The 101,576-nt window shown below is 50.7% G+C and overlaps 3 protein-coding genes and 1 non-coding gene across 11 annotated transcripts; 2 read left to right on the plus strand and 2 right to left on the minus strand.

Moving 5' to 3' along the window:
• Positions 1–4,831: 4,831 nt before the first annotated feature.
• On the plus strand, positions 4,832–18,383 carry CUNH8orf76 (chromosome unknown C8orf76 homolog). The gene is made up of 6 exons (XM_040979349.1): positions 4,832–5,052; positions 9,186–9,281; positions 10,042–10,185; positions 14,133–14,590; positions 16,218–16,350; positions 18,005–18,383. Exons 1-6 carry the CDS (start codon positions 4,936–4,938, stop codon positions 18,200–18,202), a joined length of 1,146 nt encoding a protein of 381 aa, XP_040835283.1. The 5' UTR covers positions 4,832–4,935; the 3' UTR covers positions 18,203–18,383.
• A 2,270-nt stretch (positions 18,384–20,653) lies between these two features.
• Positions 20,654–28,595, minus strand: FAM83A (family with sequence similarity 83 member A). Its single transcript, XM_040979457.1, has 4 exons — positions 28,113–28,595; positions 24,555–24,722; positions 22,879–23,003; positions 20,654–21,170 (listed from the first exon to the last, which is right to left on the minus strand). The coding sequence occupies exons 1-4, from the start codon at positions 28,593–28,595 to the stop codon at positions 20,654–20,656; spliced, it is 1,293 nt and encodes a 430-aa protein (XP_040835391.1).
• Positions 28,596–44,480: 15,885 nt separating this feature from the next.
• Positions 44,481–44,553, plus strand: TRNAM-CAU. The gene has a single exon. It is a non-coding gene; the product is annotated as a tRNA-Met (tRNA).
• Positions 44,554–46,838: 2,285 nt separating this feature from the next.
• Positions 46,839–97,999, minus strand: TBC1D31 (TBC1 domain family member 31). 8 transcript variants are annotated; one of them, XM_040979351.1, is made up of 23 exons: positions 97,812–97,999; positions 96,487–96,633; positions 90,666–90,781; positions 86,286–86,464; positions 80,343–80,494; positions 79,834–79,993; positions 78,101–78,301; positions 77,354–77,533; positions 74,598–74,677; positions 74,373–74,519; positions 71,438–71,571; positions 67,112–67,245; positions 66,608–66,787; positions 61,708–61,940; positions 61,324–61,476; positions 60,248–60,383; positions 58,076–58,168; positions 54,143–54,283; positions 52,794–52,988; positions 50,955–51,082; positions 49,402–49,437; positions 48,943–48,998; positions 46,839–47,154 (listed from the first exon to the last, which is right to left on the minus strand). In XM_040979351.1, the coding sequence occupies exons 1-23, from the start codon at positions 97,886–97,888 to the stop codon at positions 47,021–47,023; spliced, it is 3,192 nt and encodes a 1,063-aa protein (XP_040835285.1). In that variant the 5' UTR covers positions 97,889–97,999; the 3' UTR covers positions 46,839–47,020. The 8 variants fall into 8 exon arrangements, 7 of the variants coding, with proteins under 7 accessions (XP_040835285.1, XP_040835284.1, XP_040835286.1 ...); XM_040979350.1 differs by lacking the exon at positions 49,402–49,437 and having other exon boundaries at positions 48,943–49,038; positions 50,944–51,082; XM_040979352.1 differs by lacking the exons at positions 49,402–49,437; positions 58,076–58,168 and having other exon boundaries at positions 48,943–49,038; positions 50,944–51,082.
• Positions 98,000–101,576: the final 3,577 nt, after the last annotated feature.

A 101,576-nucleotide genomic window follows, 5' to 3' on the forward strand; every position in this document is an offset into this window, starting at 1 on the left:
GAAGAAGTTCCTGGATCCTGGCTTTGGATTGGTGCAGCTCCAGCCATTGCTTGAGTGAAGCAGAGGGTGGGAGATCTTGTTTGTCATCTTCGTCTCTCTTCTCTGTAAATCTGCCTTTCCAATAAAAATAAACTTTTTTTTTTTTTAACCAAAGTCTGGGCCCGGCATAATAGCCAAGCAGCTGAGGTCCTTGCCTTGGATGTGCCAGGATCCCATATGAGCGCCAGTTCTAATCCTGGCAGTCCGACGTCCCATCCAGCTCCCTGCTTGTTGCCTAGGAAAGCAGTCGAGGACCGCCCAAAGCCTTGGGATCCTGCACCTGCGTGGGAAACCCAGAAGAGGTTGCTAGCTCTTGGCTTCGAATCGGCTCAGCTCTGGCCATTGTGGCCACTTGGGGAGTGAATTAATGAATGGAAGATCTTCCTTTATCTCTCCTCTCTGTATATCTGCCTTTCCAATAAAAATAATAAATAAAATATTTTTTAAAATGTCATTAAAGATATGCTTTCTAGTACTGTTGGCCATCAGTTTAATGTTATGAATTCATGTAAAACAATGTTATGTTTTGATCTATTGATGAAAATAGAGTGACCAGACCCAGACTCCTAGATCCTTAACTTGAGAAACCTTTGTTCAACGTGCTAATTCAGTGTTTGCAGCTGCATTTTAGAACACAATTACTGTGAATAGTGAGAACGGGCTCTATTTTTCCTGTTGCGTGGGTTGTACTTTCACTTTTGTGACAATATGCTTTGTTGTGCAAAAGGGTTCTGTATTTCTCTATTTTATTGTTTGAGCTTTTGGTATCAGATCTAAGAACCCATGACCAAATCCAAGTTCCGGGTGTATTGCAATATATATATATATGTTTAAAGATGTATTTTTTTATTGGAAAATCAGATATACAGAGAGGAGGAGAGACAGAGAGGAAGATCTTCCATTCATTGATTCACTCCCCAAGTCAGTGCAATGGACAGAGCTGAGCTGATCCGAAGCCAGAAGCCAGGAAACTCTTCCGAGTTTCCCACGTGGGTGCGGATCCCAAGGCCTTGGGCCGTCCTCAACTGCTTTCCCAGGCCACAGGCAGGGAGCTGGATGAGATGTGGGGCTGCCAGGATTAGAACTGGCGCTCATATGGGATTCCAGCACGTTCAAGGTGAGGATGTTAGCTGCTAGGTTACTGCACTGGACCCATCTCGAGCTTTCTTGTGAGTTCTTTGGGGTTTTTCTGTCCATTGCATCATGTCACCTATAAATAGATACGCTTTCCAGTTTGGATGTGTCTGTTTTCCTGCCTCATCGCTTTAGATAGACCTTTTAGCACTATGTTGGGAAAACGAATAGCAGCGCACATCTCCCTTCTCCATTGGCTCTGTGTTGTGGTGTCCTAGCAGTTGTCTTAAAGGGAAAGCTTAGGGTCTTCTAAAACTGTTTTGTGTGTGTGATTTTACATCATGCCATCATGACATTATAAATTCTTCCATACACAATGCTATTTTTACCCATCCTAATTTATCAAAGAATTCTCCCCCCTAAGGTTACCTTCCAGCCTTCGTAACCTATTGTATTGTATGTCTCACTGATGCAGCTCAGGCGTGCGCAGGTTGCGTGTTCTTTTTGCAGCAGTGTTGAGCAGTGCTCTTTGCTCCTTGATCCAAGCTGGGCAAGTCAGAGATGTAACCTTTTGTGTCAGTCCTTTAGACAGCCATCAAATAGACATTTTAATAATATGTAAATTATGAAATATTTACATGATATCTTATGAGAATGAGATCTGTTCTGCTCCCAGTGAAGTAAAGGACCAAGGTCGCACACCAAGAACATGGACAAGTTTATTCCTTTCCTAGTACAGCTTAAATTCCGTGACAGCAAGGATATGAGTCTGTCTGAATTTACTGTTGTATCCTGCATTCTGAAAAGAGGATTTGAATTGGGCCAATTTAATGGCTGAATTGGTTAATCCATTGCCTGGAAGCATTGGGACCTCATATAGCTGCTGGCTCGTGTCCCAACTGCTCCACTTTCCATCCAGCTCTCTGTTTCTCACCTGGGAAAGCAGTGGAGGATGGCCCAAACACTGAGCTGACATTGGGTGGCAGTTCCCCATCCCCCAGGGAATGCGGTGTTTGGGACGCTCGGCATGGTTTCTCCTCTTGTAACCTCATCTCCCCCAAACATGGGAAGAAGAAGAAGAAAATGTGTAAACAAGGGTCTCACCCGCTATCCCCTGATCCTTGACCCTTCCCACCCTGATCAACTATGTAAACACAAATATTAAAATCTTAAAAAGGTGGGTGCTTTAGGGCAGGGAATTGGTGCCATGTTAAATGCTGCCTGGGATCCCTACCTGCATCCGACATTTGAATGCCTCAGTTCTGACTCTGATTCTGGTTTCCTGGGACGGGAAGAGGAACAGGTGATGGCTCAAGAACTTAGAATCCATGTGGGAGACCCAGAATGAGTTCCAGGCTCCTAGCTTTGGTCTTGGCCCATTCCCAGCTTTTGTATTTGGACAGTGAATTAGTGTGGGAAACCATGCAAAGGTGTAAGAAGAACTGCTCCCCTGTTGGCACGGCCACAAGGAGTTACCGGCTCCACCTCTATAATCACTTCCTTGCTGCCTCACCCCATTGTGTGGACACTCAATCATTTGATATTTCTTGGAATTCTCTTGAGGATGTTGTTGTTTTCTCTGCAAATATGAAGTGATTTCTGAAACTGGTATAATGTCTGAAACTGATTTTATCAATCATTTTAAAAAGATTTATTCATTTTTATTGCAAAGTCAGATACACAGAGAGAAGGAGAGACAGAGAGGAAGATCTTCTGCCCGATGATTCACTCCCCAAGTGACCGTAACGGCCAGTGCTGCGCCAATCTGAAGCCAGGAACCAAGAGCTCTTCCAGGTCTCCCATGCAGGTGCAGGGTCCTAGGGCTTTGGGCCATCCTCTACTGCTTTCCCAGACTACAAGCAGGGAGCCGGATGGGAAATAGGGCTGCCAGGATTAGAACTGGTGCCCATATGGGATCCCGGGGTGTTCAAGGCGAGGACTTTAGCCTCATAGGCCACTGCACCAGGCCCCTATCAATCATTTTATGGTAAAAGGGTTTTCAGTAACTCAAGACAATTAGTTACAGCTAAAAGCATGCAGTAGTACAACTGAGCCCACACTGTTCCCAAATGTCTTCTGTGTGCCCACCTTTGTCCTAGAATTTACTCTAAGACGTATAATGTTCTCCTTAAGAAATGGCTTGATAATATCTTAGAACCATATGACAATTATGGAGGTACAAAGAGTTTATTTACTGTGTAGCCTCAAACTGCTGCATTTCATGGAATGACACATTTTGGCTTCCCACCACGTAAAGCAAAGAACACAGGACATCTTTTAAGAGGGAGATGAGCCCCTGAAATGTGCGCCCACTGAGGAAAATGGTTTGGAACTTCTAGCTTATATTGGCACTTATATTTAGGGAAAGAAAGTAGTTTGAAAAGATGAAAAGAAGTTTCTTGTGAAGGCTTTCCATTCATAGAAAGGTCGAGCTGCTCTGATCCTTCCCATTGCCCTTTAACAAAAGAACAAAAAGCAATTGAATCAGTACGAGGTGAAGGTGATGGTAGTTAGTGTATGATTGACTGTAAGATTTAATAAGAATTTATGATATGTGCCTTTCTAAATGCCTTTCATTTATAAGCTTTCTTGCTAATTTTGCATTCTTGATTTTTACATAATATTAGTTTAAGTTTAGTAAAAATTGATTTTAGATTTAAGGAACTCACCTGTCACTATGTAAGCAGATGCGCTGCCAACCGTGGAGTTCCTGGCTTCAGCCCGCTGACTGCAGGTTTCAATGAGTAATGCTTTGCTGAGAATGTTTTCTCTAAAGTAAAATGTTTTTTAGAATTGTGTTTGTAATCTTTCTTTTAACCATGAAGTAAAAACGAAACAATTGGATGTTTGCGCAAAAGCTCGTGATAATTTCTGTAGCTGAAGCCTGGAGACCGAACGCCTGGAGCCTGCACACGAAGGGGCTGGACAACTGGACAACTGGACAACTGGACAGCTGGACAGCTGGAGCTGTTCGGATTCCAGGGGTAGTGAGCACAGAGATGGGTTTGGAATCCAAAGGGGAATAAATCAAGTTCCCCTTAGGGTGAGATGGTGGAGTAGAAAATTGGGTTGAAAGAAAAAACTTAAGAGACACATGGTGGTGGAGGCCCTGGGGGAGAGAGGCCAGCTGCGTGAACCTCCACGTTGAGTCGCTGATACGGGACGTGGCCGAGCGGCAGTGCTGGCCAGTGCTGAACAACGTCCAGTTTCCAAAGAAAAGCGCCGCCCTGAAGGCGTAGGAATGCTAGGAGAGGCTAGTCTTGGAATTTTGGGCTTGGTGTTTCACTCCAACCGGCGTCCCCAGAGAACATTTCTGCACTTTGGGTTTTGTTAAATGCCTGCCTGATCCTGGTCTTTGGTATTGGTGATGGTGGCACTTCTCCAGACACATGGGGACACCGAGTCATTTCTGGATTCCCTGGTTCTGAGCCCAGTAATAATCGGTCCTGAGCAAGGCACTTAACGTTTTCCAGCCCCAATATTTGCAAAATGCGACTGACTGTGCCTTTCACACAGTTGTTAGAAGACAAAACAGGCAAAAACAGCACTTAACACAATGCAAGGAAATTGTCATTGGACGGCTCTGTCCGTTTCCGGGCACACGGAAGTCAAACCCTTAGGCTAGGATCCTGTCAATTCGCCAGTGGGAATAATCCTCCGCTCAACCTGCACTCCCAGACAGCGGCGGGCGCACAGCTCGCGGGCCCTTCCCAAAGACTACAGCTCCCGGCATGCCGCGTTCCAGCGGCGGCACCGCCCCTTCCGCTCGGTCCGCACGTGGGCGTGGCCGCTTCTTGGTGTCCGGCGGGTCGACTGCGGCAGATGGAGTCCGGTTGCTGGTTGTTCGGCGGCGAGTTCGAGGATTCAGTGTTCGAAGAGAGACCGGAGCGGAGGCTCGGGCCGCCCGCGCCCTACCGCGCTAAGCGCTGCGAGCCGCAGGTGAGAGGCCGGGCCGAGCCGCCCACGGCCCGCCTGCCCCGGGGTCAGCTCGTGCGGTGAGCACTGCGGGAAGCGTCGGTCGCCTTCCCGGGTCCAGCGGCCCGTCCCCGCCCTGCAGGCCGGGCGAACCCCGCTGCCGCCGCTGACCCCTCCGTGGCACTGCTAGATGCATCCTAAATGCACCACCTCCAGGAAGTCTCTCCTGGTCCTCTCTTCCAATCAGCTTGGTGCTTCCTCCCCTCCCACGTGCAGCTGCTGTTTGCCGCCCAGCCCCGGAGCGCCGGCTGTCCACGCGATGGCCGCCGCGGGGCCTGACAGGTGCGGAGAGAGCCGGCGCTCCGTGAACGGCCCTGAGTTGGAGGGTTACTGCGTGTTGCCTCCCCACCCGCAGCCGAGATGCTGGGGCCGCTGTGCTGGTGTGCCTTGCCCATGCTGTTGGCATTTCTTCCCTCTACAAGGATTGGACTGAAGAGATGCTGGGCACGGGCACTTCCTACAAGTTTTATTTGCCTCGTTTTTTCCTGACGCTGGGCAGTCAGAGTCGCCTTCAGGGACCCATGGCACAGATGGGCCTGGGAAGGCTTGTGCTGGTGCCTGAGGAAGTTCTGGTTAGGCACCAGGACCTGGGTGGGTCGGTGGGTCGGTTATCTTTGGGAAGAGAGTGCTTGCTGGGTCAAGGGGTTGTTGCTGATCCTTCCGGGAGATACTGTATACAGAAGCACCCTGTCAGGGGTGCCGTGCCCTTGTAAAGCAGAATCCTTTAGCTTGGCAATTTGTTGAGAGGTTATTATGGAAACCTGCTCATACGCTAACCCAGAGCAGACTTGAGGCCTGTTCGTCGCCCAGGAGCCTGGCTCAGAAGGTGGGTGCTGGCCCTGCCTGCTTGCCTGAGCCGGGCATTCAGTGTGTCCACACTTTTCTGTCCTTCAGGGGGTATTTTGAGGCGTCCCCTGTGTGAATTCTTTGCTGCCCTGCAGATTATTTAGGACAGAAACCGTCATTTTAAAGCCATTAAGCTCATGGCCACTTAAGGATTTTAGGGTTGTGGCCGCCACTAAAGTGAAGACGGGCCGATTGAAGCATTCTGTGACGGAGGACAGTGTGGGTGAAGCACTTAAAAGGAGAGCAGAAAAAGGGGTTCCTAGCCTTCTCCAGGTCATGCGTGGGCCGGAGAGAGAAGCAGGCATTGCCAGTATAACGAGGGTGTGGATATTCAGGTGATTCTTTGAGAAATAGGGCCAGGCAGTTGTACTTTTCATGGTTTTTTTAAAGATTTATTTTTATTATTTTTGCATTGGAAAGGCGGATATACAGAGAGGAGAGACAGAGAGGAAGATTTTCCGTCCGATGATTCACTCCCCAAGTGAGCGCAACAGCCGATGCTATGCCGATCCGAAGCCAGGAGACTCTTCTGGGTCTCCCACGCGGGTGCAGGTTCCCAAAGCTTTGGGCCGTCCTCGACTGCTTTCCCGGGCCACAGGCAGGGAGCTGGAAGGGAAGCGGGGCTGCCGGGATTAGAACCAGCGCCCATATGGGATCCCAGGCGTGCAAGGCGAGGACCTTAACCACTTGCGCCACCGCGCCGGGCCCTACTTTTCATTTTTAATGGTTTATTTATTTTTATTGGAAAGGCAGAGTTATAAAGAGAAGAGAGAGAGAGAGAGAGATATCATCCGTATGCTGGTTCACTCCCCAAGTGGCCACAATGGCTGGAGCTAAGGCAATCTGAAGTCAGGAGCCTGGAGCCTTTTCCTGGTCTCCTATGCAGGTGCAGGGTCCCAAGGCTTTTGGGGCGTCCTCCACTGCTTTCCCAGACCACAAGCAGGAAGCAGGATGGGAAGTGGAGCAGCCAGGACCTGAACCAGTGCACATATAGAATGCTGGCGCTTGCAGGCAGAGAATTAGCCAGGTGACCCCATGTGCTCACTGGGATAGAGGACATGGGGCCGCCTGTGGTGGCTCAGACAGTGCATCAGAACGCTCGTGCCCAGAAGCTGTGACTGGCGTGCTGGGGGACCCTCCCAAATACAGTCAGCTGTGACTGGACGGTGCTTAATGGGGGAGGCCCACCTGCAGCCGCCTTGTGTGGGACCGGGCGTGAAGTGAGCATCGGGTGCTTTACGCAGTGCAGAGATACCCACCACTCGAGAACACTTTCCCTAGAACCTCAGTGTTTACTTAACAGTCAAGGAGTTTCAGCATCACTTTCCTGGTTTAAATCAGGAGAAAGCTGCTTGTTTGGTCCCTGGGGTGAGGTGCTAGCCGGCTGGTGTGCCTACACTTTGGTTTCCCTTTCCAGCTTCCTGGCGGGGCAGACCCTGGGGGGCAGTGATGATGGCTCCAGCAGCTGGACATCTACCACACACTTAGAGACCCAGATTGAATTCCTTGTTCTGGCTGGCCCTGGGCCCAGTCTGGCCCCGGTCCCAGCCTATTCCAAGCCTAGTTCCAGCCCCGGCTTCGGTCCCAGCCCCAGTCCCAACCCCAGCCCCGGCTCCGGCTTCAGTCCCGGCCCCAGTCCCGGCCCCAGTCCCAGCCCCGGCCCCAGTCCTAGCCCCGGCTCCAGTCCTAGCCCCGGCTTCAGTCCCAGCCCCGGTTCAGCCTCAGTCCCAGCCCCAGTCCCAGCCCCAGCTCCAGCCTCATTCCCAGCCCCAGTCCCAACCCCAGCCCAGCCACAGTCCAGCCTCAGTCCCAGCCTCATTCCCAGCCCCAGCCTCAGCCTCAGTCCCAGCCTCATTCCCAGCCCAGCCCCAGTCCCAGCCCAGTCCCAAGTCCAGCCCAGTCCCAGCCCCAGCCCCAGCCCCAGCCCAGCCCCAGTCCCAGCCCCAGTCCCAGCCCCAGTCCCAGCCCCAGTCAGGCAGGCCTTTGGGGAGTGAACTGATGAATGGGAATGTGGGCTTTGTGTTACAAGTCTGTCCGTAACTCTCAAAATATTTTTAAGTTAGAAAAGCAAATGGAACTGTTTCCTTCAACTTTTCTTCTATTGGTCTGATATTTGATTGCAGGGGTTCCTTTGTTTGGAATGTCAGCAGATCCTGGACTCTAAGCTGGAGTTCTGAGCTTTCTGTGGCAGGTGAAGGAGATGGTGGGAAGGTGTAGCTCCCTTCTGTAACAGGGATCAGGGGCAGGGGCAGGCTGCAGAGAAGGGGCAGTGGGAGGGCCCTTCCTGCTGGCCATCAGGTCTTCACACATGCTTGGTATGTTCAGGACTCTGCCTCCCATGGGCCTGCTGCAGCTGTCCTAGTTGTGCTTAGGCAGGACAGTGTGGTCAGAGGAGTTTCTGGAGTGTCTAAAATTAAGCCAGCAGAGACCTTCCAATTCTCTGCCCCTGTGCTGTGCCCCTTGCCCTTCCTTTTTTGCCTAATCCCTGTAGTCTTGGTTATACTGTTCAACCTAAATCTCTGCTTAGGTTCTGGTACCCTTTTTCCTTTCTTTTTTTCTCTTTGTAACATTTTCATTGTAGCACAACGCTTTGTAATTCTTTCCACAAGGCCTAGTGCCTTGCTGTTTCATTCTCTCCATAGTTTCCCCACTGGCAAACATACTTCACTTGCATGAACCAGTGTGAACTGAAGTGGCCAGGTGGCAGCTGCCAGGCACCACAGCCCCTGTTGGAAATGCTGCTGATGCAGCTGTACGTTGCTGAGTGGCTTTTTAAGAGAGGTGAAAGAGATACTGTTCTTGCCATATGCTGTGGCAGTGTTAATAAAAACTAGGCCCTCTTTTTTTTTTTTCCAAGGGATTTATTTATTTATTTATTTGAAAGTCAGAGAAGGAGATGGGGGTGCAGAGAAGGGCAGGGGTACAGTGGTCTCCTATCTAAGTGGCTGCTGCAGTTGCCATGGCTGGGCCAGGCACAAAGGTGGCAGGTGCCCAAACACTTGGGCCATCTTCGGCTGCTTCTCTCCCAGGACATGATCGGGGAGCTGGCCTGCTGTGCCATAATTGCTGACCCCTTGGGCATCTTTGAAATTGTCTGTCTCTGCTGTTTCTTACATTTTCCCACTGAGGCTTATCCTGGAGAGGTGTGTTCTGTTGGAGGCTTAGCTGGTTATGCTGCAGGACACGGCTTCCGAGCTTGAGATGGGCTCACTCAGCCTCACTCTGTAACATGGCGTTTTCACAATCTCCAGTGGTTCTGCGAAGAAACAGCGAGCAGTGATGATGTGGAGGCCCTGAGTACTAAGAAGTTCCGAGGGGACCTGGCCTACCGCCGCCAAGAATATGAGGTAGGGCTCACGGTGCAGGGGTGGGTGGGCTGGTGTGTGCACTGACTTGTCAGTGGCAGCAGCCAGCAGCGTACTGGCTGGGTAGGGCTTGCTTACAAAGACGGGTTTTGTCTTTGGTGACGGGCCGTTAGCATTGTGCACTCCCAGGTTCCCCCATTTCTGCGTGGCTCCTGGCCCCATGGGTTTCTAACTCCACCAGAGATCTTTAGGTCTATTTTCCCCAGGCTCTCTGCCCCCTCCTTTTACTTGCCAGTCGCCCAGGCTCCTCGTGGCGACAGGAGCCAAGCCCCTAGCTAAAAAGCCAAGAACTCACTGATGGCTGTATGTGTGAGGGACTTGGAATGTCTGCAGAGAACGGAATGGAAAGATAAGTTTCTTGTGGTGCAGAGGCTGTGAAACCACACACGCGAAGGGGCTGCAAAAAAGCCTGTGGAAATGTGTTTTACCAAAATCCTTGCATGGACTTAAAATGTTTTTGCATCAAAATAAGCCTGTCTTTTAATTCTACTTCTCGCAGAATTTGCTGCAGTGCCCTCATGGATGTCCATTCCCCTTCACCAGAATAGTCTTATTAGTTGCTGGCGGAAAGGTGACCCAGCATAGTAGTGGCGATGCGGGCGACAGGGCCTGGTCAGTTCTCCATCCTGTGCCACCCTCCCTGGCGGGCATGCTGTTAGAGGAGGCCCAGGTGGTAAGGGTGCTGCCCACCTTCCCTTTCTTCCCTTCCGTTCATGGCTTGTATTTTCCAAATAATTGGCAGGCAGCACTGCAGGAGTATTCCAGCATCGCGGAAAAATTGTCGTTGACCAACTTTGCCATGCAGAGGGATGTCCGGGAAGGCCAGGCCCGCTGTCTGGCTCGGCTTGGGCGGCACGAGGAAGCGCTGGCAGTGGCCACCTGCCTGGTGAGTGAGTCTGCTGGTGGCCGTCTCCTCTGGCTTTCTCCAGCAGGAGTGGCGGCAGGGCGATCGGTCATTGTCGGCGTGTTAATTAATGAAGCCAAAAGCGAACCTCCCACTGGCACTGTATCTGTGGATTTGGCTAAGTCGGAAGTTGTCAGTGGTGCAAGAAGTTTGCTAAGGTGAACACGAGCACCTAGTAATTGTCTTCTTTTAGCAGTTCTGGCTTTGGCCTTGTGCACATCTCAAGGGTGTTTCTTCTATCAGGAATAAATATTCCCCAGGTTGGGGAGGAATTTAAGTGACCTGATTGTTTCCTTAGATTTTTCATTTTAAGGTTTATTTATCCAACTTCACTTGGAAGCCAGAGCAACAGAGAGAGTTTGTTTGTTCGCTGATTCACTATGCAAATATGCTGCTGAGGTTGGGCCAGAGCGAGAGGTCAACTGGGGTCTCCCCTGTGGGTGACAGGGACCCCCCGGGCGTGTTAGCAGCAAACTGAGTCTCAGGCCAAGGTGGAGGCGGGACTGGTTCGCCAGCACTTCAGATGCGGTGCGACTGTCCCAAGCAGTGGTCTCACTTGCTGTGCCACAAGGCCCACTGCTCGTTAGGCTTTTAGACTTCATTTTCTAAAATGTATGAAATGAAACATGCACTGCTTTTGTGAACAGAAAGGAAATTACCCCAAAAGGACTGACTAGGCAAAAAAAAAAAAAAAACCCTGGTACTCTTTTTTGTCTTTAAATAGAATTGCAGATTGCTTACTGAGGAAAAAGACAGTTGTTTGTAATTCTGGAGTTTATTATTTATTTCTGGTTTTTAGGTTAAGGTGTTTATGGCTTACTTCCGTTACTTTGGTGAAAATTTTGTATGGAAATGATTCTAAGTAGGCCGGTCTGCGTTTGTGATGACCAGCTTGCTTCCTCTGAGGGCTTTCACAAGGCACTGTGGCCCTGAACTTGAACTCTGTGGATGCTGTCACCCAGAGGCCATCCCACAAGCAGCCTGGCTCCAGCTCACTGACCTTTGGTTGCCCAGTCTGAGGAGGGTTGGCCTTGGCCTTGCAGTGAGTCAGTCCCTATAGTGACTGGATGCAGAGAATAGCTGGGTCTTGTTCCTTCTCCTTCTGTACTAATTACAGGATCGTTCTGTGTTGGCGTCAGACGCCTTGCCCAGGCAGCACTGGCATGAGCAGTGAACGAGTGGGGTTTAGCTTTGTCTGTTCCTGGCTTTCCTGCTCTGCAGACTGGCAGCATGCTGGATGCTTCTGATGCCTGCCTGTGTGCCCTTGCTGCCCGCTCTGCTGGCAGCACCTCTTGCACGTCAGTGCGTGCTCTGTGCCTTTGGCTGTGATTGCTAAAGGCGGGAGCCACTGAAGGAGCCATGGAGGCGAGCTTTTGCTGTGGCCCATCCAGCCAGGTGCATGTCTGCCTCTGCAGCTCCCAGGAGGGTCGGGGCCAGCCTGCAGGGTCTCTCCCATGTCCCACGGTGGTTCTCGGGCGGAAGGAGGTTTCATTAGAAAGCCTGTGGCACACGCCAGGCCCTTGGGAACTTTGTGCGAGCTCCCAGGCACGTGACCAGGGAGGACTGATGGGGCCGCGGTGGCTGCGTTCTGCGTGCTACCTGTGTGTATGCTTTGGTTTCCTCATACCTGGGATTTGGTTTTCAGATTGGAAAGGCAGGTTTACAGAGAGAAGGAGATACAGAAAGATCTTTCATTCTCTGGTTCACTCCCCAAGTAACTGCAATGGCCAGAGCTGAACCAGTCCAAAGCCAAGAGCCAGGAGCTTCCTCTGCAAGTCTCCCATACGGGTGCAGGGCCTCAAGGCTTTGGGCCATCCTCAACTGTCTTCCCAGGCCACAAGCAGGGGGCAAGATATGAAATGAAGCAGCCAGGACATGAACTTGTGCCCATATAGGATCCTGGCACGAAATGGAGGATTAGTCTGTTGAGCCACCATGCCAGCCCCAGGAAAACATTTTCTATTTATAGGAAACTGTTTCTCATCTACTCCACAATAAGCGTTTTTTTCAGCCCTCTTATTTGCCTCCTGGGTTCATGTTCAGGGAGCATAAACAATGGGCATGCCCTGAGCATGCATTGCTGAGCCAGTGTCTGCCAGGTGGACGGCCAGGGGATGGCAGCTCCCCCTGTGTTTCCTTTCTGTGCCCTCCTCTGCCACTGACCAGCTCTGCTGTTTTCTGGCCTGTGACCTCGGGCCAGTTCCCTACTCTGACTCAGTCACCTCAACTGTAAAATGGACTTAATAATAAGAGTCCGTTTTAGCAGATTGTCATGAAACTTATGGGAGTAACTAGTGTTTGACACACAGTGAACAGTCAATCTTAGTTATCATCATCACTTTACTGTAGAAGGAATAATCCCTCACATTCATTTCAGTGGAATTAAATTTCCAGAGAGGAAGCCCTGTGGTTGGTGTGTGCCGGCATGGTGCTGGCTCTCCCCACTGGGACGTGCTGTGGAAGGAAGTGGCCCTTGGGACAGTCTGTATGGGCGGCTGTCCATATGTCAAGGAAAGGACAAAGTATGACTTTAAGAGTTGAGTGCTTACTGGGATGGAATTCAGCTTTGAACAGAAGCGTGTAAGAAGCTTGCTGGGCTGTGGGTGGACAGACAGCGTGGGGCCGTTTGGCAGGCCGCGCCCTGGCTTTAGGACAGCTGTCTGGAGCTGTGTTCTGTGTCTTTCGCCCTAGGTAGACCATAGAGCAGGCCCAGGCGTGGGCTTTCACCTGCTGGTCTGCTGGTTCCTTTGGCCTGCATGGTAGCTTTGTGAGCACTTGACCTGGAGGCCACCAGTCCGTCCCTGCTTTCCTGAGGCTCCGTGTCTACTTACCATCTGCTGCCTGTTCTCCATGGACTTTGATTTATACAAGGAAGCCCGGGGGCCCACACTGTGGCACTGCAGGTTAAACGTACACTTGCATCACTGGCAGCCAATACCTCGGTGTTGGTTGGAGTCCTGGCTACCGTGCTTCTGGGCCAGCTTCCTGCTAAGGCACCTGGGAAGGCAGCGAACGATGGCCCACAGACTGCGGCCCTTGTTACCTTGTGAGAGACCAGGATGGAGCTGTGCTTGCTGCCTTCTGCCCGGCCCAGCCCTGGCAACTGTGGCCACTTGGGGAATGAGATGGCAGAGGGAAGGCGTCCCTTCTCTCCTTTCTGCCCCTCTCCCTCTCTCCAGTCCTCCTCTTCCTCTTAATGTCATTCTGCCTTTCAAAAAAGTAAATCTTTTTAGAAGAAAAGAAAAGGAAAAGCAGGCCTGTTTTCCTAACCCAAAGGGCATTTACCATATGGCAGGTCAGGCCAGAGGACTTGGATACGGTTGAGGAGACTTGAAAAGGATTTTCTGATCAGAAGGAAAGCAAGCAACCTCTCAAGCCAAAAATAATGAGCCTGCTAATAGCTCCCAGAGCAGGCATTTGGGTTCAATTACGCTGCCTCCTGGAGCGCCGAGAGCCGCAGGCAGGGCCATCCTGGAGATGGTGAAGCCAAGGACAGTTTGGACATGGACTTGGTCCAGATGCTCAAGGAAAATGCTCATTTGGATGGTTAGAAAGGCTTGAATAGGAAAATGGAACCATGAGCTCAGGGTCTGTGAGAACTGGCCTCGTCTTTGATGTTTCTTCTGGAGATGGTAAAGATTATAGTAAAAATGGGGCATCGATGACATAGTTGTGTTACATAACTTTGTCAGCCGCTCTCAGTAAATGAGTAGGTCAGCGTGGCCAAGTGAGGTTGGGGTGCTCAGGCGTGGCTGATGGCTATTTTGCTAGATAGTATGTACTTCTCTGGATTCGGGGTTTCAAGTGGGAGTCTGTTTAATGTACTCCACTTACAAAGCTGCTGGAAGATGCTCACATACAGCCGGACACCTTCATTTGAATGGGAGACACTTCCTGTCTAACATTGTAACTTTTTGTTTTCTTCTTAGGAAAAGAAAGCCACTAACACAGACCATTTAACCACCGTGCTGTACCTACAATTTGCTATTTTCTCCAGTTGGCAGGACGTGGAGAGGACAGTTTTCTGCTTGCAGAAACTGATTTCTTTGCATCCTTTTAATCCCTGGAACTGGGGCAGGCTGGCAGAGGCGTACCTGCGTCTGGGGCTAGCTCTCACCACATCCTTTGCGTCATCTCAGAAGCAGAACAGCTTCACCTCAGGTGCTGAGATGGTCAGCTCCCCCTCTCCGCACTCGGGCAGAGGGGGCCTTTCGTGTTCCCCTGAAACCTTGCCTGGGACCTCTGCGTTGGCGGAGGAAGCAGGGAGCAGTCACAGCCAGGAAGAGGAGCCGGCGACGGGAGACGTTCCACACTGTGTGGCAGAGAAGAGAGAGGCAGCGCTGAGAGACACGCAGATGAAGGCCTGCGCCTCTTTTATACGAACCAGGTAAGCCGAGGTGAGCCGCGTGCGGCCGACTACCCTGGCTTGTAGTCAGGGTTCTGTGTTTCCAGTTGGAGCCCTCAGATCTTAGGCTGGACTGGGGGATTTTGCTGATGGTCTCCACAGTACCCCTTGACTTCAGTGTCATTTGAGTCTGGAGGCTTGAGAAGCCAGGGTGGGAAAGTGTGGTCCCCCGAGGGGTGGCAGTGAGAGCAGCCCTGAAGCGGCCGGCCAAGAGGGCGGCAGAGCTGACGGTCAGGAATTCAGTGAGCGGTGGCTGTGCATGAGTGAGCCTGGAGTCGGCCGCTTGCCGGCTGTCCTCCCTCACACGTGTCTGGAGCTCTCTGCTCCTCAGTTCTTCATCTTCACGGTAGAGGACTGATGGAAATGCCCACTTCCTGGGGTGGCATTAGGGTATCTACGGTACTCACCACACTGCGCAGTACGCAGTTGGCACTTGACAAACCATAGCTGCATTGGTTTGAGTTTTATTGTTAGCACAGACATTAGATATCATCTTTTTCTTTTTCCTTTTTTTTTTTAAATATGTATTATTTTTATTGGAAAGTCAGATATACAGAGAGGAGGAGAGACAGAGAGGAAGATCTTCTGTCCGATGATTCACTCCCCAAGTGGCTGCAAAGGCTGGAGCTGAGACCATCTGAAGCCAGAAGCCCAGAGCCTCTTCCGGGTCTCCCACATGGGTGCAGGGTCCCAAAGCTTTGGGCCAACCTCAACTGCTTTCCCAGGCCACAAGCAGGGAGCTGGATGAGAAGTGGGGCCACCAGGACACAGACTGGTGCCCACATGGGATCCTGGCATGTGCAAGGCAAGGATTTCAGTCACTAGACTACCGTGCCGGGTCCCGTCTTTTCTTTTTAAGATTTATTTTAATTTAATTTTTTAATGGAAAAACAGATATACAGAGAGAAGGAGAGACAGAAAGATCTTCCATCTGCTGGTTTACTCGCCAAGTGGGACCGCAGCTGTCAGAGCTGAGCCAGCACCTGTCCTGCCCGTGCTTACCTCAGGGCCTCGAGCAGTACCTAGCACATCTCGGCCAGGCAATGAGTGAGCATGAGACCTGGGTGCATCTGGGGGAAGCGTTTGGGAGCAGCGAAACTTGAGGAAAATTGGGAAACTCTGGAGGCACTTGCAGGATATGGAAAAAGACAGGAGCCGAGTGAGGAGGACAGGGAGGGGAAGACCAGGAGAGGGGGTCAGCTACAATCCTGACAGTCGGGGGTGGGCAGAGGGCTGCGGGTGCTCATCCGAGGGTCGTCGCAGGTCTGGCCTCTTTGGGAGAGTCTTGTGTGCTGGTGAATGTCGCGGGGCCTGGAGGCCACATGGCTGCAGGGTCTGGGAGCGGGACAGGCACATAGCAGATCCCTCCGCCAGTCACTCGCACATTCAAGCACATGACTTTCCCCAGGAAGCTCCCTGGAGCTGGTGCTGTTCTTTGAAAAGTTTTGGTCTGTTTCTGAAAAGGCGCTTCTGCGCTGCAAAGCTGGGGGATTTATACGGAGCGCTTCGGGAGGGTTAGCCGGGCCCTGCAGGCCTGGCAGTGTCCCCACAGCCTGGTGGTCCTGACTCCCAGCTGCGCTCCGCACAGCCGTATCCCTCTGCTTTTTAGGCTTTTGCTTCAGCTTACGCAGTCGCAGCAAACATCGTTTGCTTTGGAGAAGAACCTAAGGACTCAGCGGGAGATTGAAGACAGAATGAAAGGGTTCAGCTTCAAAGAAGACACTTTGCTGGTGATTGCTGAGGTGAGTGAATCCCCCTGGGTGTGCGTGAAAGCAGGCATCCTGGATATTTGTGCTGGCTCCAGAACTGTTCTGTAAGAGACAGAGCCAAGCGTCCCGCGCTGGGGAACTTGTCTCCACCTGTCCGTGCCTGTGGGTCACTCGGCAGCACAGGGGCGGCCTCTGCTCCGGGCTCGGCAGCTGTGCTGTGGTGTGTCTGGGCTGCTTGCTGGCCTGGGCCTGTGCACAGTGTAAATGTCTCTCCTGCATGTCCACCGCCCGGCAGACAAAGGAGTCCACGCTCCCGTTTGAGGCAGAGCTAGCCTGGGAGGCGGCTGTGCCAGCTGTGCGTCTGCTTTCCGCCCCGTTCCCCCCTCCCTGGCTGCAGGGAGACCAGCGCTGTGTAAAAATCCTCACCGTCTATCTCTTTAAAAACCTTCGCTTTTTGTAAATTGTCCTGCTGCAGTTTCTTTTTCCTCTTGCTTTTCTTTCTTAACAAAGAGGTTTGTTTACTTAGGGAAGGAAGAGAAAGTGAGCTTTGATTCATGAGGCTTGGCCGAGGCAAAGCTAGGAGCCCAGAACTCCAGTAGGATGTGCCGTGGGGTGGCAGGGAGCTAAGGGCGTGGCCAGCTCTGTGGTGTGGCCGGCTAAGATTCCACCTGTGGCACTGGCATCCCATGTGGGCACTGATCTGTGTCCTAGCTGCCCCACTTCTGATCCAGCTCTTTGCTAAAAGTCTGGGAAAGTAGTGGAAGACGGCTCAAATCCTTGGTCCCCTGCACCCACGAGGGAGACCTGGGAGAGGTGCCTGGCTTCTGGCTTCGAACCTGCCCAGCTCTGGCCATTGTGGCTATCTGAGGAGTGGAATGGTGGATTGGAGGTCTCTCTTTCTCTGCATCTTCTGTTTAACTCTGCCCTTTCAAATAAAAATAAATTTAAATTTTTTAAATATTTAATTATTATTTTAAAGACTTATTTATTTTTGCTGCAAAGTCAGATATACAGAGAGGAGGAGAGACAAAGAGGAAGATCTTCCATCTGATGATTCACTCCCCAAGTGACCACTACGCCCGGTGCTACACTGATCCAAAGCCAGGAGCCAGGAATCTCCTCCAGGTCTCCCATGCGGGTGCAGGGCCCCAAGGCTTTGAGCCATCCTCAACTGCTTTCCCATGCCACAACCAGGAAGCTGGATGGGAAGTGGAGCTGCTGGGATTAGAATCAGTGCCCATTGGGATCCTGGAGCATTCAAGGTGAGGACTTTAGCCACTAGGCTACCACGCTGGACCCCAATTGAATTGTTATTATTTTTTATTGGAAAGGGAGATATACAGAGAGGAGAGACAGAATGCTCTCCCCTGTGCTGATTCAAAAATAGAGCAAAATTGGGTCTTGAACTGGTGTCCACGTGGGATACTGACTGGTATTGCAGGCAGCAACTTTGTGTGCTATGCCACAACACTTAGTGGCCCAGAAGAAGCATTTAATTGTATTTTCCATGAACATTTTAAAGTTCCTCACTACGGTCCTTGAGTAGCTGCTTCTGGGCAAGTGTCTTTTCATTATGTTGGGAATCCCTCCGATGGCTCAGGAACTTTTCTTCGGCCTGGTGCCTGGGCGGTCAGGCCTGCCTCATCTGCTGCCTGTGCCCTGGGACAGAGTTTTTCTCCTGCTACAGGTCATGGGAGAAGACATCGTTCCAGAAAAAATCAAGGAGGAGCTTCACTCCGAGGTGAAGAGTGTCGGGCCCGCGGCCCTAACCGCCTGGGAGGCTGCCTCTTGCGAGGAGTTCGAAGCCAGGTGGTTCCACAGGATCCGAGAGCAGCTCTGGCCCTGCCGCAGTCAGCTCAGCGTGCACACCCACACCTCGGCCTAGCGGTCCTGTCCGCAAGATGGACGGATCCTGGTTTGCCTGAGACGGGATCTGCTGGTACTCACAGGACATGGGGATTAAGGCCGGCGACTTGTGTTTTATAAAAATGGCTTCTATTGAGCCCAGCGTGATGGCTCAATTTTCTAATCCTCTACCTCCAAGTGCCAGGATCCCATATGGGCACAAGTTCATGTCCTGGCTGCTCCACTTCCCTTCCAGCTCCCTACTTGTGGCCTGTGAAAGCAGCAGAAAATGGCCCAAAGCCTTGGGACCCTGCACCCAGGTGGGACCTGGAAGAAGTTCCTGGCTCCTGGCTTTGGATCAGCTCAGTTCTGGCTATTGCGACCACTTGGGGAGTGAGCCAGCAGCTGGAAGATCCTTCTGTCATTCCTTCTCTCTGAAAACTGCCTTTCCAATAAGAATAAAAATTAAATCTTAAATAAATTAATTAGTAAATATTTTTTTTAAATGGCTTCTAGGGTTGTTTTTAGTCTTCAGCCTCTTTTCCGTTTCCTCGTTGGGTTTTATTCCGTTCCTCACAGCACCACACCTCGCGCTCGCTCCCCCTCAGCAAGGGGCTGTTGGCCAGCTCTGAAGGACCCTGAGTTTCAGTGCCTTTTAAAGGCAGCTGCAGTGTTACAGCTGGCATTGAAGAGTCCACACTGTGGGGACAAATTCCTCAGGGATTAATGACCCAGAACATGGCCCAACAAGAGTGTGTCAGGAGGTACCAAGCATCTGAGGATTGGCCCGCTGGCGAGGTGGCCTGCCAGTCCCTCGGTGCTGACAGGGCGCAGGGCCGTGTCTGCTCAGCAGCCAAGTCTGCTGCAGCGGGTCGCTCTCGGTCCTCCTGCTGCGGGGTCTGGGCACACAGGAGCATCTGCTGTGCCGTGTGTGGAGTGTGTGGTGCCGCCTCCTGTAATGTGTGTGAGGTGGGTCACAGAACCCTGACTTCAAGAAGTTCTTCTCTTTTTAATTTATCTGAAAAGGTTACAGAGAGAGGAGGGACAAATTTTCTAGCTTAACCATTAGTTAACCATTAGGAGCCCATGGTCTCCTGCTTTAGGCTTTTGGCTCTCTAGCCGTAGCTTCGAAGATGGGCTGGCGGCCCGGCATGGTGGCCTAGCAGCTAAAGTCCTCGCCTTGCATGTACCGGGATCCCAAATGGGCACTGATTCTAATCCCAGCAGCTCCACTTCCCTTCCAGCTCCCTGGTTGTGGCATGGGAAAGCAGTTGAGGATGGCTCAAAGCCTTGGGGCCCTGCACCCGCGTGGGAGACCTGGAGGAGATTCCTGGCTCCTGGCTTTGGATCAGTGTAGCACCAGTTGTAGTGGTCACTTGGGGAGTGAATCATCAGATGGAAGATCTTCTTCTCTGTCTCTCCTCCTCTCTGTATATCTGACTTTGCAATAAAAATAAATAAATTTTTTTAAAAAGGTGGGCTGGAACAGAGCCCGGAGTGCCTTACTCTCAAGACGCACCTTCTTGAGCGACCCTGGGGGCTGTCTTTATCCTGTCCTTTTGGCTGCACGGCACCGCCAACCCATATCCCTGTCTCCATTTACAGAAGGCCATTGTTGTACCCTGTAAATTGTCTGGCAGGCAAGTTGTTTCTTTTATTAAAAACTTTTATTTCCAAGATACAGAAAGGTAGACGGGAGAAAACTTCCGTTTGCTGGTTAACTTCCTAAATCCCAGGAATGATGGAGCTTGTGCAGGTGCAGCATTCATTCCTCAGGCACTTACCAGGCCAGGCAGAGGCCCCTGGGTCTGGGGGAAGGCCAGTCCTCCCTGGGCGCATCCCAGGGCCTGTCAGCTCCACCTGTGACATCCAGCTCTGATCCCAGGAAGCCCCAGGTGGCAGCCCGGGGCTCTGAAATGCACTGAGCTGCCTGGTCCCACTGGGATCCCCAGGTCCCTGGCTGGCTCTGTCCCCAGTGTCTATAGCTCACAAGGCCCCAGAGGGAGTTCTGGGACCTTACCTCCACTTCACAGGGCTGCCCAGGGATACACTGATGCCAGCCTTTTTGGAGAGAGCAAGCCATCCCCGTCTCATCAACTTTCCTAGAAACCTCCAGAATGTTCCCAACCCCCCAGCTGATTCTTTCCCTTCTGATTCTCTGGGAGAGGGGCCCATTCCTGGGCACTGGGAAGCAGAAGGTCTCACCTTCCATCCGTCTACCTTTTGGGGCTTCCCATCACCTCCCTGGAACCTTCTGGAATGTTCTACATAGGCCAGACTAGATAGTCACCAGGATGGGTAGGGGTGGTAGGAAATTGAGTATCAACAGGTGGAAGCCCAGGCCTGGGAACATTGCATCCAGGCAACCATGTCAGGTCAGCGCCTTCAGTTCACTGGAAAGTGGCTTCAAAACTGCAAGGTGGTTTGGGTCAGAAGCTCCAGGCACCTCCAGAGCTGGCTCCAGGAAGGGTATCTGGACCAAGGGGGGCCATCAGAAGTAGGGTGTGGCCTGCAGAAAGGGCCTCCAGGTGTGGGCCCCCCTGGCAGGCACCAGGCCTAGCTGCTCCAGCTGCAGCCGTGTGGGCCTGTAGACATTGAAGTTGCTGTAGAGAGCAGGCGGCCTGGGACAGAGCAGGGCTGCCCAGGGGCTGTGGTAGGGCTGAGCCCTGGGAGGTGGTGCTGGCTGTGGGACCCCAGGACTGCAGGGCCCAGGGGACAGGTTCTGATTCTGGGGATTACTGCTGGTTGAGGGGCTGCTGAAGGCGTTGGAGGCAGAGCGATCACTGGCCGAGCTGTTGCTGCTGCTGCTGCTGCTGCTGAGGCCCCCGTGGGGAGGGCTGGTGCCAACTCGAGTCTGTACCAGGGCCGCCAGCCTGGGTGACTTAGGACCCATCACAGGCTTGGAGGAGGCGTAGAGATGGCGGAACTCCTCGTCGAATGGCTCCACCGCCTGGCCAGTGAACTTGGACAGGATGTTCCGGTGCACGTGTCCACAGAGCCAGGTGAAGCTACAGGAGGAGGGGACCGGGTGAGGGTGAGGATGAGGGGGCCTGTGGCCCCCTCCGCACAGGGCGGGAGGGCGACTCCCTTCCCGCTGGAGGGAAGGAGATGCTGGGTCTCCTGCTCAAAGTCACGGCCTGGTGGCCCCGTTCTTACAGGTGTTTGCAGGTGAAGGATTGAGGCTCTAGTTCGTACATGTGTGGTCTCCAGGTGCCCCTAGATGCTCCCCAAGAAAGCAGGAGGGGCTGCAGGGAAGCCGAGCCCTCAGGTCCAGCAGCCCCAGCCTCAGTGTCTCCACCTGTGAAGTGGGACACCACTCGCCTCCTCCACCCACACAGAGCTCTGGGGGAAGCAGCAACATAAAGGGGGCTGTCCTCGGGGGTTTGGGCTGTGTCAGGAAGACCTAAGGCATCTGGGGGCTGGTGCTGTGACACCACGGGTTAAGCCACCACAGCTGCCACCTGCTGCAGTGGCTTCCCGTATGGGGCACCAGTTTGAGTCCTAGCTGCTCCACTTCCTGTTCCCATCCAGGTCCCTGTGTATGCTCCTAGGAAAGTAGCAGAGGGTGGCTCTCCTATCTCTCCTCTTTCTAACTCTTTCAAATAAACAAGTAATTCTTTAGAAAATTATGTATTTATTTTAAAATCAGAGAGACAGATAGTCTGTTCCCTGGAAAACTCCCTGAATGGCTGCTATGGCCAGAGCTGGACTGGTCTGAAGCTGGGAGACAGAAGTTCCTTCCAGGTCTTCCATGTGGGTGCAGGGGCCTAAGCACTTGGGCCATCCTCCACTGCTTTCCCAGGCATATCAGTAGGGAATTGGATTCGAAGTGGAGCAGCTAGGATACTAACCAATGTCCATATGGGATGTTGGCACCACAAGTGGAGGATTAGCCTGCTGGCTCCATGGGAGCTGATGTTAAGAAAGTAGGTGTGAGGTAGGAACCTGATTTTCCAGCGGGAGAATGACCTACTTCCTGTTCTCCCCCATGGCTCCATGTCCCCTGTTGTGGGTGGGTCTGTACCTGCACTTTCCTTCCATCCCATTGGTTGATGTGTCTGTTCCTCTTCCACTGCCTCCATGGCTGGTTTCTGGGGCTTGTTGGCAAGGCCCCCTAGGACAGCCAGTCCTCCCTGCTTCTCTTGCTTCCTGTTGCTCTACCTCTGCCTGGGGAGATGCCCTTGGTGGGGTAACCTACAACCACCTGCACAGTAGCTGTGTCACTGCTGGGGGCACTCACATCCCGTGGTGGAGGCCCTGGTCTAGACCCAGCTCCTTCAATTTTGGCACAGTCCCCTACCACTGTGGGTCCCGAGAGTCACAGTTCAAGGAGTGAGGCCTGTGGCCCCCCAATGAGAAACACACAGGAAGCTCCTGGCTCCTGACTTCATCCTGGCTCAGCCCTGGCTGTTGTGGCCACTGGGGAGCGAACCAGTGGATGGAAGATCTCTGTCTCTCTCTGCCTTCCCATGGAGGAGGAGAAAGGAAGATTTCATGTCTCATTGCAGTTGCTAGGAAAGGTGAGACACCTGGCAGTGCCACTTCACCCGGCAGTCCCCCCCAGAGAAGGCCCAGCCTCTCTGGCTGCTGCCCTGGGCAGGAGCTCTGGCTCAGCCAGGGCGTGTCCTGGGCTGGTGCTGATGTGTGCGCACTAGCAGCGGGGAACTGCTCTGCACCACCTCCAGGAAGCTGACAGGAAGTGAACCCAGTGCTTACCTGTAGGAGCCAGACAGGACCAACCTCCAGTCGGAGATGATGAACTTCTCCTGGACTTGGCCGGCGAATTTCCTGCCTGATTTGGCACAGTACACCTCTCCCGTCACACTCCGGACAGACATGTTCTGCGGGAAGGAGGATGCAGGCGTCGCTTATTGCAGGGGGTGTGCACTGGGGGGTGCCCACCTCCAAAGTGGCGGCTTTGAAAGGTGAGGCTGGCGGGGGGCGGTGAACAGCTCACAGCGGCACAGCCTTTAGGGGCAGGGTTAGTGTCCTACAAGAGACCCCCGAGAGCCCCCTGGATGAGGGTAGTGAGGAGACAGCTGAAGCAGAGATGGCCCTGCCGCCAGGCAGCTTCGTCCTGGTAGGGCTCCTTCACCCCCAGACTGTGAGAAAGGAATCTCCCCATTGTCTTGAAGCCCTGCCACGGAGGCTATTCTACGGCAGTAGCCCAGACAGGCCATAACAATTGGCAAAAGGAAATGCTGGAAGAATTTTCACTAAAGATATAAACACAGGTGACTTCCTGTGTGGTGGGATTATGGGCTGTTTAAGCATCTTCCTTGGCTGACTTTCCTAATTTTTCTTCATTGTCCTGGCATTTGCTGGTGGAAAAAAAGAGAGAGGAGAGAAAAGAGGGTAGAAGCTCAAAGAGGCAGGAAAGAGAACAAGGAGCTGGCACCCATTAAGTTCCCAGCCAAAGCCCCCAGGGACGCCAAGGCCCAGCTCTGTCTTGTAAGTGGCCTCGGTGACAAGGCCCTGACCCTAAGCTGGCCAGAGAGATGGCCCAGTATAACCAAAGGGGTGGCTTTGTGGAGGTCCAGTGGACCCTCCACTGTCCCAAGCCAGGGTGACTCAGCTCATATCACAGCTACCTGTGGTCCCCTGTGCCCTGCCAGCAGCACCTGCTGCCCCAGCCCTGAAGCTGGGGAAACCAGAGGGCAGGGAAGGTGGCAGTCTCCCAAGAGGAAAGGCACATCCCATTAGCCTTTGGTGCCCTTGAAGACAAGGCCTCTGGATTTCTTGGCTGGCCTCATACCCAGGAGATGGGACCCGGCCAGGGTTGAGTCAGAGCAGAGAGGCAAAGGGCGTGAGGTGTCGGGAGGGCCCCTGAACACAGCTGCACTAATGAGGAGGGCAGGGGAAAGGAGGTGGGGGTGGGGGCTTCATCCTGGTCAAGAGGAGCTGCAGTGAGAGGGGAGTCAACCAAGGAAGCCTGTGGACTGCCCTTGACCCTCTTATGGAAACTACAGTGGGGTGGTCGCACTTGACCTTGCATGAGGTGCTCTTGAACTTGGGTGCCTATGTGCCCTGACCTCTGGGGTTTCTTTTCTCCCTGCCAGGAAAGGGATGTGGGGGTGGGGATGTAGCTTCTCTTCAGTGAGATGACCCATGTCCTGTTGGGGCCAAGAAGCTCTACCCTGTCTCCTGTGGGTTCCACGGGTCGCCCTGGCCCAGGAGGCTCTCCCATTGGGCTTCCCCAGCCGACAGGCGAAAGGGGCAGTGATGCTGCCTGCTGCCTCTGTGTCGTTGCCTTGGTGCAGCTCAAGATAGAGGAGGGCCACACGACCCGACTTGCAGGTGAAGCGAGGGGACAAACACCGAGGCATTCACAATCAGGCCTCCCCTTCCTGACCTGACACGCAGCACCCTGGGGACTCTTCCGGGGGTCCTACCTTGAGGTGACCATCAGAGATCTGGAGTTTGTCACACATTTCCTGGAACAGCGCCACACCTGCCTGGTCCAGGAGCACGCAGACAAACACCCTGCGCTTGTTGGCCGCCTCCAGGAGGTCACAGAAGATCTCCACGTCAGTGAACACGTCCATCAGGATGGCCAGGACCTGGCACGAAGGAGGGCAGGGTCACAGAGAAGCTGGGGCCCCACGCTAGCCCCAGTGGCCGGCAAGACCTATATCCAGTGCTGTTCTACTGGAGGGGTGGTTCTAATCCCGGCAGCTCCACTTCCCATCCAGCTCCCTGCTTGTGGCCTGGGAAAGCAGTGGAGGATGGCCCAAAGCCTTGGGACCCTGGGTCCATGTAGAAGATCCAGAAGAAGCTCCTGGCTTTGGACTATGGCAGGCTGCTGTGGAAGCCATAGTTAACAGTCCATGCGATCCAGACGAAAGGGCTGTGCCAGGAGTTTGGGCACTTTGGCTCCAGACCTGGTGCTACTAGAAGCTGCTAGAAGCCAGCTGTGTGCCTTTGAGCAAGTCATTTGGCCTCTCTGGGTCCCAGTCTCCAGATGCTGTGCATCCAGAAAGCCTCTGAGGTTGTGCAAGATGAGGCTCTTCCTGCATGTAACCTGAGCACCACAGAAAGCAAAGGTTCTGGGGCCGGCATCGCAGTGTGGCAGCTAAAGCTGCTGCCACCTACAGTGCCAACATGCATATGGGCACCTGTTTGAGTCCTGGCTGTTCCACCTCTGATGCTCTCCTTGCTAGTGTGCCTGGGAAGGCAGCAGAGGAGGGCTGCTCTCATTGAGCTCAAGGAAGTGGGTGACAAACGGGACTCCTTCCTCCATGGGTTTACAAGGGGCAGCCAAGGGGCACTAGGAATTTCACTGCTTTTGCAGCATCCTTTTTTTAAAAAAAGATTTATTTTGTATGGGAAAGGCAGATATACAGAGAAGGGGATACAGAGAGAAAGATCTTTCATCCACTGGTTCACTCCCCAAGTGGCCATAATGGCTGGAACTGGGCTGATCTGAAGCCAGGAGCTTCTTCTGGTCTCCCACATGGGTGCAGGGTTCAAAGGCTTTGGGCCATCCTCGTCTGCTTTCTCGAGGAGCTGGATGTGAAGGGGAGTAGCCGGGACATAAACCGGCACCCTTATGGGATCCTGGCAGATGCAAGGCTACTAGGTTATTGTGTTAGATCCCGCAGCATCCTTTAAAACAAATTTTACGGGCCCGGCGATGTGGCCTAGTGGCTAAAGTCCTCACCTTGAACGTGCCAGGATCCCACATGGGTGCCGGTTCTAATCCCAACAGCTCCACTTCCCATCCAGCTCCCTGCTTGTGGCCTGGGAAAGCAGTGGAGGACGGCCTAAAGCTTTGGGACCCTGCACCCTTGTGGGATACCTGGAAGAAGTTCCTGGATCCTGGCTTCGGACCGGCATAGCATCAGGCGTTGTGCTCACTTGGGGAGTGAATCATCAGATGGAAGATCTTCCTCTCTGTCTCTCCTCCTCTCTGTATATCTGACTTTCCAGTAAATAAATAAATAAATCTTAAAAAAAAAAAACAAACCAAATTTTACAACTTATTTTGTGTTTATTTGAGAAGCTACGATAGGAGAGAATTTCTATCCACTGCTTCAGTGCCCCAAATCCCAGGAACTCCATCTGGGTCTCGCATGTGGAGGGAAGGGCCATTGTCAGATGCTTTCCATGGTGCCCACAAACAGGAAGCAGCAGAGTCAGGCGCTGGGACTCAGCACCCCAGGGGGCTCTTCCTAAGCACCCCTACCCTTTCTCTTGGGCTCGCTGCTGTCTGATGAGAGGGGAAGCAGCCAGGAGAACACTCAGGCAGGTTCCCCCAGGAGTCTCCGTGTAGCTTCTCTCCACCCCTGCCCACCTGGTCCCAATGCCCCTTCTATTCTCCTACCTCCCTGACAGCCCTGGCTGGGGATCCTGCTAGTCCTTGATTCCACCACCCTCCACCAGCACATCCATGGGAGCAGACCTTCCTCGAGCCCTCTGCCTGTGCATGCATGCATGAGTGGATAACACAAACCCTGACTGCAGGAGTCTGGCAAGCAACACAAACAGGTGCAATGCAATAGAGGGGTGGGGACAGCAGCAAAGAGGATCAACCTGAAGAAGTGGCCATAACTCCAAGTGAGCCAGGCCCGCCTGCTGTCTGCCTGCCTGACTGCCTGTGCCCCTTGGGCATGCTCACTTTTCAGTGAAGTCCTTGGAGTCGCAGGGCTGTCCTAGAGGCATAACATGCTGTGTGAGTGAGAAGGACCTGGTGGGGCGGGGAGTGTGCTCAGGGCCACGGAGGTGGGAGGAAGCCTTAGCAGATGGGGAGTGAAGGAAGGTGAGGGCTCAGCCCAGGACCAGTTTAACAAGCCCCAGCTTGGCCTCCCTCCAGGTATCTTGCAACACTTCTGAGCCCTGCTCCTGGGAGAGCCCTCAACTTCACACATGGGAACAGGAAGGGAGCGCAGACCTGACAGGCAGTGAGGCCGCCCCAGGGCTCCTGATTGGCTCCCTGCAGTCAAGTGGGCTGTCAGTTGTTAATACTACCTTGTCCTGGTGCCCAAGCAGCCAAGCCACACCAACATTGCCTGCTCCATCTGCATCCCCTTCCAGTGGATTTTTCCAGAACTTCCTACAACTCCCACCATGCGCTATCTCTCTGTGGGCTTTTCCTGGAACTTCAAATATTGAACTTGAGAAATACTCAAAAGACTGGGATCCTAGCCACATATCAGCATTTTAAAAAATTATTTTTTAAAAGATGTATCCAAATAAAACATTTTAGAGACAGAGAAAAATCAGTCTTGACAGATACTGAATCTATCCATCTTTACAGGTGATAAATTTCTGTCTGAGAGTCCCCTCTTGCCCCTGCCCCTGTCCAGCTGTGAGGGGTGAGGGGGAAGAAGGTGGGCATCCCCTGCCCTGTGTCCCAGGCTGCATCCCTCTTACACCTTCCGAACTGGGAGAGGCATCCACTGAGGGCCTGGGGTTTCAGGGCCTCTGGTGGGACATGCCACCTGCCTTCAGGGGACCTGGAATTCTTTCAGCCCAAACACTTCTCTCTTAGGACTTGTTCTCTTCCAGTCACCTGTAAAGATCTACATCCTCTGGGGACAGGGACACCCAGACTGGCCACTGGCTGGGTGCGGTGTGTCCCCAGGGAGTGGGCCCCGTCATCAGCAAGGACAGAAGCAGGTGCCTAGCCCCACGTAAGGAATTCAGCACAGCTGTGCTTGCTGGGTCCCCGAGCGCGCCGCAGCAAATGACGTGAGCGGGGTAAAATGCAGGAAAAGTGACCCCGGTGTGGGAAACAGCTCAGGCAAAGGGACCCTTGGGAAGGGTGGCAGGAGGAGAGGGGGCGTGGCCTGGCCCAGGGCTGCAACAGGCAGGGTCAGGAGGTCAGTGGGTCAGCCTTCCAGGGCCAGACAGCACGAGGCCTTCACCTCCATCCCAGGCCCCAGTCTTCCACACCCCCACCTTGTGTTCTTTCACCCAAGGCCAAGGGCACGGGGCTGGGCCACCGCTACCTGGCTGCTCCTGGCGATGCAGCGGCGCACGAGGTCCCTGAGGTTGTTGTGCTTGTCCGTCTGGAAATAAACAGTGGCGGTGGACTTCTCCTGCAGGTAGGGCTTCTCGGCTGCGGCCCACGTGTGCAGCAGGGCCGGTTCACTGCCCTCCGAGGCCACGGGAAAGTAGGTACCTGACTGGAGGGAGCTGGTGTCTAGGGCCTTGGGCCCGACCTCGGTGGCGCCTGCGGTAGCATCGGAGGCACAGTGGGGCTCCTTGGCCCAGGCCTGGATGTACTGGGCCTCCACCGAGGACAGGAAGTCCACCTCGCCCTCTTGGTAGAGCGCCCGCCGGTAAGCCTCGGGACCCCCGTCCAGGAGGGCATCTGTAGCCAGCCGGACGCTCTCGTTGTCGCTGAAGTCGGCCCTTCCTGGCCGGATCCACTGGCTCTTGACATCTTCCAGACGTTTCCTGATCTTGCCCATGAGTCTTGACCGGCTCATGCTGGCGCCGAGCGCTTTTCTGGACCAATCCGCTGCGGCGGCGCTCTTGGGAGGCTAGCTGGCGGTGGTGTGCAGAGCTCCGGCTCACTCTCCCGCTGCTCAGAAAAGCGACTCTGTGCAGTCTGGCTCTGGGGCCGCAGCCCAGGGCGGGCTTATCTTCGAGGGAGCCTCCCTGCCTGCAGGCTGGAGGCTGGTGCAGGCCCCGCCTTGGCACTGCCAGCCTGGGATATTTGCTCCCTGCCAGCCGGGGTGAGCCTGTTCTCCCGCCCACCTGATTGCACAACACATCTGGGGTTCCCAGGCCCGGGGCGCTTGGGGCAGATCCTGGAGCCTCCCCTGGCCTGGAGGGGTCTGCACGCTCCCCCTCAGCACAAATGCTAATTGATCCAAAGACTCAGACTTCCCTGGAGCAGGAGGAGGGAATGCTGCCCTGGTAGGAGCCAGCGTAGAGGGGGCTGGGCGCCTCTCTAGTGAGGTTGCAGGTGTCCTGGTCCCAGGAAGGTGCTCCTCTCTGCTCTGCCGTCCTGGGCTAGATAGGGTGGGGTTTGCACTCTGCAAAGAGCCCATGCTGAGCTGAAGGGGTTGGGTGTTCTAGCTCAAGAAGGATCCAGGCTGGGTCCCCCGGGGGCCACAGGGTCAGATCCTTTGGTTGCTGCACAGGGGAGGGGTGGCAAGTGGGGGTGAAAGGGATGAATGTCGCAGAAGTAACCGCCCTTCCTTCCTGGGCTGGATGCCCCAGGGCCTGGTGGGGAGTCCCGGCTGTGCTAGGTGCAGACTGTGAGGCTGGGCTGGGGTTCAGAGCTTGGAAGGGGGGGGCGGCCAGTGCAGAGTCAGGGAATGAGTGGGTCTGTCCTGCAGTGGATGTATGCGTGGACCCTGGAGCTCAGCCCCTGAGAGACTGCTGGGTGACAGAGTACAACACATCCCAGCATCTTCCAGCCCTGGGGGAAGCTTTGTATCCATCCACACCTACCTACCAGGGGCCAGGTGCCCTGAGAGCCAGTCAGGTCTCAGCACCTCTGGCTCCTGCCCAGAGTGTTCTCCTGGGAGTTCAAGGAGGAGGAGGCTGCGTGGGAGTGGGGAGGCCCCAGTGCTGGGATCAGAGCCCCGAGGACCTGCCAAGGACCTGCCGGGATGTTGGGGCCACGTGGGGGCTGTTCAGAGCCACCACCCCAGTGACAGCCCAAGTGTCCTGGAGCCAGCGCTCCTCCCAGGACGGCAGCGTGGTTGCCTGCAGCTGATGGCAGCCGCGCCCCATGGAGTTCAGTCCAGGAGCATCACAGTAGGGGCCAGCTTTGTGGCTTATCAAGTAAAGTCTCCATCTGCTATGGCAGCATTCCACATGGGCACTGGTTCATGTCCCGGCTACTCCGCTCCCCCCCAGCTCCCTACTGATGTACCTAGGAAAACCAGCAGAGAATGGCTCAAGTCTTTGGGTCCATGCACCCACTTGGGAGACTCAGAAGCAACTCCTGGCTTCTGGCTTCAGACTGGCCCAGCTCCAGCCATTGCAGCCACTAGGCAAATGAACCAGAAGATGGATCTTTCTGTCTCTCTTTCTCCTCTATAATCCTGCCTTTCCAATAAAAATAAGATAAATCTTGGCAGGAAAAAAAAGGCAGAGAAAGTAAGTCACAATCTTGGGCCATCTCTCTTTCATCTCCTCCTGCTCATTCCCAGAGACTTGGAGAGTGCATACCCCGTCAACCTTTTCTTTTTATTGCCTCCTACCCCCGGGTCTGCTCCCTTCCATCTTCCACCAACTTTTTTTTTTTTTTTAAGATTTTTGTTTTAATTGCAAAGTCAGATATATAGAGAGGAGGAGACAGAGAAGAAGATCTTCTGTCCAATGATTCATTCCCCAAGTGAGCGCAATGGCCGGAGCTGCACTAATCTGAAGCCAGGAGCCAGGAGCTCTTTCAGGTCTCCCACGCGGATGCAGGGTCCCAGGGCCTTGGGCTGTCCTCAACTGCTTTCCCAGGCCACAAACAGGGAGCTGGATGGGAAGTGGGGCTGCCAGGATTAGAACCAGTGCCCATATGGGATTCTGGCAGGTTCAAGGCAAGGACTGTAACCGCTAGGCCACTGCACTGGGCCCCACCAACTCTTGCTGATGGAGATTGACAGGAGCTCTCCCCCACATCCCCTCCCCCTGCAGTCCAGGATGTGTCCTCCTGGGCCTCCTGTCTCTGTCACCTTGGTCCAGGTCTTGTGCAGGAGGTAATCTGTGGGAATTGTTGGGCCCATCCCATGACTCTTAAGCCATCCATGGCTCCCCATTGTTTGCCCAAAGAAACATGGGTCCCAAGCATGCCTAGCACTGGGACTCTATACAGAGTGCCCATGTGGTCACTGCTGAGTGCTTGCTGCATGGGAGCCTGCCCACGTGGGTGGGGGCAGGACTTCAGGGCCCGCCCCTTCCTTCCTTCCTCTCTTTCTTTCTTTCTTTCTTTCTTTCTTTCTTTCTTTCTTTCTTTCTTTCTTTCTTTCTTTCTTTCTTTCTTTCTTTCTTTCTAAGATTTACTTTATTTTTATTGAAAATTCAGATATACAAAGAGGAGGAAGGACAGAGAGGAAGATCTTCCATCTGTTGATTCACTCCCCAAGTGGTCGCAATGGCTGGAGCTAAGCCGATCCAAAGCCAGGAACCTCTTCCAGGTCTTCCACGCTGGTGCAGAGCCCCAAGGCTTTGGCCTGTCCTCGACTGCTTTCCCAAGCCACAAGCGGGGAGCTGGATGGGAAGCAGGGCCTCCAGGATACGAACAGGTGCCCGTATGGGATCCTGGAGTGTGCAAGGCAAGCACTTCAGCCGCTAGGCTACTGTACCGGGATCCTTCAGGATCCATTTCACAGGAGAGCAAAGCGAGGCTCATGCCACTGGAGCAATTTGCTCCAGATAGCACGGCTGACCCTGGCAGAGCCTGGCACAGGCTTCACTACCTGCTCCTGTCTCCACTCACAGAGTGGATCGGCTCCTCGGATCCCTCCCGGGATGTTCAAGGGGGACATGAAGGAGGTGGAAAGTTTTCTGGGGTCTCCTCTCACCTGCACCTAATTCCCTGCTGCAGGGAGAAATGAGTGAGCGCCCCCTGAGGCGGGGTGAGGACCTGCAGGAGACTTTTCCTCCTGACCTCCCACAGACACCGCCCACCCCTTCCAATCCTGTCCTTCAGAACAGGCAAGCGCTCCCATCCCCCAGGCCAGCACTCCTGCAGACGTTACTAGCTAGCTGATCGTGGAACTCGTGCACAGTGAGCTGGGAATGAGCCCTTTCTAGAAGGAACCTCAGCCAGGCGAGAAACCCTCGGGTTTACCGATGAGAAGACTGTTGCCCAGGAAGGGAAGTGACTATATTCAGAGTCACCCGGCCAGGCAGTGCTTGTCATCCACTTCGTCCTGCCTCGCCCCTCCCCTGCAACCCAGCCCTGGGAAGTGTCTTCATCCCAGTGGGCTGCTGACCCGGGAAGGCTGGTTGTGGCTGAGCCATGTGCCTGCATGCACACATGTGCAACCACACGCATGCGCACACACGTGCCCACATACTGAGGACTTGTCACAGCACTGTGACGACAGAATGGCATTCTTGAGTGTCGTTCAGGCAGGATTCTGCCAGCTGGCATTCGTGGGGACAAACCCCGGAGGCTGCTATGTCCTGCAGCACACAGCATAGCACCCTGGGAAAAGGCTGTCTTGTGGATGGCATTGGGCCTGCTGGTCTAGGTTCCTGGCCCTGGGGGTGGCTGACGTGTGGTGCGGTACTCCTCTGCCATCGCTCCAGTTGGTCCCTCAGCAGGAAGTCCTGGCCCCCACCATCACAGTTGGTTCAACGCATCCCTGGTATCCAAGCTTGCCTGGCCACTCTCAGCTCTGAGTGGCAAAGCGCTCCTAGTTCTTGTGCCCGTTCAGTGGTGTGCTAGTGATGGGGGTCCTGCCTCCCCGTCTGCCCTGTGCCCACACTGGTGTGTGGCCTGCGGGGGCAACCTGAGGATCTCACTGAACTCCTGGCCACTTCCCCTCTCGTCAGCTGATACAGAGTTTGGCACTCCGCTTGCCTAACTCACTTAACCCTCAAGACAACCACAACATGCAGGAAGGACACAGCGCAGAGGTCGCGAAGCCTGGGGGAGAAGGTTTGGTGTCCTTCCGGGCAGGAGGGGCCCAGAGTTCCTTCCAAGTACGCGGTCTGCCTGAGCGCACAGATGACTGCAAGTTCCTGGCCTGCTGTTACTCACCAGCATGTTTTCAGGCTCATTAAAGATACGCCTGCTTCCCCTCTCCACTCTCCCCTCCCTTTCTGCAACAATGCAGTGGCTGGGTGAGTCACAGCGTGGTGAGCCAACATGGCGGGAAGCCGTGCTTTGTCCCAGGATGGGTGTCAGAGCCCAGGTGGGGTGTGGAGAGCAGAGCTGAGATGGCCTCAGGAGGGAGCGGGGAGGGGGCGTCTTGGAGGGGCTGGTGCTTAGAGTCTAGGCACGGCGTTCATGCAGGGGTGGGGCAGCCTGTAAGGGGGCTTCAGGGCCTGAACTGGGAGGGAAGGAGCATGGTAGATGGGTTAGTTACAGGGGGCACTGATAAATGCATACGCATTGCAAGGGTGGTGGGGACCAGGCTTCTCACCGTCAGGAATGGCGAGAAAGAGGCCAGAGTGTGGCACATAGGGTTAAGCTGTGAGCTGAGATGCCAGTATCTCCAAAGGGGCACCCATTCAAGGCCCAGCTGCTCCGCTTCCAATCCAGCTCCCTGCTAATGAGCCTGGGAAGGCAGTGGAGGATGGCTTGAGTCCTTGGGCCCCTGCATGTATGTGGGAGACCTAGAAGCAACTCCTGGCTGCTGGCCTTGGCCTGGTCCATCCTGGGCTGGTGGGGACATGAGGGAGTGAAGTAGCAGACAGAAGCTGTCTGACTCTGCTTTCCAAATGTGTAAATGAGTTTGTTTTAAACATATGGAAAGGAACACATTAAAGGCAGGAGAGCTCATCTCTCTGACTCTGCCAAGGACCTAGAGTGCCTCATCAAAAGGTGGAAAGAACAGCAGGTTGAACAAGGACACTATAGGTCAAGTTCTCCAGTCAGCGCCTAAGGCCGTGAAATAGACATGGACAGCCAATGGGCACGGGAGGTAGGGTCTCGCCTACAGCGCAACAAAGCCAATCCCATGTCAGAATTGAGACTACTCGGGCAACACACCCAGGACATGTCCCTCCCCATTGGGTCCTTGGGATGATTTCAGGAGGACCATTTTTGTCCCCTGGTGTTGATGTGATCTGGCAGCAAGGAGTGGAACAGTATGTGCCCACCCCACGGTCACAGGAGGGAGGGCAAGGGTTTTTTCTCACCCATCTTCTCCACCTTCCCTCCCCATCCTGCTTTGGAGGCCTGCATGGGTCTGAAATCCTCTCACTTCTATAACAAACACTAAAAAAAAAAAAAATAAATTAAAAAGTACATGGGGCCGTCACTGTGGCTCAATGAGTTAGTTCTTCCCCTTTAAGCATCAGCATCCAATATGGGTGCCAGTTCATGTCCTGGCTGCTTCACTTCCCATCCAGCTCCCTGCTGACAGCCTGGAAAAGCAGCAGAGGATGGGCTAAAGTCTTGGCACCCTGTACTCATGTGGAGACCTAGAAGAGACTCCTGGATCCTGGCTCTGAATTGGCTGAACTCCAGTCATTGAGGCAATTTATGAAGTAAACCGGAAGATGCAAGATCTTTCTCTCTTTCTCCCTGTAAATCTGCTTTCCTGATAAAAAATAAACAAATCTTTTTTTTTTTTAAGGGAAGCAACAAGAAATTTTGCAACACACAAACAGATGAGATGTAACCTTAACCGAGCATCAGTGAGCGTCTCATCCACAGTGGGACGGAGGGAAATATTGACAAGCCACTGATGGCAACAAGAGCCACAACAGAGTCACACAGTTACCTACCACGCTGCACGTCCTGGCTCTATTTCTGAGGGAATATCAGGCAGCCAAGGGGAGAGCCCGCTTACAAAGCAGCTGCCCATTCACCTCCAAAGCATCCAAGTCAGGGGGTCGTGAGGGTAGCAGGGAGCTGGATCTGATGTGAAGCAGCAAGGACTTGAACCTGAGCCCATATGGAATACCAGGTGGCAATTTCATCTAATATGCCACATCAGTCCCTGGAATTTTTTTAGAAGTATTTTTTTGGGTGATTCCACAAGGAGGTACCACTCAGAAAAATTTCTCTCTGAGATGGCGGAGAGGGGACAAGAACAGTGACCCCAAAGGGCTCCTGCCGCATCCCCTCTGCCCCCTGGAGCAGCCCTGGGATGCTTGAGTAAATGACCCCCCTGGAGGACTTTAGAGCCCTGGGAGGCTCCGTGGGCCCCTCCCCAGTCCTTGCTCTGCCCGCAGCCACACCTGCAGCTGCTGTAGGGAAACATCCACTGTCAGCTCTGAGTGTAGGAGTGGGGTGGTGGCACGCATGCCATGGCCTTGCTTCCTCCAACCAGCAGGGCCTGTCCCCATTAACCACTGGCACATAGTAGGCAGGTGAGTAATTGGCTGAGGGCCCAAGTCACGGGTCAGCTTACACGGAAGGTACATGTGTGTTTCCTACAGGCAAGGACCGACTTTCCCCTACAATTACAATCCAGCCAACCTAACCAGCCAGGACATCAGCGGTGACCATGATTGCCTCTGAAATCCACAGCCCCCATGTAAGCTTTGCCAGTTGCACCTGGTGTTTCTTTTGCAGTTCTACATCACACTCATGCTGCAGAATCACATTTTGTTGGCTGAACAGTCATGGCTTACCCCTCGAGGGGGCAGCCAGGAGTGGGGGGCCATGGTCTGGGGAATGGAGGATGAGGGGCCCTCCCTGCCCCATCCCCCATCAGGGCCTGCTGCAGCATGAAAAGCCTGCTCTCATCATCTGATGACCCGAGAAGTGCCAGTTCGATTGAAAATAAGTTGGCATAATTAATGAGATGGGTAAATAGCTCCCTGTCAACACCAATCAATCCTCTTGGCATTAAATCAGCTTAGTGAAGACAGGGTGGAGCAGGGAGCTGGCAGCTGCTGCTTCTGCCAGCAGGCAGGGTGGGAGCCACCTTGGGTCTGGGGATCCTGGCAGGCACCCAAGCCTCACCCATGTGCTCACCCACCCACCCACCCACCCATCAGTGGGGTCTTCTACCATTGCTTTACATAGGAGTAGCCTCCCCAGGGTGGTCCTCCATGATTCTGTCACTAGCACCCAACAAAACCACAGCTGGACGCCCAGGGTCCCAGGAGCAAAATGCTTGGTGCTCTTATTTCCTACTTCTGAGTCCCAAGGATGTAGCTGGAAACTTCTAACTTGCACCAAAACCCTGGGCTTTCCCGTTCATGGGTTAGTAAACACGTGGGAGCCTTTAGGAAACAAACTTGGAGGTGGTACAGTTCACCCCTGCTGTGGGCACCTGTGTGGATTTTGAAAGACACTGTCATGTAAGCTGATGTGGGATAATGCAGCTAGCTGAGTTGGAACCACAGGTCCTGTCTCACGTCATTCTCTCCTATCTGGCTGTCACAATACTGCTTTCCCAGGATGCCCTAGTTTCATCCGGGACCTGGGCAGGATCACCGTATAAGTAATGTATATGAAGGTACACATGGAATTAGAATTAAAAACAAAAAAGCTTTGTTCCAGAATCCAGGGACAGAGACCAAGTCATCTTCCTGATTGTGTGATGCCATCACTCGCATGGCAGTGGCATCTGTGGTGCTGGCACATTCAGGCTGGGGGCAGGGGTCAGAACAGCTAGTCCCGAAAGCACGGTCCAGGGTAGCTTCCACCATAGTCTCTTCAGCGGCTCAGAGGCCATTCCTCTTGCCACCTGCATCACAGCACACATCCCTGACATGTCCTGTTCACACGTTTGTTTCCCTACTTAGTGCCTGTCAGTGAGGGAGGAACCAATGTGATCCCCAAGCCCGCCTGACACCTGCACTTGGTACATAACCCATGGAACCTCTGATCATCTTCTATCAGTCCTGGTTCCTGGAGAGAGCAGAAGGGCCTGTGTTGTGGTCAATGGCAGAGGCCAGCATCCCCCATTAGAGGGCTTGTTCAAGTCCCTGCTGCTCCATTTCCATTCTACCTTCCTGCTAAAGGGCCTGGGAAAGCAGCCAAGGACGGCCCACATGCCTGCCACCCACGTGGGAGACCAGGATGGAGTTGTAGGCTCCTGGGTTGGGCTGGCCTAGCCCAGAGTTGGTTGTTGGGTCCTCCTAGGGAGTGAACCAGCAGATAGAAGATCTCTCTTGTTTCTTCCCTCTCTCTGTAAGTCCGCCTTTCAAGCAGATAAAATAGGGCCTGGCACGATAGTGTAGCGGTTAAAGTCCTCACCTTGAACGGACTGGGATATCATATGGACGCCAGTTCTAATCCCGGCGGCCCTGCTTCCCATTCAGCTCCCTACTTGTGGCCTGGGCAAGCAGTTGAGGACAGCCCAAAGCTTTGGGACCCTGCATCGGCATGGGAGACCCAGAAGAGGCTCCTGGCTCCTGCCGTTGCGGCCGCTTGGGGAGTGAATCGTCGGACGAATCATTGGACTGAAGATCTTCCTCTCTGTATATCTGCCTTTCCAATAAAAGAAACAGAGTCTGAATATAAATGGACTCACAGACTCAGGAGAGCAAAAGTTATCACTCAGTCCTTCCATGAATACTGACTGATCACCTGCTACATGTGTGTGAGGGGAGTGTGCTGCAGAATCTTGGTTCTAGGACCTCCCTGCCCAATCAATGCTGCTTTGCAATAGGATTTCCTCCCTTTGGCCATCAGCCTGCTGCCCAAGTTCATGGAAGCCTGGAAGCCTTCAGGTGCCGATGAGGCAACTTTGCCCTAACACCGTTGTGCAACTTCAGGCACAGGCGTAGGGGGTAGAGCTTGCTGATTCACACTGGAAAGGGTTGGCGCTGGGGCAGCCCAGCCCATGCACACCTGGCTCACTTGTGGCTAACTGTGCCCTCGCCCCGGGAAAGGGGGCACCTCAGGCCTTGTGACCCAGCACAGCCTGGGGAGTAGGACACACAGCAAGCCCAGCCATCCCTTTACACCTATTGGACCTCGGGCAAAATCACCACCCTGTTGCATGTCTGAACCCAGAAGGGACATTCCCTGTTCCTGAGAGCCTCACGGCTGCCAGGGCCACCCGTATTGCCTCCACCTGTCTCTTCTGGGGTAGGGGTGCTGTGGAAGGGCCTGGGGAGCTGTCACCCTTGCTTCTCCCCTGCCCAGGGACCCACAGGGCCTCCCATCCCATATGGGGAGAGCAGGCAGTGCCCTGAATGTCTATGCCTCACGAGTCTGGTGACAGGAGTGAGAGACCACGCACCTGGCGACTAGCAGGTGCATTCGGGATAGGATTCAATCCCGCGGACACCACATAGATCCACTGCAGTCCTGCTAAGTTTTGACATAAACTGGGGACAACTGGAGAGCAGTCACTGGCTGGGGGAGAAGAGGAGGAGCGTCCAGCGTTGGGGCGTGGTTGGAGCCACTCTGCAACAGCTCTGGAGGCCGTGGGATGCCTGGGGAGCCGTGGGCCAAGGGGTGGGGCCTGTGGTCTTCTCTGTGCTGAGTCAGCAAGGGTCACACAGCAGGGGTCAGGGCAAGACCTCCTGGTTGCTTCCAAAACAGTCTGACTCACAGAGCACTGTCCCTCGGTCAGGGCTGAGGCTGGAGGACTGTGGCCTTGTTCTGGCCTGGACAGAGGACAAAAGAACCGCTGCTGCTCTTTCCTCCTCAGCCTCTGGGTTGCCCTAGGCTTGCGCAGCTGACCAGGAGCTTAAAACGACACCTGGGCCCCCATGCAAGCCCCGCCTTGTTCCCACGCTCTGACTGGGCGTCCTCAGGTCTGGCAAGGCTCCTGGAGGCCTGAGGATGCCCAGCAGGCTTTTCTCTGCCCAGGACCTTTGCCTCCTCTCAGCTTCTTGGTCCCTCTCTCTATTTTAATTCTAAGCAGAGAGAACTGGAAAGGAAATGGGAACAGCTAACACAGACCCAGGAACCAGCTCAGCCCCTGGGGGTCGGGCACAGCACTTTGGGCTGGCAGGGAGGGGGCTGCCCGTTCTAGACGTTCTAGAATGAGGAGACTCAGGGTGGCAGGGTGCTCTGACCCAACACCACAACCTGGGACTATGCCTGCAACACAATATGTGTCAAGGCGTTGCAAGCTGAGCTCCCAGGCAGCACACCGCAGCAGGAAGCTGCACCCAGGACCAAGGCTGGCTGGAACACAGACACCCCAAAGGGGAATTCAGTCGCTCTGCCAAACACCTACTTTCCCAGGACACGTAAAAAAATGCTATGAGGCCATGAACTCAGTTGTACTGCTTTTTTTCTTTTTAAAGATTTATTTTTTTATTATTATTATTTTTATTGGAAAGGCGGATATACAGAGAGGAAGATCTTCCGTCCGATGATTCACTCCCCAAGTGAGCGCAACAGGCCGATGCTATGCCGATCCGAAGCCAGGAGCCTCTTCCGGGTCTCCCACGCGGGTGCAGGATCCCAAAGCCTTGGGTCGTCCTCGTCTGCTTTCCTGGGCCACAAGCAGGGAGCTGGAAGGGAAGCGGGGCAGCCGGGATTAGAACCGGCGCCCATATGGGATCCCGGGCGTGCAAGGCGAGGACCTTTAACCACTTGCGCCACCGCGCCGGGCCCAGTTGTATTGCTTTTTAAAAATATATTTTTTTTCTTTATTTTTTGATGACTTTTACATAGTTGGTTAAGGTACAAAGGGTCAAGGGCTAGAGGTAAGTGGGTAATACCAGTATTTTCACCACATTCTCTTTCTTACTTTCTGTATTTGGGGAAAAGGGGGAGATGAGGGGAGAAGCTACATCTAGCCTCCCAACCATCCAAGGGTTCCCAATGTGGGGTATACTCTGAGGTCTTGATAATTCAACAGTCTTGAATTGCTGTAGTTACTGCCACTCCAAGCATGATCAAATCTCTCCAGAATCCACCGGCTGACTTAGTCTATCTTAGAGTCTCTGTTTGCCCAGATCTTCACTGCCAGCACTTGGCTGGGGAAGTTGATCGATTTGCTCTGCCCTCCATGCTCTGTTGTGGTACCAGGTGGCTTCTGCAGGCTCCAATGGACTGCTATATCCTCCGTGTGCATCTGGATACGCTGTCCACTGCTCCATCTGAGCCACTGAGGAGGCCAAGTTCCAACACATGCATTCCACGGTCACACCATGGAAACTACAAGTCTCTCCATAGTTGGGGTTCTGAGTCCAGCAGTTCAGTTGGTAAGGAATCACCCAAGAAACCTCACCTGAGGCCATTCCAGACCTGATTCTTGTGCTTGCCAAACAGGGCCTGGCACAGTCTGTCACCCAAATCAGCCTGCGCACACACGGGTTGCTGCAATTGCTGGGTCAGTTCTGTCTCCAGTCCTGTCTTCTACACAAACCAGGAGTGTTGCAGTTGCGTCCGGCCCAATCCTAGCACCACCCCTTGGCCTTCACACAAACCAGTGTGAGCTGCAGCTTAGTAGCCCCCACCAAGCCCGTCCCCTGCCAGGTTCACATGTTTGCCAGTATGTACAGCAGACTGATTCAGTTTGTCCCACATCCCATTTGGCTCTTGTACATGTCAATGGGCATTGAAGCCCAGTTCATCCCAACCAGCTGCACTATCAGGTCCACACTGGTGCCAAGGGGTGCCACCATCTGTCTAGCCATGCCTGAGCCTGTAAGGGTTTGTCCCCCATGTCAGCAACTGCCAGCTGATACTGCGACAAAGCCCAACCCACCCACACCTACCCTGGCTTATGTCTGCACCAGAAGGTACAATCAGCCCTGCCTGGTTTTCCCCTGATTCAACTCACATGTGGGCCATCATATGTTATGGCCCTGCCTGGCTTGGTCTGCCACCAGTGGGAGTAGTGGCCCGTCAGGGGGCCCCTCACAGTCCCCCTCACAGGGTACCCTCTGACCGCTCCCCAGGTCTCACGTGTGCTGGTTGGGTGCTGTGGCCCAGTCTGGCATGGCCTGCCTCATCTCGCATTTGCCAGTGGGAGCTGTAGCTTGGCCAAGACTGGCCCACCCCCAATTACAGCTCACACTGGTGGGGGCTACAGCCTAATCCCACCCTGCCAGCCCCCAGTCCCAGCCCCAATGTGAACTGGTTGATATTGCGGCCCAGCTTGGCCTTGTCCACACTCCGTTCTGGTTCTTGAATTTGCCAGCGGGTGATATGAACTGGCCCAGCCTGATCTGCACTAAATGTATGCCAGTGGGTAGCATTACCGGGCCTAGCCTGCTCCCCGTCTTGGTTCTTGCACTCATCTGCAGGGAGTGTGTTCCGACAGAGGAGTTCCCCAATGCCATCCGGGTCTCTTCCAATGCCAGATCTTGCACACACTGGTACATCCATGGGCCAGCCCTGCTTAGTCTACCTCCTGTCCAGGAACAGTGGCCTTTCCTGACTGGCCCTCACCCATTCTGGTTCTTGTTGTTGGGTGCTACAGCCCAGCCAAGTCTGGTCCACACCCAGACACAGCTCACATGTGGCTCTGCAGGGGCAAGAGACCTAGCCCAGCCTTTCCTACACTCATGCTGGTTCTCACGATCTCCAGTGGGTGCTAGAGTCCAGCCCAGTCTGGTGCATCCCAGAGCCAGTCCACATTTGTGCCGAGGGACCCTGCGGCCATGTTCAGACAAGATAGTAGCTCCCAACCTGGTCTTCGCGCTCACCAAGGGCAATCACAACCTGGCCAGGGTGTCCCCTTAGCTCCCCAACCAGGCCTATTCCCAGTCACAGATCTTGCATGTTCCAGTGGTTGCTCTGATCCAGCTTGGCATAGCCCCTCGTCTGTCTTGGCCTTTGCCTTCAGATACTATAACCTGGCCTGGCTGGACCCAGCCCCTAGTCCCATCTCTTACTGGCGGGTGCTGGCACCTGGCCTTGCTCAGTCTGCTTCCATCCCCGGCTCATTTCAACCAGGAGAAGTGATACCCTAGCCCGGCATGACCTGTGCTCTTGCCTGGTTTCTGCACTGGCCAGTGGCTAAGGTTTGCTTGATCTTTCCCGGTCTGCCCCTTCCAAAACCAATCCACACACTTGCCAGCAGATGGAGCTACCTTGCCCAGCCTGCCCTACACACAGGCCTGGATCACCAACAGGATCTGTGGCCCACCAGGGGAGTCTCCCAAGTTCCCTAGTTAAGGTCCACTCCAGACCCAGATCTCACCATGCCAGCAAGTGCTAGGCCCTTACCCAGCATAGTCTGTCCCCTCCATCCTGGCCTTGGTATGGGCTGGTGGATGCTGCGGCCCGGTGCACCCCACACCCTGTTTGGGGGTGCCCATGAGGATACTGCAGCTTGGTCCTGCCCAGCCTACTTCCAGCCCCAGCACTCGTGTTGGTGGGGTCCATGATCATGTCTAGGTTGGCCCATCACCACCCCAACTCTTGAGCTAACCAGCAGGACTTGTAGTTCAATGGGGTTGGGCCCACATATTCCGCCCTCCCCCCTCCACCAGAATCCACCCCTGGACCTGGTTCTCTTGCACGTTGGTTAGTGTCATGGCTCAGTTGACTGTGACCTGTCCCCTGTTCCTACACTCACTGTCCAGTGCTGGAATCCTATCTTGTCAGACAGGCCCCCAGCCCTAGCTTTCATGTTGGCTGGCACGTGATGGTCAGCAATGATCCATGCTAACAAGCCCAGCTCAGGTCTCCCATGTGGGCTGGTCCACCGTTCTAACCCATAAAGGTCTTCTGGTCTCTCCCCTGCAAACCACCAGGTCTCATTCCCCTCGCTTACCCACAAGTACAATGACCTTGTTGTTTGGAGTCCCTCAGGAGTCCTTCCTCACCTGCAAGATACTCGCATGGCAGTACTCCCTACCCCATATCCCTCTGCTCTTTTCCCTATTCAAACCACAATCCTTGTGCCCAGGAGTGCATGGCTTCTTTAGCCCAGGTGTTGGAAGCCCAGTGAGTGGTGTGCTGATGCAAAGCTCTCTTCACCCACCAGGGTCCCAAGCTCCTGGCGCATGTGCTGGCCTGGTGCCTTGCCCCTCCACACACCCAAGAACCAGGTCTATTGAGGTTCTCCCGGCCTGACCCCCCAGCACCGCAGGGCTGCATGCTGACCTGGGGCTCTCCCCGCCCCTCTGCTCTCACCACCCAGAGCCAAGCACATGAGGAAATCCCCACGTTTGCTCCACCTGCCTAGAGGTGAGCTCTCAGGTCCCCGCAGGCCTACCGGTGCCATTTCCTTAGCCCTCCCCCGTCCCAAGCCCACATTCACTGGCCCCCACGGGCTCCTGTCCGGCCCCAGAGAAGTTGTATTGCTTTTAAATCGGGACTTAGTACCCCCTGCAGGTTGTCCCGGCAGGAATACAGGGGCCGCAGTGGGAGGGGAAGAAGGGGCAGGGGAAGAAGGAACAAGAAGTGATCTTGGTGGGCCTGGTCGCTCCAGGAGCGAATCAGGCCGGTGCCAGGGGAGGCTTGAGCCAGCAGGCGCTAGCTCCTGGTCAGGCCTGGCGGTGGCTGTCTGCTGGGGTCTCAACCACGATGCTGTTCGCCCTCTGTTTCTATTCCGGACCCAGGCAGGGTGCAGCCAGCCTCCGCGGCACCTGTCTTCGGTGCGAGCCTTGACTCCCCGACGGGAAGCCTCTTCTCCCCTGAGCTTCTCCTCCATCCTCCGCTCTCTTCCTTAGGCCTGGAGTTTTGAAAATCCAAATAGACTTTTAAGTGGATCGACGCAGCTCCTTTATTTGATAAAGTCCCCCTCATCCCAGAACAGCCGTCGTCAGGTCCCGGCGTCCAGTGGACACCCCACAAAGCCCTGGCCGCGACTCAAGCCTCAAACCGCAACCGCAGACAAGGTCAGGGGGCTCCCCGATTCGGCCGCAAGCGGAAATCGGGGGAGCTTGAAGTAGCAGGTGCCCCGCGTGGCGACCACACGTGCAGGGACTCTGACGCGAAGCCTGTGGCATCTCGGCCTCCGGGCAGGCCGCCCCTCTGCGCCCGGTCGCCGCTCCGAGGCTGCGGCATTCGCACCAGGAGGCGGAATGCCCACGTCTACACCCGGCAACCGCAGGGTCGCCGTCCGGCATTCTCCACTCCGCGTGGCTCTCGGCGCCCGTTGCTCCTGGCAACGCGCCGCGTCCCGCAGCCGGGGCCGTGGGCAGGGGGCGTGAGGCAGGGGTCCCAGCTGCACCTGCTCTGGAACTCGGGGTCCTTCCCCCTGGTGGGGGGCGCCTCGGCCTGAGCGAGCGGAGATTCTGCTCCCACAAGGGCCTCTGCTGCACCTCCCTACCGTTGGCGAGCCTCCCCGCCCGGGTGGGCACTGAGGTCTCGGGGCGCTCGTCCGGCTGTGGGTTCACCCCTCGCCCCGCAAGCCCGGCCGTTCCACACTTGGGCAGGTGTTTTGATCCGAGTTCGGAGACTGACCCCTTTCAACCTTCCCCGTTTGGCGACCAGTGTGTGGCTACGAGGGGCCGCGGCGCGCGGAGGACCTCGACCAGGTGCACGGGCCGTGGCTCCCGCACCTGGCTGTGGGGGCCGGGCCGGCTGCAGACCGGTACAGACGGTGACACACCCGCGGCCGCACCCCGACTCCGCGAAGCCAGCCCAGGGCAGAGCCCACACACCCCCAAAAGAAGCCCGTCCCGTGTCCCGGCTGCCCGGGCTGCGTTGGCGAGCAGGCAGCAGCGTTTGTCGATTGACACGGTGACGGGCGGAGGAAGGCAGAGGAGCCAGGGAATCGGCGACAATCGCGCGGATAGCCAGGAGCCACAAATCCCGGCTACCAGACACAGGCAACAGCGTGCCAAGATGCAACACCCTGGGCATGCGCGGCACTGCCGTCATTGCCTTATTATGTCGCAGACGCTAGCTGCCGCTAGGTGCCTCGTTAGCGCAGTAGGTAGCGCGTCAGTCTCATAATCTGAAGGTCGTGAGTTCGATCCTCACACGGGGCACAATACTTTTGTTCCTCCTAGGACTTTCCATCCAGAGAACTCTATTTTACTTGCTCATATTAAATTACGGGGCTTGATCGCGAGAAAAACTGGCCCCCGAGATGCTACATAACAGAACCAGACAGAAGCACTGCCCCTGCCTGCCTTGCCCTGATGCCGGGTGTGTCGGCTTCGGGGCGTCTGGTGCCGCCCTTCCTTGCAAGCTCCTTTGGGCTATGGAGCTGCACGTGGGCTGCTGCGACGAGGTCTGGGGAGAGGGATGGCCTCCTGCCTGGCAGCGGGCTGTGGGGAGCCCCGCCAGAGCGGCCCCGCAGTTCCCCAGGGTTGCTGTGACGCCCCCTTGGGATTTGCTGAGCTCTTTGCTGACCCAGTGGGCTGCAGAGGGGTGGGGGTTCCTGCCTGTCCGCCCTGTGTGATTGCAGTGTGTAAATACACAGCGCACAGTTGCAGGTTGGCCGCTCCCTGATCCCCACGGGGGCCCGGGTGGCCATCATCAAGGCAGAGCCCCTTCCGCTCAGGTCCATTAAGCCCAGCAAGCCCTGGCTTGGAGACCCGGCCACCCCTGCTACACAGGAGGCTTGGGGACTGACTCCAGGTCTGGGGTTGTGGGACAGCAGGCGGTGTTTTCCTAATAGATTTCAAGGCACCACCCCTTTGCTAGGTGGCTTCTGTATTGTACTTTTAGGGATGTTAGCCAAGGTGCCCCACCCACTCCCATCTTTCTAAGCCTACAGTTTCATGCCAGGGAAATTACGGCATCTGGAGCTTACTGAATAAAAGCCAGCCGGAAACCCGCGTCTCTGTCCGTCAACCCAGTCAGCTGCTCCCCGGCGCTAAGCGTGCTGCTTGCTGACCGGGCTCGCATCTCCAAGCTTACTTTTCAGTCCTGGCTTTGCTGGACTTTTCCAGCTTGACAGTGTATCATCTGTTGAACTACCGATAGAGGGCGCCGGAGGGACACTGCTGGGCAGACAGGGCTGCTTCTCCTGGCTCTGATGTTTCGCTTATTGCGGCCCCTCTTCCCCTTCCTGCACCTGTGCGCAGGGGGGTCCGCCCTTGGGGGAAGAGGAGCACACCGCGGCATCGCAACTCTCCCCCACATCCGGGGGGCTCTGAGGCTTCACCCTTTTTTTACTTCACCCTCTTGTTGCTAATGTTTACTTCTTTTTCATCTACTTGAAAGGGAGAAGTGGGGTGGGTGGGTGGGAATGTCTTCTATTGCCTGGTTCACTTTTCACTTCCCAGCCAGGACTGGGTGAGCCCAGGACTTGTATCTTGGTGGGGTGGTCCAAGGAGTTGAGCCATCAGCACCCGCGGGCTCCTGGCATGCCCTGCTGTGTGCCCAGGTGGCCCCTGTCCTAGCACCATCCTGGGCCCTCTTAGATTTCTGCACGGCTTCACAGTTGCTCCGTACCATGATTCAGTAAGTCTTCCTGCAGTAGTTCTCCCGTTCAAGCCAGTGTGTCAGTGGACTCTTGCTTGGGCCCAGAAGGCCCCAAGGTTAAAGTCAGAATCCTGGTGAGTCCCAGACTCACCTTGAATTCTGCTTCTGATGAACTCCCCAGCTTATGGTGTCACCTAGAGCAGGGCACTCCAGAATCGGAATGTTCTCCAGAATCCCCATCATACCTGCTCCCGCTTCACAGCCCGGGCCTTCTGTTGCCACCCCCAGCAGCCCGACTCGACACTTGTGATGAGGTGACTGGTGTGGACCGCCAGGTGGAGGCTGGCATGCCAGGGCTGTTATTCTGGAACAAGAGGGGAGCATTTCGCCTGCCGCCTATGTCGGCGTCACTCAGGAGACCGCCCTGGGAGAACACAGCGAGCAAACACATGGCACCGTGTGTGTCCAGCCCGACGAGGAGCTCTGGGTGCGAGCTCACCTCATCTCACGGCTCCACCAGCTACTCCTACTCTGCTTTGGGTGAGTGGGAGAAAGGAGGCTGGAGAGGCCGAGCCGAGGGGTGGAGAGGCAGTGGTGGCCACAGCACTGCCAGCAGGGGAGGCGGTGGAAGTGAAGGGCAGACGTCCGTGTCCCGTGGGCAGCCGCTCTGGGACACGAGGGGACACTGGGAGCGCCCCTCAGCCTCTGGCTCCGGGAGGGCTGGTGCTCGGGCGCCTCGGCATTGGGACTGAGTCCTCGCTCTCCATCTCGCCCGTCCACTCCTGCGGCGGGCTCCTGGTCCTGTGGTTCCTTGTGCATCTTTAAAGGAAACCTTCATCAACTCCAGCTCTGAGGTTGACGCTAGCCCCTGGGACTGAAGTCCAGACACGGCTACCCCAGGTTCTACAAAATCTTTATTAAGAAAAGTTCAAGGAGACATTTACAATCCAAAAGGTGTGAAATAGAACACATAATTTTCACGGACAGATTCTGCTATGCAAAAAGTTTTAAATAAATAAGTGGAAAAAGCAGTCACTGATTGCAAAGGAGGGCTCTCTCTCTCTGACCAAGGCGCGGCGTCTCCTACGTGGCCACGAGCCGCGAGGCCTGACACCTGCTGCGAGCCTGGGCGGCCAGTCTCCAGCGCAGATTCCTCACCTTCTGCATGAGATTCTGGTCTGTGCTGTCCCACTCCGCCAGCTTGCGACTGAAGGGAACTTGAAGACAAAAATCAAAGAGAACAGTAGCTGGATTTCCTAAATGCCGGGAATAACAGCACGTGAATTTTAAAGGGAAGCATGTTGGCAAAAGTCAATCCTGAAGGATCCTAGAAACCAAACTGCTTGAACGAGAAGCCTAACCTAGCACGGGCCCTCGGTGGTCCCACCTGCAAGCCGAGCATTTGATCACCTGCTTGAACGAGAAGCCTAACCCAGTACAGGCCCTCGGCGGTCCCACCTGCAAGCCGAGCATTTGATCACCGAGTTGAACGAACGTTCCTAAACAACACACTTGTTTTTGGCTGCTCAGCATTTTTCATTGTGGCCTATGGAATGAAGGAAGCTGGCTGTGGGGTGAATATGAGCTGCTCCCAAAAGGGGGACCCCTCGCTGTGAGCCCACCGAGTTACACCTCAGGGGTTAGCCTGGCCCCTTTCCCAGCAGGTACAAGGAACCAAGCTGTCTGTGCTTGAACAGCAGCCAAGCGGGTCCAAGCTGACAGCGGCCTCACACTGACTTACAAAGGCTGGCAGACGTGGGCAATGGGGAGGCGGTGGGGAAGAGCAAAACACTTTAAAACTGTACTTCCCTGAAATTTAGTTACATATTCCAACAGCCAGGGCCAACTTTTGGAAATATTTCCCTCCCAAAGAACTAGACCTTTTTATGAATGTTGTATTCCTGCCAAGTAACTTTTGGATAAGCCGTCGCTGCTGCACATCCACACTTAGCATTTCTCTGTGAAAAACAAGCTCTGACAGCAAGTTCAGGAGAGAACAGCGTCCAAATCCCTCGCGCTACATTTGATTCCCAAGGGTTTTTGGCTTATTTCCAGCACACCTGAGGCATGCATCAAAAAGCATGACTACCCCAGAAGTATTTCCCGTGACACAATCACCTCCCAGGACTTGTTATGACAAGTGAGCTAGGTTGCTCATCAAACCTCTTTGGGGCCTCACATAAAAGCCCATTCCTCAGGCCCAGCACGGTAGCCTATCAGCTAAAGTCCTCGCCTTGCACGTGCCAGGATCCCATATGAGCGCCAGTTCTAATACCACAGGCCCTGCTTCCCATCCAGCTCCCTACCTGTGTCCTGGGAAAGCAATAGAGGATGGGCCAAAGCCTTGGGACCCTGTGCCTGCATGGGAGACTCAGAAGTTCTAGGTTCCTGGCTTTGGATCAGCTGAGCTCCGGATGTTGCAGCCACTTGGGGAGCGAACCAGCAGATGCAAGATCTTCCTCTCTGTATCTCCTTTTCTCTGTGCCATTACAATAAAAACTTCATTCCTCTAACACGTTTCAGAAGGCCCTGCTGAGTTCTGCTTCATTAACCATGCAGCTTGACTGAGCAAGCCAAACTGTACGCTTCGCTGAGAACAATGCTTGCTCCTGGGTGGGCCGCTGCTGGGACTGTGTTTCTATAAGCTGTTTCCACCTTGTGCATTCCAAACAACAGACTGGAAACACAAAACAGAACATCTGTCCTAACCACGCTCCCTGGGGCATCCAATGTAGGGTCCTGAGTCGGCGAGCCAGCGCTGCCTCAGTGCACCTGCCGTACCTGCGACAAAAACATCCTCCCTACGGTGGCTGCAAGGAGCCCAAAAAAACAAAACAAAACCAAATAAAACACAGACACACAATAGGTGGGAAAAATACCACCGAGACTGTGTTATCACAAGGATGGAAAACAGCCGGGTCAGAGAACGTAAGCCACAATTTTGTGTAAACTGCGATGAATGAATGATAGATCGTACACGAACTTGTTATTGCTTATCAACTTACTTTGTGTTGAAGAATCCGTTTCAGAAATGTCATTCAGCTGTGAGGTTCTGGGCAAGCTGCTCAGGTCGCCCTGGTCATCCCGCCACCCGGACATGTCTGTAAGGCATGTAGAAAGTGGCTGTTACAGAGAGCCCATTAGTGAATGAAAACCTTCTTTCCCAGGTGCACCAGCAGGCAGCTGGCTAGGAAGTCGGGCAGCCAAGACTTGCAATGCCACTCCAGAACGTGATGCTGGCATTGCGGGCTAAGGCTTAACCTTCTGGGCCACGCTGCCAGGCCTTAGCTGCTGTGTATACACGTTGAAGTATCACACATACCTTGCAAAGGGCACTGTTGTGTCCTTGCAGCCGCACAGCAAGCTAACTCACCCGTGGCACTAGCATCTACTATGGGTGCTAATCCCAGTCCCAGCTGTTCCACTTCCCACCCAGCTCCCTACTTACAGCCTGGGGAAGCAACAGGAGACAGTCCAAATGCTTGGGTCCCTGAACCCATGTGGGAGACATGGTGGAAGCTCCTGGCTCCCAGCTTCGGACCCTCAACCCTTTGTAGCCTTTCACGGAGTGAACCAGCTTTTCCTCTTTGCAATTTTAAGCAAAATAGTTAAAAAGATGTACAAATACTACATCTTAATCAACTTTTTCAAAATATGTAACATTTTCTAAAAAATTATCATTTTTAAAAACTGTTATTTAAAAAGCAGAATTACAGAGATGGAGAGACAGATCTTTTTAAAAAATTTAAAAAAATATTTGTTTTTATTGGAAAGGCAGGTTTATAGAGAGGAAGCAAGAAAAAAAGAAAGATCTTCCATCTGCTGGTGCACTCCCCAAGCGGCCAGCCACGGTGGCCATAGATGAGCTGATCTGAAGCCAGGAGCCAGGAGCTTCCTCTTGGTCTCCCACATGAGCATAGAGGCTCAAGGCTTTGGCTACACTCTACTACTTTCCCAGGCCACAAGCAGGGAGCTGGAAGGGAAGTGGAGCAGCCAGGACATGAAACGGAGACCATGTGGGATGCAGGTCCATGCAGGGCGAGGATCCAGTCACTGACCCATTGTGCCAGACCAGGAGAGACAGATCTTCCATTGCTGGTTCACTCCCCAAATGGCTGCAATGGCCAGAGCCGCACCGGCTCAAAGCCAGGAGCCAGAGGCTTCTTCTGGGTCTCCCACATGGGTGCAGGGACTCAAGGCCTTAGGTCGGTCTTTATTGCTTCACAGGCCATCAGCAGGAGCTAGATTAGGTATGGAGCAGCTGGGAGTCAAACTGGTACCCACATAGAATGTTGGCACCATAGGCAGAGACTTAACCTACCATGCCATGGTGGAGGCCCCCAATGTTTATGTTAGTGTAACAAAATGGTCTAAAATTGCTGATGGTTGTAAAAATTCCAAACATACTTTTTTTTCCATGATAAAGTTCATAGGCTCGGGCTTTCCCCTTTTACTCTCTCCATCCCCACTCCCCAAACATCCTTCTTGATAAACAGGAATACAGCGCCACTCAACTGGACACCTTATTTAGGTGAACTGTATTGTATGTGATGCTAAGTCAGTGAAGCTGCCATGTTTCAAAGGGGTACACACACAGCCAGTGCCTGAAGCACTACAGTACACGGGGAGTAAAAGTTCCACACGCCTGCACTCCAGTTTAGCACTGTGGAGTGTAGTCTTGCCAGTGTAAGCTTCGCACAAAACTGTAATGTTTGATGAACTCTAAAGAACTTTCCTGGAAATACTTTAACATGCTGTCGTTCTGAGAACTACTAGGAAAGTACCCAGTTTCATGAAAAGGAAACGCTGGACACAGCACTTTGGGAACAAAGTGCCCCTGGACTGGGGGGCACAGCAGCCCCCACGGGGTGCCTGTGATGGCTCTCCTCGGCTCACTTCTCCCCACTACACAAAAGGCACCGGGACCACCTTTTTGCAGCCAATCAGAATGAAGCAGCAGTATGCACCTGTAAGCCCACGTGGAGAGGGGCTGGCCTGGCACTCACCTCCGTGGGATGGAGTCTCAGAGTGTTCTGCCGCGGCGCTGATCTGCTGCTCTAAGAACCACCTTCTAGACGCATCTGAAAGGGCGGCAGCTTTCCTTTCTGATCTCAGATAGAACTCTTTTTCTTCAGCTTCCTTCCACTGAAAGACAAGTGTGTGTGTGTGTGTGTGTGTGTGTGTGTGTGTGTGTGTGGAGGGGGGTGGGGACAGTGGGGAAGATTCTAGAAAACCTGTGGCAGTGTCTGTACCTCCTGGGCCGGGGAGGGGGAGAGGACTCTGGCTCCCCACTGCCCGTGTTGGCACACATCCGCCTCTCAGGTGTCAGTCAGGCCGCGAAGCACCAGGAACTGCACACGTGGGTCCTGCACTGCCCGATGGCAGCTCAGATCCACTTGCTCACAGTCTCAAACCTGAGACTGGGCTCTGACTGAACCGTTGAGAGTTCTGCTTTAATATAAAGCCTAGAACATTCAGAGAGCCACCTCTGCCCAGATGTGGCCCCACAGGATGACGGGAGGGTACGCAACACATCTTGGGCAGCCCCTGCTTTCTTCTCCATAAGACAATGAAGACATGATCTACAGCTGGCTCTTAAAACAATGACATTGAAGTCCAGCTCCTGAAGTTTACCAAAAGTCTGCAAAGGCCATCGCTGTCATACTGGAAACATGACACAATTTTCGTATGCTACGGCTATACCGGTGCACGAAAATGAAGCTTGAGTGAAACTCAACAGGGCAGAAGGTGACAGCCTGGACAGACCGCCATGTTTCTCCGTGGCAGAAGGAGGGGAAGAGGCGCCGGGCTGCAGCGGGCAGCACGTAGGGCATCCCCCACGCACCGCGTGCTTCGTCAGGACTCTGGGCCAGCTCCCCGCTCCTGTGTGCCTGAGGGATCCTGCACACATCGCCCCCCTCTCGAGGACCCCCTGTCCTGGGCCCTGGAGGAAAGGGTTATAAGACAGGGCCTCAGGCCACTGGGATGGGGAGGAGAAAAATGAGCAAGAGTAATGACTTGCATGCTTTCACAACACACACTGTGACACAGTGCACAGAGGGGTGCAAAAACCACTCTCATGACCTAGAGCTCATCCTATTTTACCCTATCTTTATAAAGTCTTGTGGGGGGCCTGGTGTGACAGCCTAGCAGCTCAACCTCCCCTTGCATCTGCTGGGATCCCATGCATGTGCTGGTGCCTGTCCTGGCTGCTCCACTTCCCATCCAGCTCCCTGCATGCGGCTTGGGAAAGCAGAGGACGGCCCGAAGCCTTGGGGCCCTGCACCCGAGTGGGAGACCTGAAGAGGTTCCTGGCTTCGGATCAGCACAGCACCAGCCATTGTGACTATTTGGGGAGTGACCCAGTAGCTGGATCTTTCTTTTTCTTTTTCCTTCTCTCCATAAATCTGCCTTTCGAATAGAAAAATAAAAGAAATCTTGGGAAAAAAAAAAAAGCCCTGTAGGGACTGTAGGTGCTGGTATACAGGCTAATCCTCTACCTGCGGTGCTGGCATCTGGCATCCCACATGGGCGCTGGTTTGAGGTCTCCCTGCTAATGGCACTATTACTTGGGTTTTAATACCAGCTAGCAGCTACATATACTTTGTACCTGATCAAAATCCTTTGATTTTGATGAGGTAAATTCAAGAATGAATACTATCGGCCAGAACACATCGAGGAGGCTGAGAAGTTGGGTAACACTGACTGTACACACACACAGTGACCAGATGGCTTGTCACTGTAGCAGCTGGAGTAGACGACTCTCTGAGAAGCACCTATTACGATTATTATCTTGTCAACAAAACATACCACCATGTCAGCGCACGCTGGGAAGCCCTTCTGGCAGCATCCCTACCTTCAGAGCCTCCTCTTCCATCATTGCCTTTAAAACCTCTACTTCCTTCCTTCTGTTTTCCTGCAGGAGTTTGGCCACTTCCTGGTAACATTCACTTCGCTGTAAATCGTGACATTTCTGTTTATACAAAGCTTGGATCTGCCAGTCGGTGTTTAGGCATGCTTGTTCAGCTTGGTCCAAATTTGCCTCAATTACCTTTGAAAAAGTTGTCAGTTTCAGAAACAAGATCAGACTGGGGACACACACAGTGCACGCGGATATCCGGTAAATGCAGCCCAGTGCAGGGCAGTGGCTTGTGATCCCGGCGCACGTGAGAGCTAAGACAAGCTGGCACCCTGGCCTCGACAAGGATATCTCCCTGGGGGCCAGCAGGACCCGCTGCATTTCAGAAGCTCTTCCCTCCACTAGAACGTGCAGCCGAGGTGACGGACGTCCGGGGGTGGGTGGGACTCAACCATCCTTGTGTTTTCAACCCTCTGAAAGAGGATCGGAAGGACCCATTTTTACAGAGTGGACAAAAGCCTGCATGAAAAGGAAGTGGGGTCCTTTTGGGGGAGCAGCTAAGAGAAAAGTCTGTACCTCACACTGTTCCCAGTTTTGGGACTAGGATCAGGCCCAGACATTCACCAATTTAACATTTTGTTAAAGAGAAAAAAGTTCTTTTTGGAACATCTCAAGTTTGGCTTCAAGTCAGTATTCTAAGAGGAACTCCAGAAAATAAGTCCTTTTTTTTTTTTTTTTTGAGGAGGGGGAGGGGGTCAGACACCATGGCATAATAGGTTAAGCCTCTGCCTGTGGCACTGGCATCCTGAATGGGCACTGGTTCTAGTCCTGGCTGTTCCACTTTGCTCCAGTTTCCTGCTATGGCCTGGCAAAGTAGTGGAGGACGGCTCAAGTGCTTGGGACCCTGCACCTGTGTGGGAGACGTGGAAGAAGCTCCTGGCTTCAGACTGGCTCAGCTCTGGCCGTTGCGGCCATTTTCTCTGAAACCTAACTTTAAGCCCACGTTTCCGATACTGACTGGACTGTCCCTCGTTTCCTGACTGACAGAACAGACATGCGCAGGCTGCTCTATGCAAGGGTGGTCACTGGGGCCTTGATCTTCTGCAGTCTCATCAAACCCAGGAACGGCTCCTGAGGCACAGCCCAAATTCAGAGTCACTGTGCCTTTAAATCGCAGCTAACCAGGACAACTCTCCAAGGGAACGGAGCTACACCCACTGACAGTCCGTGAAGTGACCACCCTGTGAATACCCCCAGACCGTGGGAGGCTGGGCATGCACTCAGCTTTGCCCCGAGGTGCCAGGAAGGGCTGCTGGCGGAGGGCCTCCCTCGGGCCGCTCGCCTACCTGCTGAGCTTTCTGGCTCTGCTGTCGGTCGTTTTCTATCAGTTTGTGCAACAGGTTTTCTTCGAGATCCACTCTCCGTCTGTAGGCGTCCGCATCTTCCCGCAGGTCCTTGGCCACGGCTTCCTGGCTTCTAGTGAGATTCTTTGTTTAAAAAATCATTTGTAAAAAGTCACTGCTCTATAGAAAATTGCTAGAACATGAAAAAAAAAATACTTCTTTTTCAAAATACTAATATGCACGCAAATGAAAAATGCATCCAAGTAATTTTCAAGGGGAAAAGCAACCATGAGTGGCAGCATCCAAAATCATCCAGGAAGGATCCGTGAGAATTCTCCAACCATAACGGTGCTGAGAACACTGCCAGAACTCATCAAAAACTTCTTCCAGGAGTCGTGCAATTAGCCTCATTTCTGTAGTAATTTGAGGAGCACTTACTGATTCATAAAACATCCCCGCAGCCCGGCAGGAACGGTGAGCTCCGCCGTGTGAAGCTGCATTACTGCCCTTCCTATCCTGCCCCAAGCTCTGCCTTGGCCTCATTTACAAAACCATCCAGTGGTGCTTTTTGATGGAGGGATCAAAACTTCCCTACTTATCCATAGGCAGTATCATTTCCTTTGTAAGGAGCTGAAAATAAATTTGTTCTCTATTATATGTGGAAGAGCTGTACGGGAGATGATCTTTAGAGACAGAAATGATAAAACAAGTATCAAACAGAAAAAAAAAAAGTCTAAGGCTGTGGTTCCTCAGTAGTCTCTAGTAATGACAACTGTAGCCATTTGGAAAAATAATTTTATTAAATGAAACACAAAAGCAGCAATCATGGAATGAGAAAGAAAAGTGTTGTGTGTGTGTGTATGTGTGTGAAGATGAAGGAAAACGGCAGAAAATGAAAGATGTTGAGAAGGAATGGAGATGCCCGGGGTGGGGGCGTGGGCGCCGGGCAGGAGACACACACGGGGTGGAGGGCCTTGTCAATTACTGTGTTAAAGGACAGGGCTCTTCCTCCATCGGCCGAGGGGGCGGAGGGAACTGGCATCTAGGTATCAGACATAACAGTAAAGGGCCCACTCAGGAGCAGCTCCGAGTAATTCAAACCCTGCATATTCCAAAGGGAAGACTGGCCCCGAGCAGCTCCTGGGAGTGACCTCCACGCCTGGGGCCATGCCACTGGGACGTGACCTCCACGCCTGGGGCCATGCCACTTGAGTGTGCCGACACAGTGAGGGGACCGGAGCCCTCCTCCATCAGCACGCCCTCTGGCGGGAGGAGAGAGCAGCCGGGGAAGGTGCCCGTCTGGGCGACACCCAGGCCAGGTCCACTTGGAGGGAAGGTCAAGTGCTGCGGGAGAGCCCAGCGGAAGCATCTGCCCAGCTCTTCCGGGACCTCACCCTGGGTGCCCTCCACCTGAGCTGGGTTTAATCTAGATCTTTCTACAGTGATGCATGTCACTGGGAATCTAAGAGTGTTGCGACTCCTCGCCGTGGCGCTCACACCACCCCTCCCAGTACTCTGGGCACGGCTGGTATTGTACCAAGCGGAGGCACGCTTGCCAGAGAGACATAGAAGACAGACTAGATGAGACAGAGGACGAACAGGATCTGGTGGGTGGGTATTTACTTGTTTTTATTTTTATCTGTGCTTAACTTTGTTCTTCTGTTAAAAAATTATATTTTATTTGGATACATATAAAATGTTGAGCTCAAATTTTCCACAAGGGTAATCTCAACATTTTTTTCTGAGACATTTCGAGAAACAGATACCGAATCAACCTCACGTAGGGATAACTTTGGCAGGTAAAACCAATCTGGAAACATGTAGTCTGACATTTTGCCTCTAACTAATCAGATGAGGGCTTCCTAAGTTGGTGTTGTTGAGCAGTTAAATAAACTCCTCTTTAAGCCAGTGGTTGGCTTCTTTCACAAGACAGCACCCAAGGGATCAGTAAACATTCCTGAGACATGGAAGAAGCTGAACATCACTTCAGTGGCATCCCTGCCGAAGTCCAGAACTTGAACCTCACCTTGAGCAGGTGGGAGCTGAGGGCGGTCTCAGAGGCAGCCGGCCACATGCTTCCAACACTCTCAATGCCACCACTTCTGAGCAAACTCAGGCAGGGCTCCAATTTAAAACACACAAAAAACTAGGTTGGGCCTGGCACAGCAGCATAACAGCTAAAGTCCTTGCCTTGCACACCTGGGATCCCTTATGGGTGACGGTTCTAATCCCAGCTGCCCCACTTCGCATCCAGCTCCCTTGCTTGTGGCCTGGGAAAGAAGTGGAGGACAGCCCAAAGCCTTGGGACCCTGCACCCGTGTGGGAGACCCAGAAGAGGCTCCTGGCTCCTGGCTCCTGGCTTTGGACTGGCTCACCTCCAGCTGTTGTGGCCGCTTGGGGATTGAATCAGTAGACAGATGATCTTCCTCTCTGTCTCTCCTCTCTGTGTATCTGATTTTCTAATAAAAATAAAATAAATATTAAAAAAAAAATCTGGGCAATTGTGGATTTTCTTTTGCTCTGAAGAATAATTTTGGGACAACTGATCAAATCTGAATAAGGCTAGTAAGTCTTACATTATGCTAATTTACTGAGTTTGGTGATTACACTGTGGTTTTGTGAGATCTGTTGGCTTTAGAAAACATACACTGGGGCTGGAGCCATGGCGTAGTACGCTAAGCCTCTGGGTGACACTGGTATACCCTATGGGTGCCAGTTTGAGTCCTGGATGCTCTACTTCCCATCCAGCTTCCTGTTTATCGCCTGGGAAAGGAGGAGAGAACGGATCAAGTCCTTGGGACCCTGCACCAGAGTGGGAGACCTGGAGGAAGCTCCTGGCTCCTGACTTTGGATTGCTCAAACTTTAGTCACTGTGGCCATTTGGGGAGTGAACCGTGGTTGGAGGATCTGTCTCTTTATTTAACGCAGTTTTTCAAATGAAAGTAAACAAAGGAATCTTTAGAAAGAAGAAGCGAGAAAGAAGATATGCACCGGAGTAGTTAAGGGACAGCTCTCCATCTTAAACAGTTCAGAAAAGTGTCAGTGTGCTTGTCTACAGAACGGGAGGCCAAACAGCAAAAAAATGTAATGGGTGAGAATCTCAGAGGATAGTTGAAAAGGCTTTATATTTTTCTTGCAAATTTTGTTACTTTGGAAATTACTGGATTTTCCGACTGCCTCATAAAAGCATACGGCAAATCAGCCTTCAGGTTACCCTAATAAATGAATTACATCTGAATCAAAATCAGAAGAGATCTAATCAAACTAAATCCCTTGCTTAGTTTTAGCAGAAATCCAGTATGTTTTAAGTGCTGTGAGATAGAAACAGGCACAATGTTTTCAGTTTATTGAATGTGACTAACCATCAAATGTATATTGCCTCTTATGAACTCGGTTACTACTAATATCCAGCTCAAGCCGAAAGAAATAAAAATTTATGTTTTCAATATGAAATGAATGAGTAACAAAATACTTTCCCCAAATATTGAAGATCGACATAAGCAAGGTCCCCTTTTCCCTGGAATTCTTGAAAATGCATTGTATGTACCAAGCAGATGTTTACTGGCTGGCTTCCAGAAGGCTCAGATTTAAGTACTTCAGCTCTCGCCTGACCTGCCTTCCAATCTTGTAAGAGAAGTTGGAGCATTTCATGGTTACTGTCACACACAGACAGGAGAGCTCAGTACGTTCGTGGAAAGATCCTCAGGCAAAATCTGGAGTTTACAGCTGGTGCTTTACAAACGAACCTAAGCTGCTAACAGAAACAGGGCCTGCAGAATTACAACAACCTCCACATTCAGATGCTCTGGCTACCTTACAACCCCGCGAGGCGCTCACATTCTGCTTAGCGCAAATAAAGGGACCATTAAGACACCGCGAGCGACCGACCGCAGTCCAAACAGGGTCTGCACAGACTGGAAGTTAACTGACTCATACCTTCTCATAAAGCCTTCTTTGTGACTCGAGCTCCAGCTGTCTCATCTCGAGGTCTTTGGCGGTGCTAGCGATTTCTTGGTCTCTCATTTGTACCTACGGCCAAATAACAAACTGTGAATATCAAAAGCAATTAAAACCAGTTTTCAAGTAGATTCAGCAGTCTTTTCAATGTGTGTAACCAAGTAAGAATATTTAAAATCACAGGGACTGGATTTCTGAAGCCCGAGTAGCTGACAATATATTAACACTCACTGTGCAATCTAGGAAGCATCTCTGAATGAAAGCCAGTTCATTTTTTTTTCCCCCAGAAAGCCTGGTTCCCATATGCTCATCCAGCCGCCTGGAGGAACAGATGGCAGCTTTTCCATAACCAACATTGACTTAGAAAAACCTGAGTCATTCCAATTTGGAATAGAGAGAAATATAGAATGCGTAACCTTAGAAAATGTAACACTTTTTTCTAGTGCTCTTTTGGATGAAGCTTCTACATGCTTATAAATTTGCTCTGACGGCTAATAGTCCAGGGTTACCTTTATCGTGGACTTGCCAGTCTCATGTGTTTTGCTCAGAGTGGCTGAGTGTGGCAGTTCCTACCTCCTGCAGGGTTTGGGCAAGGCGCTCTCCAGACAGGAGAAACTGCAAACTCATCTCGATTATTTGGCTGCCTAAAACTCCGTTTTCTTCAATGGGCGAGATGTGTATCCAACAAAACAGAACTAACAACAGACATAACCAATCGATTTCCATTCACTCACCTAGCAAGCATTTAAGGACTGCACCGATCCCTGCACTCAGGGAGTAGGACAGGAGTTAGATATTCTTCCTACTCAAGGATACAGTGGGACATGCAAAGATACACATCCAAGGGCTGTAACCAACACGGCTTAGAAAGCGGCTCACTGAAGGAGCCGAACTGTGAGCAAGAAAGAAACGGCAATGCTGAGAAGCAGAGGAGAGGTTTGGCACAGCACATACCATTTTAGGAATTTTAATTACAAAAGCTGTTCTGAGTCTCAATTTTAGGAGTTGCTAACAGCTGCGTGCCACCGTGGGAACAGAGGAACTTTGCAGGCCGCTGACCGATGCTCGCAGCTCCCTCCATGCCACTCTGGCCTCATGCAACCTTCCTGCTGGAGTCGGAAGGGGAAGTGGAGTTTCTGCTGCCTGGCAGTTAGACCACACCAGTAGACCAGGCAGAAGGGCAGGGGGCTGGGAGGGCAGCCAGGGGCAGAGGCTGGCGCTGAAAGAGCTTCACGGGATGCCCGGAGCCATGCATGCCTGCTCCATCTTAAAGTGTTTACAAGAAAAGACGGCAGCGCTTTGCGCTTCAATGGGCTTGTGGGGAAGAACATACACATTTCTACAATAACGCAAAGCAAATCTTATTTACTAGATGAGGTAAATGAAAGGAACTGTAGAGTTTAAACATCCAGTTTCAAGTTCGCGTTGGACAAAAGGAGTATCAAGTGATCAAAAAGTGAATAGACTAGTAGTATATAAAAATATTTCAAGACTTCAACATTCCATTATTTCCTCAAAACTAGCTTTGCAATTCCCTAAACTCAAGCTTAAATTCAGTACATTTCTAATAAAAATTCCAGCAGGCTGGCAGGAGCTGGCAACTCAGAGAGTGGCGAAATTCCCCCAGGCTGCTCGCAGCGGGACGTATTCGGGAACACGGAGGGGAGCGCTGCCGAGGAAGGCCGACAGGTGAGAACTGCGCCTGTGCACACCGCATGATGAGGCTGCCGTCGCTCCCGGTGTGCACCGGGCGTAGGAACCGAGCAAGAGAAGAGGGTGGGCTTGGACAGGAAGTTATTTATTTAATGGTCAGACACTATCCACTGGACCACTGCCCAGGTGTCCACGACAGATTAGCACACTGGGAAGTAATGGTCCTACACACTACGCGTCTCTATTCTCGAACATTAGCAGAACAATGATACTTATAAATACATCTCCATATGATGGCACTAGGTTTTCTGCCTTTTCCTATGCTTACTGTGTCATGATGCATTTACATATCAGAAAGTTAAGCTTGTAATGTTGAACCGAGTGACTGTGCCTTTCTGATAACATGGGGACAGAGAGAGGGAGGGGAGTAGGGGCGGGGGGTGCGATGAAGCCTTATATACGTAAAGCTGTACCGTGAAAAATAAGTAAATAATAAACCTTTCTCTCGATTTCATCATCCAGTCTTTTTAGTTCCATTTCCCGCTGATCTTGCTGAAGCTTCAGGAAACGCCTTCTTGCAGCGTCTTGCAGATGTATTTCCTTCATCTTCAGCTCTCTCTTCACAGCAGCTAGCCTTACATACAAAACACACGGAGGGAAAGCTTTGACCGGTCATCCATGGCCTTCTGGCCGCAGTCACAGCTGCCTGCTACCTGTCCTGACTCACTGGTGCCCCCTGGACACAACTGTTTGTAATACAGACAGGAGGACCCCTTACACATGTCTATATTCATGACAAAGTTGGCCATGCTTTTCATATGCAAACGTCTAACAGATTTACTGTACCCGGATCACTTCAATGTAACTGATATCCTTTATCTGAAGGAAGGATGCTAAGCAAATACTCCAGGGGTGTCACATGCGGCATATACTTATTCCTCGAGGATTTCGGGAGAATGCTAATGGCTCAGGTCTGTAACTCCTCTGAAACTCACAAGAGAAATCTGTTTTATAAAGTGCCCCCAAGAATGAAGAGAAGCTCAGAGAGGTGAGGTTCCCCCAGTCAGGCTTACTCAGAATGTTCACTAGATACACTGAATTAATTTGAACACTTTTCATTATCAACATAGATTTTACATAACCACGCAGTACTTTTTGTCCTGTAAGGTACTGAGTGCATGGTGAAGCAAGCATTTTATAGTTCAAATCTCAGGTCAGACAGACATGTTTGGAACATAATTTAAAAAACTATACTCCACTAATGACGACTCCAGCACTCCGCAGCAAGGCACTGCCCGCCTCCGGCTGCGTCTAAGCAATGTCTTTCAGGCTACATTAGGGCAGCATTATTTGGAAAGATAATCAGTACACATTCAGATCATATTCTGTATTTTATAATTATATACCAATTTTTGGAAAGTAGCATCAATTCTTAATTTTGAATATTTACTTAACGGAAATGAAGCAGGCTAACTCTATAGGCAGTACTGTTCCTTAATGATAAAATCAAAGAAAATAGAAATCATTTCAACTAACTCGCTAAGTCTAGATTTTGACAGAGGGACAAAGCCTACTTCTGCCTTTGCTGTAGCATTTTCTCCTCCTCGTGTAAGAGTATCTGCCGCCGAGCTTCCTCAGCTTTACGAAGCAGTTCTTGCTTGTGGTACCACGCCTCATCGTCTACTCGCTGCTGGTCCACTTCCGCTTGCATGTCTTCCACCGTCTGCCTTAAGTCAGTAAGATTAATTGTTAGAAAAATCCAGATAAAAACACTAACTGAAGTCCCCTGTCAGAACATAAAATATACATCTGATTAGTGCATAAAGGAGTTTTACTACAATATGTAAGAATTAAGAATCTTTAAAACTACTTCCAGTCTTCTGAACTTAATACAAACGTTTCAAAATTTATATGTAATTTGCATTAAAAATGCTACAGAAGAACTATTCAATCTTTACCTTTCTCTTAGGTAATCCAATTCATCATTCCTTATTCTTTCTCGCTCCTGTGTCTGATAGTCCACGATAAACGTCGGATATTGGTTAAACACGGGATACTGCCCTTTGGTCAGTGCCGTGAACGCATCAAGCATGCTGTCTGGATGGATACTGCTAGGCGTGGTCTCCATGAGATGATAAGCTTCTCTAATCACAACGTTTATATCCAGGTTATTCCGATGATGAAAAAAATACTGCAAGAAAACTTAGTGTTTAAATCGAGATTTACCGAACAATGCAATGATGAGGCAGAATTTTAAAAGTTTAAAATTTGAAATATGAGTTTATTTTCAAGATATTTTTGGCAAATTCACTGGAGTTTTTCTTAACTTTTTTTTTTTTTTAAGATGATTTTCAGAGAGAAGGAGAGACAAAAAGATCTTCCATCCACTAAGTGGCTGCAACGGTCAGAACTGGGCTGATCTGAAGCCAGGAACTTCCTCCAGGTCTCCCTTGTGGGCTCAGGGTCCCAAGGCTTTAGGCTGTCCTTCACTGCTTTCCCAAGCCACAAGCAGGGAGCTGGATGAGAAGTGGAGCCGCTGGGACAAGAACTGGTGCCCCTATGGGATCCTGGCACACACAAGGTGAGGACTTTACCCACTAGGCTACTCAGTTTTTAGATGTTTTGATTTCATTACATTCTGAAATCAAATGATTTACATCTTAACTCAAAAATGAAAGTTTCCATTATAACAGAAAAAGAATGTTTCAACAGTCCAAAATAAAGTCAGAAAATAAACTGGCCCTGAAAACAAATGAGTTTGATTTTTAAACAGTATCTGCAAAGGTTTCACTAGCAGAACCAAATTCCAAAGTAGAAACATATGTACCACGTAACCATGAAGCAAAAATAAAGTTCAATCTGATAAGAATAATAAAATAAGTGGTACAAATACCACATAAAACTAACCAATTCAGCCTATTTACCTAAAGAGTCTCTCCTTTTCTCTTTCCTTCAGTTTTTATTTATTTGAGACAGACTGAGAGAGAGGAATGAGACGGAAAGCTCAAGCTCCTGGATACTGGTCCAGCTTCCCAAAGCCCCCCCAGGCCTGGGACTGGGGCTGAGGTTGGGGCTGGGGCTGGGGCTAGGCAGAGGCTGGGGCTGGGCAGAGGCTGAGGCTGGGCTGGGCTGAGGCTGGGGCTAGGCTGTAGCTGTGGTTGGGGCTGGGCTGGGGCAGGGCTGGACTGAGGCTCAGAGCTGGGGAGACAATCCAGCCCTCCCACAGGATGGCAGGAATCCAGTGACCTGGAGACAGCACCACTGCCTCCCATTATGTGAACAGCAAGCGTGTGGCAGGAGTCAGAGCAAGGGAACGGAATAGGGACACCCCATAGTGGAAATCAGGGGTCTCAGCCACAAGGCCAAGTGCCTGCTCTGAGCGTCTTCTCTTCAGAAACCATCTGTAGTGCTCTGCTTTCTCATCAAGCCTCAGAACTCCCAGGGCTAACATTTTTCTAACATGTTAACAAGATGGGCCACTCTTAAGCTCAAGCACAGGAAAATAGCTACCTGGGTTTTCAGTATCCATAAGGGGGAAAAAAAACACCAAAAAACATAAAGCCTCAAATCATTGTTAGGCTGAGCAGAAGCAATTCCTGCAGGAGCTGAGTGCATCAAAGGACAAGGAAATGACCACAAGCCAGGAGCGCTGGTAAGCTGGGAACATCAAGCACAGTTCCAGTGCTCTCTCTCCTTCCCGCCTCCCTCTGGCCGCCAACAGAAGAGCGCTTCACTGGCCTCAATGCTATCGTTGCCAAGGTCACGCAGACACTCCCATCCAGAAATGTTTCCAGCACTGACGCCGCACAGAAGACCAACCCCCACCACGATGACACGTCATGGCAAGAAACATGTGCAAACTGAGGAGCTGCCGCCTTCCCCCACCTCTAAGATCTAGAGAAGCCCAGTGCTGCGTGTCGCAGGCAGCTATTTCCCTCACGGGTCGCCATGCCATGTGGAGGTGGTCCCGGGCTGTCTCCACCAGGGAACAGTGTGTCAGACTCTCTCCCCGCCTATCTCTCTATCTCCTCCCCACGGTGGTGCAACTTCTCTGGCCTGCTGCCTGGCCCTGACCAGTGAACCTCCCTGGGGAGCACTCCCAATAGAGCCTGCTTTGATCTGAACGGTACTTTGTGTAGTTGCCTGACTCTGAACCCAAACTCAAACCATGCCATCTGGTGCTGAAACCCAAGAGGGGCGTGTACCCCCACCTACACCTGCCCCTCTCGCGAGGCCTCTCCTTGTCCTGACGTGACCCTAGCTCCAGGACATGACCTCTGACCTCACCCTCCTGGCATATGAGGGGTGAGTCCTCCCCTAAATCCTTCTGAGGCTTCTCCCTGCACTGTGGCCAGGTGCCATAACTCCAAAACTGCAGCTGCGTCAGGGATTCCTGCTACGCGCAGGGTCTCCCTCGGTTGAGCAGATGTCCCCCGGACTGTGGTTCTCGCGTGTCCCCCATCTGTGGTTCTCACGTGCCCAGTCAGGAGCCTCACAGGGCAAACAATGGGAGACTCCGAGTCTAAAGCTGATTCCAAGATCCTTTAGGGTGCCTTCTGGCTCACCGTGGCACCTTGGGACTGTGCCAGGACCTTGCCAAGAGGACACTGCTTTCCTACTCCACAGCGGCCTGGCCACAACGCAGCTGGACAACCGGTTACACTGGCCTCTGGGAGGGGACTTCCGATTTTAACATCTTCCACGATGTAGAAATTGCTGCCGCAGGACAGAAAAGTGAAAGGAGGTCCCCGTGTTTCGGCTTTTTTTGATCTCCTATCTAAATCTGTCCAGGATCTTGCCTTTGTCTTTCTCCTCCCTTGCTTCTCCCTCTGTCTGAAGGTCTCTTGTCTGCTCTCCCCACCGGGGATCTGAGCTGCCACGCTCACCTCTTCAGATCCTGACTTGAACTGCTTGTGAAGGAGGCCTCTCACGGCCTCTCAGCCATCGCTGACCCAGCACACTGCTCAGACTGATGGTGACCTACCACCCACTGCGGGGGACGGGTGAAGTGTAACCTGTCCCTTGTCAACAGGTTCCTCGCCATTTCCCACTCTCGGGCTTTGTCCCCTACAAAAATCCGAGCTTACACAAATCCTGCCACTTTGAGCTCTGGACATTCCAGCCAGCCTGGAAAGTTCGAGCCCCTTGCGGAGTTGCCATTTCACTGCCTCCTAAAAATCTCAAAACCCTGCAACTCAGATCTCGTGCCACCTGACTTTCCTCTGCAACGCGGCTGGGACTCAACACAAATCAATGACTCGACTGACCTCCAAATTCTCCATGATCTGGATAACTTCTGTCATCGCGATGGTTAACGATTAGAGATTTTCTATGATAGAGCCTTCTTTTTCTCCATTCCCACCCACTGACAATCCTGCTCTCCCTTCCCAAGTTCTTCTAACACACTCTAAACCCTCAGACTTCTTAACCCACTCTTCCCCTAACCAATCTGACTCCCAAACATTCACCTCATTCACCCTGAGTCCCTTCTAGCCGGCCCTGAGAGCACTGTCTGCTCTGGGGGGTCTAGGCAGGGTTGCCAGGCAGTCCTGACATGATACCCAGCATGGTGCCCACTGAAAGCTCTACAGCCCTTCACCCTCAGCCCTCCCAACACAGACGCCCATCAGCTCCACCACCACAGCACCCATGGCACAGCCCTTCACCCTCAGCCCTCCCAACACAGACGCCCATCAGCTCCACCACCACAGCACCCATGGCACAGCCCTTCACCCTCAGCCCTCCCAACACAGACGCCCATCAGCTCCACCACTGCAACGCCCACGGCATAGCACCTTCCCTAGCAGCACAGGTTCCACCCTCCACACAGCCAGGAGCAGCATCTGTGGCCTCAACAACGAACAGCAGTCCAACCTCCATCCTCCTTGCGGGGTCGACAGCCTGCCCCAGGGTCAGCACTCATGGTGCAGAAGTCCCCGCCCAGCCACCTCAGGGTCAAACTCTCCCTGACTCTCCCTCCTCCCTCAGCAGCTCCTCCTGTCCTCCTCCTCCTCTCTCTGTGAAGCCATTCTCCCTCCAGCTGCAGCTTCTCCAGGGCCATTTCCCTCACACGGTTACTGGACCATGTAGAAGTGGTCCCTGGCTGTTTCCCACCAGGGAGCCATCTGCCAGATTCTGTCCCCCTCTTTCTCTTCTCCAACTGCCCATCTCTCTGCTACATCCTCCCCACAACCCCTGGATGCAACTTCTCTGGCCCGCTGACTGTGCCGGAGCAGTGAACCTGACCCGAGAGCACTCCCAATAGAGCTTGCTTTGAGCCGAACACCACTTTGTGTGATTGCCTGACTTTGGACCTGAACTCAAACCTTACAACCATGATTTTTTTTTAACTGCAACTGTTAAGACTAAATACTTACTATAATTGTTGATTTAATGACGTACAAATGGGGATGAGGGAAGCATGGAACTATGGTGGGTTAAATTGCCATCTGTTATAGCAGAATCCAGAATGGATGCTGGTTCAGGCCTCAGCTGCTCCACTTTTGCTCCAGCTTCCTGCTAATGTGCCTGGGAAGGCAGCAGATGATGGCCCTTGGGCTCAGCCCCTGCTACCCACATGGCATATCCCGATGAAGTTTCAGGCTCCTGGCTTCAGCTTGGGTTAGTTTTAGCCATTTGTTAGCCATTTAAGGAGTCAACCAGCAGATGAAAGATCTCTTTTTCTCTCTTCCCATTATAGCTCTTTCTGCTAACTGCATGAGGGTGGGGATACGGCCCAACTTGTTATCCCTAACGTTGCTACCATGTGGTCCTGGTGTCTCGCACCCAGTCTACACTTGATTAGTGGATTTTCCTACTGAGATCTGAGAACTCCCTCTGAGGAACAAGGATGCTTACCTCAAAGTCATCTTTGAGATTACAGTTGAGCAGAGGCGCCCTAGAACATATGTTGTAGGCTACAACGGTCATCAGGAGGAAGGAGGGATGGTTGGAGAAGACGTTATCAAATAACTTCAGCCACTCCTCTCTGGTCAGCACCTCTGAGAACAGCGTTTCAAGAAGGGGCCACGCATACAGCTAAAATGAAGAAGGAAAAAGGCACTCACGGACTGAGGCAAAGGGAAAAAAACCAGAGTGGCTGGAATATTCTCTGACATTTGTCCTCAGTGATGAAAATCATTCTACTAAAAATAAAAGCATGAAAAGGACTGGCTCAACTTGGACCCCTCCATAAACTCTCAGGAATGCAACTGAATGAAGAAAAAGAATGGAATACTGTTAAAAATACAAGACGTAGTATGCTTTTGATTGTATCTTCTGAAGAAAACCTTTTATGCACGCTAGAACCAATGTCAGTTTGCAAAATCAGCTGCGGTGTTGGCAAACGCAGACCCTGCTTACCTGCGAGGTCACACTGTGATCCGTGAAGTGCTTTAGCAGCTCCTTGTCATGAAAGGCCAAGACGTTTTCTATCATGCTGAGAATATTGATAGGAGGATTAGGAAAGTATTCAAACCAATGCTGACACCAATTGACTGTGAGGGAAAAAAGAATACTGTATTTAGATACCCTTCTATGCGGCAATTCTTAAATATGTTCAATATATGGCTTAATACTTTTAATAGGAGTAAATAAAAAATGTAACAGCCTAAATTGTACAATAGATTTAAAAATTCCATTGTATTAATTCAGTTATCCTAGGCTTTTTTTCCCCTAAGATTTATTTATTTTTATTACAAAGTCAGATATACAGAGAGGAGGAGAGACAGAGAGGAAGATCTTCCATCCGATAATTCACTCCCCAAGTGATCGCAATGGTTGGAGCTGAACCAATCAGAAGCTGGGAACCAGGAAGTTCTTCCGGGTCTCCCACGTGGGTGCAGGGTCCCATGGCTTTGTGCTGTCTTTGACTGTTTTCCCAGGCCACAAGCAGGGAGCTGGAAGGGAAGTGGAGCTGCCAGGATTAGAACCGGCGCTCATATGGGATCCTGGTGTGTTCAAGGTGAGGACTTAACCTGCTAGGCCATGCCACCAGGCCCCAGTTATCCTAGACTTACTGGAATTTTTTCCAAGCACTTGGGTCATCTTCCGCGGCCTTTTCCAGGGACATTCCCAGGAAGCTGGATGGGAAGTAGAACAGCCGGGATTCAAACTGGTGCCCATATGGGATGCCAGCAATGCGAGCAGCAGCTTAAACTGCTGCAGCACGTAGCCAACTCCAGTTTTATTCTTCAATAATAATGAGATCTTCTTTTTAAAATTATCAATAGAGGGCCCAGTGTGATGGCCTAGTGGCTAAATCCTTGCCTTGCAATTGCTGGGATTCCATACGGATGCTGCTTTGCATCCTGGCTGCTCCACTTCTCTCCTAACTCCCTTCTTGTAGCCTGGTAAAGCAGCTGAGGACGGCCCAGAGCCTCGGGATCCTGTACCCACACAGGAGACCTGGCTTTGGACCAGCTCAGCTCCAGCTGTTGTGAACACCTAGGGAGAGAACCAGAGGACGGAGGATCTTTGTGTGTCTTTCCTTCTCTCTGTAAATCTGACTGTCCAATAAAAATAAATGCAGCTTTAAAAAAGTTACCAGTAGAAGGTTTTATCAGAGGAACACAGGATCGCATATGGTCATAAGGACTGCCAATTCTGGAAAGTCATTACCTCGTTAATCAAGGAATATTTAATTTGAGCTAATAATTAAGCCAAGTAAGATTTTGCAGACTAAGAAACTCTTTTTCAAACTTCTGTTGTTAAATAAATTTATCTTAAAAGAAATATCAGGTTCAGCAATACTAAGTCCCTGTTATGTCCCAGACACTAATGGTTCTGGGAATTTAAAAGGCTACACATGGGGGCCAGTGTTGTGGTGTAGTGAGCTAAGCTGATGCCTACAAGGCAGCATCCCATATCAGCACAGGATTGAATCCCAAGATGCTTCATTTCCGAATCAGCCCCCTGCTAATGTGCCTGGGAAGGCAGCCATGGACAGCTCAAGTGCTTGGGCACCTGTTCCCTTATGGGAGACCCAGAAGGAACTCCAGGCTCCACTTGCACCAGCCCCGCCTGCTGCGGCCAGCTCAGCAGGAAACCAGTGGAGGAAGATCTCTTCCCCACATCCAGCCCCTCTATCGATCTGCTTTTCAAATCAGTAAATCCTAAAAAGAGGGAGCAAGTCACACACATCCCCGAAGTCCAGATCCTCCAGCGTGGTCTTTATTAACAGAACCCTGCTTCCTAGTGAGAGGTGAATCCTGCCGGAGGTGACCACCTGCTTCCTCTTAAGCCTTTCCGTTCTGCTTCGGTGCAACCAGGCAAGGAGGCAGAGGGCAGAGGGACACAGCTAGCCGACTGACAGTGAAATAAAGAGAAATGATCAACGGAATGGAGATTCTTTACTCAAAGAATTGCCACCTGGCCATAAGCTACTGTCTGAAATGACTTTTATAAATACATTCCAAATTGGGCCCACTGCAATAGCCAAGCGGCTATAGTCCTTGCCTTGCACGCGCCAGGATCCCGTATGAGCTCTGGTTCTAATCCCAGCAGACTTGCTTCCCACCCAGCTCCCTGCTTGTGGCCTAGGAGAGCAATCGAGAATGGCCCAAAGTCTTGGGACCCTGTACCCGCATTGGGAGACCTGGAAGAGGCTCTTGGCACTTGGCTTCTGATTGGTTCAGCTCTGGCTGTTGCGGTCACTTGAGGAGTGAATCAGCAGACAGAAGATCTTTCCTCCCTGTCTTTCCTCCTCTCTGTATATCAGAGTTTCCAATAAAAATTAAATAATAATAAAATCTTAAAAAAAAAAGACCCACATTCCTGGCTTGGCACAATGGGCTAGTAGCTGGAGTCCTTGCCTTGCACGTGCCAGGATCCCATATGGGTGCCAGTTCTAATCCCAGCGGCCCCGCTTCCCATCCCGCTCCCTTCTTGTGGCCTGGGAAAGCAGCCGAGGACGGTCCAAGGTGTTGGAATCCTGCACCACATGAGAGACCTGGAAGAAACTCCTGGCTCCTGGCTCAGGTTGGCTTAGCTCCAGCCGTTGCGGCCACTTGTGGAGTGAATAAATGGACAGAAGATCTTGCTTTCTGTCTTGCCTTCTTTCTGTATATCTAACTTTGCAATAAAAATAAAATAATAAAATCTTAAAAACAAAAGCATTTCAAATTAAACACAAGTCATGTTTTCCGTTGAAGTTTCTTTTAGGTCTCAGCGAGACTGGAAGCCGGAAGGCCAGAGCAACGGCATACCCCAGAGAGGGAGGGGGAGGGGAGCTCGTGTACCAAATCAGATAAAACTAATGTGAGACCCTTGATGGAGGTCGAAAGTCACCCATGCTGACTGATCATCAAGGAGATGTAATCTCGCAATGAAGCTTTCACGTACGATAGAAAAGTTAATTCCCTAAGCACACAACCATACATACAAGACTATACCAGAAATAAAAAGTTTTCCCTGCCTATTTAAATTAGATATAACCTGCTTCTATTCTTTCTTAATTGTGGCAAATTACATATGATTTGCCATTTTCACCATACAATTCTGAGGTATTATTTACATCCATTTTTTAAAAGTTTATAGAAGGAGGCCTGTGTCGTCACTAGTGGGTTAGACTGCCCTCTGCAACAGCAGCAATCCCACATGGGCACCAGTTCAATTCCTGTCTGCCTCACTTCGCTCTCTGCCCATCTCTCTAATAAGTAAATAAAACAGTGGATTAATGTTGCTAAATCAAGTTTATTTTGGCACAAAAAACATCTGAAGTGCTTCATAGGTTTTCACAGTATATATTTCTCAGGAAACTTTTCAAAGTGTCCTTGTGTGCAAGCATCACCTGTGCGTGTTTCTAAACCCTTCCCTAGAGACCCTCCTGGGACTGACCCGGCACAGCTAGCTAAGCCTCTGCTTGCAACAGTGGCATCCTCTAACAGGTACCAGTTCTAGTCCCAGCTGTTCCTTCTGACCCACCATTTTGTTAATGAACCTAGAAGAAGCAATGAAAAGCAGTGGAGGATGGACCAAAGCCTTGAGACCCTACACCCATGTGGGAGACCCAGAAGAAGCTCTTGGTCCTGGCATTGGATCAGCTCAGTTCCGGCCACTGCGGCCATTTGGGGAGTGAACCAGAATATGAAAGATCTTTCTCTGTCTCTGCTCTCTGTGAATAAAAAATCAATACAGCGCTCTCTTTCCAATAAAAAAATCAATACAGGGCTTGGCGCATTAGCGTGGTGGTTAGGGTCCTTGGCTTGACTGCGCTGGGATCCCATATGGGCTGCTGGTTCTAATCCCGGTGGGCCCCGTTTCCCATCCAGCTCCTTGCCTGTGGCTTGGGAAAGTAGTCGAGGACAGCCCAAAGCTTTGGGACCCTGCACCTGCATGGGAGACAGGGAGGAAGTTCCTGGCTCCTGGCTTCAGATTGGTTCAGCTCCAGCCGTTGCGGCTGCTTGGGGAGTGAATCATCGGATGGGAGATCTTTCTCTCTGTCTCTCCTTTCTGTATGTCTGATTTTCAAATAAAAAAAAAAAAATCTTAAAAAAAATCAATACAACCTAAGGGGGAAAAAAAAGTTGAAATATCCTATTTTATGCTCAGACTTGAGCATTTCATTCTTTCCTTTTGATTTAAAAACAGAGAAATCTAGAGCTACAAATCATTACAAAGGCACAAAGACATCAGACAAATGGATAAGGATCCACTGCTGGTTTCATTCTGTAATAAAGATCTACTTACTTATGAGAGTAGCAATCACTTCAAAACAGATGAGCTGATTGTTCTGGAACAGTTTTACAAACGGAAATGCCAGGAGCGGAAGATACGGCGTGTCGCTGAAGATGGCAGACCAATGAGCTAACGCGGACAGTGTTCTGGGAGTGAGATCAAGAAACCAGGGTCAGGAAACAGGAACTCACAGACACCACGAAATAACAGGAAGTAACACCTGCATGTGCTGAAAGCTTTGCCACAGGTCAACTCGAAGCTCTCCCCATCGGCTAGCTCACCTGTGCAGAACTGCCCGTTAAGAGCATAAATGAACCCTTCCTCAAAACAAAAATCCCCCACTGCTGTGTATTATTACAAACACCCAACCCCGCTCCGTGCCTTTGGACTCGCTGCAAATAGCTTGGATCGGTACAGGTACAACTTCCTCACGGCATCTCACAGGTGCAGACCGCAGCTCTGCGTGAGTACAGCTTCGCTTCTTTAACATGATCCTTATTTTTTCGCATTTAGGTTGTTCCCAATCTTTCATAAACAATGTTGCATTTAATGCCAACAAATGCATACGCCTTTTTTTTTTTAAATGTACGAATACATATTTGGATAACATCCTAGAAGTGGAATTGCTGAGTCAAAGGATATGTGTATTGACCCATGTCAATAGCCAGGGTCAAATTTTCCTCCTTAAAAAAATTTCTATTTATACTCCCATCATTGGCGTACCTTACGGCATACCTGCTGTCTCACGCCACAGCTGGCTGATGTGTCGCACAGGGCCAGCTGCGGACAACGTTTATGGAATAAACCAGCAAATGAAAGACACTTTTTTCTCTCTTCCAGATAAATTTAGAAAACAAAAAGAGCCATTCTCACCGCTGTGAACTAGATATTACATTCTTTATCCATTTTTTGTTGGCTGGTTCTTGTTATGTTTACAGAAGTACATCACATATTAAGGAAATCAGCCTTCTGTTAATCATATGTTTTGTAGACATTTTTACATGTGACTCCAGGAAGCCTTTTTCAACACGCAGGGATTTTCATTCTCATTGATCTCTTATTTGATACACCACGCTTAGAAAGACCCATTTTAGCCTGGGATTATCTCACACATTTATTTCTAATTTCATTTCTCTTAAAAAAAAAAAAACAAAACACTGCTGATTTCCTGCCTCAACGCTGGCACCTGTGGGGCACTGGTTTGTGCCCTAGCTGCTCTACTTCTGATCCAGCTTTCTAACAGCCTGGGAAAAACAGTGGAGGACGGTCCGAGTGTCTGGGCCCTTGCCACCCTCGTAAGAGACCAAGAAGCAGCTTCTGAGCCCTGCCCGAGCCTGGCCCAGCCCTGGCCCTTGTGGCTATCTGGAGAGGGAGCCAGCTAAAGGAAGATACCTCTCCCTGTCTCTCCCTCTCTTTGGAACTCTGACTTTCAAATAAACAAACAAATCTTTAAAAAAATAAAAAAAAAATAACAATGAGCTAAGTCCTCCATTCTTTGGAGAGGGAAAATCTTCCATCCATTGCTTTACTCCCCACGTGACTGAAGCCAGGAGGCAGGTGCTCTGTCCTGGTCCCCCCCAGAGAGGCAGGGGCCGAGTACTGGCCACCGAGTAGCTGGGACTCAAGGCAGCATGTCAATGCAGCTCCTGGCTCCTGGCTTTGTATTAGCTCAGCCCCAGCTGTTGTGGCCAACTGGGGAGTCAATCATTTGATGCAAGATCTTTCCGTCTCTTCTCTCTGTGAATCTGCCTTTCAAATAAGAAAATAAATAAATATTGAAAAAAAAAAAAGAGTATCTGAATGAAACCACGGAAATATAATCAGCAAAATCCAGAATATGGGAAAGTTTTCAAATTTCCTCAACAGTTAAATTGCAAGGAAAAAACAAAGAGTCAGAATCCACTGATCGAATAAGTTGTTGGAGTTGGAGGATGTTACGAGTATACTATTATATTATACTACTTTTATTTATGCTTGAAGAATTTCATAATGAAAACTCTTTAAAATGTTTTAGACTCTTGCGCCTGGCTTAATGCCAAGCTCTAATACTTCATGCCTGGATCACATTACCTAGCCACTTAGTTTCTCTACTTGTAAAATAAGTGCATATTTAACGTGTCTTTCATATGAAAAGCCTTTTAAATGATTAGCTATTATTATTTCCTGGGTACATTTTTGAACTGGATATACTATAGCACTTCCTCAGAGATTCTCATCCTATTTTCCCAAGCAGTTCTGCTGAAGTGACCCTTGGCATCCCGTGGCTCTGCATGAACGTGGGGGGACCCTCTGACCATGGCATAGCCTGTCCTTGGCCGCCACCTTGCTCGCCACATGTAACCCAGTGACCTTGACTGTTAGTCGCCATCTTACTGACTTAGTGACCTCTTTGCCCCTGAGCTCCACACAGTTCTATGATGTTGCTGTTGTTACTTCCACTTTCAGACAGAGAAATCAGGGCTGACCGAGGCCAAGCGACACATCCTATAGCACAGCTATTACGTGATGGAACAAGGACTCAAACCTTCTAGCTTCAAATTCAGAGTCCTTCAAGTTGTGCAGCCCCATTTCCTGAGAGGGGTGAGGCGCCCTTTTTCTTTTGAGGATCATTTGGATACTTATAACATCACTCGAGGGCATCCAAGATGGCCAACTTAAAATCGGCCTGCTCTAGAGTTACTGCTTTTGAGTCCCTCCTGTAGGTGCCTTGGCTTTTGGGGTCTTGTTCAGCTTGCCTGCCAGATGCTCCCACTCTAGATAAATTTTGTGGAAGTCCTATTCTCTAGAATAATGACACGAATACTCAAATACAATATAAATGCATATTTGGACGTATTTCGTTTTTCAAATTAAGCCAACCAACACATCATGTAAGGTGACCAATATGTTATAAAGAGAGGACTTAAAGCCACTGCCAGGCTTAGGTTCTGGGATACGCTGAACACACCTCTGCAGGACTCTGAGGAGCTTCCTGCTTTTGATGGGGTATTTCTGCGGAAGGTTCAGAAACGCCACGTGAGTGCCTTTATCCAACAGGCTACTGAACGCAGTATGATTTTCAGGCAGTTGTAGCAGAGAGCGCCAAATAAACATCCTGAAATTAAAGCATAATTTTAATTAAAAAAATTTCTTTGAATAAAGCCAATTTTATCTAAAAAAATTTACCTATTACCTGTATTTGGTTGGATATTCACCATATCCTTTTAGTAAGATCTGCAAACGTTTTTTATTTAACCCATCTGATAATTCATTCTGAAGGGAAAAAAAAGTTTCAGTAAGTGGTAAATCAAACGATGATAAGAACAAATGCTAACCCAGGCTTCAGCGGTTTTCCAGCTCTGGACACGACACACAGTAAGGTCCACGTGGCTGTCACAGGGTCTCTCCTCACTCTCAAGAGGGCATGCACATGGCAAATAAAGTCTTCCCTAGATGGGGGCTTAGCAACTTTTTCTGAGAGCAGGTAATTAGTAGAAATGTCAGGTTTTGTGGGCTGAGTGACAGTGGAGAATATTATGTAGGCATTTTTATAACAACTTAAAACGCAGCCATTTAAATACATAAAAATGTGAAGTAAGCACATCAGACTCACAGGCTGTCACTGGCAACTTCTGCATTAAAACTAAGAAATTTAATATGTTCTCCCCAGCCCTACCCTCCACCCCTGTTTTATTTTAAGATTTATTTTTATTGGAAAGTCAGATATACAGAGAGGAGAGTCAGAGTGGAACATCTCCCATCTGCTGATCCACTCCCCAAGCGGCTGCAACGGCTGGAGCCGAGCCGAAGCCAGGAGCCAGGAGCTCTTCTGGGTCTCCCATGCAGGTTTAGGGTCCCAAGGCCTTGGGCTGTCCTCTCCTGTCCTTCCAGGCCACAGGCAGAGAGCTGGATGGGAAGCAGGGTCTCTGGGATTAGAACCAGTGCCCATGTGGGATCCCAGCATGTGCAAGGCAAAGACTTTAGCAACTATGCTACTGCAATAGGCCCTTCCTTTTCCTTTATTTCTTAAGATTTATCTTACCTATTTGGAAGGCAGAGTTTTAGAAAGGGAAGAGAGACAGAGAAAGAAATCTCCCATCCACAGGCTCACTATGCAAATGGCTGTAGCATTCAAGGATGGTCCAGGCTGAAGCCAGGAGCCTGGAACTCCATCCGGGTCTCCTACACGGGTGGCAGGCGACCCAGGTTCTTGGGTCATCTTCCGCTGCCTTTCCAGGTGCACCAGCAAGTGGAGCTGCCAGGACTGCAGCTGGTGCTCACATGCAGTGGTGGCTTAGTGGGCTGTACCGTCATGCTAGCCTTCTTTCTTTTAACTCTGGATAACTTCTAGGATGAAAGAATGAAGGACAAATCTGAGAACTTCTCTAGTTCTCCATGTCACCTTATGAAGCGCCAATAATCACAAGCTTTTACTGACAATCTATTCTATTTAAAAAACTGAAGTCCACTGTGATTTTATTATGATTTCATAGGATTTCTGATTATAAACTGGTTTCACTGGTTATTTTCTTGGATCTTAACAACTATGTCACACAGATGGGATTGTTATGTTCCTTTATTCTCCAAGGGTGTTTACTTGTATTTATTTGAAAGGTATTTATTTATATTTATTCCAATGTCTGTAACAGCAGGGTCTGGCCAGGCCGAAGCCAGGAACCTTCTTGCGATTTCCCATGCGGCTAGCCATGTCTGCTGTCTCCAAGGCGCCCACAAGCAGGCAGCTGACTCCGAAGCAGAGGCAGGACTCCAGCTCAGGCATTCAGATACGGAATTTGGGTGTCCCAAAGCAGCGCTTAACCCACTGTGCTGCGATGCCTGTCCCCTTCCTGTTTTCTAGAAAGTGGGAAAGTTGGAAAAGTTTAGTGACTTGCTCACATTTACATAACTGTAAGGTCTTGGCTCAAGACTTGAGGCCAGATTTTCTGACTGAGTTCAATGCTCTTGTTCTCATAAGAAACAGGCAGTCGGGGCCTGGCGCAATAGCCTAATGACTAATTCCCTGCCCTGAATGTGCCGGTTTGTATCCTGGCTGCTCCACATCCCATCCAGCTCCCTGCTTATGGTTTAGGAAAGCAGCAGAGGATGACCTGAAGCCTGGGACCCTGCACCCTTGTGGGAGACCCAGAAGAAGCTCCCGATCCTGGTTCCAGATTGGCTCAGCTCTGGCTGTTGTGGCCACTTGGGGAGTGAATCAGTGGATGAAGGATCTTTCTCTATGTCTTTCTGTGTAATTGCTTAATAAAAATAAATAAATCTTAAAAAAAAAAAGTAAGGACAAGCAGGAAAAATTAGGTTTCGTAGCATATTTAGCCCCAAATAATCAAAGTAATAATTCAGCATATAATCAGCACAAAGCAGTACTAACTGCCTTGGCACTCTTACTGTGACCCTGACACCTGCAGCCACCTTCAGGCCAGCCACGCCCACATCACTTAGCAGCCACAGCATGGCTCGTACACTGGGCAGTGCAATTCTCCAGAAATGTTTTATATTTTCACTAAAATGTATAAAAAGTGCATTGTGGGGCTGGTTTCATTTCATAGAGAGCTAGGCTGCTGTCTGCGGTGCTGGCATCCCATGTAGGCAGGCACCTGTCTGAGCTCCCTGCTAATGCACCGGGGAAAGCAGTGGAGGACAGCCCAAGTGCTTGGGCCGCTGTACCCAAGTGGGCGACTCAGGTGCTCTGGCCCAACCTTGGCCATTGTGGCCATTTTGGAGTGTGAACCAGGAGAAGGAAGACCTCTCTGTGTGCTTTCTATCATTCTGCCTTTCCGAAAGAAATGCATGGTGACTTCACTCGCAATCCTCTTCTCGAGATGGGATGTTCCTTTAATGCTGAGGACGAGGAAGTGTAACAACCACTTAGGTGTAAAGCGCTTCCAGCGAGCAGAATGGGGACCAAGCCTGTCTAAGTGGATGGATTCTTACCTCTTTGTTTTCAACATTACCAGTCAGGTCTTGTTTCAATATTCTAGTTTGTATTCTGCTGTCCTTGGGCCGTAAGGCTGGTCGTTGAACTTTTCCTGCTGTTACTTTCATCTGAAGGTCACCGGAACTCAGCCTGTTCTTAGGCAAATCCTCAATCACTTTCACTAAAGGAGGAGGTGGCTGAAAAAATAAAAAAGCAGAGATGACCCTTTGAACGCGGCAGGGACACCCAATAGAGAGATGCTCTTGAGAGAGGAGTGGTTTCAGAATGGAGCAGCATAGGGGCGAAACCAAGGCTGCAGCTGTGACCTGAGAGTAACAAGGGACAGTCAGGAAACGGGCAGTTCCCATGGGAACTACAATAGTAGCAACTATTTTATTCTGAATAACATGATATTTAGGTGTTCTTGTAAAACGGATGTTCTTGAGGGGCCAGCATTATAGCAGGCTAGTCTTCCACCTGCGACACCGGCACATGACCCAGCTGCTCCACACCCCATCCAGCTCCCTGCTTGTGGCTTGGGAAAGCAGCGAGGAAGGTTCAAGCCCTTGGGCATCTGCACCAACATGGGGGACCCAGAAGAAGCTCTGACTCCTGCTCTGGGTTGGCTTAGTTCCAGTCATAGTGGCTATTTAGGGAATGAACCAGTGGACAGAAGATCTGCTTCTCTCCGTAACTTTGCCTTTCAAATAAAAATAAAATAAAACTTGAAAAAAAAAATGAAACTGGTTTTCTTGATAACATACCTTGTTTATTTCTTGCGTCAGCGCCTGGACTGAGTATATGTTCAGGCTCCCGTTCTCCATGATGGACGCGATGTAGCGTCCATGCGGGCTGACCACCGAGGAGCTGATACCCTCATCAACACTCCCAATCTCAAAGAGCAGCTTACATGTCTGTATGTTGACAAACCTCATAATACCATCCTGACTCAACACTCCAAGGACCTAAGGGGGGAGAAAGCAAGAGGCCCCCAAAGCGTGAAAATCCAGTATTTCAAATTACACTCATTTACAATTATAATTACAATTACAATTTTACACACACACACACACACACACACACACACACACACACAGAGACTTTCCTCAACTTATGATGGAGCTTGATCCAGAAAAATTCACTGCAAGTTGAAAATGCATTTTATACAACTACTAAACACCCTATCATTGCAACACAGTGCATGGCACTTCCTTTTGTGACCGTGTGGCTGCGCGGACACGGTAGCTCGACACCGCTGACCAGCACCAGGAGAGAGTATTACGCTGTACAGAATTGGTCCAGACCAGCACCAGGAGAGAGTATTACGCTGTACAGAATTGGTCCAGAGATGACCAAGAGTTGACCAAGTGCATACATACAGCTTTTACGGAAGTGGGGAGGATATGGGCACTGTGGCACAGCCCAGTGAGCCATCACTTGCAATGCTGTGGAGCACTGGTTCGAGTCCTGATCACTCTGCTTCTGAAGCCTGCTAGTGTGCCAGGACGGCAATGGAAGGCGGCCCAAGTAAGGCCTGGTGGGAGACCCGGATGGAGTTCCTGGCTTCAGGCTGGAAAACACCTGGCCTGTTGTGACTAGTTGAGGAGTGAAGCAACAGATGAAAATCTCCACTTTTCTCCTCTTTTTCTTTCCATCTCTCCCTCTTTCCATTGCTTTTTCAAATAAGTACATTTTTTAAATGCAGGAAAAACACAACAGAACGTGTAACGACAGTGATTACGAAGGAGAGGAGCAGCAACGGCCAGATGGGAGAGGAGTGAGGGGCTCATTGACTTTCTCCGTTTCCAACCACTGACGGGATTATCTCTCCAAAAACTGAAGTGAAATAGATGAATAAACACACACAAAGAAACATATATCCAGTTAGTTTGTTCGATTGCAAGAATCACGATAGTCTATTACAAAGAAAAAAGAGAGGAAGGAAGAACAAACATTCCATAAACTGCAAAATGACACAAATAAAACACGATCCTTAGATGTGATCAAGACATTCAATACTGGAATTACAGCATTTCTGTAGCCCATGAGTAGGCACAATTAGTACGAGTGAATTAACACAAAATTTAAAAAATGGTTCACTGAAGTGAGTCAACTAGTTATGATATGTAAAACAGTATAGCAAACCATGACAATTTTAAGTAGTTCCATGTTTAATCCTTATGTAATTACCCAACCTTAATAGAGAGAACGCCTTCCCTGCATCTGTTCAAAGAATCAGGTATCACGTTGAAAAAGAAAAATGCTAAAGCAACCTGTACTCCAGAGAATACAACAGAAATTCAAAATATATGGATTTTTTTTTTAAAACAGTGAGTTGTCAACAGCATAACCTGAAATTTTGAAAATTTTCAACTCCAGAGTCTATACAAAAACATTAACAAATTCAAATTCCTATACAGGGATATGAGTTATATAAACAAGAATTAGAAAAGGATGTGATCTTTCTCAAAAAGCAGATTTTGGGCTATTGTGTTACCTGATTAGAACCAGCATCAAAACTATCGGGAAGGAACTCCAGGTGACGAACGGCTCGAACGCTGGTGGGCATCTGGACGATCCTGACGAGCTGTGTGGCCTCGAGGCACCACAGATGAAGATGATTCGATTTCCCTCCGGCAGCTAGGATTCGGCCATCTCTAGACGACAAAACAAGGACGACCGGCTCAGGGATTCCAGCAAGCCTGTCCAACAGCACTCCCGCAATGATAAAAGTGCCAGCATCGCAATGCATACCACACAGCTGCTGGTTCAAGACCCAGCTGTTACACTTCCAAGCCAAGTCCCTGCGATGAGTCTGAAATGGCCCACGTGTTTGGACCCTGCCGCCAACCGCGTGGCCCTTGGCTTAGGTCTGGCCCAACTCCAATTATTGTAGGTATCTGGGGAATAAGCTAGGCGGTGGAAGAGCTCTGCCTCTTTCTTTCAAAGTTGACAATCACACATTAATTTTTATTTAAATTCAAAATGTTTTAAAAGGTGCAATACCTGGTCACAGCAAAAACTTTGTATGATATACTGGAGCTTTCAGGTGGAGCTGGCAACTGATACTTGCAAAGCAGAGTGTCACATTCCCAGGCAAAAATGGAATTATCTTTAAAACAGCTGAGAATGGTGTTACTCAATGGCAGGAAAAACACCTAGAAGGAAGACAGGAAATGTTTTTTGTTTTGTTTTGTTTTTCACATAGTTCATAGAGGACTCTCTACATTTAAATTATGCAAAGTAGTCAGTCTTTCTTTTGTTAAATCACCTTTCCTTAAACTGGAGGAAAACACGCTTATATGTAAGGGCTAATACTGATATTTCACAAACTATCATAAACTAAAAATTAAACTGATTTTTAATTAAAATTTAAAATCAAAAAGGTAACTGCAATGACTAGGCATTTCACAAAATTCTAAATAACAATTTATGAAATTTTACTTTCTATTAAAAGACTTAAATGAAAATATGGTACCATCTTGAGTTTCTGGCACAGTGGGTAAAGCTACCACCCACAGTTCTGGCATCCCCTAGGGGTGCTGTCCCAGCCTCTCCACCTTCCATTCAGCTCCCTGCTAAGGCCCTAAGCCAACAGCAAGTGGCCCAAGTGCTGGCGCCTCTGGTACCTACACAGAGACCCAGATGAAGTTCCTGGCTCCTAGTTTTGGCCTGGCCCATCTGGGAAATGACCCAGTAGATGGACGCTCTATCTCTCCTTGTCTTTGTCTCTGTAGGTTTTTCAAAAAATAAAAAACCATCTTTTCAAAAACTGATATACATAAACACTATACACAAATTATATGCATATACTGAGAATTAATATAAAACTATATTAAATCTTAACTACTGCTAAATCTTACAAAATGCTCATTCTTGGTGACAGTGTAGGGAACACGGTACATAGTACCTGAGTGCTGGGTTCCAGGTGCCAGCCAGGACACGGAGATGGAACTCCTGGCTTCCGGCATCCCGCCGGCCCAACCCTGGCTGCTGGGGTGTGTGAGGAGTGAACCAGCAGAGAACTCTGTCTCTTTGCTTTTTAAATAAATGTTTCATTAAAAAAAAAAAGTCACCAACCAACTCAGAGAGGATGTCAAGAAATAACTCCAGAAAATTTGTATTATAATTAGCAGTCATTTTCCCAGAAAAGTAATAAAGTTTATTCCTACTGGGAAAAGCAAAAGCTTATGAGTTAATGAGCATCAACTGTTATTTTAGGGGAATAGCTGTGATAGATTATTGCTGGCATGATTATTCATTACTCGATTTTTGATTTTAATTGCCATATTTTAATGGTTATAAAATTGTTCCTAATGAATCATGTCATTATTATTTAGACAGTGTCATCCCTTGACAAGCATAAAAAAAAAATTTGTAAAACATTAACAAAATGTAGTTTGGGAGGGGGATGGACTCTAAGATAGGGCTGCAGATTTGCCCCGTAGAATGTGAGTTCAAGTCGGAGTTTAAAGGTCCAGAAGCTGTTGTGACCTCATGGTCAACCTACTGCCTGACATGCCGGCATACCTGATATGGCGCCTGCTCAAGGCCTGGCTGCTCCACTTCTGATCTGGCTCCTGGCTAGTGGCTTGAGACAGCAGTGAACGATGGCCCAAGTATTTGGCTCCTGGTTTCGGCTAAGCCCCTCCCTGGCTATTGTGGCCATTTGAGAAGTGAACCAGCAGTGGCAAGATCTCTTTTACTGTCTCTCTCTCTGTGACTCTACCTTTCAAATAAATAAGTAACTCTTGAAAATACAACAAAGTTTAAAGAGTTTAGAGTTTGAGTCAAACGTGCAAGAATTTAGTGAGGTCTCATCACATAGAGACTAGAAACAATTCGATGACACATTCAATCCACTGTTTCCTAACTTTCCTCACAGACCTGTTCCCAGTATATACTGAACCGGAGCAGTGACAAATCCCAAGGCTTATCTCAAACTCTGTAACTAAAGGGCTGACTAGCCTACCTCTAAGCACCAACAACAGAATTCATGATTTTCTAGAGAACTGGCTTCCAGCAGTGAGACGGCACAGTGGAGTGGCTGTTTCATAAGCTACGGGCCATCACACAACTCAGTGTTTCTGCACTTCCGCGTCCCCTCCTGCACCGTCTCAGCTTAAAAATACTTCCAGTGTTATTTAAGCGTAAAAGGATTATGTAAAGCATAAACTTATACAGGAGGTATGCAACAACTGCAATCTGTTGCTACTAATCACCACTACTATTACACACAAAAATCAGTGAGAAGTTAGAGCGGTTATATGCTTTAAAAACATCTTGAAATTAATGCTTTGTAGTTCCTTCTCTAAAAATCTAAGTGTGTTTCAGAATTATCTGCAATTTTAGAAAGGTAATTTAATATTTTCTTTAAAAGTAACGTGGATTTTTTTAAAAATGAAGATTATTTTATTTATTTGAAGGGCAGATTTACAGAGTCAGGGAAATCTTCCACCGAATGGTTCATTCCCTGAATGGCCACAGTGGCTGGGGCTGGGCCAGGTCTACACAAGCAGCCAGGGGCTTCATCTAACTCTCACACAAAGAGTAGCAGGGGCTATCCTCCGCTGCTCCCCCAGGTGCATTTTCAGGGAGCAGGATCAGGAGCAGAGCAGCCAGAACATGAACTGGTGCCAAATGGGATGTCGACATTATAGGTGGAAGTTTAACTCATTTAACACCGCAGCGCCAGACTACGCATTGTGTACAAAGCCCAAGTTCCTAGGGAAACAATTTATACTGAAATATACTCATACTTCAACCTCATGTCCGCTCATTTCAGACTTTGCTCCTGGCTCCAGGCTTCAGGTGTGCCCAGCTCTAGCTATTACAGCCATTTGGGGAGTGACCAGCAGATGAAGATCTCTGGGTTTCACCTTCTCTGTAACTCTGCCTTTTACACACACACACACACACACACACACACACACACACAAATATATAGAGATGAAGTAGTTGAGCAGTTGGGACTTGAACCAGTTTTGGGTTCGAGTGGGATACTGATATCTCAAGAGCTAGCTAAACCCTCTGCTTATGGGCTGTTAAGAACATTGCAACAGAGTCTATGGAATTGTATCATAAAATTTTAAAAAATTAATTAAATAAAAAAACTTTAAATGCACAGAAGTAGTTCTATAAGCTGAATGAGATAACCATAAAAGAAATGGCAGCGAGCTTCACTTTTACTTAGCGCTTACTATACAATCAGCACTACGCAAAGTGGTTGGCACAGACGCTTACATTCAATGCTCAGATCAATCTATCATTGCTATTATCATATACACAAGGTAAACAGTTTATCCAAATGTTTAATCTGAACCTACAAAAGCTTTTAAACTGTAGAGGTTAGGAAAGTAAGTTAAACAACAATGATGAACCACTGGGACAAATCCTGAATGTGGGGCATTGGTTAAGCAACTGGCTTGGTCTCGGCACAAAATTAATGTCCCGGGGCAGGGCAGGGAGAAGGAGATGGAGGACTGTTTTACATGAAAAGAGCCATCTTAAAATGCATGCGTTCCACAGCAAAAAACTCCAGGACAGTTACTTTAAGAGGGTCATCCAGACATATGATGGTTCTACTGAAGATACAGAATAAGAAACTAGAATGAAACATAGATTTAATAAAAATTTGGTAAGAAATAAAGCTACAGTTTAAGATTTCGTTAATTAAGATTAGTTATTCGCTACTTTTTGACAGTGAAAACCAGGAGGGGTAACCATTTAGTCATCTTCCAGTTTTTGCATAGCCCCAGCACTGAGAATGGTTTTTACATGGCTATATAATTTTTCTTTTGGCCTACAAAGCCAAAAATACTTACTATTTGGTCCTAAAAAACAAACAAACAAACCAACACCAAGCAGCTTGCTTGCGACCCTGGTGTGCCAATGTCGAATCCACTTACAGTTTATATGTCACTCTATTCACACACTTAATTCTATTCTTACAGCACTAACGCTTTGCAGTACTGTTTTGGAAACTCAGACATCTAAAGGATGAAGCAAGGTTAGCCTGGCAACCACTCAGTGTGTACTAATTTTAGTTTCATGGTAAAAAGAACAGATGGTTTCTGTGTCATTGTTTCATAACTTTGTTTCCATTGTGGGTTCAACTCCCAATGCATTCCCCGTTTTGGAATTTAAAATTCAATTTAAGTACTAAAGCAATTAAAGAAGAACAGACCTACTAAGACATTTGGCCTAAATCTCGAATGAAAAAGCTGGTCACAACTTTTACCTCTTTTTAATTATTAACGACACACTAAAGAACTCTGGGATTCCCACAGAGATTACAAAATAAATTCTTGGTTGACATGCATTGTAAGTTGCTCATGTTAATAACCAAGAGATTAAAAAGCAACACTGCATAATATAACCTAAGGCAAAATAATTAATCACATGGGAGACTCATCTATTTCTGGAAGAAGTAGTTAAGTGAAAAAAATAAAAAAAAATTAAAATGAACGTTTAATTTATGTAAAAGTAGTATATTCATACAATAGAATACTTACCAGCAGTAAAGCCGAACACAGTAGTGACATATACAGATGGAAAAATCTCAAAAACATTCTGCTGAGTGATAAAAGCCTAAAACTATCATGAACAGTTCTCTTTATATGAAATTTTAGAACGGGCAAAACCCATCCACAGTGGAAAAGCTTTAAAAGGGAACGTTTATGTAAGAAAATGATGCAACTTTCTGGGATGGGGGTGGCAGGAAATGTACACAGGCTATAAAGGTTTTTCCAGTTTTCAAAATTATCAAATGAATATTTAGACATATGCATTTGTTATACACAAATTTTATATCAACAAATATTAAATAATAGCTAATTAAAAACAGGCTTCAATGCTTATGGAAAGGTACATTGATGTTCAGAATTTACTTTAAAACAGACATGAGCCTGGCACTACGGCTCAATGGATATATCCTCACCTTGCATAAATCTGATCTGCCTTTCCAATAAAACAGGTTGTTGCTATCTTTTAAAGACTTTATTTATTTTTACTGCAAAGTCAGATCTACAGAGAGGAGGAGACAGGAAGAGCTTCCATCCAATGGTTTACTCCCCATGTGGCTGCAAAAGCTGGAGCTGAGCTGATCCAAAGCCAGGAGCCAGGAACTTGTTCTAGGTCTCCCATTTGGGTTCAGAGTCCCAAGGCTTTGGTCTATCCTTGACTGCTTTCCCAGGCCAGAAGCAGGGAGCTGGATGGGAAGTGGAGCCACTGGGATATGAACCAGCGTCCATATGGGATCTCTGAACATGCAAGTTGAGGACTTTAGCTGTTAGGCTATCGTGCCAGGCCCTAAAAGGCAGATTTACAAAGAGAGGAGACAGAAAGAAAGATCTTGCATCTGCTGGTTCACTACCCAAATGGCCATAATAGCTGGAGCCGAGTCAATCCAAAGCAGGGATCAAGAGCAGACACAAGGGGTCCCAAGGCGTTGAGCCATCCTTCACTGCTTTCCCAGGTCACAAACAGGGAAGAGATGGGAAGTGGAGCAGCTGGGACACAAACTGGAGCCCATGAGATCCCAGGACTTGCAGGGCCACTGAGCCATCATGTCAGGCCCCGAAATAAGTAAATCTTTAAAAGGTAGACTCCAAATGGTGGCGCCACATGTGTGCACCCTGAAATTCTTACAAATCTGCTGAGGAGGTGTGTAAGTTACAGCACAGACAAAAGCCCACCAGCTAAACAAAGAATACCATTAACACTGAAGTTTCAAGGCAGAGCTTGTTTGCTTTAGTTTGTTAATTTACAAACTGCAGCGACAAGCAACACCTTTCATTGTGCTGGCCACTTTGCTTTGCTTGTTGCTGCATCATGCGGACACGGCTCCAGTATGTGGGACAAAAGGGGCCACTGTTTTTATATCATCTATACATCCTAGCAAGAAACAATGCCAACGGTGCGAGAGATCGAGCTGGACTTCCCACCGACCTTCTGAATCCCCACGGACTGGCGGATATTCAGCTTCCTTTTCCTCTGAAAGGTATCCAGGTCCCAGAGCTGTGCGGTGTCAGAAGACGTTGTCATGGCATACCGCCCCGATGCGTGCACAGAGATGCCAAACACGGATGACTCGTGCCCTCGCATCCAGCTGACCAGCTCCTTCGTGACTGTGCCAACAAGGAAGACGGTTATGCATGTGCAGCATCTAAATGACATTTCACAGGATGCTACAGGAATGGATTCAACCGACGACAGTATTCTATGAGGAACGCTCACTGACATCTCCCCAGATGCAAGGCGGTGGCAGCTCAGCAACTGCATCACACTGGTAACACGTGTTTCAGGGGGTCCTGCAAGGTGAGTCTGGTGAACTAACTGTTCTTACATTTCTTCTTCATTTTAAAGATTTACTTATTTTTACCGTAAAGTCACATTTACAGAGAGGTGAGGCAAAGATCTTCCAGTCGCTGATTCACTCCCCAAGTGGACACAAAGGCTGGAGCTGTGCCTACTTGAAACAAGGAGCCAGGAGCTTCCTCCAGGTCTCCCACATTGGTGCAGGGCCCCAAGGCTTTGGGACGTCTTCCACTGCTTTCCCAGGCCACAAGCAGGGAGCTGGATGGGAGGTGGAGCAGCTGGGATATGAACCAGCACCCACAGGGGATCCCAGGACATGCAAGGCGGAAACTTTAGCCACTAGGCTACTGTGTCCGGCCCTGACAGTAGTTTCAAGGACTGTCCTGGAGACACTGATTGGGGTTTAGTACATTAAGCTTCCCCTGTGATGCCAGCGTTTCATATGTGCATCAGTTTGTGTTCCAGCTGCTCCACTTTCTATCCAGCTCCTTGCTTAGGGCCTGGGAAGGCAGTGGAGGATGCCTCAAGTTCTTAGACCCTGCCCCGAAGTGGGCAACCCAGAAGACGCTCCTGGCCCAGCTCTGGCTGTCGCAGCTATTTGGGAAGTGAATTGCTACATGGAAAAACCTCTGTCTCTGTCTCCCCCTCGCTCTGTGTAACATGTCTGTCTTTCAAATAAAACTAGATAAATCTTAAAGTTTTAAATAAAATAATAATAACAATAATAATAATAATAAAAGAACAATCTTGACTATGATATTAGGAAGTTTGGGCTTTCTCTTACGGGGTAAGCTTTATGTAGAAGAGCCACAGTTGTGGCTCGTGGTTTGGAACACACACTTCGAGGATATTCAGGGGGTGTTCTGAGAGAGAAGAGGGAATTGGACAAGTTGATTTGTGCTTCTGCAAAAACCAAGGCAGGCAAGGTCAAAATCAAGAAAGCGGAAGTGCAGAAAGGAACAAATTCCAGAGTTATTAAGGAGAAACATGGAAGGATATTAGTGATGTAATCCATGCCTTAAGAAGGAATTAGGAGTCTAATGGTTCTAATGTGCGCGTTGGTCTGAGTAGAGAAAAACGGCACAGCAGGGAAGCCTGCAACAACTATTCATGCTGGTCACCAGAGGACAATGGGCTTATTTCGCTCTCTTCCCGTTTTTTCCATATGCTGCCCAGTGCTCTGCAGTGGGCCTGTTTGCCTTCTGTGATCAGAATTTTTGCCCCAGAAAGTTAGAGCTGAGAATAGTCAGAAAATAAGAAAAATCTGAGGAAAATTAGGATACAGAAAGTAGGTCAACACTGAAGCCAGAGGGATAGACAAATTCCTTAGAGGAACAAGAACAGCTTCCAAGCACCAGTTCAAAAGTGGCATTTGCTAATGATCAAATTTTCACTGGTCTGTAGTGACATGAGTAAAGGAGGGATAGAGGGAGTTTTTCACAGAGCTAAGTTGAAAGCACTTTTCTTTTAGCTAGTACTATGTGCCTCTAAGCCAGGAGCCAGGAACTTCTTCCAGGTCTCTCACACGGGTGCAGGGTCCCAAGGCTTTGGGCCGTCCTCGACTGCTTTCCCAGGCCACAGGCAGGGAGCTGGATAGGAAGCGGGACCACTGGGATTAGAACCGGTGCCCATATGGGATCCTGGCGCATTAAGGCAAGGACTTCAACCGCTACGCTATCGTGCTGGGACCAAAAATCTCTCATTTTTATGAAGTAAAGCCATGTTGTTTTGCAACATAAATTTGCAAAATAAAAAAAATTCTCAAAACAATATTTAAGAAATTGGTTACAAAATCCGCAGGCACATGAACCACTGAAAGAATTCAGGAGAGACGACGAAGAAGCAGTCAGAAAGGAGAACCAAGAGAAGAAAGAGTATGAACCCCAAGGCCTCTTAAAGCACCCCAATAATGAGTGCCACCATGTGGGGCGACAGGTGGTACCAAGAGGGCGTTCCTGAGGACCTAAACAAACCTGCGGTTCCTCAGGACCTAAACAATAGAAGCTGCAGAGCCCGGAGTGCTGGGGCCAAGAGCAGTGTGTTGGTGGATGCGGTGAGGGAGTGAGGTCTACACAGCGGGGCAGGAGGGAGGCCATTGAGGAGCTGGGGTGGCAGCAGCTAAGGAAGGGCTTTCTGGGCGGCAGCATTTCAGCAAGATGGGCAGGGCTGTAAAGAGGGAACTAGAAAAGGGGAGGAAGACGGTGGCGGAACCCAAGGAAAGCAAACGCAGCTATGCATGAAGGCTTGCTTTGGAATGTTTGTTCTAGCATGGTTTCTAATGGCAAAAACTACAAACAGCTTAGAAGTCAAACAGTGGGTAACATAAAAAACAACTCTGTTACCACAAATAGTTGCAGGGTGAGAAGTTAGGCACTGGTGGTTTGAAACGCATGAATTTTAAACAGGGCAAGAGGAGCTCCAGAAAACAGCCTAGGGAGGACAGCTAGACACACTGTGTTCCTGGGCACAACCGACGTGTGCACGGAGTAAAAACACCCGCCAGACCAACCCGCCATAATCTGGGCTCCCCTGCTTTCCAATTGTGGGATCTCGGTTAAGCTATTCCCTGTGCCAGTTTCCTCATCCTCAAAACAGGGAAAACAAGTCTCCATTTCCACATACGGGGCCAGCATTGTAGGGCAATGGATGAAGCTGTTGCCTGTGACACCAAGCGTCCCTTATCTGTTCAAGCCCGGGTGCAGCTCGCTGCTAATGTGCCCGGGAAGGTGGTGGAACACAGCTCAGGTGCTTGGGCCCCTGCCGCCCACACAGGAGATCTCGATGGAGATTCAGGCTCTGGCCATGGCAATGGGGAGTGAGCCGGTAGATGGAAAATATGTCTCTGTGTAACTCTGCCTTTGAACTAGATAAAATTACATTAATACGTGTGTATATGTGTGTGTATAATGTGACACAAAATGCACAGGATTCCTACAGTGTTACTGTTGTGTCCAAATATCAAGGAATCTGGGCCTGGCACGACAGCGTAGTGGTTAAAGTCCTTGCCTTGCATGTGCCGGTTCTAATCCCGGCAGCCCTGCTTCCCATCCAGCTCCCTGCTGTGGCCTTGGAAAGCAGCTGAGGACAACCCAAACCCTTGGGACCCTGCTCCCAAGTGGGAGACCTGGAAGAGCTCCTGACTCCTGGCTTCGGATTGGCTCAGCTCAGCCGTTGCAGCCACTTGGGGAGTAAACCATCAGATGGAAGATCTTCTTTGTCTCTCCTCCTCTTTGTATATCCAGTTTTCCAATAAAAATAAATAAATCTTTAAAAAAAATTTTTAAAAAACCCAAATATTAAGAAATCTAGCAATCAAACAGAAGTGTGTCCTCTGTCAAGGCTTGTGGGAGGCAACCTGCAAACCCGAGCGGATCGGGAGTCCCTGCTTTGCGCACGGTGCATTTCTCAGGTCAGAGGACACTGCTTTAGTTTACACTAGGAAGACACGATGGGGCTGGGCATGCCGAAAAATACCACCCATGTGATTAGAAGGTTGGGGACTTTGGGCCATGCCCCGTCAGCCTCAGGGAATGGATACTAAGTGGTCAAAACTTAACCACCCCTATGCCACGGAGTCCAGTAACATCTCCCATGTCCCAAGCCTGCGTGGCTCCCTGGGTCAGCAGTAAGTGGCGCAGACTGCCATGCAGTGATGCAGGAGGGTCACCCATCCTTGACGATCATGGGAGCTCTGCTTCTGGAAGCTTTCCACACCCCACTTCAAGCACCTCTTCTTTCGCCTGGTTGTAATCTGCATTATAATCCCAAGTGTTTTCCCAAGGCCTGTGGGTGGCGCCAGTAAAATGCCCAATGTGAGGGTCGGTGAGGGATGCCAACTGGGTAGCCAGCCGCCATGAGGCGAGCATGCTCCCGCGGACATCCTGTGGCTGCTGACTCCAATGCAGACAGCCTAGCGGGGCTGCGCCCTCACCCTGCCCCGCCTGCTGCATGCCCTGCAGCAGCTGACTCTGTAACTCACCGTCTCTCGAGACACACAGGGGGACTGCTTACCTGTATCAAAACATTTAATCGAGTAATCAGCTAATGCCACGAGGAATTCCGATTTCCTCCGGAGGTTGAAGGCCAGGGCCGTGCAGGCTTGTGCCGTTCGCTGAACGAGGTTAAACCTATGTAGAAATCACTGTGTTAGCATCAGAAATCCCGCTGGCATAGCTGAGCTTTCTGTCACAGGGTCCAGAGAGCAAGACGGTGGGAGGCAGAAGGACCTACCACTACGCTCAGCCAAAGACAGCTGATGCAGGGTGCCGTGCGATGCACTCAGGGGCTTGGGCTTCACTTACGCAATGAGAACCACTGGGAGATTTCCACATAACACAACCGTCATCAGACATACCTTTTAGAAAGACGATTCCAGCACCACCGCCAACAGGATGGAAAAGGAAGAAAACATCTTTGGGGGGTTGACATCACGGCTCAACAGGCTAATCCTTCACCTGCAAGTGCCAGCATCCCGTATGGGCGCTGGCTCATGTCCCAGCTGTTCCACTTCCCATCCAGTTCCCTGTTTGTGGCCTGGGAAAGCACTAGAGGACGGCCCAAAGCCTTGGGACCCTGCAGCCACATGGGACACCCAGAGGAGACTCCGGCTTCTGGCTTCGGATCAGATCAGCTCAGCTCTAGCCATTGAGGCCATTTGGGAAGTGAACCAGCAGATGGAATATCTTCCCCTTTGTGTCTCCTCTCTGTGAATCTGATCTGCTTTTCCAATAAAAATAAATAAATCTTAAAAAAAAAAAAAGAATAAAAAGAAGGAGACTCGAGGGACAGGTGTTTGGTCCTAGCGCCACAGCCAAGGCACTGGGTTTGACTCTGGAGGCAGCGGCCAGTTGGGTGGCTGGGTGCTGACCACCTCCACGGGAAGCCCACCTGGGATCCCTAGCATTTGTCTCCTACCCCAGCTCAGGCCTGGCTGGTGTAAGCTCTTGCTTGCATCTTCTCCTTGACCTCTTAAAGGATGCATGGCTTAAAAGGAAGCTACCACAGATCCCACCAGTGATCTGGGGACAAGACGGAAGGCACAGGTGGGAGCGGTTAAAAAAGGGAAGCAGGAAGAGAGGCAGCGTACACGACCCACGTCAACTCGGAAGGGTTAGTCACTTCCCATGCTCTCACCAAATGAAGAATCACTATCTTAGAAGGCTGTTGTGATGACTATATGAAATAAGGCACATTGAATGCCTATGCAGTTCACCTTAGAAACAAACAAAAAAGCTTTAGCGCTTAAGCAAAAGGGGATCAAGGTTGGCCGTGAAATATAAGGATTCTTGAAGCCAGAGCTGTGGTGAAATAGACCAAGCTTCCACCTGGGGCACAGCCTCTCTATGGGGTACCGGTGCATGTCCCGGCTGCTCCATCTCCCATTCAACTTCGTTTGTGGCCTAGAAAGCAGTCGAGGATGGCCCAAAGCTTTGGTATCCTGCACACACACAGGAGACCTGGAAAAAGCTCCTGGCTCCTGGCTTCAGATAAGCTCAGCCACTTATCTGTATCAGTGGATACAATACCTTTGTCTCTCCTTCTCCTTGTGAAGATCTGCCTTTCCAATTAAAAATAAATATATCTTTTAAAAAAAAAAATAGAAGAAGCCTCATTTTAAGCATGCTGAGATTGAGGGTCTTGCAGCGCATATAGGGCCATGCTCCAGTGTGGCCACACGGGTCACTCGACATTTTTCAGGAGGCCGCAGGAAGAAGTAAAAAGAAACCCGGGGTTCATCTCGAGTGCATTTTATTAACTCACAATATATTCATAATAACATCATTCTGACCGTTCATCAAATTGCACATCTATTCCCACGAAGCTCCCAAAATCCAGGGTGCATTCTCAACGCTGTATCTGCAGCACTTCTTTCTTTGCAGTAGCCCCCTCCAGGGGCTCAGGAGCCACACGCAGCCCGCAGCTACCAAAGGGCCCTGTGTGTGAGACACCTGGCCCTACACAGCAGCTGCTGTGAGTCACGGCGCTGGGATGATTCAAGAAAATTCCCAGGACCACAGAAGGAAGAGTACCAGGACAGGCATCTGGGTGGCATGTGAAGCCAGCAGTGGCTGGGACAAGAGCCAGCCAGAGGGAAAACTGGCAGTGTGGCAGGACAGTCAGCAAAGCGCAAGGACAAAGGGTTGATGACATGCCATTCAGTCGCCTCGGTAAAATTAAAACTGAAATGCGATCACTGGATTGGGCAAGGAGGAAGCCTTGAAGGAGCCAGTATACCGGCCTTCAGAATCCAGTCTAGCGAGCTGACATTACTGCATGATGAGTTAACACCAGCATCCCAGGCAGGTGCCAGTTCAAATTCTGGCTGCTCTACTTCCCACCCAACTTCCTGCCAATACACCTGAGAGAGACAGCCCAAGTCCTTGTGTGCCCAGCACTCACATGGGACATGCAGGCCCAACCCCAGATGCTGTGACCAAGTTGTGAGCCATCTGATGCGTGAACCAGTAGATCAAAGTCCTCTCTCTTCCCCTAGCCCCACTGCCTTTCTAAGTCTACCTTCCAAACAAATTAAATAAATAAATCTTCATAAAATAATTCAAGTTTAATTTCATCTCTTCCCTCTATCACTTACTGCTCAGTTCAGCCATGAATGTTACTGGTGTACGGGGACAGGCCCCCCAATCTATTACTTTACCATGAATATTATTTTCAACTGAAAGCAACTGAGAAGCAGATAACAGCAAAGCTCCCTGCTGTCTCCCTGCTTGACTGAGTCACTTTCCAAAGGTATTGCTTGCTACCTCCTATCTCAGGGGACCAGGGCTTGAGTCCTAGAAGGGACGTATCACCCTGGAGACCGCAGCAAAGCAAATGTCACTCTGCTGCCTTTACCCATCCGAGTTTCTCACATCAATGCCATCTGGAGACCTGCTGTCAACTGAGACCGTCAAATCTCCAACAAATTCTGAGTTGCAAGACGCTACACAAGCTGGTGCGAAGTTATCTCTAAAGGTTTCTCATTGCTGGATGCCTGCCCCACTGATGGTTGCCATGGTGACCAGAGGAGGGCAGAGCTTGCTTCTTTGCCAGGTGAGTCACTCTAACCTCAGGCTGGGACCCCGAAGGAAATATTCCCCATCAAATAAGGGCCGGAGCGACCCCCACTTCAGCTTCCACGTCAAAAGGGATTTAAAACTCCCTTGCATGTATACTTCTAGCTTTTCTTACCTCTGTAGCTCCCTATGACCCGGGTTTACTGGAATAAAGCCCATTTAAAGATGTGTTCCTTCCCCGGTGGTGGGCGAGTCTAACGCCCACGAGTTACACTGTGATACAAGTTCACAACTTGTTTGTCTTTCTCTTGCCAGTCCTGTCTCTCCTTTCCAACAGGGGCCCCAGCCAAGAGTTGAGAAGGGTAGAGGAAAAGTATTTTTTCTCCCCTGGAATAGGTAGCAAAGGAGACAGAGGATGACACAAGAATGGACACTTGTGATCCAAAGGCTCAGGATGAACTTCTGGAAAATACACACACCGCGAGGCTGGGTGCCATGGCTCAAGTGGCTAATCTTCCACCTGCAAGTGCCAGCATTCCATATGCCTGTTAATTTGTGCACTGGCTACTCCACTTCCCTTACAGCTCTCCCTGTATGGCCTGAGAAAGCAGTGGTGTATGGCCCAAGTTCTTAGGACCCTGCACCCACGTGGGCGACCCAGAAGAAACTCCTTGCTCTTGGCTTCAGAACAGCTCAGCTCCAGTCATTGTGGCCATTTAGGCAAAGAACCAGTGGATGAAAGGTTGTTTTGTCTCTTCTCTCTGTAAATCTGTCTTTTCCAATAAAAATAAATAAACCTTAAAGAAAAAAAGAAAGAAGGAAAAAAAAAAAAGAAAGAAAACAGGGATTGGGAGCCCAGCATGGTAGCTTAGTGGCTAAATCCTCACCTCTCATGCCTGGTTCATGTCTTGGCTGTTCCACTTTCCATCCAGCTCCCTGCTTGCGGCCTGGGAGAGAAGCAGAGGACAGCCCGAGGCCATGGGACCCTGCACCTGCATAGGCAGCCTGGAGGAGGCTCCTGGCTCCAGATTGGCTCAGCTCTGGCTGTTGTGGTCACTTGGGGAATGAATGAGCAGATGGAAGATCTTTCTGTCTTGCCTTCTCTTTGTGTATCTGACTTTCCAATGAAAAAATAAAATCTTTAAAGATTTTTATTTTTATTATTTTTTTTATTGGAAAGGCAGATATACAGAGGGGAGAGACAGAGGGGAAGATCTTCCGTCCGATGATTCACTCCCCAAGTGAGCGCAACGGCCGATGCTATGCCGATCCGAAGCCAGGAGCCTCTTCCGTGTCTCCCACGCGGGTGCAGGGTCCCAAAGCTTTGGGCCATCCTCGACTGCTTTCCCGGGCCACAGGCAGGGAGCTAGCTGGAAGGGAAGCGGGGCTGCTGGGATAGAATCGGCACCCATATGGGATCCCGGGCGTGCAAAGCGAGGACCTTAACCACTTGTGCCACCACACCGGGCCCGAAAAAATAAAATCTTAAAAAAAAGAAAACAGGGATTGGTATTGGAAGACTAAGATCATGCTTACTAAGGTAACAGACATAGAGGGGGCTAGGTGAGTAGGCGTCCACGCCAGAAGACAAGGAAATTGGGGAAAAGTTAGTATTAGCAGGCAAGCAATGAAATGCTAAGACTCCATGAGGCTGAAACTCCTTATTCTGCAATGGATCATTCAACAATTTTTTTCCCGCATTTTGGTGAAAATACAAAATGCCATTTAGTATCCCATTTCCATTAATCTATTTGTTGACTGCAGCATGAATTCACAGATCTTGATTTTCGTCCACGGATGTGACCCATTACTCTCTATTTATTAGTTTCTCACTATGCACCTCGGGGTCCTAGAGTTCTCTGACACGGTCACTCGGAGCACCTCCCACCTGGCGTCCGGCTCCTTTGTACACAGCCCGTCACTCTTGGAGCAATTCCTTCTGGTCGGTTCTAAAAGCGAACAGACTAACTGCCGTTTCCTGACCGCCAACCCGAAACCCGACTCCTTCAGTTAGACCGGGGTACCCCGCCACAACTGGGCAGCACACACCTTGACTGCTGCTGGCATGGCACTGTCCCCGGGTCCTCAAGAAGATGGGGAGGGCGCACCTGTACAACCCCCTCGCTCTCACCCATGCGCCCCTATTACCTTTTATGTGTGTAGACATGGAAAACCAGGAGTGCACACCAGTAGTTCCAATCCCAAGCTCACAGCACTGTCCACTCCCAGTTTTCCATATCCAGGTGAGACCCTCTTCCAATGCAGGGAAATGCGGCTGTCTTATTCCCAAGGTATTTACTTTCTGGAGCACAGTTCCTGTGTCAATCGAACTTGGCCCATACCGCGTGCCCACACGCGCTCGGCCCCTCCGGCAGAACCACCACCCAATCCCAGCACACACACATCCACCACCTCACTGCTTCTGGACTAGAACGTTCCATGAGGCAAGAGGAGACAGGAGGGCAGCGTGAAGACCAAGTGCCCAGAAGTCTTACCTGTACTGCACTGTAACGATAACGTACAGAACAAACTGTGTTCTTTTTAAACTGCCTGATGAAATATCAGAAATCAAGTGATAAACTTCCGGCAGTTAAATTTAAAAAATAAGTTGTTTTAAAATCAGTGAAGATGAGCACTTTAGTTCCCTAAAATACTGAAGAGCAGCTCTCTATCCTTTCCTTTTTTTTTCAGCACTTTTAATGTTTTGCAAGCTAAGTGAGTTATAGTTCAACTTGGAATTCCTGAATGAATAATCAATAGCATGAACTAAATAAGTCAGTGACTTGTTAATGAGGTAAGTATCACCAGTATCGGCTCACCTGTTTCCATTCAGGTCAAAAACATAGATATTTCCCTGATGGTCTCCAGCAATGAGGGAATCCCCTGACCCGTCGAAAGCCACGTTCAGGAATCGCAACACTTTTGGATGGTAGTCAGAGGTGCTGTGGATGATGTTCACGATAATTCTGTTAAAAACAAAAGCATACGTTCCATGTCAAGTACGTTTGTAAAGAGCGACTGAGTGGTTTGAAAGGCAGAGTTCCTCCCCGCAGCCCCTTGTATGTCTCTGCCCTGCCACCATGGGAAGACCCAGGAAGATCTTCAGGATGGAGGGCAAAGCAGCCCGAGGCTGTGGGACTGAGGCAGCGACCACCTGTCAGGTCCCAGCACTGGGAAAAGTGCATTTCCAACTCAGTTCCTCTAACTTCCCACGCGGGGCGCCTTGCCTCTCTGGCAATACCATAAGCAAAGGCATCGAGGGAACAAACGGAAAGCTACCATTTCAGCGGAAGAAACAAACAATAAAGACATTCGAACAAAGAACACCTTCAATTCTTTTAACACTGCAGGTGTACCTAGATACTTTCTAACAGTATGAAAGAATGAATCAAAGAATAATTATTACAATGTTTAGAGCAGAGGGGAGGGTGGGATTTACAAACACGCCAAATTTGGGCATGAAAACCCAAAGAACCCTCACTTAAGACAAAAGTCTTTTCGGCAAAGTTGATGTGAGCCGACCGCTGCGATGGGACAGTCACAGCCACCAGAACGCAAACAAGCTGCTGGTACTCTCAGCACGGCGCTTTGGTCCTTCGTCAAGTTGTAGTTAGTCCAGAAGCAACCCAACGAGCTAAGAAAAATCCACCAGAGCGAGAGGCTGGGACAGCAACTTATTTCCAAGAAAGAAGTGGGGGGCTGCCTCCCGCCGAGGAGATAACCCGGCCTGCCCGCAGCAAAAGCAGCCTGGCCGTAGGTGCTCAGCCCTGCGCTACACAATCCAACTCCCGGCCCCTGACGCTCAGGCCAACATGACCAACCCCAGAGCACCGAAGTTTATTCTGTCCACTCGGGTATCCGAGTACCCACTCCGGGCCGGGGATCCACCCACGAGACACGCAAACGCTCCCGCGCACACCGCACCTCAGCTGCTGCGAACCTCCCCCCGGCCGGGCTGCAGCCCCGGGACCCGGAAGGTGCTCCCCGAGGGCCGTGGCGTCCGGAGCTCCCTGAGGCATGTCCCACCGCGGGGATGCAGACCAGGGGCAGAAGGCGAACTCCTACGCACCCGCCGCAGCCCTTCCAAGCGCGTCTGCACCGGCGCGCACCCGCTCCTCTCCGCCTCCACCGCCGCCGTCCTTACCCGTCCCGAGTGCCCGGGGACGGCTTGCGATGCCATATCTTGCCGCTCTCCTTGTTGCCCAGGTCGGTGCTCTGCATGGCGAGGTCCACCTGCCACAGCCGTGAACCTGGTGGGTAACCGTCCCGGTGCCTTCCCGGCAGGCGCCGCGCTCCCGACCCGGGAAATTCGAGCGCCGGCCGGAGTTCCAGCCCGGCCCTGGACCGCACCAACCGCGCGAGGGACGTCCACTTCTACTTACAACCAACCGGAAGGCGGAACTCCTACACTCCGCCCGGGTGTCCCCCTTCTTCAAGCAATGGAATCGGCCAACGACCCTCCCTTAGACTCCGCCCCTTTTTGAATCTACGCCCACTGGGATCCCAAAGCCTTCTGGGAATCGTAGTTTTTCTTGTGGGGCGTGTGTGGGCTTGGGAATTCTGCGCTCTTGGGTTTTAGACTCCCGCCAGAGGCAACAAGAATGTCTTGTGGTCCCTGAAGTCCATTCTAAACTGCCTTTCAGGGACGAAAGGATTATTTAGGGGTAGCTTACAGAGAAGCAAGGAGCCAAACACATTGGCGATGCAAGTTCTCTCATAGAACTGTTTGGGTTGGAAGAACCATTGCGTGGAATAGAAACTGCGTTGCAAGCGGCTTGTCATCTCATGGTGGACGCAGGTGTACAATGCTGGGTACATCGAGAGCCTCGGTGTCCAGCGACCTACTACATCGAGCTTTTTGTAAGCAGACTCCCTGGCGTCCTCACAGCCACACCACTTAGTCACGCCTCTCTCGGAACTTTCCCAGCCGTGAAGTGACACGTGAGTGCAGTTCAGTTTGGCCCTTTCACTATCGCCGGGATTTTTCAGTTCAGAGTTTGACGAAAGGCTCTGGGTTCACAGGTCCTCCAGTCGCAGTCCCGAGAGGCAAAATGTCGTTAACAGTAAGCTGCATGGACACCTAAGGATTTTTGTAAAAGTTTGGTTAGTACTTTCATGGTTCCCAGGGATCAGGCCTTCCTTCTGTGCCTTATATGAGGACCTGGCGCCATGGCTCAAATGGCTGACCCTCCCTCTCACATGTGCCGGGATCCCATATGGGCACCACTTTGTGTCCTGGCTGCTGCACTTCCCATCCAGCTCCCTGCTTGTGGCCTGGGAAAGCAGTGAAGGACGGCCCAGGGCCTTGGGTCCCTGCACCAGCGTGGGAGACCTGGAAGAAGCTCCTGGCTTCAGATCAACTCAGGTCTGGCCATTGCAGCCATTTGGGGAGTAAACCAGCAGATGAATGCTCTTTCTGTCTGTCTCTCCTTCTCTCTGTAAATCTGCTTTTCCAATAAAAAAAAAAAAAATCTTTTTTTTTTTAAAGAAGAATTTATGCATGCACTTGGGAGTTAGTTAATGTGGTAGCACAGTGGGTTAAGCTACGGCCTGGGACTCTTGATCCTGTTTCCTGCTAATGTGTCTGGGCAAGCAGCAGAGGAACCCAGGTCCACACAGGAGACTGAGAAGCAGCTCTTCATTTCTGGCTTAGCTTGGCCAGCCCTGGCCATTGTGGCCATTTGGAAAGTGATCCAGGGAATGAAAGAACTCTCTCTCTCTTTCTCTCTGAAACAGGTGGCCTCGACGGAAGGCTTCAGGAGACATTGCTACCCAAGTTCAGTCTGGAAGATGGCAAAGGGGTTATCGGGGCAGAGAAGGAAGTGGAGGAAGCAGCCTCTGCCTAAAGGCGAGGGGTCAGGGGCTGTGACGGCACATGGTAACTTCCAGAAAGGACAGGAGCATTTCTCTTAAAATACAGAATGAGCAAAACAGAACATGCTTAGCAGTTAGGAAACTCGGCAATAACAGCTACCACTGTTACTCCAGGGGTGATGAAAAGGGAATCACACTGTAAGATATGCAAAGTGAGAGAACAGGAAAGACTCCACCTGCCACGCTAAGGGGTTTGGATCTTATCCTTCAAGGTTCCGGAGAGGCTTCTTGTTTCTAGATGCATCCCTCTGAGTGCTGTGGGAGGGTTGCTTGGAAGAGCTTCAGTTGGGGCCAGCACAGTGACTCCACATGCTAATCCTCCACCTGCAGCACAGGCACCCCAGATGGGTGTTGCTTCTAGTCCTGTCTGCTCCACTTCCAAGCCAGCTCCATGCTCATGGCCTGGGAGAGCAAAAGGGGATGGCCCAAGTCCTTAGACCTCTGCACCCAGGTGGGAGATCCAAGGAAGCTCTTGGCTCCTGGCTTCAAATCATCTGAGTTCTGGCCCATGTGGCCTTTTGAGGGAAAGAACCAGCAGATGGAAGATCTTTGTCTCTCCTTCTTTCTGTAAATCTGCCTTTTGAATGAAAAGAAATAAATCTTTTTTAAAAAAAAAAAAGACTTCGGGGCTTGGGGCGGAAAGAGGAGAGGGGCTGTTTCAGGTGGGACCAACAGTGATGAGGGGCTGACCAGGCTGCCTGGCACAGAAGTTGCAAACAGGCCACACCTGGATGATGCTCTCTTGACATGTGCTGCGGGAAAGCCAAGACTGCAAAAGAAGCAGTTGTGTTGCATCAGTAAAAGAGAAAGACATGTCATGCTTCCAAGTGGTGCCAGCTGAGGCCGTGTGCTCCATTTCCTGGATGACTCAGCGCGGGGAGGGAAGTCCACTTGAGGTGAACTTCAGCATCAAGCACGTCCCTGCCCCCATCAGTGTGAGTCAGAGCAGAAAAAAAAAAAAAAGAAAAGAAAAGCAGAGGGATGTGTTCTAGGCTGCTGGAGCGATGTGGACACCTAGGCGTCCTCATCACACATGAAAGCGACCGAGGACAGGGCTTGTCGCATCATCAAAAGGACTTGGCACCTGTGGTCATGTCAGTGCAGGTCAGTGCTTCTCGGAGGCTGCAAGTTCACATGCAAGTGCAGTGAGGACACGCTGACATGGTTTAAGGGTTCTGAGGGCTTCTTCCAGACTAATGAGAGCAGCTCAGCCAGGGAATCTGTTCCATGACCAAATAACCTGAGCCTGTTCTTTCATGTCTCAAGGTGGCCTAAGAAGCTAGGACAGGCTAGAGCCTCTTGGTACCTAGGCACAACTGTGTGCCATTCCGTATTTTTGTAAATGTGGCATTATTTTATATAATTCCCCAATTGTTGGTGGGTGGGATTTAAAAAACAAGGATGGGTCCAGTGCAGTAGCCTAGTGGCTAAAGTCCTGCCTTGCATCTGCCCGGATCCCATATGGGCCCCTGTTCATGTCCCAGAGGCCCCACTTCTCATCCAGCTCCCTGCTTGTGGCTTGGGAAAGTGGAGGAGGACGGCCCAAAGCCTTGGGACCCTGCACCTGAGGGAAGACCTAGAAGAAGCTCCTGGCTTCGGATTGGCTCAGCTCTGGTCATTGCAGGCACTTGAGGAGTGAATCAATGATGGAAGATCTTTCTGTCTCTCCTCTCTGTAAATCTGACTTTCCAATAATAATAAACAAACAAAAACAAACAAATAAATGTAATGTAGCAGGTTAAGCCACTGCCTGAGTTGCTGACATCCCATGTGAGTACTGATTCATGCCCAGCTGCTTTACTTCTCATCCGGCTCCCTGTTAACAGCCCGGGCAAAGCAGCGGAACATGGCCCAAGTACTTGAGTCCTTGCCACCTATGTTGCGAACCTACAGGAAGCTCCTGGCTCCTGGCTCCAGTCTGACCCAGCCCAAGCCACTGTAACCACATGGGGGGTGAACCAGTGGATGGAAGATCTGTGTTTGTTTTCCCTCTGTCTTTGTAACTGTAAAATAAATAAATGAGTATTTAAAAAAT

Source organism: Ochotona curzoniae, unplaced genomic scaffold, assembly GCF_017591425.1.
Source record: "Ochotona curzoniae isolate NIBS_2020 unplaced genomic scaffold, NIBS_Ocur_1.0 contig_3190, whole genome shotgun sequence".
Classification (NCBI taxonomy): domain Eukaryota; kingdom Metazoa; phylum Chordata; class Mammalia; order Lagomorpha; family Ochotonidae; genus Ochotona; species Ochotona curzoniae.

What these genes read in the sequence shown, in the direction of transcription:
- CUNH8orf76 (XM_040979349.1), top strand. Translation starts at nt 4,936, where the DNA reads ATGGAGTCCGGTTGCTGGTTGTTCGGCGGCGAGTTCGAGGATTCAGTG. An exon ending in CTAAGCGCTGCGAGCCGCAG is followed by an intron (nt 5,053 to 9,185) that starts GTGAGAGGCCGG and finishes CACAATCTCCAG; the next exon opens with TGGTTCTGCGAAGAAACAGC. An exon ending in ACCGCCGCCAAGAATATGAG is followed by an intron (nt 9,282 to 10,041) that starts GTAGGGCTCACG and finishes AATAATTGGCAG; the next exon opens with GCAGCACTGCAGGAGTATTC.
- FAM83A (XM_040979457.1), bottom strand. Translation starts at nt 28,595, where the DNA reads ATGAGCCGGTCAAGACTCATGGGCAAGATCAGGAAACGTCTGGAAGAT. An exon ending in GCATCGCCAGGAGCAGCCAG is followed by an intron (nt 24,723 to 28,112) that starts GTAGCGGTGGCC and finishes CCTTCGTGCCAG; the next exon opens with GTCCTGGCCATCCTGATGGA. An exon ending in TCTCTGATGGTCACCTCAAG is followed by an intron (nt 23,004 to 24,554) that starts GTAGGACCCCCG and finishes TCCTTCCCGCAG; the next exon opens with AACATGTCTGTCCGGAGTGT.
- TBC1D31 (XM_040979350.1), bottom strand. Translation starts at nt 97,888, where the DNA reads ATGCAGAGCACCGACCTGGGCAACAAGGAGAGCGGCAAGATATGGCAT. An exon ending in GAATATCCAACCAAATACAG is followed by an intron (nt 74,520 to 74,597) that starts GTAATAGGTAAA and finishes CTTTAATTTCAG; the next exon opens with GATGTTTATTTGGCGCTCTC. An exon ending in AAAGAAGGCTTTATGAGAAG is followed by an intron (nt 54,284 to 58,075) that starts GTATGAGTCAGT and finishes TTTTAAACAAAG; the next exon opens with AATCTCACTAGAAGCCAGGA.